Below are 144,179 nucleotides of genomic sequence, written 5' to 3'. Positions count from 1 at the left end.
CAACAATGACAGCAACACCGCCGCCCTGCTGGACAACCTCGCCAACCTCGGACTCAAGCAACTGGTGAACACCCCCACCCACTACGCCGGCCACATGCTAGACCCCATCTTCTCCTCCAGCAAGCACATCTCCTTCAGCCACTCCACCGGACTACACTGGACTGATCACAGCTGCGTCCACTTCAACTTCAGGAGAACCACGACCCACCACCACCTGCAACAGGTTCCCCGCAGGAGCTGGAGCAAGATCACCACCGACCAGCTCACCACCTCCCTCAGCCAGAACCCTCCCGCCAACACAACGGACCCCAACGTTGCAGCCCGCAACTTCACACAGTGGTTCACCAACTGCGCCGATGACCTCGCACGACTCAAGAACCCTCCCAGCAGACCCGGCAGCAAGAAAGCCTCGTGGTTCACCAACGAACTCAAAACATCCAAGAAAAACTGCCGCACCCTCGAGAAAGCCTGGCGCCACGACCAGACTACAGAAAACATGACAGCCCTCAAGAATGCCACCCGCATACACCACCAGCTGATCCGCACCACCAAAAGTGCAACATTCAAAGAACGACTGGACAACAACACCCACAACTGCAAGGAACTCTTCAGCATTGTCAAAGAGCTCTCCAACCCCAGCACCTGCAACAACGACATCACACCCTCGCAAGACCTCTGAGACTCACTCGCCTCGTTCTTCCACCGCAAGATCGCCGACATACACAACAGCTTCGGCGCACAGACCATGCACCCAACCACCAAACCAGCGCCCCCGACCACCACCGTCTGCAACTGGACACTGGTCAGCACCGAAGACACCACCCGCACGATGAACCCCATCCACTCCGGATCACCAACCGACCCCTGCCCTCACCACGTCTTCAACAAGGCCGACTCCATCATCGCACCCCAACTCCGGGACATCATCAACATCTCCTTCGCCACCGCCACCTTCCCGGAGAGCTGGAAACATGCCGAACTCAGCGCCCTCCTGAAGAAACCCACCGCAGACCCCACGGACCTCAAGAAATCCTCCCCAACTCGCTCCTCCCTTTTCCTGCCAAAGTCATCGAGAAGACCGTCAGCAAGCAACTCGCCGCCTTCCTCGAGACTAACGGATCTCTCGACCCCTCACAGTCCGGTTTCTGAGCTAACCACAGCACCGAGACCGCCCTCATCGCAGCTACCGACGACATCAGATCCCTGCTTGACAACGGGGAAACAGCTGCCCTCATCCTCCTGGATCTCTCAGCAGCGTTCGACACAGTATGCCACCGCACACTAATACAGAGCCTCAGCAACACCGGAATCCAAGGGAAGGCCCTGGAGTGGATCATCTCGTTCCTCGCCGCAAGAACCCAGAGAGTCCGCCTCCCCCGTTCCGATCCGCGGCCACCGAAGTCATCTGCGGCGTACCCCAAGGATCCTCGCTCAGCCCCACCCTCTTCAATGTCTACATGAGCCCCCTCGCAGCCATCGCACGCCAACACAACCTTAACATCATTTCCTACGCTGACGACACCCAGCTGATTATCTCCCTCACCAACGACTCCGCCACCGCCAGAGCCAGCCTCCAGGAAGGAATGAAAGACGTCGCAGAGTGGATGAAGACCAGCCGCCTGAAACTGACTCAGACAAGACGGAAGTCCTCATCCTGGGATCATCCCCCTCTGCCTGGGATGACTCCTGGTGGCCCCCTGCCCTGGGCGCCGCCCCCAAGCAAACGGACCACGCACGCAACCTGGGCTTCATCCTGGACTCCTCCCTCACGATGACCAAACAAGTCAACGCCGTCACGTCATCCTGCTTCAACACCCTGCGCATGATCCGAAAGATCATCCGATGGATCACCACCGAAACCAGGAAGATGGTCACCCAGGCCCTCGTCACCAGCCGACGGGACTACGGTAACACCCTCTACACGGGAACCACAGCCAAACTACAGAGAAGACTCCAGCGCATACAGAACGCCTCTGCACGACTCATCCTGGACATCCACCACCACAGCCACATCTCTGCCCACCTGAGAGACCTGCACTGACTCCCCGTCAGCAAGAGAATCACGTTCAGACTCCTCACCCACGCACACAAGGCTCTCTACGACTTGGGCCCCAAGTACCCCAACAACCGCCTCACATTCTACACACCCACCCGCCAGCTCCGCTCGACCAGCCTCGCCCTCGCCACCGTCCCACGCATCCGCAGAGCCACCGCCGGCGGAAGATCCTTCTCCTACCTGGCGGCCAAGACATGGAACTCCCTCCCCATCCACCTACGACTGACCCAGGACCATCTCTCCTTCAGGAAACAACTCAAGGCCTGGCTATTCGAGCAGTAGCGGATCCCTCCCCTCCCAGCGCCTTGAGACCGTAGCAGGTGAGTAGCACCCTTTACAAATTTGCCTGATTGACTAATAGTAGGCAGGTTTTTCCACTGAGAGGGAAAATTCATCTCCTAATATATCACAAGTATACAAAGATATTGGAAGAGGACAACACCCACTGTTATTTGTGGCGTGCTTCATCATCAGTGACCTCTTCCCATCCAGCTGGGTGAATACCACCTAGAAGGACTTGTCCAAATGTACAAGTTTAGAGATAGAGTAAACTGGATGAGTATAGGTATCCAGATGAAGGTGCCAGTCCAGTATACTTCAGCTCAATTTATATGTGGCTGTATCACTCCTATCCTTGTTGGTGTGCATGTCTCCAACTGCAGGCCGGCTTCATCCCCAACGCCTGCAGTATTACCTACAAAGAGTAACAATTAAACCACACCGCACTAATTGGCAGAAAAGATTTACAATCTATGAACTCAACGCATTCTACTGTGACAAAAAAACTTGAAATCAAGAGTTGCATGAAAGATGTACTTAGTAGACAGGCATTGTCCGGCAATGCGCCTAGGATCTGGATCAAAAAAACACTATAGGTCAAGAGTGGTCCTTCATTTTCGAAAACAGGTCATTTCTTCAAGGGACAGCAAATTCATCATTACTAAGGAAGCTCCCTACTCTCCACTGTATGTGTCCCCATACTTCATGCAGCACCCGTGTGCCCTCCCATCGCTCCTGTTAGATCTGTGTGTGCCAGGCCGAACAGAATCTTTTGTAGGTCTGGCACAAATGCCACATGGGGCCCCTCTCTGTGTTTCCGGTAGCATGAGCATTTCTTTCAATATAAGTACAATGCCACGAGTGACATTGTTAAGTCAATTCCGGCAGATGGCGCCACCTCTGGTATGCTGATGTCTTAGTTTATCAAGAACATGTCACACAGCCTGGCTAAATATATTTAACAACGCCAGTGTAGGACCCTGAAAAGAGTTCGGCCTTAGCCAAATGACCCCAGCGGTTTCTCATTATAACAGCCCTCGGATGTGCCCTTCTACCCCACTTCTGCACATACCATGCATCCCCTTTACGTGACCCCTACAGCACGCTTTTGTGTCCCCATCTCCCATGCACAATGGCTGCCCTGGCGACCTGTACCAACGCCTGTTCGCATTAGCCAACAGGGCAGAGGAGATGGCGTGAGATGACTCGCTCCTCCATCGCAAGTAGCATGGAGGTTAAGTTCCCATCCTCCAGACTTCAAAAGAGGGTGTCAGGGTAGGAGCTAGCTGGCTCCTCGCTCACACTTGGGCAACATGAGTGGCGTTTGATGGATTATCTTTCGCACATTGTCACAGGAGAAGTGAATTTCCCCCCTCGTCCTTGGGTAAAGTGAGGGGGTTAAAAAGAAAAGTCTCCCCTTCACTATGGCACTGTACGGAGAGCAAGGACAGCACAGTTTCTCTCCACCCACCATTTGCCAAGAAGAGTGGAGCTGGAGCACATTGAAGAAGCTCAAAGGCGCCCAAATATAAGTATACAATTCCCATCCACATTTGGAGAAGATAGGAGGACATTGTGGGCATCCTCCTCCCTTGCCTTTAGGCAAGGAGGTGGAGATCACAAATTATCTCTCCCCACCCTTGGGCAAGGCTGGAAAGACTGTGACTAGGCACCTCATGGTCCTGGCCAAGCCTGGGGGTTGGCGGGCAAAAGCCTTCTTGTTTTTAATTCCTACCCATCCTGGCAATCAAGCCAGGGAAGTGATATTCATAAGGGGTTGAACTAACCTGCCTATTTATGTATAATGAAGCAGTGGTCTCTCTGTTCTTCTTGACCTACCTGCACAAAACTTTCCAAGATCAATTTGAGGTCGACAAATTCTGTATTTGAAATATGTGCTGATTATTCATGAAATGGAACAAGTTAACCATTATAAAAAACAGTTTTTGTTTAAACCAGTGGCCTCTATCATGAGAAGTTGTCAGTGTTTCGCTAAAATAAGCTGCAAGGGACCTGTCACCAGGATGATACGATGATGTCCATATTAGACAATACTGAAGCCTTTGGCTTGCCCTTCTTGTCTGAAATAGGTCTGTGGACCTGGGAGTAGACTTCCTGTCACCCAGATCTGACCTCTATCACTGTCCAGGCTCTTTCTCATTATGGAGGCTGAAACTGACCAATTACTGAGATGGATAATTCATGGCAGCCAGGTAGGGCCACATGGAGGACCAAAGAGGTGGCAGAGATCCCATTGGAGCGATCCCGCAGCACCTATAAGTGCCTTGTATTAACTCCGCTGCACAGCTGTGCAATCATAGAGGTGAAGGCGACTCTGCAGTGTAGCAGAATTCGGTAATCCCTACAGTATTCTTTCCTGAGTGTGTAAGTACACCTACTCCTCTTCTCCCGCAGCAAATGTGAAATCCGGGGAATCCCCTCGCCAGTCCCTTGGACAGGACACTTGCCTTCTGGTTTGTGGCACATGTGCAACAGGCAAGGGAGAAGTGTTAGTACTACCAGAAGCCATGAAAGGGGGCCACCCACTAGGAACTGGCATGCCCCTCTGCCACCCCTCACCGTCCCCACTTGCTACTTGCCCGTGTTGAAGCCATTTGATTGACAAAAAAGTCCACCAAGCCCCATCTTGTTAAGGCCATTGTGGAGGGCGGGACTTTTGTTGGGGGAGTCTACAGCCTCTCCCCATCAAGGCCTGAGTATGTATGTAAGTACATACTGCAGCGGTGCATTTCCTAAAATGGAGCGGAGACAAGCCTCTGTTGGCTTCTGTTTGGCAAACTTACAGCTTTTCGCAGGCTATCGCATTATCAGTCATTCATTGACACAAGCCTTCTTTTTTGTTATCCATCAAAGTACGAACTTAATAAAAAATAAATATTTTTTGCTGTCCAATAGAACAATGACAGAACCGCAGAAAGTTTTCTAAAATGGCTGGCAATGTCGGTGGGTCCGCTGACCACGGAAAAACGTCCCAGTATAAAAACTAAACTGATCAAATATAACCCGAAGCCCAAGACACGCATTCTTGTACCTTTGTGTGTCTTGGTGGTTACAAGGGTGCTAGGTGTGTTCACATTCCATGGAGTTACCATTCCTCGCAAAGAAGTTTGAAACATGCCCTGTCGGAAATACGAGCCCTAAACAAGATTCCTCTGCAGTCGGTCTCCTAATGAGGCTGATAAATACTGTCTTCCGCTCTGTTAATTATTGTTCATTTTACAAGGCACAGCCAGAGGCACCGAGGGCGCTGTACTGCTCATGAAGTTTCGAGATAGTGCACACTGGAATGCGTGCAGTCAAAGTGAACATTCTTTCACAGATGGCACGGTTTCGGCCGGAGGTGCTCCTCACGAGTGGAACGCACACAGTACACACAGGTGTCTGTATCCGATAGAGGGAGGAGGGGTTTGAAAGTGGCTTACACGCTACTAGGGTGCCTATCTGGCATGGGTGCAAATTTAGGTCGATGAGTGTAAAAACTCAGAACAAAAGGTCAGGAAACCAGACAAAAGGGCAAAATTCAGAACAAAAATTAGGGACTAAAGACATGTTTTGCAGACACATCAGAGGAGGGTGTGCAATAGTATATAAGTATGTATATAGACACCCAACATAAGTACAAGTCAAAATCCCACAGCCGCTGAAGTGCTTTTACCTCAGGGCCTGGGGCACTGCACAGGTTGCAGGAATGAAAGCTACGCCCATGACAGGGATGGCTTTAGTGCTGGTGCCAGATGTTGTGAGAATATTGTGCCCACCCCGCCAAAGACCTCCTTCTCCAAGGATTCAATCAGTACCACCCTCCAATTGTGCCCCTCATCTCTACATAGACCCGCGTACGTAGTTAATTTATTTTTCACTGCTACTCATTCCAAGTATGTAGGCTAGAGTAGGGTGTTGGAGTGTGTTATATCACACACATATTATATAGACACAATGGCTTGTATACATTTGTAAGACAATGTATAGGAAATGTTACTTTAGACCAGGGCCACTGGAATTATTTATTGTCCAGCCTCTGCAATTTTCACCTAATTATAGATTTGCTACATTTGCCACATAATCCATCATCTTCCACCTATTCTGCTGATTTTAGCTCCAGTGATTTACACTGATAAAAAAGCAGCAACAGTTTCTGCATTGTGGAAGGCCCTTTGCAATTGCAAAGGGTGACTGGTCAGCTTTCTGTTGCTTATTGCTATATTTGGGTGTTAAACCGGAACTAATGAGGTGCAATGTAGGCCCATATTGCGTAAACAAGATTAAAAATGTCAAAATAATTGAGTAATACTATGACAAAATGTGCTCCACATAATTTACCTTTTCTTGCTGCATAATTGACACAATCCTGCCTCATTATTATCCAAAGGAACCCTGTTTACCAACCTTAGAATAATGAAAGATTAGAGAAAAACAACAAGGTTGTAAACCCATGCCTTGCAGTTTCCAGGCTGCTATTTTATTTTGGAGGTGTCCCTACCTGCACATAAACAATCTTTTAAAAAAAATTACATTTTGTAACTTCCATGTGTGCTGCATTAAGCATCACACATAGAAGTTACAAAACAGCATTTAAAGAATGTTTATGTGCAGTAAGGGATACCTTCCTACACATAAACAATCTTCCCCTGCACACAGACACCCTTGCACTAAGGTGCAAGAGTGCCTGCATTGGCGCTAGGCAGCTAAGTGTAGCGCCAGCGCAGGAGGAATCACAAGGCTGCACAAATTCTTGTAAATATGGTGCAACCTTGCCTTTCTGAAGTGGCGGTGTGAGGCGTAAAGCCATGATGGCTTGCGCCTCACTCCGCCACTTCTTTGTACCAATGCCCCTGTCTTTCGCTGGAGCCCTCTGCGCTACTTTATGTGTCAAAACCCAGGCAAGCGAAAACTCAGGACTCGCTAACAGATTTTTTTTCTCCAACAGATACATTGTGCACCAGAGTTAAAGTGATGTTTTTAGCCTATAAATTGCTTGCACACAAAGGATCTAAAGGCTGTGCATTCAACACTGTAAAAAGTGTCAAAATACATCCGCCATCTCCTCAGGACTTGGCCCCTGGTGAGGTGACAGGAGCCCCTGAACAAAAGCAGAATGCCACGCCCTATGCTGTGGCAGGAGGCGTTCCGGTAAATGCTGTAACTGTCCCATTATTATTCTGTATGTGATAAGTAGTCCGGCAAACAGAATAATAATGAGCCATAGCAGTCTCTGAGGTCGTGAAGGGTCTGCTGTATGCCATTGTGTTCAGAGCAGGAGTGCGAGCTGGCCCCTGCAGTGAGAGTTGGAGAACTCTCTGGCTGCTTGCAGGGGGACAACTCGCTCCAAGGTCCAGAATTATGGACAAAAGGTGTCAGTGAAAGAAATCATCACGGACAATAGGCCCAAATAAGGTGTGGTCTGTGAAATTTACGGACAGTTGGTCACCCTACATACAATTAATTGCGGGTTTATATAGCGCTAGGAATCAACTCCCGGAGGAGTATCTCCACGCTTCGACCGCTGGGGAACCCGTCCTGGCTCACCCTGAGAGATGGTCCCTGATGGGTATCTCTAAGGTGCGACCAAGCATCCCCGGCGGTCTGGGGGGGCCGTTGTGAATATGAGGCAAGCTGATGCCCAGAGTTGCCGAGTGTGGTTTCTGACTAGAGTAGGCACCGAGGTGAGAATTATCAAGTCCGCTGACCCTGGTCCACGACCCTGCCGCGTCGGGAATCGAACCCTGGTCCCAGGCCGTTCTCTGCTTACGGGTCTGCCGCCTCTAACCAGTGAGCCACACTTCTCCACAATGCCAACCCTTTCCTAATGTATTTCTACATTGTGCAGCAGTACTCTAGATATGTGATTGTTTGCATTACAGTTGAACCTTTCATCTATATTTACCTCATTTGTTATTCCACTCTCTACTACACACTCTCTTCCTCCGCCTTCTTCAACATCCAGGTGTTGTTCTGAATGTGCTCTTGACAGTCGTTGCTTTTAGGTCAATTTGATATTCATTATAGCCTACTTTTGTAGTGAGGAAATTTAGAAAAAGCAGAGAAGTACAGTCAGTGGTATGGAGACAGCGGTAAATAAAAAAGAAGCCAAAAGTGAAATGTAAGGGGTGGGAAGCAGCAGATGGAGGAAAAGTGAAAAGTGAGATGACAGAGCAGGAGAGGAGAGAGTGGCATGGGGAGAGAGGAGAGTGACTACAGGCATAGTGGGCAGAATAGAGGGAGTAGGATGAACAGTGCTAAGGCAGAGGTGACGGACTATAGATGATTTAATAATAGTTGAAATGCACTGCAACGTATGGAAAGAAAAAAGCAGGCTTAGGCAAAAGCAAAAGGCAACTAATAAATGTGTCTAGTTTAAAGTTTTAATTTCATGGCACCAAGCTTGAGCTTTAAAATCCAATCTTCATGCGGACATTAAAAAAGGCAAAGTACCTGGACAGGGTCCCAGGAGCCAGTGTGTGTTAACCCACAGGACGATGCTGGCTGGATTGAAATTGGCATAGAGTTGTTGAATGTGAAGCAGACACCAGTTTACTGTAAAAATGGATCAGCGTGAGAAACAGCAGCAGGGTTGAGAAGCCAATCTGCATTTCAAGTGAGCCTTTCAAATATATATGTGTGTTTCAGTCCTCTATCTCCCTTCATCTCACTGTTTTCCAAGCACTAGCTGTTACTTGCAGAGATGGGAAAGATGACCAAGAGGTAGACCCCGCAAATTGCTGAGCTGTCTGGGGCATACCATGCTGCTGAAGCACAACGTTTCAGTAGATGAAGTGCCAGGTTCTCTCCATGCACAGTGCCAAGTGGATCCGCCTCTATAGTCTATTATATCTCTTTCCCCTAAACACAGAAAGCGAAACGCATAATAGGCCCTTCTGTGAAGCAGACTATGAGAGATTAGCACCAATATTCCTTGACAAAGACATGGAGAAAATTACACCTCATTTGTGTCCAATCTGTAGCATGTATATCCTGCTGTAGCCAAATTTAGCCACAGATTATAGACTGATCTGGACCACTGCTTGACTATTGACTGTTAGAGTAACTGTGTGACATGAAGTTATTGTCAAGCCATCACCATGAACCAATACTACATGACAGACTCACAAGAAAAATCAGTGTTTGTGCCTTAGCTTGCCTTCCTTCTGCAATAGAACAGAATGATGGGAATATTTAACTCAGAGGATCAGGACTGCTGCCTGTGGAACCATTTTTAAAAAGACCCTGTCCTCCATAATAAGTAGGGCCACTGAAATTATGAAAATGTTGTGGCCCCAGTCATTTTTGCATCATTATTGATATGCATTTGCCACCCATGGCAGATTTTAGCAGAAAAATATGTTTCCAGCTTGAATGGAGCAAAAGATACTGAAAATGCAGCAGTGCAGTGGAAGTCCTGATGCAAAGGTTGACTGGCCACCATTAGTTGCTTTTTTCTGCATACGGGTTCTAACTGGCACTAGTGAAATCAAACCTTAACCCAGATGCATAAAAACCATGAAATAATTAAGTAATGCTATCACAAATTGTGCCACATTACACTGCAAAGTATACCTGTTCATTCCGAATAATTTAGTCAATCCTGCCGCATAATTTGGTCATCCCCTGTCTCATAATGTCAGTGTCCTTGTTTATAAGAGCTCCTGCCATCCACCAAGCCACCAGTAGCCACCGAAATAAAGTACTGCTCGTAACCCTATTTGCCAAAACCCCTTAGCTGGTTCTTGTTTTTTTAGTCACTACTTTTAGAAGAAATACCCGGAGCCACCTCCAACCCCACCAGAATAGAAGATGTGATCCTATTGATAGAAAAGTCTGGACTGTCTGGTGAACACTGAAACTGTAAACCAATTTATAAAGAAAAAAAGAAAATAAGTTCTCCCCTTTATTGCGTTTATATAGTGCTGGCTACCGCTCCTCATGGGTAATAAGTGCTATATATAAATGCTATTGCATACAGTACAATTTACAATTTTCAGCTCATTTCTGCAATTTTGCCATTTTTTGCAAACCCATTTAAAAAGAAAACAAATTCTCCCCTTTATTGCATTTATATAGTGCTTTGCATTTATATAGTGCCTGCTACTGCTCCTCAAGGGTAATACGCGCTATATATAGATGCAATTGCTTGCAATGCGATTTGTCATATTCTGCCTTGTTTTCTTAGAAATTCAAAGGGTATCTATCAGTCAAGATGGGGAGGGGTTAGAGATCACGTTTTAAGTGCAGATGGTCTCTCCTTCATCCCAGTGCTGATTGGCAATCCATAGCTCTCATTAAACAATAGCGAAGGCTCAAAACACTGCCCTGAACAGCGAGAGCCCCCACCATGAGGTCTGCGCTGTAGGATGTTGTGAATCTCCACACCTTCCTGAGAAAACATACAGAGACAGAAGGAGATGCTGAAACTGTCTTTTTAAAGAAAATGAAGTGCCTTCTCCGACGCGGCTTCCAGAGCAGTGCCAATGACGGGGTGGGCTGAAATCCCTTTAGCCCAATGGGCGTGGCACACGTGATATTACATGTAGAAAAACATTATGCACATTTTGACCACCGAGATCGCTTTGCATTTCTGTAATATTTTGGTATCTGTATGTTTCTGTTATGTCTGTATTTCTGGGCAGCCTGTTCTATCTACAGTTAGCCAGGTGGCCCTGTGCTTAATTTGAGCCGGTAGTTGCTAGTGTGGGCCAGCGGCACTCATTTTTGGAGACCGGCCCTTATTTTTTCACAGCAGTCAATCTTGGAGAGCGAGAGAGGAAAAATCAGAGACAACAAAAGACAGAGTAAAAGACAGTTGGGGAAACCGTCATAATAGGAGATATCAGGAACCTCCAAGAGTTAGATAAATGGACAGGGAGTGTCCAATAGTGGATAAAGGGGCATGAGGTGCATTTAGAACTTTGCAGCCTTGCTACTGGGATCGGCAAAAGTTGATTGCACAAACCCCAGGCTTCTGAGCAGAGCCCTGGGCACTGGCACTCATTCTTTTACAGTTAAGCACTGGTCAGGCCTCTGATTTTGCTCACCTTTCCTTTTTTAGCACGCAGGTGTACTTTCCTTCGGGCATGTCTGGGCCAAACATGCTTAGGCCTCTTGCTATTTTTCTGTTACTTTACCACCGGTACTAAATATCATTTCAGTGTCTAAAATTGCCTTTTGTTCTCGCTTTATGATGATATCCTTTGTACACTACCTGTAAAAATGGTTTCTTTGCTGGCAGTATACCATCACCATCATCAACTTTATTCGGTTTTTACAAGAAAACCATAAAAGCCAAATAACACCGTAAAAAAAGACTCCATCAACTAATTTTGGCAGTATACATTTTTTCCCTGCATACCTTATTTATTTTACTCCTCTATATTATGTGAGAACGTTAAATCACAGAAGTGAAATTTTGTTAACATCAAAAATTGTGCTTTGTGTAAACAGACTGCACAGGCCCAGGGGAGGAGCGCCCTTAGTTGCGCCATGTGACGAAGCCCCCTACGGGTCGGCTAAGAAGGGGTGGTGTATTGAGTAAGGAGGGAGGGTGATGTCATCAGGATGCGCAGGAATGCAAGGGGGGTGTATATAAAGCTGTGCCCTAGTTTTCTTACTCCCTTTGACATGTTGTTGCCACTAAAATGTACGGCCAAAACCGAAGTTCTAGTAATGTCGTAGCCTGATTTACTTAATGCCTTTGACAGCTTGATGCGGCTAAAGCATGATGCTGTGAATTATTGTATATATCCACACAGGATGGTCTTCTCCTGTTGGTCTGTGAAGAATTACCTGGTTTGATGTGAATTAAAGGCTACGCCCTAGATAACACACGTTGACTCTGCAAGTTTTTGGGCTTAGTGGGGGAGAAAATGTCAAAAATGGAGAAGGATGAATGTCACATTGTGAGTATACTATAACTTAGTGCCTTATTACGATGTTGGTGGGTCCATGAATGGCTGTAAATGCAGATATAGAAACATGCGAGGGACAAAGGACTTTCATCCCGACATTTGTATTTACTAAATGGCACAAAAAAAAAACCCAGGAGCCTCTGCCTTTTAGAAGGACAGAGGCAGCTTTCAACAAGCATTAGAAATGCAATAGGTCTCGCAGCATTAGAGTTAGTGCTTTTAGAATTGTTAATGGGTTTAGCATGAGGGTGAGGGTGAGTGAGGGTGAGGGTGAGTGAGTGTGAGTGTGGGTGAGTGGGGGTGAGTGTGAGTGGGGGTGAGTGTGGGTGAGTGTGGGTGAGGGTGAGGGATTGAGGGTGAGGGGTTGAGGGTGAGTGAGGGTGAGGGGTTGAGGGTGAGTGAGGGTGAGGGGTTGAGGGTGAATGAGGGTGAGGGAGGGTGAGGGGTTGAGGGGTTGAGGGTGAGTGGGGGTGAGTGAGGGTGAGGGGTTGAAGGTGAGTGAGGGTGAAGGTGAGTGAGGGTGAGTGTGGGTGAGTGTGGGTGAGTGTGGGTGAGTGTGGGTGAGTGTGGGTGAGGGATTGAGGGTGAGGGGTTGAGGGTGAGGGGTTGAGGGTGGGTGAGGGGTTGAGGGTGAGTGAGGGTGAGGGTGAGTGAGGGTGAGGGGTTGAGGGTGAGTGAGGGTGAGGGGTTGAGGGTGAGTGAGGGTGAGGGGTTGAGGGTGAGTGAGGGTGAAGGTGAGTGTGGGTGAGTGTGGGTGAGTGTGGGTGAGGGATTGAGGGTGAGGGGTTGAGGGTGAGGGGTTGAGGGTGGGTGAGGGGTTGAGGGTGAGTGAGGGTGAGTGAGGGTGAGGGGTTGAGGGTGAGTGGGGGTGAGTGAGGGTGAGGGGTTGAGGGTGAGTGAGGGTGAGGGGTTGAGGGTGAGTGAGGATGAGGGGTTGAGGGTGGGTGAGGGTGAGTGTGAGTGAGGGTGAGTGAGGGTGAGTGAGGGTGAGTGAGGGTGAGTGAGGGTGAGTGAAGGTGGGTGAGGGTGAGGGGTTGAGGGTCTTGAATATTAATATAGATATACCTGTTTGTGTGTATATTTTGCACTACTGCTGTACTTGAAATGAATCGTTTTATGTATTGATCAATTGACAAATGTATTACAAAATCTGCAGAATGTAAGGGGTTGAGGCAACACACTGGGTTATAAGGGGTGACTATTATTTACACTTCGCTGTGTTGAAAGTATATAAATAAGATACTAGGACAAACATTTTATTTTTATGTGTTTATATTTGGTATAATTCAGATTTTTTAAATTCATTCTGGGTAAACTCGAGGCATATTTGAGTATTTGCGTGTTATAAACTTGGATATATTACTTTACTTAGAGCACTGCCATGATGAGTGAGTTTAGAGGTATTCGCGGCGCTAGTCCTTTTTTAGTTTCTGCTCTAAATTGGGATTGTGTGCCCCGGTTTAAGTCTAGTTGGTCCGCCCTCTATTTCTAAGCCCTGATATGGCGCGAGAGACAAACGCAAAGTTTAATATTAATGCAATCACCAGTCACCCATCAATAAGACCTGTGGGCCTTTGCCGCAAATAATGAACGTTTACTCATGATGGTGCTCTCTCGCCCTAACAATGCTCAGGGACCAAGGGGCAGATTTACAAGCCCCTTGCGCCACTTTTCCCCATGTTAAAAATGACGCAAGGGGCTTGTAAATAAGCCCCAAGTCTTTGGCTACACTTTGTTAGTGACCAATCGCTGCAGTTCGTCATGCCGATGCTTCCAGGTCAGATGGGCAGCTGCTCGTGCCACCAACACATCTTGCTTGCTATGGGACTGGACAGTAGTGTCGTTCAGTCCTAGTTGCGTAAAGGCAATGGCGAAACAAACCCTATCGCCCTCAGCAACGTAAGACCCTGTGCCAGTAACAGTACTAGATCAGGCTCACGGCCAGCCAGGCTCTAAAAAGACCGTTTATCTTCTTGGGGCAGGAACAAACAAATAGAGGCAGGTTATTCACATATATTTCAGTGTGCGCTGCAAACGACTTTAACAGAACCAAGGAATCCTAACTGTCCGACGCAGGTAGTGAGCGACCATACCAGGGTTTTCGGACACTCCAAAAAGACAAACACTCACCTGGTCGCAGATGAAGTGTTTGTCAATTCACACAATCGCGCAGACGATGAGAAAGCGACCCTGGATACGACCAACTGCCCGCTGCGAACCTCTTCGTGAAAGGTGGCACCAATGCCCGGTCTGAGATTTCACGGGACGGGAGAGGGCAGGAGTTCCATACTCGCAGCACTTCGCTTAGTACGTGCTTGTTAACATACAACTGCGCATGCGTCCCGGCGAGCTTCGATTCCCGCAAGTGAACTGTTGAACGTTCCGGGATGTGACGTCACTGGGCAGGCTGCTGTTGAGTGTCTCCAATGGAAAATCCCGAGCCTCACTGATCAATTGTTCCAAGAGTGTCAATCAGAGGGGCCGGAAGTAAGCACCAGCGGCGATTCTGGGAATCTCCTGTGTTTCTCATCACCTAGAACAATAAGAGGGCGGAGTATTGTGAAAGTTGCTAAAATCGTAGCTCTGACCCAAACACGTGGTGGATCTTACAGAAGATCGAGGAGGCGGAGAGTTGAGGCAGGCAGGCAGGCATGGGAGGAGAGGAGGAGGGGGGAGGAGAGTAGGGGAGGCACGGCCTAGCGGCCGTGCAATCAAGTAGTGAGGGGGCGGAGTTGTGGGAAGGCTGAGAGAGAGAGTAGGCGGCTGGGGGCATGTGCACGCGCATTTAAGCTCAATGCGCATGCGCATTGAGCTTAAATTTATCGTGCACTGCAAGGAATCGCCACGATTCCTTGCAGTGTGGATAAAGAGCGGATAAGTGCCAATACTCTCGCCTTGCTCGATGCGCATGCGCATCGACAGGCGAGACCTAAAAATAAAAGTTGGGATTCATTAAATTGCATTGAGGTTAACATACGGCAGTATCTCGGGCCACTCTCGGCTCCCCCGGTGTCAGCAGCCACCAATCACAAGGTGGAAGCTGTCCTACGTCAGCAGCTTTCACTTTAGAAATCCTCTTTTTGGGAGCCGGTAACACATCAGTGGCTATGGATCTTAATTGTGGCCGCAAACCATTTAACTTTGCAGAACCAAATTGCATAAGAGCTGGATACACCCATTACACGCCCACTTTACTTTACTATGCAATTCAGTATGAGTCACAAAGTGTCCCTAAAGTCGAAAAGACATTTCCATCTCAGAATGTGCCCTTTGTACATTGTGACTCACTGTTTGCAGCAGCAAAACCTGTGATTTTATGACTTGCAGGCTTTGTGACCACAAAATACTTTAATACATCATGCCCTTTGTACTTTTACAATGAGTACGTATAATAACATTGTTTTCAGTTCAGGAACTGTTAATAAAAATTCGTAACATGCATTAAAAAAGCTGATGTTAGAAAAATGAATGACTCACCAATCTCTAGCCAGAAAGTACATGATGCTTTTCATAATAATACTTACAAAGCTGAATGCAGAAGTACACTCGAATCTTGAAAGTAATCCAAATAAAGCCGGGCACTAAATCAGGCTTGTTCAGCTACACCAGAGAATTGCAGAAACTGACAATGGGCTGTTTGTGAACCTAATTAAATGCTGAATACACATATAAGAGATCCCATTTCCTTCCTGGGCCACCCGATAAGTGATAGTTATAATTCTGCATTGCTACAGTTATTACAGACCTCCGTGCACTAGATGAGTGTACGTAGGCTCTGCTGGCAGGACTACAAAGCACAGAGGCTCTGCCAGAAATCTGGTGAGAGAATGAATGCATCAGGAGCCGGGACCAGGAGTCTCAGCTCCTTAGCTGGGACTTTTAGGCACCACGTGTAATTCATCCTGCAGCCAAGGAATTCATTTATGGGGCGCCGCCTGCAAACATCCAGAACAATTTAGCACGCTCCTGCCAACATTGATGAACTTACAAAGAAACAAGCACTGGGTAGATCATCAACTCTAATCTGCAACATTTGTCAGCTTTCTGTTTATTAACAGGAAGGAACTCACTCTCGTGGGAAGACAGATAATGCAGATAATGCAGCTTACCTACAATCAATGAAAAAAAGAAATTAGCAGGATCTTTGATAAGCATCATACGCATTAGAAATGCTTCAGTTACTGTTCCATAAGGACCCTGAACTCATCTTAGACGCAGTCTTGAGGGTTTATAGGCAATGCTTAATTTGTGCCTGACCTTCACTCAGTTTTGTGGGTTAAGATTATTTTTCATTAATAGATGTTGCCCCAGTGTAAGAGAGAGAAAGCAGAAAATGGATAAAGAAGTAGGCAGAGAAAAATAGTAAAGGAATGACAAGAAGATGAAACAGTACCTGCCATAGTGAGATGCAGATAAAAGGGATGAAAAACCATCTGCAAGAGTGTGATAAAAAGACAGGAATTGCAGGCTGGTGGAAGAAAGAACCATGAGCTGAAATCAAGACTAGACAGTCGTTATATTCGGCAACTTCGACATCACAGCACAAGGAGAGGTGATGTGTTTAGTGGGCTAACGGAGGTTTATAAGAAACAATTATGAACTGAGAATGGAATATAGAATAAATAATATATATAAATGTGTCGGTGAACAGACAAAACCAGGCCCTAATTACATTTTTATTGCACTGGTTGAATTTTGCGAAATTCTTGCATTTTACATTGTACAACTTTAGCAGTTTATTTCCTATTTTTCCATTCCACTACCACGCTGACACATTTTCCGCTTGAACCAGTCTCCTACTTGTAGTCAAATACACTTTATGTAATAAATATAATTTCACATACGGTACTTTTTGTGAAAATAAATTGTTTTACATTAGAGTAAATATGGAGTGGAAAAGTTAAATATTCCCACAAGAGGAATTTCCTCCACTATATTATTAATTACCTATAGATTCTCTTCTGGACTTCCATCTAAAAGTCAGACTTTTCCGCTGTCACCCAGTTCAAATTCATGCGTTATGCACCAAAGCAGGGATATTCACAGAGGTGTAAGCCATGCATAAAAGAAGATCAAGGTGTACACAACATCATGGCATAGTCACATACAGAATACAATCAAAAAGAAGGAACACAATCAGATTAGATGTATCAGTGCCTAATGAAAGTAGGACAAGCAAAATGCCAGCTTCAGACTTACAATCTCACAGACCGTAATCAGCGTCGGCTCCTCCGCAATGGCAGAAGAGCATCGCCCTACTGGCTCAGAGCCAGCGGTAGAAAAATAAAACAATATTTTATTATTGGTTTATTTTACAGCTGCTGGCTGAGCCAGCGTGTGCAGGGAAGAGCGGGTCAGGCAATGGGTGGGGAGGAGGAGTGGTGGGTGCACATTTAAATGCGGATGTCAGTTTGGCTGGGTGCCTATGGCCGGCCAAACTGACATGCGCACTAATGTTCAGCATTTAAAATAATGGATTCCCCACAGAGAAAAGTAAGATCCATTCTTGGAGCCAAGACCAAAGAGAATAGAAATGAGGCGATGCAGTCAAGAGGTTTACTCTTTGAGATTATGCGTAGCTGTGATATCTGGAGAATGATTTTTGTGTCGATCATGTTATGTTCATTCAGGGCCGGACTGGCTACCGGGCAGTTGTGTGTGTTGCCGAGCAGGGGGATGATTTCTCCGTGGTATGTGCGTATTTCGTTGATGGGGACCTGCGTGCGCTTTGAAAAAAAAAGCAAAACGAATTTCGTTTTGCACACACAGGTCCCCATCAACGAAAGCATCCCTCTGCTCGGCAGCACACACAACTGCCCGGTAGCCAGTCCGGCCCTGTGTTCATTCTCCAGGAGGTCTGCTTACATTGCAAGGGAGCAAAATGAGGCAATGTAGCACCCTGCTGATTACTGTACAGATTGAGGGGAGTGCTGAGTCACTTTATATGGTGATGAGGTGTGATAATAATAATCCACATTTGTAAAGAGCGAACAATCACCCATAAGAGTCTCCAAGCGCTGGGGGCCCAGAGTCACATGAGGCTGGGCTTATCTGCCACCGGGGATCTAACCGTGATCCCCAGATTCCAACGCCAGTCTCCCTGGCCACACCTCTCCCACAAGCAGATGAAGAAGGGGGTAAATTAGGTTATACAGGGCCACCATCTGTCCTAAATGTCTTTTGCATAGGTCATGAAGGGACATCATGAAAACTAGGCCGACCACAAGGTTGTATCAATGCAAAGACATTATGAGGTCAGTTCACATTAAAGGAAGAGCTAAAAAATGTCAGGGAGTGGATTCATGTGCTTTTATGGCCAGAATACCTCCTTTTTCTTATTATTATTGGGTTGCCCCATTGGTTCTGGTTTTTTCCCTTAATATAGGATGCCCTACAGTAACTCTTCGGCTTGCCTCTGCTGTATTACATTTCCTCACCTGCTAGTGCTGCAGTGTTTATTTACGTGTTACGGTGCTGGTGACTAAATCTCCATTGCAAAGGAGTATGAGATAGGAAAGCCTCTTTTTTTTCTCAAAACCTTTATTGACAATTTCAGCATGGTCACAGTAAATTTTTGCATCAAATCAGAGCGTCTTACACATCAGGCAATCCTCAAAATACAGTAGACATATGGAAATTTCAATCCTATAATAGCACTGGCCTGTACAGCACGGCAGACGCGCAAAGGGAAAGATTCTTAGTCTCTCAAACCAACCCCCTTTTAACATCAGTGATTACCTGTGCTTGTCCACACAATGACAGTAGTGGATTTTGGCATCTGATAATTGGTGGTAGGGTACATGCACCCTAGACGTGGTTGTCTGCCTACAACAGCAAATCCATGCTGGCTACCATTCCTGGGATCCCTCAAGCCATGTGAATTTGTTGCAAGATTGTGCTGAAAGTTAGAGGGTAGTGTGCCGCATTCCTGAAGCTCCACTTTATGTGTAGTCCAAAAATGTGTGGTAGCCATTGAGATGGTGAGATTGAGATGGTGGTAAGCTGTACCATCAGGTGTCTCTACTTGCCCCTTTGTTTTACTCTCACTTCCCCTTCTTGCAAAGGCCATTGCAGGCAGGTTGCGGTGTGTCTGGTCGGAATAAATATATGCTTCAGTGGAGAACCAGGAATCCCTTGTGTGAGAGACTGTCTATTGCCTTTAGGTTACCATACCGCTACAAACAAAGAGGCAAGGAACAAGAGCCATCACCGGTGGGCAGTGCCAATCCCCTCTGTACACCGTCCTGCTCATGGGAAATGAGCTTCAGACTCAGAGACAACCACAAAGTGGCTGAGGACAGACCAAACTAAATATCAGACCCTATCAATTACTTTGTGGTGTCCTCCATATACATGGTTTCCTAGACACTTTCCCCATTATAGGATGCCTATCTTGTCATCATAGGTGTGAACTATACAACAAAGATGAATTGGTTGATTACCTACTTATTGTGAAGTGCTGCTCATGGTATCCCCTATTATTTCCATGGCCGTTAGCCTGAGGGCTTTATTGTCCTTTGTCGCTTCAGCTGAGCTCTGAATGAAAAATCTTCCTACCCCCATTGTGCAGACACACCCATGATGTGACTGTTGTGATCCACTTCTCTTCTAGACAGAAACATGTGGGTTCTCAAAGATTGAACCCCTCCAACACAAGTTCCAAGAACATCACACAGCTCCAACTCCTCCACAGCGTCTGCGAGGCAGCAGCTATCCAACTTTACCACCACAGCCCGAGTGCTGTCAAGCACCCTACCAAATACATAAGGTTGAACACATTAGACTTTCAGAACTCGTATCTGAATTCAGCAAATAAACTGCATTTACCATTTGCGACGTGTTACATGTGTCCTCATATAGGAGCACTGATTACAATCTAATAAGGGAAGGTAGACATTCCCCACTTGGTACTGTTATTTCTTTTGAATATTAAAGTTACGGTGAGTAAAAACCCTGCTCTTTTGGAAAAACAAGCCCGTTCCTGGGTCATACAGACACTGTTTTCAATGTATATGTTTATGCCCTAACCCTACATCACCTTCCAAAAGTACGTTCTCGCTGTTCATGCATGAGAGCCCGTGAAAAGTCAGTGATATTGACAGAGCACTCATTAGCAGATGTGAAGAAAGTGATAATTTCCATAAGGATTGCACCATTACCTGTGTGTGAAGCTCCTTCAAGGTATTAGCGGGGCTAAAGCCACAGTGCTTAAGTTGAGCTGGTGTTTTCCGGTTCTTGCCACTGGTACTTAGTTGTCAACAGTGGTGCTTCTGACAGTCTGCAACAAGGTGGCTGTCTTGCTAATTTATAGATGACCACAACAACAGTTAGGGCTAGATGTAGGTAATTGTGAAATACCGATTCCTTAATACTGAATTTCCCCAATTCGGTATTAAGGAATCGGTATCTACGATGTATGTAAAGATTCGCAAAAAATTACCGAATTGGTATTAATCGGTAAAAAATAGCGATTCAGAATGGATTGGGAAAAAAAGAATACCGAAACCCCAATACTGGATCGTTAATACCGAATCCCAATACCGATTCGGTAATTTAAAAATTCGGAAAATGTGGAATCAGCCAATTCTGTGCATCCCAATTACCTCCCAAACAGGAAGTGGCCACACCCAGGCAGCTGCACTGAACCTGGAACCTGGAGCTGACTGTGAGGCAGGGAGCTGAGCAGAGAAGCCAGGAGCAACACAGCCTCTTCTTGCAAACAAACCCAAGCAAAATGGCAAACCAGGAGAGGGAGAAGGAGGGAGCAGAAAGGAAGAGAAAGCAGAAGTTTAGCGAGAGGGAGCTGGAGGTCCTAATCGAAGATGTCAGCAAGGAACATCACAAGTTGTTTGGCAACCAGTCCCTGCATGTGCCAGAATTGCAAAAAAGACACATCTGGCTTTTCATCCAGAACAAGATCAATGCCATTGGAGTCACCCAGCGCTCCATTGAGGATTTAAAAAAAAGATGCTATGACCTGAGGAAGACTGCAAAGGCGAGGATGGCAGAGAGGCAGAATCAGGCCATCAAAACTGGTGGAGGGAGGAGCAGAGCACCTGCACCAACAGCCCTGGAGCTCATGGTTGAGTCCACCCTCCAGCGGAGGAGTGTGAGTGGCACTGGCGACGCAGACAGCTCGGCCAGAGCTGGCAACAAATAAAGTAAGCTTCATGCACAGCATGTAGTGCACCCCCTCCCCACCCCCAATCCCCAGAGAGGCATAGGGACTCCCACTCCAGTCCGTGTTTTACTCATAAATTGCAATGCATTATGGGAGATGTAGTCAGTAGTGTGTGTAAGAAAGGAAAGGGGTACCCCCGACTAGAGTTCCTAATTTCGGGATGTGTGACCGTGTGTCAATACAATAATTAGGAACAGGATAAAAGGGCGGATAATTACTGACAAGAGAAAAGGAACACTAAATCAACAAAAACGTATACGGTGCAGTTAGGTTTCATATCTTTTTTATTTTTTATTATTAAACAATCATATATCAAAAGAGGGGAAGGAAAGGGAGGGACCAATATATTTTATACATTCATTATTGTGTGGTCTCCGTCCTATTCTACAACAGCATATAGTTATACATATTTGTTGCTATGGACAACTTGTTTGCAGTTTACATTCGTGGTGCTGTGTAGCATATTATATTAAAATACATGGCTAAAGATTAGGGTGTTACTACGCGCGTTTCGGCTATTTAGCCTTCATCAGGGAGCCATGATAAGTATTTCTGAAGTACCTGTGCATCCATAAAAGAGAAAAAATAGAAAAAAACATATGTATGAGATAACGGTTCCTGTCAATGTCAGTATACAATCCTAAGCTATTTACAATCTAATGTCTAAAAAACATCACATCTTTTCAGAAAGGTTGATGAGATGACGGTTTAAAAGAAAAACAGTGCTCATATACATGTCAGTACATCACTTCTATCTATTACACATATTTACAACTATTTACATGATATTCTATGCACAACGTTTGTATCTATGTGCATTTTCACATGTTCTACATCATTTTGCATCTGCTAGTAGTCATACTGTATCTATACATTTGTATACATTTACTAGAGTTTACTAGGCTGATGTGCTAGGTATGCCTTCAAGGCTGGTTGATGGAATCACATGCACTTGTACATAATAAGGGCCAGAGTCGTGAAACTAGATAGTGTATACTTTTGTGAACCTTTTATCGGTTATAGGAATAAGAAGGCTGAGATGGATTGAAACCCCAAGGAGCACCTAGATAGCAGGTGGGTAACCTACAATGATTGTAGAGGTGAGGGGTTGGGAAGGAGAAAAGAGGACAAAAGAGGAAAAAGATGCAGAATGAGAAATACAGAATAAAGAGTGAAAGCTCACCCGGAACTTATTGTTGTAACGTCCTGCAGTGTTGGCACAGATGAGTGATGTGGATATTGATCAGTTGCCAGTAGAGAGAGATAAAATTCTGGTAGGATAGGGCGAGAGTATGATGGTTAGAACATAAATTGGAAACACAGCGGAACTGTATCATATTTGAATTATGGTAACGGGAGGTACCTATATGATAACGGGCTTGGCGACAGTCTTTAATAGTGCGTGAAATTATTTGATAGCACTTCAAGATACCTCTCTGTGGGTATGGTGGGTCCTCCGTTCAGAGCAATCACTGGATGTTTATTGGCAGTGATGGCACTAATAGATCGTGCCTATAGAGATAGAAAGCGGTGTTCGCTTTATTAGTCCAAGAATTCACTGAGGGGACTAATACAGTTACTTATGGGAACTGAAATAGAACTAGCATACCTGGTGTGGATCTCTGGTATGTTAGATGGTGGCCGGTCCTTTCTGCTTACAAGGTTGGCAGGTGGAGCTATAAGGATAGAAAGCGGTGCTTACTTGGTAAGTCTAGGGATCAACTGAAAGGGCTAGTGCAGTTACTGGTGGGAGCTTAGGAAAAAACGAGCGTACCTGGTGTGGATCACTCGTATATAAGCTGTCAGCCAGTCTTTTCCGTTTATATGTGTTGGCAGGTGGAGCAAAATTCTCCTGTTGTAGCGCTAGGAACAGGGGTGGAAAAACACTTGAAGTTAACCGGATGTTACTTTGTTGGGCTTACGTGGTCTTAGATTAATAGGGACCGCGCAAAGTTACCTGTTTAGGCGGGCCGGTGCGTGTCCCGCTGGTAGGTATATATTGTTTTGCGAGTCAGCCGCTAGTTAAAGGGAAAAATGAGGATAAGAGTATTCCGTTACAGGCTGTTCCATAGGCCCACTTACTGAGAGCGCGCAGCTGGACGAAATGCGTACCTGATAGAAATGCTAGGCGGGCCTTCCGATCGTGGATTTCTGCAGAGGCCTCCGTCCCGGTGTGAAATAGGAAGGGAATGTATAGAGGGTTGATGGGTCCTTTTATCTGGAGATTGCGCGCGCAGATAGGTGAGAGGTCAATGTGGGCAGAATACACGCCCAGAGTTCCGAGGAGGGTTCTAAGTAACGCGGCGGCCATGTTGGAACGGGCTAAGCGTATTAATGATGTTATGAAGCCGGTACCGATACTATATTCGTATTCTCTGTATGGTAGTAGAGTCAAATTGAGAAATAAGAATTAAATTCTAATTATATGGCATATTAAGAGGCCTGCAAGTGCGGAACTGCAAGAAGTGTTTCTTAAGGGGTTCGTGGTGGCATAGCGGCCATGTTGGAACAGGATGTGCGTTTTGATAAAAATATCAAGCTAGGAGCAATTGGTATATTTATGTTCTATACAGAACATTGGGGTTGATAATAAGACATATTTTAAACTTATGTTATTGTTTTATCTATAAGGTGAATGATAAGCCCAATCAGACTTGACAGTAAAATTGAAACTGATGTGGAGGGCATAAAGACTGTCTCTAATAGGGCTATGGCCTGTGACTCTAGGGCAATGTATGAGCCCAAGATGTTAGCTTGTATCTGTGGGGCTCATGGCGACCAAAGGTGGAGATCGTTTAATTAGTTATGACAGACCATAATCATGGCTTGCCAATATCATCTATTGAAGATGGGAAGGATAGAATTCTGCCTTTAAGTTATTGCAGTTCTTTGTGTTATAATACAAAGTGGGCTACCTGTACTGACACGACTGTGTATCTAGTCCCCAACATATTTTCTGGGTGTTGACCGGATATCTAGCATGTCAGAATTTGATATGCCGGTGGTAGGCAAGGAGACACAGAGGATATGTCAGCCATAGTTGTATTTGAGTACCTGATCCCAGGGTAGTTCATTATTAAGCCCTTTTGCATATGTGTCCAGTGAAAAAATCCAGTACACTTCTCGGCACTTACGGATCTGGGTGCTCAAAGTGCCTGAGGACTTGCGTATTTTTTCCAGGATATACCACCGTATATCATTTGGGTGGTGTTTAGCCTCTTGGAAATGTTTCACTAGGGGTGCTTGAATTTTCCCTGTGCGTATAGCCGATCTATGTTCAGATAGGCGAGTGGACATCATGCGGGCGGTTTCCCCCACATAGCCCAAATTGCAGGGGCAGAGCAGTAGGTAGACCACATTAGTGGTTTTGCAATTCGTCAACGTTTGGGACGTGAGGGTCCGCATGTTGAAGGTCCATTGTTTTGTTTCAATGGCTGAATCGCATGCTGTACATGTGGAGCATTTAAAGTTGCCCACAACTGGTTTCATATCACTAATGGATCTTTGTACAGGTGTGGTGTTTTTTTGTTCCATTCTTGACCGGACGATCAAGTCTTTGAGGTTCTTATTCTTCCTGTACGCGAACACCGGTTTGGGTAGTTGGTGTTCCTTAGGTTTTGTGGCATTCAAAATATGCCAGTTAGAAAACACAATGTGCTGCAGTTTGGCATTCATAGTGGAATGTCTGGTGACAAACACCATTTTAGGGCTGGGTTCTTTGATTTGTGGAGTTAAGAGATGTTGTCTGTCAAAGAACCTGGCTCTTTTGTAGGATTCACGGATTAAGCGCTTCGGATAGCCTCGCGAAATGAATTTGCTTTTCATTTCTTCTGCTCTGGTGTCAAAGTCTGCAAGTGTGGTGCAATTCCTTCGAACTCGGAGGAATTGCCCGAATGGAATACTTGATTTTTGGGTCACCGGATGATAGCTGGTGAAGTGAAGTAGTGTGTTTCGAGCAGTAGGCTTCACGAACAGATCCACAATGAGTTGTCGATTCTTACTAGAGATATTAATGTCTAGAAACTCTACACATGTTTGGCTAGCTGTGGCTGTGAAAAAAATGTTCTCATCACAGAGATTTAGCCATGAGACAAAGGTGTGTACTGATTCTGTTTCAGAGGACCAAATAAAGAAGACATCATCAATGAAGCGAGACCATGATGAAACGGACTCGCTAAAGGGGGCAACATCATTATAGATGAATTTAGATTCATATGCGGCCATGTATATATTTGCCACAGTGGGCGCACAGGAAGCCCCCATGCTGACTCCCTTCATTTGTTGGTATAGGGAGCCATTGAATTCAAACGTGTTTTCGGTTAAGACTACTTTGAGGCAGTCTAAAATGAAAGTTTTAGAGCATTCTACCTCATATGTGTCTATGAACCAGGCTACAGCCGTAATTGCTCCTGATTGCGGTATATTTGAATATAGGGCTTCGATATCCATAGTGATCAGCCACTGTGTTTCTGAGTTGAAGGACAGTGTTTCCACTGTATTGATGATGTCCCTGGTGTCCTTTATGTGAGACGGAATTCTCGAGATGTGTGGTCTCAAGATGGTGTCCAGATATTTGGACAAGGGTTCTGTACTTGACCCAATGGTGGTCACTATGGGTCTATAGGGTGGATCTGTACTACTTTTATGAATCTTGGGGACTCCGTATATAGCAGCCATCTTGGGTTGGTTTACATTAAGGAATTGCCATTCCTTATCACAAATAATGTCGTCATTGAGTGCTTTCGTGGTCAAGTCAAGAATTAAGGACTGAACTCGTTTGGTCGGATCTTTTTTGATCGCGACGTAGTGTCTCTCATCGTGCAACAATTTCTCCATATTCTGGATGTATATATCAGTATCTAGGACCACAATGCCTCCTCCTTTGTCACAACATTTGATGGTAATATCTTTATTTGTTTTGAGTGCTGTGAGTGCTTGATGTTCATCATGTGTGATATTGTAATTGGGAGGTGGTATGTATTTGGTGGCGGCTGTCAGTTTATTAACCCCTTCAGTGCTAATGACAAGGGTAACTCGTCATGTAGGGCCCATTGATTTCAATGGAAAGTCAATGGACCTACATGCACACCCCTTAGCAGCCAAGTGGTTAAAAACTGTATGCTCAAATATAGCTATTTCGGGAGAGACTTGTTCTAGAGAGGGTAAGAAGGTGGACCGAGGTTTAAGTCCTGATAAATTAGTCATTCCTTCTAAGTCAGGATTGGTGTTTTCAAAAAAGTTTTGCAGTCTAATCTTCCTAAAAAAGCTCATTAAATCCTTAAAAAGTTCAAACTTGTTGATGGTACAATGTGGGACAAAGCTTAAACCTTTAGTCAATAGTTTTTCAGTTATGGAATTCAATGGATTTTTGCTAAGATTGAAAATAGGAATCTGTTCTAATCGCGCCAATACTGTGCATGGCGCGTCACTAGGTATTGATTGGGGTTGGGATACATGGCTGGAGCTTCCTGGAAGTTCTGAGGTGGAGCATATGTATGCATGGGTGGTCCAGGGTATTGTTGATTTGGAGGTGGATAGTATTGATTGGGCTGTTGGTAGTTGCCTCTGAATCTCGGTTGATATCGGGGTTTCCATCGTCCCCGAGAATTTCCTCGCCTGGATAAAAAAGGCTTATTGCCTCTATTGTATCCTCCTCTAGGGTCATTGTCACCGTTGTTGCTACCGTTATCAGATCCAGAAGTGTCTGAAAAGGTGGTAACTTTTTGGGGGATTTGGTGTTGATTAGGTGTGTTTGATGTATCACCAAGTGGTTCTGGCTGATAATAGTTATCTGCTAGATAAGGATAGACTTTTTCTTGGCTGAAGTACTGGACATCTTTTTTGAGTTTGTCCGTTTTTCTTTTGAGAAGGTAGTCGCTGTAGGATTGCATCTCTTGTTCCATACCCTCTAGTTTTTTTACTGCGTCTTCAACCGCAGAACAGTTTTTAAGTTTGAGTTCAAGCTCTTTGATTTCTGCCAATAGGGTTTCCACTAGATGTTTTGCTGTTTCCACAATCAACATCATGAGGTCCCTGGAGCATCTGTTTGCTATGAGGGACCATCTTTCCAGGAATCTACGTATCTGTACAAAGAGCCCGGGAATATTTTTCACTCTTAGGCCTTGGGGGATGACTCCTGCCTTGAGGTATTGAAGCATGAAGTGGCCATGTAGTTCTATTCTTTTTGTCTTTTTCTTCAATGCTAAGAGTTGTTGGTATTCAGTATTGGTTTGTAGATCAATGTTGATTGGATTGTCTGCAGTAGCAAGATCTCCAACCATGGAGACGAAATCGTCATCCGAAAACCCAAAGGTGAGAAGTTTGTCCATAATGTCTGGATCTGGAAAACAGGTGGGGGCAGCGATACAGGAAAGGATAAGGTGGGATGTTGAAAAATAGGTTTCACAATGTATAGGGGAAGAAAATGTGCATAGAATTTCCAAACAGGTGTTTGGTGTGAAGAGAAGAGTGTATATGGTACTGAATCCCTGGCAGAGTCAAAAAGTAAGCGCCAATATAGACAACAATGATAACAATACTAACTATACAATCTAAACAAGCCCCCGCACAGACAGGCTGTGGAGATGATGTGTGTAAGAAAGGAAAGGGGTACCCCCGACTAGAGTTCCTAATTTCGGGATGTGTGACCGTGTGTCAATACAATAATTAGGAACAGGATAAAAGGGCGGATAATTACTGACAAGAGAAAAGGAACACTAAATCAACAAAAACGTATACGGTGCAGTTAGGTTTCATATCTTTTTTATTTTTTATTATTAAACAATCATATATCAAAAGAGGGGAAGGAAAGGGAGGGACCAATATATTTTATACATTCATTATTGTGTGGTCTCCGTCCTATTCTACAACAGCATATAGTTATACATATTTGTTGCTATGGACAACTTGTTTGCAGTTTACATTCGTGGTGCTGTGTAGCATATTATATTAAAATACATGGCTAAAGATTAGGGTGTTACTACGCGCGTTTCGGCTATTTAGCCTTCATCAGGGAGCCATGATAAGTATTTCTGAAGTACCTGTGCATCCATAAAAGAGAAAAAATAGAAAAAAACATATGTATGAGATAACGGTTCCTGTCAATGTCAGTATACAATCCTAAGCTATTTACAATCTAATGTCTAAAAAACATCACATCTTTTCAGAAAGGTTGATGAGATGACGGTTTAAAAGAAAAACAGTGCTCATATACATGTCAGTACATCACTTCTATCTATTACACATATTTACAACTATTTACATGATATTCTATGCACAACGTTTGTATCTATGTGCATTTTCACATGTTCTACATCATTTTGCATCTGCTAGTAGTCATACTGTATCTATACATTTGTATACATTTACTAGAGTTTACTAGGCTGATGTGCTAGGTATGCCTTCAAGGCTGGTTGATGGAATCACATGCACTTGTACATAATAAGGGCCAGAGTCGTGAAACTAGATAGTGTATACTTTTGTGAACCTTTTATCGGTTATAGGAATAAGAAGGCTGAGATGGATTGAAACCCCAAGGAGCACCTAGATAGCAGGTGGGTAACCTACAATGATTGTAGAGGTGAGGGGTTGGGAAGGAGAAAAGAGGACAAAAGAGGAAAAAGATGCAGAATGAGAAATACAGAATAAAGAGTGAAAGCTCACCCGGAACTTATTGTTGTAACGTCCTGCAGTGTTGGCACAGATGAGTGATGTGGATATTGATCAGTTGCCAGTAGAGAGAGATAAAATTCTGGTAGGATAGGGCGAGAGTATGATGGTTAGAACATAAATTGGAAACACAGCGGAACTGTATCATATTTGAATTATGGTAACGGGAGGTACCTATATGATAACGGGCTTGGCGACAGTCTTTAATAGTGCGTGAAATTATTTGATAGCACTTCAAGATACCTCTCTGTGGGTATGGTGGGTCCTCCGTTCAGAGCAATCACTGGATGTTTATTGGCAGTGATGGCACTAATAGATCGTGCCTATAGAGATAGAAAGCGGTGTTCGCTTTATTAGTCCAAGAATTCACTGAGGGGACTAATACAGTTACTTATGGGAACTGAAATAGAACTAGCATACCTGGTGTGGATCTCTGGTATGTTAGATGGTGGCCGGTCCTTTCTGCTTACAAGGTTGGCAGGTGGAGCTATAAGGATAGAAAGCGGTGCTTACTTGGTAAGTCTAGGGATCAACTGAAAGGGCTAGTGCAGTTACTGGTGGGAGCTTAGGAAAAAACGAGCGTACCTGGTGTGGATCACTCGTATATAAGCTGTCAGCCAGTCTTTTCCGTTTATATGTGTTGGCAGGTGGAGCAAAATTCTCCTGTTGTAGCGCTAGGAACAGGGGTGGAAAAACACTTGAAGTTAACCGGATGTTACTTTGTTGGGCTTACGTGGTCTTAGATTAATAGGGACCGCGCAAAGTTACCTGTTTAGGCGGGCCGGTGCGTGTCCCGCTGGTAGGTATATATTGTTTTGCGAGTCAGCCGCTAGTTAAAGGGAAAAATGAGGATAAGAGTATTCCGTTACAGGCTGTTCCATAGGCCCACTTACTGAGAGCGCGCAGCTGGACGAAATGCGTACCTGATAGAAATGCTAGGCGGGCCTTCCGATCGTGGATTTCTGCAGAGGCCTCCGTCCCGGTGTGAAATAGGAAGGGAATGTATAGAGGGTTGATGGGTCCTTTTATCTGGAGATTGCACACAATAATGAATGTATAAAATATATTGGTCCCTCCCTTTCCTTCCCCTCTTTTGATATATGATTGTTTAATAATAAAAAATAAAAAAGATATGAAACCTAACTGCACCGTATACGTTTTTGTTGATTTAGTGTTCCTTTTCTCTTGTCAGTAATTATCCGCCCTTTTATCCTGTTCCTAATTATTGTATTGACACAAGATGTAGTCAGTAGTAACACATGTTCAGAACAGTCAATCTAGCAAACCCAAAGGCATGTGACAGCAATTAGCAAGCAAGACAGTCAGTGTGATTGGCCGGCATAATGTTTATTATAATGCAAATGCTGCCAGATAAGTGAACATATATACATTCTGTCTTCACAGGCGAGACATCTCGCAGTGCAGCAGAGGGGAGCAGAGGGAAGGCACCCAGGCTAGATGGGAGACAAGAGGAGGAGAACCAGTCGCCTGCAGGGCACACAACCCCACCACCACCACCATCAACGCCACCACCAGCACCACAGCTCCAAACACCACCACCATCACCACCACCACAATCTACGCCACCACCACCATCAGGCAGGAGGCATGCAGTGGCCACCCTCCAGCAGATGGAGTTGTCTGAGGAGGACAGCACAGGGGGCCAACAGTCGACAGTGGCTGAGGACGGCAACAGGGTAAGTTAACAGTCCCCAACAGAGCATGCCCACATATCTTCCCGATGCCGCAGGGCAAGGGCAGCCAGTCCTCACATCCAGGGCGAAGATGAAAGTGTGCTCGCTGTGCTTGAAGGCAACATGCTGATGGTCGAGTCCCTGCAAGGGAGAGCAATCAGGTCAGTGCAGCGGGAGATGGCACACATGAATGCTCACATGCATCATATCGAAAATGGCATCAGTGCCAATAACACCACCATGGCTGAGGGAATGAGTGATGTTGGGTCGGCTCTGAGGCAGCTCTGCAGCAACTTGGAGGAGGACCGCCTGTCTAGGCGCAGGGAGAAGCTGGACAATTACACGAAGGCGGTGAACAGCCTGTCCACTGCAACCTCTCTCATGTGCAGACGCTCAATAGCCATGCAGGAGGAGATGGCACACTGTAGTCGTGATGTGGCTAGGGGGATGGTCACAATGACCAATGCTCTTGAACTGTTGCAAACAGACAAGTTGGCCACTACAGTTGATGGGGGTGAAAGTGAGGAGGCTACTTGCTGTAGTAGCATTACACCCTCTCCCACCGAGACCAGGAGGTGCAGCGAACGCCACAGCGCTAGCCATGGACAAACTGGCAGTGCAGACAGTTGGGCAAAGTCACGTGGCAGTGCAGCACGTGGGCACAAGAAATAGAGCCAGCCATGCTATGGTTGTACTGAAATGGGTGATGTAACCCATGGGTGTATGAACACTGGTTCTGATCTTGGTTGTGTGCATTGTTCATTAAACACCATCACTCAAATACAGTAACAGGCTATGTCTCCTTACTCACTCAAAAATAGTTGCGTGCTATCTCAGCCCGTCTGTGTCTCCCATCCGGTGCTGCTGCCACACCAGCTGCACCGTTCTCCGGCTGTGTATAGTCTTCACCCTCGTCCTCAGAGTCAGTTAGTTCCACTGCTGTTCCTTTCTTTGTGGCAAGGTTATGCAGCATTACACATGTTGCTATTATTTTGCAGCAGATGATAGGGCAGTACTGACATGCACCTCCACTTTTGTGGAGACAAGGAAACCTGCTTTTTAGTAGTCCATAGGTGCGCTCCACAACGTTGCACGTGCTTTTATGTGCCATATCATATCTCCTCTCCCTTGGGGTGGATGGGTTGAGGTATGGAGTTAGTATAAATGACCTGACAGCATATGCACTGTCACCTGAATGGGAAAGAAAGTGCATTAATTTTGGTCACCAATACGTTCATCCAAGGTATACATCACGGTGTGTCACATTGATTTACCTACTAGGTATCCTTCTCCGAATTCACCAGCAGCCAGACGTGTATAGATCCCACTGTTCCTGAATATGTAGGAGCCATGGGTACTCCCTGGGAATTTGGCCACAATGTCAGTAATGATGAAGTCTGCATCACATATCACCTGCACGTTGATGGAGTGAGTGGATTTGCGGTTGCGGTATATGTATTCTGTAGCTGCAGGTGGGAAGATTGGTATGTGGGTCCCATCGATGCAGCCTATTACATGTGGGGACTGTGCCTTTTGGTAGAAATCCAGCTTTGTCTTCTGCAGCTCCGCCTGTGTGCTGGGGAAGCGTATGTAGTGATGCATTCTCTGCATCATGGCGTCCAGAAAGGAGTTGAAGAAACGGGACAGTCAGCTCTGTGACACACCACCTGCTGGGGTTATCACACCCTGGTAACTTCCTGATGCCAGGAGATGCTGGCATTAGGAAACCCTCTGTCCTGCTGCTCGCAAACGTAGCCGCCTTGCTATGACGTAGAGGGCCGCCATTGTGTTCACACTGTTGAATTTTAGGGCTGTATTTATGCACTACACCTGATTACTACCAGCTCTGGGTCAGTGTTAATTACCGATTCTTAAATACCAAATTTGTACAAATTCGGTATTACCGAATTTTGGTACATCGCATTACCCAATTTTTACCGATTCCTTATTTACCGATTCGGTATTTTGGGGTTTTGGTGTCGGCCGATCGGTAAATAAGGAATCGGTGACTGATTTCCCTTAAATTTAACGAATCGTTATTACCGATGGCATTCGGTAATACCTACATCGCACAGGGCTAAATACCGGCCGGTAACGCTGAGATTTACAGATTGTCGGCTTTACCGACCGGTATTTAGCCACCTACATCTAGCCCTTAATTATTAATGCAACATACATAAAAATTAATATTACCTGCCACCCAAGCCGTTCTTATATCCTTGGGGGCTTGGAATAGTTCGAATTGTCACATTTGTAGGAGTATAATGGTTAGAAGTTGTCAGGGCACAAGTCTTATAAAAAGAAGTGGGGGGACTGACAATATGCAAATTACCTCATGACTTCACATGCTGAACATGTCGTTCATCATATTTCTGTGGGGCCCAGCTTCTTGGCAGGGGGGACGGCGTCTACCCTGTGAAAAGAGTGGGGAGATGCTGTGTACCTGCATGTACCCCCGACTCGAGCCCTGGTAGTTGTGTTGTCCCTATCACTGGTAGCAAGGCAATGTGTGGTACAAGCTGCAGTAGGCTCCTGATGAGAGCCGTGGCACTTATGTTTTTATAAACAAATTAATCACTACTAAAGCAGCACAGAGGGCCCAAATCACAGAACTAACTTAAGACAAAATCCTAAACTTACTACTTTTGGTATTCACAGAAGGCATTTAGTAGTACTAAAGTTAGGATTTTGTCTTAAGTCTGTCTTAAGTCTGTCCTATGTTTGTCTTAAGTCTGTCTTAAGTCTGTCTTAAGTTTGTCTTAAGTTTGACTTAAGACTGTTTTAAGTCTCTCTTCAGTCTGTCTTAAGTCAAATTTAAGACAAAATCCTAACTTTACTACTACTAAATGCCTTCTGTGAATACCAAAAGTAGTAGGACATACTTAAGACAGACTTAAGACAAACTTAAGACAAAATCCTAACTTTACTACTACTAAATGCCCTCTGTGCATACCAAAAGTAGTAAGTTTAGGATTTTGTCTTAAGTTAGTTCTGTGAATTGGGCCCAATGTGAGTGAAGCAAAGGGGGTTGTCAGTATGCCAACCATGACCTTGTTGCTAGGCTAAGTGTGATGTAGTCATAAAGTGAAAGGACCTGTGGGTGTCTACCATTTTGGAGTGAACAATTCCATTCTATCGGGAAAAGTAGGACTAATAATACTGCTGCCAAAACATGATGGTGTGTGCAGTGGAGTTCTATTGTGACTCCACACTGTATTCCACTGCCAGTATGCAGCCAGGGGTATATTTTATCACAATAAAGGTAAAGCAGTCTGACCTTAAGAACCAGTTTAATCGTGGTGAGCTGTCATTACCTCTTGGGCTATATGAATCCTTAGGCTCTTTTCTACTTTTACATTTGTTATTCACCTGTGTGAATTCTGTTTCTCGCAGTCTGCACTTTCTCCCCCGCTATGCCCTCGGTCCGCCATTGCAATTAGTGCAGATTGGACGGAAGGACGTAGCTCCTCCCCCCCTTTCAAACAGCCTACTTTTCCAGCGGGGTGACGGGCTAGTCTTTTTGGCTCCAGGCACTATAAGAGGAGCCTGCTGGACCAGACGCGCGGACACATGCAGCGGGCGTGCTGCCAGCACGCCAAAGGTGCACCAAAGGCAAGCCCGTCTGCACCCATCCACGTCCGAACAGAGCCAGGGGCCACTCACCATGCCCAATTGAAACCCGAACAGCCACAGAGGTATTCAGGAAAAGCTTTGAAGGATAGTCTGTGCTATCACTCACTGCGGGTAAATGCAGGGACTCTACGCTGTACCAGATGCTCTTTTTCATTTGACCCTGATAAGTCAACACTCCGGCAAGATAACGTGAAGCTTTCTCTTCTAAATTGTATGTTTCTCACAGAACATAGTGATATAGTGCAAAATGTGCAAAAATGATAAAAAAGTGGAAAAAGAGACCCTTTTGAATTAAGTCATGTAAACAGGTATATTAAAAACAATATGATCTGCGGGAGAAATTAGGAAGCACCATCGCTATGCCCAATGTCAGGTGGTTATCAAACAGTGGGGGATTTCCAGTTTCATTCTGCTCCCAACGGTGCTTCTGTGCTCGGTGAGGCCCGGGCACCGACGGAATGGAAACAGGCTAAAATCCTTTCTCTCTTGAAGAAGCCCACCCTTGACCCTTTGATTCCAGGGAACTACCACCCTATTTCCCTCCTTCTCAGCCTAGCCAAAGTCTGTGAGTAGGTGGTCACCAGACAACTGACTGAGTTTGTTGAAAAGTCCGACGCCCTGCACCCAGCGCAGTCTGGGTTTCACTCTTCCTACAGTACAGAGGCAGCGCTGGTGGAGATCTCCGAAGCCATCCATGATTGTTTAGATGCCGGTGGGAGAGCAGCTTTGGTAATGCTCGATATGTCGGCAGCGTTCAACACGGTCCCGCATTCCAAGCTGCTCACCCGAGAACACTTTGTTTGCACTAAATAACCAGAGGGGCGCAGTCACCCAATTATCTTAGATTCAGGGCGTAAATTGGTAGAACAAATTACCCACTTGGGTTCTATTTTTGTATTTGCTCTATTTTGCACTTTTGCATAGCATTTGCACATGTAGGGGATGTCTTTTAAATGAATTTTATTCATCAGTATCTCCATTTGTTAAAATTCCGGATGTATTTGCCTATTTGCACTATTTCTATTTATTATATGGTTCTTGAGTTTAGTCTCAAAAAAGCTTATAGGCTTTTTTTAATAATGACTTTCTTTATTGTGCATTTTTTTGCTTACAATCATTGGGTTTTTAATTACATCTGTGAACCTGTAAGTAGTTTTTCTGTGCCCATGCTGCCAGTTTTAGTGACAACCATTCATGTGTCAGGTCTCATGCACTTTGCACTTTAAATGTTGTTTGTTTCTCACTGGGCGTTAAGTGACCAAGGCCTCTGGGTAGGCTGAAACGCGTAATGCGGGCAGGCTGCTGAAGAACTGAATAAAAACTCTCACCTGCACCTTTGGGTCGGCTCTCGTTTTTTCCTGTGGAGTCCCTGGTACGAGGGGGCCCCAGGAGTGGTGGAACGAGTCCTCAGGCATATATATATATATATATATATATATATATATATATATATATATATATATATATATATATATATATATATATATATATATATATATATATATAATAAAAATATCTTTACAGTACATTTTGTTATATTTTAAATGTAGTAATTCAAAAATATATAATAGCACTAATAATTTCAAAATATTATGAAAATGAATTAAATTTAAAATATTAATGATGGTATAATTAGTTAAATTAATATATGTACACAAAAATAAAGAATAAATACTATACTAATTAATGTAGGCAATACATAAAATATTATCAATTAAAAAATACAAAAAGCATGTTTACAGAAAATACTATAAACTTTAAAATAAATTGAAAAATAAAAACACACAATGTAAAATATGAGATAATAAACAGTTAATGCTATAAACTCTATTTAACCAACATTAACAAAACTACTGGAGTCGAAGAATATTAAATAGTCCCACTTTTTATACAATAGCAGGGAAAGTGTTGGACTTTGGAGGGGTAAAATCTACTATTCCCATTCTAGTCTGTGCAACATTAGAGAAAGGGTTGGATTTTGGAAGGATAACATTTACTATTCCCACTCTAGTCTCTGAAACAGAAGGGAAAGTGTTAGATTTCAGAGGGGTAAAATGCACTATTCCCACTCCAGTCTCCTAAACAATAGTGAAAGTGTTAGATTTCAGAGGGGTAACATTTACTACCGCCCACTCCAAACAGTGCAACAGTAGGGAAGGTGTTGAATCGCAAAGAGGTTATATTGACTATCCCTACTGCAATCTAAACAAGAGTAGAGACAGTACTTCACTTCAAACATATTACACATATAAGTAACATCATGAATGTAGAACAAATATTAAACTGGTAATATAAGAATTATGAATCAACCTAAAAATATACATATATATGTATATATATTGTAATACCAAATACAAATATTAATCAATTTACATAATTACTATTCAATACAATAATTTTCAGTTAATAAATAATGGACATTTACTATTAATCAATCGACTTCCCACCCTATACCCCTACAAATCTAGCAGCCTGTACCTAAAATATCACTTAAAGAACATAGGAGTGGCATAATTTACATGTCTATAATCAATGAAATAATCAATTCATAATTAATAGATACTACATTTCCCTTAATTAACTTCCCAGCCTTAACCTCTACAAACTTAGCAGCTCACAACTAGAATATAATTAAAATAAATAAGTATTTCATAGTCTAAATATTTAAAATTCAATTAAATAATTAAGTGACAGTTAATAATTATCAATTAATTAATTATGATTCAATTAATTCCCCACCATAAACCCCTACAAACCTAGCATCTCACAACTAAAATATCAGTAAAATACATGTTTTCCATATTTTACATGGTAGTAAGTTCATTAAATAATTAATTAGAAATTATTAATAAATTATGAATTAATTTTTACTTAATTAATTTTCCTCCCTACTCCCCTACACACCTAGCAGCCCGCAACCAAAATATAAGTAAAATAACTAAGTATTCCATAAATTACATAATTAACATCAATTAAATAATTAGCAATTAATAATTAATTATTACTTAATTAATTTTTCACCCTATACCCCTACCTAACAGTTTGCAAAAAACACATAACAAAAATAAATCATTATTTCATAAATTACATACTAAATATCAATCATATAATTAAATATCATTTATTAAATAATCCATAATTATTATTAACTAATTAACTTCCCACTCTAAACCCAACACCTAGTTATGTCTCTATAAAGTACTATAACAAATGTAATAGAAAAATCTAAATCACTTAAAATTACAAGCTATATTTAAATCAATAACCTTTATATAATAAATATTAACACTTAAAATTAATACATCTATGAAAACACATTCAAACCATTAAAAAATGATATCTTTAACCACAATAATATTAAACTATATTAAAAATATTGATATTATTTTTTATTATATTACCTTGAACAATGCTATTCTTGCCAACAATATCTGTGCATCACAAATTTTCTGCATTCTGACATTTCTAAATTGATATTTTGTCCACACACCCATAAATCCATTAAGCAAGAGACTTGAGCAGCATTGTAAGCATTTTTCCTAACTTCTTACACTTAATGGCATTGGAGTGGGGCAGATTGTCAAATGGATGCTAGGTAGTATGTCACAGGCCAGACAACCTAAGAGGTAGGAGCTCTTTCTGGGTGGAACAGGGGACCAGTTTCACTACGGGTGGGAATCTCTATTGCTGGCCCCAAAGGCTGCTACAAAAACAGAGAGGCTGCAATGCCTTTAACCCTGATGGGGCAATCACCATCTTGTGCAACATGTAATGTGTCCTTGAAGAGGATACCATTAATACCTCTTCCAGTTTTAACACCACAGCTAAACACAACCAAACAAATACTCCCAGTGGGAAGTGAAGAACCCCATTTCCGGGGAATTGTAGATCATTTTCATGTGAGTGTTGATAGATCCTCTCTGAAGGGTACAGATAAAACTGTTTGTGTCCCTGCAATAACAATCACAAACCACAAGCAAGCAGGAAGCAAACAAACATAGGATTCCAGATTTTGAGAATGCTGACAGACAATGTAAGATGACTCAGAGGAAGGATGCCACGGTAATCCTGAGATCTTCCTCTCAACAAAGGTGTATACATGGCTTATTCAGAAGGTTTTTCAAATCACTCTATGCTATTGGGTGAGGTGTTCACCTGAGCCGTAGATGGCCCACAACATTACCAGAATATATCTGATAATATATGGTGAACTAAAAACACATCAATGACTTGGAGATATTTAGGGGTTTAAAACTCTGCAGTTGGCTTCTGTTGATATTATCTTTGACAATCAGATAAGATAGAATATAAAGAGCCTTCACAGGATTCCCAAGAACCTATGGGGAAATGTGTCCCAGCACAGAATAGATTGTCAGTAAATTGAATAGTATAATCAGTAAAATAAGCTTTCTTGAGACGAGTATCAGTTAGAAACCTTAAAGGTTTAGTAAATGTTTTTTTTATTAGTCTCGATATCATTAAAAATGCACAATAATCATGTACAGGGAATTAGTATTAACATTGGTCAAATGCAGCATGAAGATTTGACAAATATTCTAGTCCTATGCATGAACGAGACTAATTTGGCGCAAGCACTCAGGCTTAACTTAGAGGCAATGTGTAAAGTATTTATGCAGCACTTCAAAAAGTAATAAAGTGAAAACCCAACACAAGAAACATCCTATACCAAATTAAAAAATAGAGTAAAGTTAAAAACTATTTAAAACCAAAACTACAAAATCCAATCAGTAGAACTAGAGATATGCAATTTTAAAGATGTGAGTGAAAACAGTACTCAGAAGCACAATGCACCAACTGTGGACATCTGGTAACGTCATATTAGGACAAAGTCATAATTTCAGGTCGACCGTAATGGAGCGCGTGCTGCACATAGGAGCCAAGTTAGACCAGCTGAACAGAGTACTTTAAATGCTGTTTGCAGAGCATTGTTAGATCCGCCTTTGAGAACGTGTCACGCATCAGTCGTTCAAAGAAGCTGCAGAGTTGCAATTTGGAGTCCTGCGTCGTCATCAAGGATGCTATAGACAAGAGGTTTGTAATGTGAAGTCCTCTGTCAATGATGTGTTGCTCAGCTGTGGCTCCAAAGAAGTTGCGGGGCTGCAATGCGAAGTCCTGCGTCATCATTGAGGATGCAGTTGATGGGGAGCTTAAGATGTGTAGTCCTGCGTCGAAGATGTGTCTCGCGCCGCGGTTCTCGCTGGGTGGCACCACTTAGAGGGCAAGATTAACAGCAAGTAAGGTCCAGATGCTGATTTAAAGATAGTTGGAACCTTTTCTTTCCCTGAGTCAATAGCAGCCAACTGGCCTTGGAGTCAGATGAACTTGAAATCAAAACTTTTTAATGGGGAAATTTTACCTCTTAACTTGAAACTTTTACATTAGGGAGAACACAAGACCATTTTATGATGGCGGTCAGACTTTCATCCGACTGCCATCCTATCGGAGATGGAACCACCCGACTAGCTGTTGGCAGTCCCGCCATAGGGATTACAATGCAACCACCTTGAAGGCAGTCTCAATGTGTATGTTTTGTATTGCGGCGTTTGCTGTGCGCTGCAAGCACATGTCACAGTACAGAAAATAAAAAAAATCATATCCCTGCACTATGCGGCAGGCACCATGCGGCGGCTGCCACATGGAGTAGGGATATGTAGGGGCACCATAGGTGCCCCAGTGCCCAAGGCCGAGAGCAAGGAGGCCCATCCACCGTTTCATGGTGGATTAACCACCATGAAATGGCCGGCTGAAAGGGACATTGTGATCCCTACTGCGGTGCCTGAGCAGGCACCACCACTGTTGTAGGAAAACAAGTCCCTCCGACAGACCAACGGAATCCTCGAGCCCGTCAGATCTGTGGCGGTCAGTCTCTCTGACCGCCTACCGTCCATCCACCATTGTAATGTGGCAGGTGGTCAAGCGGAGTCCTATGGCGGTGGGTCCGCCACCGACAGCCTGACAGTGGCGGTCCCACTCCCATCATAATGAGGCCCACTGAAACAATAGTGTGAAGAAACACCACATTTAGGAAACACCAGTGTGAGTACACAGGTCACCACTGTCCATTGTTGAACTTGTTGTACTTTGTGCATTGTGAAAGCTGATTGCTGCACATGGTCGACTTATATTACGTTGAGCATCATTAAGCCATCATTACAATGGTGGGCGGTCAAGCGGTGTCCGATGGCGGTGAGACCGCCACTGATGGTGGCAGTCCCACTGCCATCGTATTGGGGTCCACAGAAACAACTGTGTGAAGAAACACCACATTTAGGAAACACCAGTGCGAGTACACAGGACACTGCTGTGCATTGTTGAACATTTTGTACTTTGCGCATTGTGAAAATGCATCGCTGCACAAGGTTGACTTATATTACACTGAGCATCATTAAGCCATCCTTAATCTTGACTAAAGTGGTTTGTCTTATAATTTATGAAAAAGAGAAAGCCCGATTCTGATTTTGTTTCTTAGTGGCCTGAAGGGTTTCTAACATCATATTGAGTACTGCTGCAAACAGAGTTAAAGCAGTCATTTTATTTACCAAAGACACTGCAGCTCCTGTTGACTCACAGGTACAGAATGTGTTAATATTTGTCCACAAAAACGTAGCGGGCAATCGGGGATAACTAAGGACTTTAGGAAAGGAGCCGTTCACTAACATTATCTCTTCTCCACATATGGTTCGACAACTGAGTGCCCATAGATAACTCCACACTAACTGGACCTACAGCTGACCAGGCCCTCCTCCATGAGCTCAACCGATTTTCTGGTAGTGTACTGTTTCTAGTAGAGGAAAGGTAGGGCATAGAGGAACTGGGTCCATATTGACTCTCCAATGCCAATTACGAAGCCACAGGTAAAGCTTGTATGTCTTGTCTGAGAGGTAGGTCGTGCAGTAGAAAAAACACACATTTAAGAGTTTTCGCTACCAGGACATGTAAAAGTTAAAAGTCCATGTCCTTCTTTTTTTAGCAGTGGTAAAGTGTCTAGAGTCCTAAGGACAACAAAAGTGAGATCAGCAAAAATGGAGGAGTAAGGCAAAAGGTTTGGTGGAAGACCACCCTAAGGCTGAAAAGCCTAGTAGCAGTATTAACTAGCACAATTCTAAACACCATTCCTTAATAAATAATAATCTTCCTTTTGACCTAGTGTCATGGATGTGACAGTACAAATCTAGTAACACACACAGCAATGACAGGCTCATGGAACAAATAAACCCACTCAGGATGGCAGGAAAGACCTTTAACAGTTAATTTTTTTTTGATGGAATTCTTCCTCTAGAGTTTACCAAGAACAACAGATCAACACAGCTTTTCATTCGTGGATATAGTGAGAAATCAAACATGGTCCCATAGAAATACAAAATGTACTCGGCCTAGTTCAGTTTGGTCAATGTTCGAAAAGCATGATTCTGTAAATATAGTGTTATCGTTTTAAGTGCAAAACAATTACGTTACTAAGCAATCACTATTTTATAAATCTTTGAAATAAACCTTACAAATCCTCACCTATGATGGCTGCAGCCACAATGTACTAAGTAAACAGTTTAAATATAATCTCGCTCCGAACCAGAGACTGTATTCTTCGGTTGATGTAGCTTTTTTTTAAAGTGGTTTGACAGATGCAATACACTTATACTTAGGTTCATGTACTTATGTGTTTTGCTATAATTTCCCCCCTGCCTTCCTGTTTGTGGTTACGCTTTCATAAGCGTTAATTCAGTCCGGAAAACCCGTAGATGTAACCCGTACGCTATGAGAAACACACTACAAATAAGCTTTTGAAAGCCAGTTATAAGTCGGTACAATACATCAGTGATAGAAATCAATTCACTGCAGCGATCGTATTCTCCCATCAATTAAATTAAAGCGACTGCGCTGATTACAACAATGTCTCTTGTTTACATCAAAAGGCAGTTGTTATTAAAATAAATATACACATTGGTATGCTGTGCTTTTTCATGATGCAGCCTTAAAGAAAACAATCCTGTGAAACATTTGTGTTGTATTGAAGTCCCTAGAAACATATTTCTAACTACTATCTTTTTTTTCATTTTAAGAAATTTTTATTTCGTTTTAAGAACATACAAGATAATTATAACAAGTCACATATATCAGTCAAATAAAGTAATAAAGATGATATAAAATGACTATGAAGAATAAAACATTTAGGAATGAGAGGGGGGAAGGGAGAACGGAAAATAGAAAAGAAAGCTAGAAAAGAAAGAGAGAAGTAGGAAGAGAAGAGAAGGGAAAGGGAGAAAGAAAGAGAAGAGAAGAGGGTACAAGAATTAGACGGAGGAAAGAGAAGATAAATAGTTAGATAGGGGAAGCCAGAGAAGATCAGATTTAATTTTCTAACTACTATCTTTAACATCCATATTTGGGCTCCATATGTGAAACTTGAAATGCCCCAGGAGTTTAGTTGTATTTATTGCCGCATATTCTTCATCCTTGGGAGAAACTGAGCCTATTTACCCAGGTTATTGTTTAAAGATTTTCTAACGTTGGAACGATTTTGGACTAGCTTATCACAAATTGCATCAAGAGCCTGTATATCATTGTGAGGAAATGGGGTGTGTTATATGATGTGGTTGTGTGACCTCACCTTGTAATACACTAGCAACCCCCCTAGGACCGGTCAGTTTTTGTATGTGAAACTCTTAGCTCAACCCTGGGTAGCTCTGGCTCTGAGCAGTCAGGCTTACATAAAGGAACACATGTACTGAATTTAAACAAGCCAACATAATTTAAGAAGAAATACAGGAGACCCTAAAAAATTAGACACCAATTTATGAAATATAACTGTATTTTTCATGTATTTTTAGACAGCAAAATGAAAAAGATCTACCAGAGGGTTTCTGAGATACAGACTTTACAAGGTACAGTCAATATTCACTTTTGACTTTTTGACAAATAAGCCAATTCAATGAAATTTGACACTTAGAAACTTTTTTTTTTTTAAACTGGGGCAAGTCCATAAAGTTACTTGCAGTTACTTAAGTCGATCAAGTACGGCACGGAACCAGTCAAGGGGACTGTTAGACCTGACATTTCCAGCGGGTTAATCCCCAAACTTTATGCTTTTTAGCCTCTTGTATCTGACCTGTTTGAGTTGGTTTTATGACTCTGGGCACTTTTCCACTGCTGATCAGTGCTAAAGTGCATATGCTTTCCCTGTAAATTGTGTTTATAGATTGGCGTTTCCATGATTTGGCTTATGTGATTTCCTGCTAAGAACCTAGTACAGTGTATGCCCATGGCCTGAAAATCACATGCTGCTAGTGGTCCGGCAGCACTGATTGTGCCACCCACCCAAGCAGCCTTTTAATGCTGTCTCAGATGCCACTGCAGTGTCTGTGCGAAGTCTCTACTGCTATGTCGACCTGGCAAGTGCACCCATTTGCCAGGCCCTAACCTTCCTTTATATTACATATGAGTCACCCCTAAGGTAGGCCCACGGTACCCCTGTGGGCAGGGTACAGTGTATGTGAAAGGAAGGGCATGTACTGATGTGGGTGACATGTCCTAATAGTGAAATACAGTGTATTTTGGTTTTTCACTATTGAAAGGCTATCTGTTCCATAGGATAGAATGGGTGATACTTTGTAACATCTTACAAGAATAACATCCCATGGAGACAAGATGAAAGCTGGAGTTTAGTATGCCTGAACTCAGAATCTAAACATGCATGCTTTAATAAAGAAGATTTTTATATTGCGTTTTTGAAAATACCACTTTTAGAAAATGGGTATTTTCTTGCTTAGCCATCCTGTGTGCCTCTGCTGGTTTGTGGATTGACTGGCTTTGGAGTGACAGGGGCTGGGGATGTGCATTCTCTCAGACAGCCACTGGGGGTTGGGGGTCTTGATGTGTGTCCTGCCTTTCCTGAATGAGTCAGGCCTGGACTGAATAGACCTGGGCTGCATTTAGAGTAGGTGGAGGAGATTTCCCTACACCTGAAAAGGCCTGGTCTGCCTTACACAATGCTGTCTCCGCCTCCTGACAGGAAGCTGGGCTAGAGAGGAAAGAACTAGTTTAGACTGAGCACAGAAACTCTATGCCACAAGAGAACAAAGAGAAATTGAGTATAAATATTGGGCCTCAGACCCTAGAGCTTTAGAATACTTATGGACTCAAGAGGGACCTCTACCAAGGAGAATAGCTCGGGAACAGCTAAAGTAGAAGTACTTCCCCTTTGCTGAGTACTGTCTGTGGTTGGCCTGCAGTGGCTGCTTCTACCAAGGAGAGGACAACGACATTGCTGTGTGTTGTGTATCCTGCTTGAAGATCCCAAGGGCTTGAAGTAGACACAAAGACTTCACCACCAGCTCCCCAGAACTTTCTTGCTGGGAGTTCTGACCAGTCAAGTGGTGACTGTTCTTGTGTTGGGTCTCTGGAGGTTGTACCTGCTGCTGGGAGCTGGGAAAAGAGAAGCACCTACAGAAGCGTGATGCATCCGCACCTGTATCAGAATTTCCACGCATTGCCAGCATTTCTCTAAAGAAACCGACTCAGCACCTGCCTGTGACTTGAAAAATCACTGCACGCAGAGTCTCATGCACCGATCTCCAAAGTCAGAGATCACTGCATTGACTCCGATGGAGGCCCTGCGGTGCGCCTGCAGGAACAGATGCTTTAGGGCACCATGGCTGGAGAGATCAACGCATCGCCATTGCCGCCGCATCAAGAACCAATGTATCGCCGAATCACCACACATCCCACCGGGGCACCAAGTCTACAACAACGCCAGGGCCGCAGTTAGAAACTGACGCATCACCTCCTGCACAGTAAGAAACCGACGCATCACCTCGTCTTCAGTAAGGAACCGATACACCACCTCTCCTGCATGGCAGTAAGGAAACAACGCATTACCTCCCCTGGAGCAAGGAACCGACATATCACCATCCCTGTGCGTAAGGAACCAACGCATCACCCACCCTGCAGCTGTTTTTGCGTATGATTTTGACGCATCCAAGGTACTAAGGGCCTCATTTACAAAAAAGTGCCACAGCGCGGCACCACAAGCCCTTTGCGGCACTTTCAAAGCATAGGGGTGCGTCATATCCACAAGGATATGATGGAACTCTTTGCTCTCTCCTGCGCTGGTGCACAATTAGCTGACATGCACTGACACAGGCATCCTTGCACCATGGTGCACAGATTCCTGCGTCACAGGGGTGATTGCTTATATGCAGGAAGGTGTCCCTTCCTGAACATAAACAATCAGAAAGGATGTTTTTCATCTTCTATGTGTGCTAGCTGCATTAGCACACATAGAACTTATAAAACGTCATTTATTTTAATGATTGTTTATGTGCAGAAAGGTACACCTTCCTGCACGTAAACAATCATTCCTGTGACGCAGGCATCCTTGTACGCAGGGTGGCTTTTCCTGCCCTTGTAAATATGAAGAAGAAAAATGCGCTGCTGTTGCGCCCCAAAAAGTGATCCACCGGAGGCGCAAGGGGCTTATAAAATAAGCCACTTTGTGTCGAGAGTGTCGCATCTATAGTTTGATATGGACAGAACTGTGTTTACCTTTGAAAAGTCATATCTTGATAGCTTTCTGTTGGATTTGTTTTGTTTTGGTCTTGTTTGGTTTAGATACAGATGACTTATTTTTCTAAACGGGTGTGATGTCCACTTGTAGTGTGCTTTACACACTGACTCTGAAATAAGCCTGCCTTCTCTTGCCAAGCTACCAAGGGAGTGAGCAGGGGTTGTCTGAGGGCATAACTCCCTTACCATGACTAGAAGCAAAGGTCCCTACTTGGACAGAGGTGCAAACCATTGCCAACGAGAGACCCCCATTTTTAACAGGGACCTGCAAGGTCTTCAAAAAGAGTGCTCTCGGAGGAAGAAGCAGTCTATAGTGAGTTTCAGACACTTTTATTCTCTCACTGTAGGTACCTATGGAAGTGTTCCTGATGCAAGGGGATGCTGAAGGTGCTCAAGGATGCTGTGGATGTGATTGAGGGATATTGCTTTGGCTACTTCTTGGTCCATGAACTTGGTGAGGAAGTCCTGGCCACAGGGGTTGACATCACTCAATGTCCTCTCTGTCCTGGCAGAAAGCCAGTTGCCACTAGACTACCAGTTGCATGGTATTGCGGTCACAACAGAATCCTTTCTTGGGTTATAACATGCCTTCTTGGCAACCAAGCTGCACACAATGACTCTCTTTAGTCCAGCAGACTTGGGTGTAATTTGAGCATCGAGTCCTGATCTCTGGTGCTGTATGACAGTGAATGGTTGCAATGAGAAGATTTGGGCAGCCAGCTTGCTCCAGCAGGCTTCCTCAGCAGTTGTGGCCCTTTGCTATGAAATGGGGATCAGCCTTCTGACCCTTGGACACTCTTGCTTTGGCTGGGTTCGGGAAACGGCTTCTCCACGGGCAGGACACAGCATGAACAACCACAAGGTTCAGCAGGTATAATCTGGGTCAGTGCAGGCTCTCTTCACCAGGTCCTTGATGCTGCAGGGCTGTCCTTCTTGATCCTTTTCTCCAGACCATCGAGATCTGAAACCTGGCTGCCAGGGGTGCCCTTTTTTCCCAGCGAATTCCCTCAGGGTGGATGCCAATGGGTTACTGGGTTCCCCCCCTCCTGATGACCAATTCCTGGGAAGTGTGGCATCTGGTTATCCCAGAAGTCTCTATTCTGCCCACTCCCAAGAAGGCAGAACCCCACTCTGAATGTGTAGAGCTCCCTAGCCCAACTGGTTGGGTAACTAGTTTCCCCTCTCCTTTCTGAGTGCCAGCCTGTCTACCTAAACAATGGGGTAGCCCCTCTCCCAAGTTTTCGCCTTTACTGAAACTTGCCTTTTTAGCTAGCACTCATGTGGCTTCGATACAGGGAGAAATAACACCTCTCTCCAGTGCAGGGTTTTATTGTCTTCTTTTCTGGGAGTCATTTGCATGTCTCCCCAGGAGGGCAGAAAGTTGTCACCAGGAAAAACATGATATGCAACCATGGATGGGCACAGAGGATTTAGTGGCAGCTTTACAAAAGTTGCTGACTACAGCAAGTTACATCAATTCTGACTTAGGCATCCAGTTGGGCTTATGGCAACAAATTGTTTGCAACCTCAAAGTATCAACTTTAGCCTTCACATTCAGATGTTAGTAAGGCGGGGGTGTCAGTTTGTAACTCTGCACTTGCTGTTTGAGCTAATAGCCTTTTTCTTCATTAGAAACTACAATTGTGGGTCCTATTGTTGGACCATGTAAAAGTGCATGTTAGACTACATAATATATCACACTCTACCTTAGGGCTCGTTAGGCTTGCCTTAGGGACGACTTACATACCTTACATAAGGAAAGATTAGGCTTTTACAGTGCTTTAAATGGCAAAGTTGAGTTCGCTGTTTAGCACTGTTCTTCCAGTCTAAAGTGACAGACTGAGAGCCATGTTTTACTTCTGTAACAGCAGGGGTGGCAAAACAAGTGCTGCAATTCATGGGGTGAATCTCCACAGGCCCAGGGTACCTGGGTACAATATACTTGAGACCTACTAGTAAGCTAGCTTATGCTAATTTCTGTTAGACAATCAAATATACACAGTTGTAGGGCCAGGGCATAGGCACTAAGGTCTGGTTAGCAAGCCTCAGTTCACTTTCACAGTAGAAAAACCAGCAACATCAGTCCAAAACTTTGGGGGTGACCATAAAGAAAGAGACATTCCCTCCTTAAATGGCCCCCTTCCAGATGAGAGGTAATAAACAACTAAACCTTACCCAGGTAGTTCTCAACATCTAAGTGGAAAACCCTGGTAAAGCCATCTGCAATGCCATAGTAAGTCCCAGTTTTGTGTTCCATTGTAAAGTCCATACCCTGTAGGGAAATGGCCCACCTCACCAAATTGGGGTTCTCTCCTCTCATCTGCATGAGCCATCTGGGAGGTCTGTGGTCAGTTTGAACACTGAAGTGCGTCGCAAACAGGTAGGGTCTCAGCTTCTTCAAGGACCCAATCACAGCAAAGCCTTCCCTCTCAATATTACACCAATGCTGCTCTCTGTGGAGGAGTTGCTCACTAGTGAAGGCAACTGGCTGCTCGCGGCCAAATACAACAGTACTCCAATTCTATGTTCAAAGGCATCTGACTGAACACAATGAATTCCTTACTGAAGTCAGGCAACTTCAGGAGAGGTGCTGAGCACAGAACTTAATTGAGGGTGTCAAAAACCTTTTGATACTGCTCAGTTCGGATTACTTTTCAGAAATGCTTCTTGGAGATACATTCAGTTAGTGGTGCCACTATGGTATCACAACCCTTCACAATTTTCCTGTAGTATCCAGTCAGACAAAGAAAGGACTGGCTTGGGTTTGAATCCTAGGATCTATCAAGGCCACAATGGTCTGTATCTTGGGTTGAAGAAGTTGCGCTTGGCCTCCACCCATCTGGTGGCTCAAGTAAACAAAAGAGCCTTGCCCTATATGGGACTTACTTGGCTTGATAGACAGGCCCCCCTTCTGCATGCATAGAAGCACTTTCTTAATGTGGACCACGTGATCCCTGCAGGTGGAACTGAATACAGCTATGTCTTCAAGATGAGCTACACTGAAACTTTACAGATCTAAAAGTACTACGTTCACCAACCTCTGGAAGGTGGCAGGTACATTTCTCAGTCCAAAGGGCATCACTTTCAGTTGAAAGTAGTCTTTAGATGTAGAAACAGCAGAACTCTCCTTAACTCCTGGGGTAAAGTCAAAGATGCTCAGATATGTGACTACCCCTAAGCTATCAATCAGCTCATTGCATTGAGGCCCTTGTAGTCCACACAGAACCTCATCTCAGAATTCCTTCATTTGAATTTTGACTTGGGAAGCAGTACCACTGGGCTGGCCCATGGACTACTAGAGGGCTCAATCATACTCAACTCCAATATCTTGGCAACCTCAGCCTTAATGCCAGCCTTGAGACAACCTGCATATTTTACTCTTGATACCGGTGTCCACATCATGGGTATTCCATGTTGTCAGACCTGGGGTTAGAGAAAATATCCCAGCAAACTGCTTCAACAGCTGATCAGAGTCCCTTTGCTGCTCGTCGGCCAGGGTGTAGCAGAGACTACACCTTGCACAGTACCAACTTAGGCAAAGGAGGACAAGAGGTCTGGGAGAAACGCACTCTCCTCTTCCTCTCCCCAATTTGTCACCATGAACATGGTGATGTCTGCCCTGTAATGATGTAGCTTGTGCCTGTTCACATGGATGACCCAATGAGGGTTCTGGGGGTACCTAAGCCTACCAAGTAGGTCAGTTTCCCCTTCTTTGCTATGATTGGGTGTAGCCCAGTACAGTTGTCTTGCAGTGATCTGGGTGCCACAGGCCCTAAGACCTGCACCAACTGTCCTGGCTGGGCATCTCTCCATAGAGGACATTTGTCCATGTCTATGCTTCACAAACTTCTGGCTGGCTACCAAATTCTTGTTCACCTTCTTCATATACTCAGCCATCCTAGAGCAAAGGCCAAGCACATAGACCAGTTTGTCCTGCTTAGGCTCTTTGAGGGGTCTCACCCTCTCTCACTAAGCTGAGTAGCCGAGTGGACCCCTACAGGGTGTCCAAAGAGTAGCTCAAAGGGACCAAAGCCAGCTCCTTATTTAAGAGCTTCCTGTAGATGAACAACAGGCGTGGAAGAAGAGCTTCCTATCTTCTCCTGACTTGTAATAGGAAGATCTCAGCTACCCACTTGCCTCCCTGAGCAGGACACAGTATGCAAAGTCCATTCTCCATTGCTACCCACCAGGTTCAGCTGGTGCAGTCCACTTCAGTGCAGCTGGGTCCTTGTTGCAGAAGGGCGGTCCTTCCCTGATCCTCTTCTCCAGTCCATCAAGATCTAAGATCTGGGTGCCAAGAGTGCCTTTTTGTGCCCAGGAAATGCCCTAAGGGTGGACGCGGTCAGTAGCCAATGGACTACTAGGTTACATCTCTCCTGATGACCACTTCCTGCAAAGTGTGGCATCTGGCTATCCCAGAATTCTCCATTCTGCCCACTGTCCAGATGGTGAACCCCACTCTTGTTGTATAGATCTCTGTAGCCCAAGCCAGAGGTCTGGCTACCAAGGGGCATCACACCTCTGAAATAGCCTGTTTCGCTACTGGTTTCCCTCTCCTTCCCAAATGCCAGCCTATCTACCTAACAATAGGGCACCCCCTCTCCCAAGTGTACACTATTTTTCCTTCAAGGTGGCTTCTCCTTTGAAGCTTGGCTTTTGGGCCAACACCAATGTGGTTTCCTGCCAGGGAGAGATAACTCCTCTCTCCTGCACAGGGTTCTATTTTCTTTTTCCCTGCAAGTCGTTTGCATATTTTCCCAGGAGGGCAGAAAGTTGTCCCAAGGAAAAACCCCATGTGCAACTGTGGACAGGGATTAAGAAAACAAAGTGGCTACTTTAAAATGGTTGCCCACTGCAACAGGTTACATTAATTCTGATTTGGGCATCAAGTCAGGCTTAACGCAACAAGCTGTTCCATATCCTACAATATCAACTTTTGTAGTCCCAATCCGAAATTAGCAAGACTGCTGTGTCAACTAGCAACTCTGCACTCGCTACTGGGGCTACTAGCCTTTTGTCACAATAAAATCAATAGCAGGTTTTTACTGCTGGAACATGTAAAGATACATGTTCCACTACCTAATATATCACACCCTGCCTTAGGGTTTGTTAGACCTGCTTGAGGGGTGGCTTACATATATTAAATAAGGAAATATTAGACGTTGCCATCACTTTAAATAGAAAAGTCGAGTTAGCAGTTTAGCACTGACCTTCCAGTTTGCAGTGGCAGACTGGGCGCAATGTTTTACCTTTGTCACACCAAGGGTGGAACAACCAGTGCTGCAATCCCTGGGATAAACCTCTAAGTTACAGGCCTTGCGTACCTGGTTAGCATGTCCTTGGGGCTTACTAGTAAGCTAGAGCATGTCAATTGGGTATAAGCCAATTAAATATACACAGTTATAGGGTAATGCACACACGCACAGGCATTGAGGTCTTGTTGGCAGGTCTCAGTACACTTTCAGAGTTGAAAAACCATCAGCATCAGTCCAAAACTTTGGGAGTGACTATACAAAAAGAGGCTTTTTCTTACAATCATTACTTGTATTTCTGGCCATGTGGCCATATTTACTTTTCTTTCACTAATATTTCTACTCTTTACAGGGCATTCAACTTTTTGGGGTTTTTGCCATTAGGAGAATATAAATGAAAGAGTGACTGTGCACACACTGTTGTGTACTCAATAAACCACCTGAATATATACACCACCCATTACCAAAATACACACCTTTATTTGAAAAATACAAAGTCAGTCATTTTATAGTGTATAGACTTGAAAGAGCTGGGTGTCTGTGGTGCTTTTTAGATAGCATGAGTTAGCGGGCCTCGTGCTCATTTACCTCCCTTCCCTAGAGTGCATAGTGAAAGAAATGCAGAAGAAAGACTATTGTGCCAGGTCTGTGAGAGTGTTATCATCATAGGCCATTTGCCAGTCTTCCCTAGAATGCAAAGCAAAAGGCTTGTAGCAGAAAGACTCTAAAGCCAGGTCTGGAAGAGTGTTGTCCTTGCATTATATTGTACTGTAACATTTACATAGCAACTACTACCCCTATATAGGTTGCTGCAGTGATTACCTGCACAAATAGCACACTACAGCATGCAGGTGGTGTGGCTGGATGGATGGTATTTTTGTGTTGAGCCTATGTGGGAAGTGTTTTCATGTCATGTGCGATGATCATCAAAGGGAAGTTCTTGTGTTAAGGGATGCAGTACCTGGCGATGTGACAGGTGAGGCTATTTGAGGGAGAGGCATGCAAATTTGTAATAAGTGCTAAAACACATAGGACGTGCACAGCACCAGCCAGACCTCAAAGACAATGGGACTCTCAGTGTGTGTACACTAAAAAATACAGAGGGGCGCAATCAGGGCAGGCCTAGTAATCCCTATGGTAACGGACGACAGTCAGATACTGCTACATATTAATGAAGGCATAAGGTTGCTATAGTAATAATAGTCTCTCCAGTAATGCAGTATGCTCACGGCATGCTTTGTCGAGGCGCTCCGTGCCCTCTGCAGAAGATTGTGCCTGTTTCTCTTAACTGAGCCGCACCGTCTCCGCTTGGGAGAGTTCACCATTAAGCTGCAACCACATATTCAGGGTGCTGCCCAGAAAATGTCCTCTGGTCGCCAGTTAAAGGCATCCCACTCAAACAGTCTGAAGTTTTCGTCAAAGTGGGGAACCTCTGAGGTAATCAATGAAAAGAAGGTGAATGGGGCTAAATCTGGCTTGGTATCTCTAAGGCAGTCATTACATTTATGGGATTATAGTGTCCAAAAAATAACTATATTCTCTTCCCTAAAATATAAAACCATAACTGCATTTGCCCCCTGCATACAACCTGCTATATGATGCCATCCCATGGTGACTGATTCTGTCTAAAGTTTCAATTCAAACATATTCATAGTAGAGCCTGATGTCATATGAAGCACTTATAGTTTCTGGGGCTCTATGTTTATTTCTGTGTTGTTTGAAATTGGATTATCATTTTCGGAATTTTCATCATGATGAACAGAAAATGTATTGTAGCCATCAATCATGCACTCATCTAACTCACTGATCATTCATTTACTGTTTTGCTCAGTTAGTGCTCTCACTCACTCCTAAGGCACTCATTTATCATCTCATGTGTTTTCTCAGTCACTCATTCATTGCCCACTCATCATGGATGCCCTGTCTCACGCATCTTGCAACCTTAAAACATCTCGCTCACTTACTCCCACACTCACTCACTCACTCACTCACTCACTCACTCACTCACTCATCCTTCATTCAGTCCTCTCCTAACTCACCCACCAATGTCTTGATTCACTGCTTCATTCACTCATGTCATTGATCCATTAATCATCTCATAAACTCAGTTAGTCTTTTACCCCTCTGTTTACTTGCTTATCACTTAAGTTACTTAATCAGTCACTCACACACGCAGTACCTTTTATTCCATTCATCTCACTCACTCTCTGATGACTCACACATTACCTATTGCTCAATTCCTCATCTCACTTGCTAATGTGTCCTCATCCCCTCACTTATTCACTTATTCACAATCCATGTATTAATCCTCAAATCCTCCCATTCATATATTCAACATCCACTAATTCATTCGTTCTGGCATGGCACTATGTGAAGGGACATTTACGCCTCCACCTGTCCCATTCGTGGCAGTTAGAAATTCAACCACATAGTCCCACACTTCAAAATATATATCAAAATCATCTCCCAGCCTGGACTCATTTTTATGATCTGGTTTGCATCTCTCTTGCACCGCACACCTTGGTGGAAAAGATAAAAAAAAACATAAGCCACATTTTTAAGCTATGCAAGACCACTTTGTATGGCTCCAAAACATGGAGTAATGGAATGTAGTGCAAATCGCTGCTTTGCGTTACTCTGCCGTAGGTAGGCATTCCATGGGCGTTGCATGGTTGTTCCCAGCCAACTCTTCTGTTTTTTTGACTAATTCCCAGATTTACAAGACCTTGTAAACCTGGGAATGTGCCAAAAAGACACGCCCCCCCCCCCAGGGGAGGCATAACGAGGAGAAATATGTTTATTTCTCCTTGTTTTTTCCCCTTTCTATGTGTGCTGCATTCTAGCACACATGGAAAGAGGAAGAAGCCTCTCAGAACTGTTTTTGTGCAAGAAGTGCCTCTTCCTGCACAAAAACAATCCTGCCTACACCACAGGCACCCTTGCACCATGGTGGAAGGGTGCTTGCATTTGCGCTAGATTGCCAAAACGGCACCAGTGCAAAGGAATGAGCCATATTGGATAAATACATCACAAACAACTTCTCCACAGGTAATATTTTTAGGCAATTAAATAAAATGGGAAATAAATTGTGACAGAGCAGTTGCAAGGGGACAAAACAATTCTTTAGGAAAAAAGTGAACTGTATTCAAGAGCTACAAATACAAATTGTATAACTTATATCAGCACTATTAATTGTATGTAGGTGTAATCCAAAGAAAGTGTGCACAAGGTGCTCATGTAAAGGTAAACAACATAGGTGAACATGTAAAGAAACAATAAAAAGGCGCAATAGTATTTAAAGTTATAATCACTCTAAAACGTTACTGACTTCCTCATTCATCATTCATCAATTCATCATCTCACACATTGTCACTTACTCAATCTCAGCCATTCATTCATCATCACACTTCACAACTCATTCATCTGTTCACTAAATCATCAATACATTCATCTTACTAACTCAATCACTCACTTGTTTTCTCGCTCAGTCCAATTACTCATTCACTCAGTCCTAACTCTGTTTCATTCTCTTCCATCTTCCCGCTCTAATTTTGGCCATCAATCTCTACTTCAATCCCTCCATTACTCTTTCAAGAAAAATAGGGGTATATTTGTCAAAGGTTTTGCATTGCCCTTCAGCCATGCAAGGGGACGCAGGGCTACTGTTAGACCTGGCACCTTGGCGTATGTCTCCCGTCCATTTTTGCTGTTGCCTTATGTGTTTTTGCTGGTTTTAGATGATTTGGGCACCGTGCCACTGCTGTCCAGTGCCACAGTGCAAGTGCTCCCTTTTGTAAATTAATGTATGGATTAGTGACTCCATGATTGGCTGGTTTGGTTTACCTGTCAGACCCTAGTACAGTGCACCATGAGTGCCCAGGGCTGGTAATCCAAATGCTGCTAGTGAGCTTGCAGCACTGGTTGTGCCACCCACAGAAGCAGCCTGTAAAAGTGTGTCTAAGGCGTGCCATTGCAGAGCCTGTGTGCAGTCTGGTACTGCCATGCTGACTGGGCAAGTGCACCCACTTGCCAGTCCCTAAACCTTCTCTTTTCTTCATATCAGACTCCCCTATGGTAGGCCCACGGGCAGAACGCATTGTAAGTATAAGGTAGGACATGCCCTGGTGTGTGTGGCATTTCCTAATAGTGAATTACAGCCATTTTCATTTTTCACTATTGCAAGGCTACCTGTTCTCCATAGGCCAGAATGGGCAGTTAGATTATTACATTTTATATTCCTAACTGACTCAGGGAACATGGTAGAAATTTGAGTTTAGTATGCCTGAACCCAGAATGATAAAATACATCTTTTAGTGAAGTTGGTTTTAAAATTCTGTGTTTGAAAATACCACTTTTAGAAAGTAGGTATTTTCTTGTCTAACTATCCAAGCCTGCCTCTGGTAGGCTGTGTATTCCTTGTCTGGAGTTTGAGTGACAGGGGCTGGGGGATTCCAGGAGACAGGGTGAGTCAGCCCAGTGGTGAATAGAGAAATCTGCATCTAGATGAGAGGGAGGAGTTGCACCTGGGACCTGATTAGGGCTGTGCCTTCCCTCTACAAAGGAGAGAAGGAGTCATGTCAAAAGAGTGCTCCAGGGCTCTGCCTTCCCTCCACAATGCTAGCTCCACCTCCTGTGGGGCATCTGATGTTTCTGCCCTGCACTGTGAAAGGAAAGAAGGAGTCATGTCAACAGAGTGCTCCAGGACTGACCAGAACTGGTTTGGACTAGGCAAAGGCCTCTCTGCCTCCAGAGAACAAAGAGAAAAGTAGTATAAAAGAGGGGACCCAAGCCCCAGAGAGTTAGATCACTTTTGGACAACAAGAAGAAACCTTTGCTGAGGAGTGGAACCAGAAGAAACTGAGGAGAGACTATCCCTAAGCTGAAGTGCTCCTTGGGGGATTGGTCTGCAGTGGTTGCCTGACTGCCAAAGGAAGGAGAAAGGAACTTTGTGTACTTTATTCAACTTGTAAAGGAAGTCCAAGGGCTTGAGAGTAGAGCTTGCCTCCTGCTGAAGTCTCACTGACAACGGACTTCAATCACCAGGTCCCTAAGAGTTCTTTGGAAGTGCCTGTTGCTGTTTTAGGCCTTCTGAGGAACTTTGTGTCGCAAGGAGCCGGAAGCTTCTCGCAACGAAGTAGAAGCATGTCGCCGTCGCTTCCGTCACATCGTGGATGTCGCAGCTGTAGCTGTCGCATTGCACCGCATCAAGAGAAGCGTCTCGCATCCACCGAGAAGCGTGCCGCAGTTGAAGCCACTGTCGATGCATCACGGAACCAGGGTGTCACCGCTGCAGCTGTCACATCAAGCAGAAGCGTCTCCCATCGTCAGAGAAGAGTGTCGCCGCCAAAGCCGCTGTCGTCGCATCACTGAACAAGGTGTCACCACTGCAACTGACGCATCGAGTCAAGACTTCTCTCAACATCATTGATGCCGCATCAAGAAGAAAACATTGTCTTTATTTCTTTGCACCAAAATTTCATTGCATTGTGGCGTTGCTCGCCGCATCGCCCCGGAAAAGCAGTAAGGAATCAACGCATCACCATCCTTGCAACACTTTCGTTGCCCTGTGTGTTGCATCTTAAGGTACATTGACTCAAAGTGCCGCATTTTAAGATCTAAAGAGAACTAAGCTAATTCTACCATTTTAAGTACAGTATTGTGGATTTGTGTTGTTTGTGGTCTTGTCTTAAATTTACATAAAGAATACTTATTTTTGATAAACAATTGTGTGGTGTCCTTCTGTAGTGTTGTCACTGGATTACTGTATGTGTTCACAAATGCTTTACACACTGCCTCTGAGATAAGCCTGTCTGCTCATGCAAAGCTACCAAGGGGGTGAGCAGGGGTTATTTTAGGAGTGTACCCCCTTACCCTGACTAGAGGCAAGGGTTCCTATTTGTCACAAGTACCTACTTGTGCCAACTAGAGACCCTCAAATCTAACATTGGTGGTCAGCCGTGAGGATTCTGGACTTACATTTGTGACTCATGTACAGTGCTTGGTGAACACTACTAGTGAGTGCAGACCAAAACGCGACCCCATCATTTTTGGTAGATTGTTTTCCTGGGATTTTCTATTTTTGAGAACTGCCAAGTTTAACCATCATGAAGAGAGCAGAATCCATAGCCTCTGTTGATTTTGAGTGGGAAGAGTAGAAACTGGAATGCTACAAATTAAAGCAGCTGAAGCACTTCTGCAAGAAATGTAATGTCTCCATTATTGGGGTCACCATAAAGGAGGAGTTCCATAAGGCGCTGAGGGCCTCAATAGAAGCAAGGAATACCCCTGAGAATGAGGAAGGGGGAGAATATGCAGATGTGCAGCAGGAAGGGCCATTGGGTCCAGGAGGAAGAAGAGTACCTTCCCCCGCAGGTAGCAGTGTTTCTGTCAATAGTCTGTCTCCAGAGGAGCTGGAGGACAGAGAGAGATGCAGGAGGCATGAGATGGAGCTGAAAAAACTCAAGTTAAATGGGCAGTTAGAATTGGAAATGCACACTAGGAAGTTAGCCCTGGAAGAAAATAAATTGCAATTTGTACATGAAAAGGTTTTGAGGGAATTGAAATTCAAGGCCAAGAGCTTAGATATTACTCCCTCTGGTGGCAGCACAACATCAGTGCCTGTGGAAGCTAGAGTGTATATTCCTAAGGATGTGGTGAAGGAATTTTATAAGAATGATGATATTGGGAAGTGGTTCAGACCCTATGAGGTAGCCACGTCTTCTCACTGGGTCCCTGAGAGAGATTGGGGAGCGGGGTTGTGGGGCGGTTCCTTAGTGAGCGGCGGGACACACTGCTAGACTTGCCTTCAGAAGTCCATAATTCTTATAGCCACATGAAGGATGCCTTAATATCCAGGTATGATTTGACCCTTGAACTGTATAGGCAGAGGTTCAGGAATTGCAAGAAAATAGAGAGCAGTACCTGGGTGGAATATGTCACTTTCTTTTGCAGAGCATTGGATGGTTGGGTGAAGGGCAGCAAAGTTAATGATTTTCAAGGTCTCTTTCATTTAATTGCATGGGAGCACTTGCCCAGTAATTGTTTTCCAGAGCTGCGCCAGCACCTGATTGATAGCAGGCTGACTAACCCTACGAAGCTTGCTGAGGAAGCGGACAGCTGGGTGAGCACCCGGGTTCACAAGGCTGACATGGGAGACTCAGCCAAAGGTGGGTAGGGTCCCCAGCAGAAGAGATGGGGGGACAAGTGTAAACAGAAGGAGTTCCATAAAGGGCCCCAAAGTAATTCCCAAGGGAACCTAGGGAAAAGTTCCCAGCCTCCCCCTGAGAGAAAGCAAGGGGCCCGACAGGTAATCCTGTTCAAGGGGGACCCCTGAAATGTTACAAATGTGGGGACCTGGGTCATAAGGCGAATGACACCAGGTGCCGCCTATTTGGAAAAGCAGCACCCCCTGGGTGCTCCACCCCGGCAGATGGCAAGTGTAGCCTTGGGAGAGGAGATTGGTGTCCAAGGTGGGTGGGGTCCCGCAGAGATGGCTCTTGTCTCTTCAGGAGACTGTGAGATGGTCCCAGGGACCCAATTGCCCAACAGCACTAAGAAATATGGGCAGTGGGTGACCATCAATGGCCGTAAGGTGGAGGCTCTTAGAGACACAGGAGCCAGTGTGACAGCTGTCAAGTGTCACCTGGTGTCTCAAGAGCAGAGAAGGGGGCGCAGGAAACTGGCCCCGAAGTTCCCACGGTCCAGGAGGAGGTAGACCCTGAGGGGGATGCCCTGGAGCATACAGGGGAACAGGTAGCTGAACTGGGGGACCTGCCTGAGCTGACCCATTGGCAGCAGGAAGGAGGCCCCTCCAGGGAAGAATTCTGCAAGGAGCAAAGAGAATGCCCCTCTCCTGTGGGTTTATGGCAACAGGCTGCAAGCCAGGCAGCAAGTGACCAGTCTGAGTCACATTGGATCTACTGGGAGAATGGTCTCCTGTATAGTGAGCCTAAGGTTGCTGAGCCTGGGCCAGCCCGTGTGCTGGTGGTACCCCAGCGCTTCAGAGCCTTCCTACTGGGGCTGGCTCATGATGTGCCATTTGGCAGGACATTTGGGGCAGGACAAGACCTTTGAGAGGCGTGTCACCCACTTTCATTGGCCCCAAATGCGCTAGAGTTCAGACACTCTTTGCAAGACATGTCAGACTTGATGGGCAAGTGAAAAGAGTGGGAGGAAGCAGAAGGCTCCTCTCCAGCCATTCCCTGTGGTCAGCACCCCTGTTGAGCGCGTGGGTATTGACACTGGACCTCAAGACAGTCAAGGGCAACAGGTTCATCCCGGTCTTGGTGGACCATGCCACCCGGTACCCAGACAACATCTTCTGTGAGGGACATTACGAGCTGAGTGGTGTTGGCGTAAGAGATAATATTGAGTTCATGGTTGTGGGTGATGTCTGCCAATGGCGTCATGTAGGAGTTGAAGATGGTAGGGCTGCGGGAGGAGCCTTGGGGGACACCACTGATGATGTCTTTGGGAGAGGAGGAGAAGGGTGGTAGATGGATCCATGTGGTGGGAGACGATGTCAAACGCTGTTGAGAGGTCTAAAAGGATAAGGGCAGCTGTTCCACCTAGGTCGAATAGGTGTCTGATGTTGTCTGTCTCTGGGATCAGGGTGGTCTCAGTGCTGGGGTTGGGCCGGAAGCCTGATTGGGAGGGGTCGAGCAGGTTGTTTTCCTTGAGGTAGTTGGTAAAATGGCAGTTGATGGCTTTTTCTAAGACTTTGGCGGAGAAGGGGAGTAGCGAGATGGGCAGTAGTTCTTGAGGTCGCTGGGGTTGGCGGAGGATCTGTGATTGCATGCTGGCCTACCAATAGAAGGGAGGTTTGTTGGATTTGTGTATTTATGTTTCTATTTTTTTGTTTGTTTTTTATTTTCTTATTATTAGTATTATATTTCTTCTATTTTTCTATGCCCTTTCTGGAATTGACCTATCTGAAATAGTGTATATGGCTACACATAGAAGAAGGGGCACTTGCCCATTAAAAAAGACTTCCTATAATATAGTCTGCATTTTATAAAACATATTTGATGCATATAAATTACATGGAGGTCTTTGCCAGTGCATCTGACTTCTGAATTGTGCCATTGATTTTAAACATGGTGCACAGTGTGTTTGCTTATGTTCCTGTGGGGAACAAGTGCAGTATTGCAGCTCAAGTTGAAATCCCATATGAAAGAAGGGACAAAGTAAATCATTTTGCGGTGCATGTGGTCCAAGCTAATGATCACACATGACATTTCGAAGGGCAGAAAGCTCTTCTTGATGAATGAAAGCATTTTTCTCTCTTTACTTGCAACTCTAACCATACTGGACCCTTTACGGTCAGTCAATTCTCATCACTGCACTTTACCACAGAGGCGATGGCCCCCTGACGGATCTTTCTCCACTGATAGGAGAGGTGGGAATTAGGTATCCAAATTCACAATAGACAAAATTAGCCCAGCACACTTTAAAAGTCAAGTAATGAAAATTAAGCAGTTTTCAAGATGCGAATATCTTCCAAATGAAGAGTCGATGTTATGTGATTATGTTAAATTCCATCCTTTATTTTTCTTTTTTTTAAACGTTTTGTAACCGCCAACGCGTTTCGTCCTCACACAGACTCCTTCAGGGCTACAAAAGTACATAAAAACACTATTTACAATATTATCAACAAACATTTAAAACCAATTCAAAACCATTTTCTTGAACACACATCAACATCGTTAGCGTTATTACATTATTTTCATCATAATCAGCCAATTATTCCACAGATTTGCGAGTATACAATGTATCTCGCTGCCTTCGTGGAAGACTCGGGCTGTCTGGATTTTTCCCAGCACGGATTCAAGAGGGAATACAGCACTGAGTCGGCCCTCACTATTGTGCTTGATAAGATCCGCACGAAAGTGGATGGGGGCCAGACCGCCCTCCTGGTCCTGTTAGATCTAACTGCGGCCTTTGATACCCTCTTCCCCTCAGTACTTACATCTCGTCTGAGGGAAGTGGGGGTGAAGGACGCAGCTCTAGATCTACTGACCTCCTTCCTTGACGGAAGGGAACAAAGAGTCAAGCTGGGGGAGTTCCTATCTCCATCCTGACCGGTGCTGTGTGGGGTCCCGCAAGGGTCGGCTCTTAGTCCTACCCTACATCTACGTGACCCCACTAGCCAGACTAATTAGAACTTTCGGGATGGAGGTAGTTTCTTATGCAGATGACACCCAAATCCTCGTCTCTCTTTCCCATTCAGATGTACCAACTGCCTCCAACTTTAGATCTTGCATGGAGGCGGTTGGTCAGTGGATGATCCAGAATTCACTTAAACTGAATGGGGAGAAGACTGAGGTGATGGTGTTTGGAGGGAAAGAGAACATCTGGTCAGCCAGCTGGTGGCCTAACTCGCTAGGAGAGTGCCCTTCCCCCACGACATCTGCTAAGAATCTTGGGGTGATGATAGACCCTGCCCTGGATATGGGCAGACAGGTTAGTAGAACCATCTCCACCTGTTGGCGCTTAATCCACACCCTGCGAAGAATTAGGAAATATCTATCTCAGCAATCCAGAAAGCAAATAGCTGTCGCACTTATCGGCTCACGACTGGACTACTGTAATGCGCTGTATGCGGGACTAAACAGGAGCCTGCTGCAGCGCTTGCAGGTAGTCCAGAATGCCGCGGCCAGATTTGTTCTGGATGTTCCCAGACGCTCCTCGGCCACGTTGGCCAGGAAAGCGCTGCATTGGCTACCGGTAGAGCACCGAGTACGGTTTAAAGTCCTATGCATGACCTATAGAGCCATTGCAAAGAACAGCGACACGGGAATTGGTTCCATCATCTCCCACTACACTCCTGGAAGGGACTTGCGCTCCTCCAGGAAACTGCTCCTGACAGTTCCCCGCATACGAAGAGCCAAGTGGGGTGGCAGGGCCTTCTCCACCCTGGCCCCTAAATGGTGGAATGATCTCCCTCTGGATCTCAGGTCCCTACCCTCCCTACAGAAATTCCGAAGTGCCCTTAAAACTCGCCTCTTCCTGCAAGCCTATGTGTAAGGATGCATGTTTCCTTTTTTAGATGTTATTGTTAGGCGCCTTGATACCTGCGGGTTATTGTTTTGCGCATTATAAATTTGTATCAATCAATCAATCAATCTATCCTATTTGGCTACCTATACATGGAAAAGTTTTGACCCAAAAACCAGAACCATGCAACAAAGTACAAAAAGTGAGAAGAATGGAGAAGGGAGGAACAACTCCATATACCTATAGAAAGCGAGGTATGTATGCTTTATAAAAGTAGAGACATGTAATTGGCTTTCATATAAGAATTAGTTCACGATATTAGATTTAATTACACATGTTCTCAATTTAATTTTGATCTGTGCTTTCTATAGGTATATGGAGTTGATCCTCCCTTCTCCATTTTCCTCACTTTTTGTAGTTTGTTGCATGGTTCTGGTTTTTGGGTCAAAAATTTTCCATGTATAGGTAGCCAAATGGGAAATATTGTATAGTCACAAATCTGTGGAATAATTGGCTGTTTATGATAAAAATGATGTAATAACTAGCCCTGGGCGTCCGATTCGGCTACGCCCACGGAGTAGGCGTAGTGTTGCCTTCTACGCATTTTGCGTAGACAGCGTAGCCGGCAACACTACGCCCACTCCGTGAGCGTAGCCGAGTCGGCCGCCACCCGCCTCCCTCCCGCCCTCCACTAGATACTTTATTTAAGCAATTACAGTGATTAAAACAATTTTAAAGCACTTACCTTGTCCGGGGCTCGTCCGGGGCTCCCTCTTTGAATAGCGTCCTTTTCCTGGATACCAATGCGCATGCGCGGCCGCCCGCGCATGCGCATTGGTATCCAGGAAAAGGACGCTATTCAAAGAGGGAGCCCCGGACGAGCCCCGGACAAGGTAAGTGCTTTAAAATTGTTTTAATCACTGTAATTGCTTAAATAAAGTATGTAGGGGAGAGCGGGAGGGAGGTGCGTAGTGGGGCTACGCGGAGTGCGGGAGTGGGCGTAGCTTCTCGCCCTCTCCGCGTAGCTCTGCGGAGCCCCACTACGCCCACTACGCCCAGGGTTAGTAATAACGCTAACGATGTCGATGTGTGTTTGTTGGAAATTTACCTTTTTGCAGGGTTATCCCCAAACTTTTTTCTTCTTCCTCCCTTATTTTTCCTGACCCGTGGTTGTTGGCAATAGGACTCTGGGCACTTTACCACTGCTGACCAGTGCTAAAGTTCATATGCTCTCTGTATAAATTGTTGCTGTGATTGGGTATCCACGATTGGCATATTTGTATTACAAAGAAGTCCCTAGTAAAGTGCACTGAGTGTGCCAGGGCTGGGGATTCAAATGCTACTAGTGGGCCTGCAGCACTGATTGTGCCACCCACATGAGTAGCCCTAAAATGGTGTCTCAGGCCTGCCACCACAGTGCCTGTGTGCAGTCTGTGAACTGCCATGTCCTCCTGGTCAGTGTCCCCACTGACCAGGCCTAACACTTCCTGTTCTGTGCACATTGGCCACCCCTAGGGAAGGCCAAAGGTACCCCCCTGGGCAGGGTGCAGTGTATGTGAAAGATAGAGCATGTACTAGTGCAGGTGACATGCTCTGGTAGTGAATTACAGCCATTTTCGTTTATCACTATTTTAAGGCTATCTTGCCCATAGGCTATCATGGAGAATGCTGTGTTCAGTGGTTACCTGCATATCTTCCCATATCCACAAGATAGGACATAAAAGTCTGGTATCCCTGAACTCAGAATTTAATAACACATCTTTTAGGCAAGGTGGTTTTTAAATCCTGTGTTTGAGAACAGCACTTTTAGAAAAAAATGTCTGTTCTCTTGTCTGACCTTTCTATGTGCCTTGGCCTGTTTGTGAGTTGACTGTTTGGTTTGTGAGTGACAGGGCTGGGGGATTCCAGGAGACAGAATGGGTCCTCCCAGTGGTGAAAAGAGAGATCTGCATCTAGATGGGAGGGAGGAGTTGCACTTGGGACCTGAATAGGCTGTGCCCACCCCCACAGTGCTGGCTCCGCCCCCTGTGGTGCATCTGATGTTTCTGCTCTGCACTGTGAAAGGAGAGAAGGAATCATGTCAACAAAGTGCTCCAGGGCTGTGCTTTCCCTCCACAATGCTGCCTCCACCTCATGTGGGGTGTCTGATGTCTCTGCTCTGCACTCTGAAAGGAAAGGAGAAGCCAGGTAAACAAAGTACTCAAGGAACACCCAGAACTGGTTCAGACCGGGCTCAAAGCCCTCCTGGACAAAGGGAATAAAGACTTTTTGGGGTATAAGTACAGGACCCCAGACTACAGAAAATTAGATCATCCTGGAATCAAGAAGGAACCTCTGCCAAGAAGTAAGCTGAAACTGAAGAAGGAAGACTGTCCTGCTGTTGCTCTGCTGGACTGACCTGCTGTTGCTTTGCTGCCAAAGAGAGGGGAAGGCTTTGTGCTGTGTCCCCTTGCTTGAAGGGATCTCCAAGGGCCTGAGAAGAGCTGGCTCCCTGTTAAGAAGTCCCAGGAAAAAAAGGACTTCACCCCCAGCTTCCCTGAACTCTGCTGAGAGAGTTCTGTCCTTCCTAGAGTGCTTGGGCCAGTTGTGGTGCCTCTGAAAGTTGTACCTGTGTTGGGAAGCTGGAAACCAAGATTTTAAAGACTTTCTGCAAGTTTTATCACATCGCTCGCTTGCGGGGCGCATCCCCATCAGTGCGAGGACATTCCCGCCGCTACGAAGGCCGAGATCATCGCAGTGCCTGTATCCGCTGCCAGAGTTGTTGCATCCTTCATTTGCGGGACGCACCCGTCCGGTGCGGGAAGATTACCTATGCTGCGAGCATCGTCGCAGAGCCTGTCGTCACTGGGTGAGCTCGTCGCACCGCTTGCTTGCGGACCACCATTAAGTGTAATGGGGTAACCCTGTGAACCTCAGAACCTGGGCGGGTAATTAAACAAACAACAATGGTTCTGTCGGAAAGCACGATTCAAATCAATGTAGTACTTAATACATACATATAGTTACAGTATCCCATGAAGGATACAAGCAATCATTACACACTGACCACAGAATTAGAAAAATACGTCTTTAGTATTCAAAATTCTTTTTTCAAATGCTTTGTTTCTGCAATGAATCAAAATATGCTGTCCAATGTACAAGAAATACATAGGCTGTGAATACATAAAGTGTATAGGTCGTGACTGGTGAGTGAGTGATCATAAGTGAAAAAACATAAATACATATATACATAAAACAACATTTTTTCCAGAATATCCAATATAGAGCACAATAGTCAACTGGGCTTTGAATTATTCCTTTTGTTCAGTGAGACTTTGTGCTGACTGGTATATAACATAGAACGTCCACGTTTTGACCCTGGGGACGATGTGCTGATTTATGCGCATGTAGAGCGGGTCTTCATCAGGACTGGAGGCGGTTGGACAGCCTTATTTTGAGGTATATTATTCCTCTGGTCTTCTAATGTTGATGGTGCATGTCAGCCGACAAGCACCTGGGGTACTCCCTGGTTCCTATTAATCCATGGAGGTTATTCTACACCAGCGGTGCAGCATGTTTAACGGTCTCCGACAGAACCATTGTTGTTTGCTTGCGGATCACATCACGTCGCTGGAAAGATCGTCGCAGAGCCATCGCATCGAGGAGCTGCGAGAGGAAGATCACCGCTGGATCACGCATCGTCGCCCTGGAGATCGTCACAGCCCCCAAAGATCATCGCATCATGCCTTTGCGAGCTTTTTCACTACGGAACCTCCGCACCGGAATCCATACAAGGTATCGCCTCCCTCCCCATACAGACGGATTCATCGCAACACGCCCGCTACATCCAGCGGGGTTGTCTCATCGCCTCCCCAAGGTCTCAGGAGTGACGCATTGCTTGTTTTCCACCGCACCAGGTTCTGTTTTGGAACTTTGTCACATTTAAAGGTACTATTGGCTAAACGTGGCGCAACTGTGAACTTTTCACGCAACTGTGGATTATTTTAACGCAACCTTAAGAACTCTTTTGCAACCATAATCTTGAACTGTGTATGTTGGATTTTTGTCGTTGTGGTCTTGTTTAGTTTAGATTAAATAACTTTATTTATCTAAACTGTTGTGGAGTCAGTTTGTGGTGTTTTCACTGTGTTACTGTGAGTGTTGGTAAAAATACTTTACACATTGCCTTTGATAAGCCTTGACTGTTCGTGCCAAGCTACCAAGGGGTGAGCAGGGGTTATCTCAGAGGGTCTCCTCCTTACCCTGACTAGAAGCAAGGGTCCCTATTTAGACAGTGGTACCTACCTCTGCCAACTAGAGACCCCCAGTTCTAAGAGTGTTCAAGAAAATGGTTTTGAATTGGTTTTAAATGTTTGTTGATAATATTTTAAATAGTGTTTTTATGTACTTTTGTAGCCCTAAAGAAGTCTGTGTGAGGACGAAACGCGTTTGCGGTTGCAAAACGTTTAAAAATAGAAAAATGAAGGATGGAATTTAACACGATCACATAACATTGACTCTTCATTAGGAATATATTCGCATCTTTGAAACTGCTTAATTTTCATTACTTGACTTTTAAAGTGTGCTGGGCTAATTTTGTCTATTGTGGATTTGGGAAAGCCGATTGGATCACGACTGGCTTCCCAACTTTTGGAGGTATAGGGGAATGTGCCTCAAGCCCCTTCTGCACCTTTTTGTATTTGATAAATAGGGATGCTAGGACTTGTGCAGGAATTTGTGGTTTGATCCCCAACAATTTGTGTAATAGGTATCAAAATCCACGATGGCTACCCAATGAGCACCATTAATTGGCAACCAACTCGCAAGTTCGAAATCTGTTTACATATCCCACACTTAGGACCATACTATAGAAATAGAGTACTGCGATGGGTAGATCCAACCCACTCTTAGGACCACACTATAGAAATAGAGTATTGCGATGGGTAGCCCCAACCTCTGAAAACATTCCATGACTCTCTTTGTTATGCATCTAGAATCAATATTGATCAGCGCAGTTTTAAAGAAAGAACATCAGGACATAATAACAGAGTCAGTCAATTTTAGATGGCTTGATTATTGTATTAATATTCCAAAATCAATGCATATAAGTAACATTTTAAGCATTTCAGTCAAGAATCTTACAGCATGCACTATGAAACCACATATTTAATCAAAGTTCCTAAGTCCAGAAGAGGGTGAGTATCACAGAATCAAAATACAGGCTCCTACCACCATTGAATGGCAAGAGGATGGTTCCTTCTAGAATAAACTCACATTATACGGAGATTGCAGATTCCTTCCACCATCGAAGGCAAAGGGATGGTTTTGGTCTATTAACAGCGTTCAAAAGATAAAGCTTAAAGTGGTCTAGTGGCAAGTCCATAACTAAAAGGAAAAAGGCAACATCTGGTTGCTCACCAGACAGTCCAAGAAAGGTCTACAGTCAAAATCATTAGCAAGGACCAAAAATATGGGGCATAGAAAAAAAAGGTGGTCGGCAAAGAAGGATTTGAATCAGTCTGCTAAGTGTAGAAGCATCAAAGGTAGTCAAAAAATAAGAGCCAGGAGGATGGTACTTAAAATCATAGAAAAAGCATAGGTCTGAGAGTTCTAAAAAGCATTCTCCATGCAAAAAGGAAAATAGAGTGCATCCTCGAAATGTGATGCAGTGTCCTGCCCTTTCTTTTGGGGTCTCTCTTTATATAAGCTTCATGACGCTCCTGATGACCAGTCATCACACTATAATGGTCGGATCCTCATGTAGTTGATAATTCGATCAGAAAGTACAAGATGTTCGATACTTCAGGATGATTTCTACTGTCTCTTTCATCTCTACAGGTTAGTCGACAAAGGAATTTAACAATGATGCAAACCACAAGGTCTGCGCACGGTTTAGGCTCTCAATAATTCATCCCACAATGAACACTAAAAGAATGTCCTTAGTTAATCAAAATGTTCCACATGCAGAAAAGATAAAGCTGCATTTGAAGACAATGTGCGAAGTCCATTGAATTCAGCTGTGACATGATGCAGTTCAAGAAAGAACATGAATTAATGTATTCAAAACTAATGTTTCGTTTTCAGTGAAATAAACTCCTAATTAGAATCAAACATAATGAAATAAATCAAGCAATTAATGTTAAGAAATAATGGCAATATTCATTAGTGTGTAATTACATAGAAGGTATTAAGCCTAAATGAGGCCTACTTCTACAAAATTTCAAAAATTCATAAATTATTCTTAAAATGTATTTTACTGAAATTGTTTTACCGTTTTCATAATGCTAATAGTGTTTATTATCACTACTGAAAATATCAGCAATATAAGTAATTGAAACTCATTTTTTCACCACTTTTTACTCATGATGCATTATAATGAAAGGCAATAGAAATTCTAAGTGATAACAATATTATTGCATTATTCTGTCCGTAAAAGTATTCAAAACCATTATCTTTCATATAGGCATTATAATATTTTTGCATTTCTTTTTCTCTTCTTGTAGTTGTTTCTAGCATGCTTTTACAGTGGTGTTTCTCATCTCTGTGTCATTTTCCCAACACGTGCGAAGTGAACACTCAGGTTTATGTGTCTAAATCAGTAAATATATCATGTAAAGAGTAATAAGATTTTGAGCTCCTTCAATGTGTTGGAGATTGATCAAAGTACTAGCTACATGTCATCATTCATTCATTAATCTTTATTCGGATATGCATTATCCATAAAAGTACAAACATTACTCATAATCACATAAATAGTCCATCATCATTAAAATATTAAAATAAGACTCATCATTAAAACTAATCAGTTAAAATATTACTAAATCATCCATAACTTTGATATCATCAATGATATTAAAGTGACAGTGTGCAAAGTGCAAAATGTTTCACAGAAGAGCAGCTAGGAACGGGCAAGTCATTAAATCTCGAATCTCAAAAAGGTTGCAATTAGCAGCATTGAATAAAAGCGCAAATGTGCATAGTGCAAAATATAAATACAAGCAATACAAAATCCAAAAAATACATATGGTACAGCCTAATCCAGCAATCATCAATTCATAGAAGAACGTGAGCGGATGGCCATTTTCAGGAAAGTGCACACTCGATATATTATGTCATCATCTTTAAGCTGGAGAATAATTTTGTATGCAACCTTAAAATCCGTTGTGCCCTTTGCCGTGAAAAACGGTATCAATAACTGCATACTGTAATTTTGATAAAAAGAGCAAAAGAACAAAAAATGTAACATAGACTATTTTCCTAAGTTACCACATGGACAAACCAAATTCTCAATATTAGGTTGATAACCTACAGGGAAGCACAACAGATACTTTATTGAGCCCGATCTAAGACGAAAAAGAAGACTTCGCTCCCAGCGTGTAATATCTCTTAAGAGATAACTAATGGGAGAGCACAAAGGAAATCCGCCCTCGCCTGTCATTAAAATATAATGTTTCACGGATACTTTGGCGGATTCCTGAGCATGTCTTACATCCCCGTAATATTTATATAAAACTTTGCGGATAGTCTTTCCATCAATTCCATCTAGTTGCTCAGGATTATTAAAAATGTGGTCAAGATTGACCGCAGTCAAATTTGCCCGTACTTGGGCCAGCCAAGGGATATCACTGCCCTTATCACATTTTAGGCAATCAGCCAAAATCTCCCTTGTTAAAGCGGCTGCTGGATTTTTCCAAACCTTTAGCCAAAACAGAACAGGGCGGGACCTAATGTAATCCTCCAAGTATGGCATTCTTAACTCATTATGGCATACAAAGGTGGGTGATGAAATTGGTAGGCGCAAAAGTCTCCTGCAAAATCTGTTTTCTTCGGCCTGGACACTTTTCAAATTTATATGGCCCCAAATTTCAGCCCCATAGGTCATGGTTGGTACACATTGTGTCCTATAGATTTTGAGTAGGGACAGTACCACCTAAAATCTTTTCGGTTGGGGGAGATTTATCACTGAGTTTATGGCTCTTGAGAATTTAGTCCGTCCGTAAGCCAAATGTGGTGTCCAGGACCCATTATCGGAGAATTGTAAGCCCAATAAGGGAAAGTGCGAGTGCATATCAAAGAATCAGTGCCCAAGATAATAGTATTAATGGAACGTTTCTTAGGGCCACAACACATTAAAAAACGATTTTTTTAAATTTGTGGAGATGTCCAAATTATTCATAAAAACTACAAATCCCCTAACTAAAATTCTCAAGGCAATAGGTGTTCGACCCATTAAAACAGCATCATCTGCATATAGTAAGGTGGGCAGTTTGTTCCCATTTATTATAGGGACATCGGTGGTTTGGTTAGACAGGACATTATAAAGTTCATTAATATATAAAATGAATAAAAGTGGGGCGAGAACGCACCCTTGTCTAACGCCTCTCCCAACCACTATGTCTCCTGACACTGCCCCATCCATACTTATCCTTACGCGAGCCCTTAAGTCCCTATGCAGATAAGCTAAACAATACACCAAATCTTTATCTAATCCATAGTCTAAAAGGCATTGCCAAAGCCTGGATCTATTAACAAAATCAAAAGCGGACGAAAGGTCCATAAATGCCAGGTAGAGAGCACTGTGTCGGGTGATGGTGTATTTCCCTATGATTAAATTAAGATACAAACACTGTTCCACAGTACCAAGGTGACTACGAAAACCCAACTGACATTTATGTATTATATTTTCATCCTCTGCCCAAGTTCTGATTTTGGTAACTAGAACTCTCCCCAATATTTTAAAGGTGTTATCGATTAGGGAAATGGGTCTGTAACAGCTTGGATTAGATCTATCTCCTTTTTTAAAAATGGGGATAATTACAGATGTGGACCATGTATTTAAAATTTTTGTCGTGATTAAGTTATTAAAAACATTAAGTAGCAAAGGAGCCCAGAACTCTGGCCTAGATTTTATAAGATCAATAGACAGCCCGTCCGGGCCTGGGGCTTTATTTCCCGCACTCTGCAGTATTGCCTCCTCGACCTCGGTCGAAATTTGGATTTGAGTAGGCACAGAATTTTCCAGAGTGTCTTCGCATTGGGGCGAGGAAGCACATATTTTCGAGAAATTAGCAACCCACACTTCACTAGTAATATTACAGCTTATGGTGGTGGATGTATTCCCAAAAGTTCTCAAGAACTTAGTGGCAGACCAAAAGTTATTTGTATTATTAAGTTTAGCAGCACAGGCCAGGTTATTCCAATACTCTTTTAAGACCACGTCTCGACTTAATTTTATTACACTTTTATAATTATACCTTAAAGTTTTAATAAGGGTAGGATCTCTAGGGGAAACTGATAAAGCTGCTCTGAGATCCCTATTAGGCCTAGAGCAGATGTTATCAAACCACCTAGGATCAGATTTGTGTAGGGCTGCCGGTCTGGAGATCAGTTCTTTAATGCCTGCGCATAGTAGAGTAAAAGCAGAAACTGCCTCTGGGTTGGGCTCAGCCAAAGTGAGACAAGTCTCACAGAGAGATGGATAATTTTTTACCATCTTCTGGAAGACCTCCCTACAATCCATGCCCTTCCATTTAACTCTTAAACTATCAGTTGAGAGTTCTAAGTTTCCTGCTCCCAGTTCCCTTCTAATATTTGGTCGCAGGGCTACCCTTAACGAGACCATAATGGGATTATAAAAATAAAAGTGAATGCCCTGGCCTCTACCTCAACTATATAGTCTTCTATTGATGGAGGTATGAAGACATAATCTATAGTTGAGGCTCGTCCTAAGTCTCTATAGGTGGGTAGTGGATTATCATTAGTGTTTACGGCGGCAATGTCCATCACATTTAGAAGACTGCTGTTTGATAGGTGGTCTAATAGCTCATATCCTCTCTTGCACGGGTTGTGTAAGATAAACTGGGGAGAACTCCCAGTAATTCCTTCTCCTATCTTTGCGTTGAAATCTCCCCCCAGGCATATCCCTGCCAGTTCGTACTTTCCCAATTAATTATCCAGGTCCTGAACAAAGTTAAAAAGGTGAACGAAGTTTTTGGTGTAGCTACATGTCTGTCACCAAGCTTTGTGTATCCTCACGTGCAAATGTCAGCACTAGACAGGACTCAATAGACTATAAAAGTAAACTGAAACTTCTATCTGCTCTGAACCTTATCTGAACCTTTAGCTTAGCAAACCAGGCTGATGTTTATTCAAAACGTTATAAGATATGACAATTGAGTAGTACACTCTTGTCTTACTTATAACTGAAAATGTAAGCCAGAATAAAATAAAATATGTTGGCAATACTAATGCTTGTTCCAATTTGCCATCAGATACATATTTTTACTTGTGCCTACTTCCGACCCCTTGCATGGGTTTTTTACTGCATCATTCTACTTATTTGCACCAGGGAATCATAGTGTGAAACCCCTGTATTTATGCCTGGTAGGTATTCTTTTGCGGAAAGCTGTTGGGTGCAAAACAAGACATTTGGGGGCATGAACATATGTTTATGTCAGAAAACGGCTTTCTGAATCAAGCCCTCTGATATTTCATATAAGAGTAAAATACTCCCTTCTGTCTTTTAGATAAGATTTAACCCCTTAAGTGCTGCCGTCGGCCAACGGTCGTCACGGGCACTACCTCCCCAGTGCTGCGTGCGACCGCTGGACGTCCAGTTCAGCACCGGATAATGGACAGCGCAGCACTGGGGAGGTTTGTTTACTAGCTCCCAAGTGGTTAAACACTCTCCTTTCCACCATTTCTCACTGATGGTGTTACTTTAGAATTCTTTATTACCATGTTTTTGTACACAAAAACGTGCCCATCATGTAAAAATGGTTTTGTATTATGTACCCCATCATAAGACCCCCACAGCTGGGGGAGGAAGGAAAAAGAGGGGACAGGGCCACCATGTACTGTGCTCTACTAATCACTAATGTGACACACAAAAAGCAATCCTCGTGTAGAGTAATGGATACACCGAGGAAAATATCCAATCAAGGGTTCGCCATTAATGTCTAGATGCAACTTCTGACAAGCAATACAAATATTTTGCATTATGTATCATCGGCTTCCTAAAGGGACCAGCAGAAGGGTCCACAAGCAACCCCAGACCGTTTCCTCCTTACTACCTTCATCCGCACCTTCACTTCACTTTTGCATGCCCCTACATAGTGCATACTGATGGAGTGGAGCATTGAGCGCATGACAAAGCCATCTACGCAATACACTGTCACAACATCGATAAAGAAAAACCCAAACAGCTCTCAACAACATTCGTATTTGAATGTGCAGAATAATGTCTCAACCAATCAGTGGCTAGACATCCGCAGCTGTTCTTAATCATTTGATTGTCTTCTTGTCAAGTAAATGTCTCATTAGCCCTTCACAATGGCATCTAACACCAACCCTCCTTTTAACATAGCTGTGTCTCTATGACTGTACTCTCTGCCAATCTAGATTTTCAGCTTCCTGTGCATTCTTCCTACTTATTTGCTGATATGGTCAGCCAGAAGGTGTGGCTGAAAGGTGGAGAACTATGAACAGTCCAAGCAAAGTAGTTAACTGTTATACATTTTGCACAAAAGACTTTGGTTAATTTTTACAGAATAAGATCAAATTTGTTTGCATGAATGTAGTTACCCAAGATGTATTCGCATTTCATTCTGTATTGGCCGACCAAAGGAAATGGCCATATATTTCAGAATATGTAGAATTATGATGCTAAAGCTGCATTTAGAGCAAATAACTTAGTATAGTACGATAAATGTCTGTTACATTCATTGCAACCCCACTTACATTTCGGTCACTAACCAACTACAAAATAGCATATATTTGTCTATGGCATGTATTTGTCCTCTCCACAACATGTCAAGAGATTGATTGACGTGTTTACCTGAAGAAGATTTACACAATGAAAAGCCTGAGTGAAAAACATTTAACACGATGAAGCCAAAAGCAATATGTTGATTTTCTCTATCCCGTAGAAATTAATTGTGTCATATAAAATATAATAGTCTAGAAAACCTTCTCGTGCTAATATTGAGAAACCTACATAAGAATATCTGTTTGTCTGATTGAGTAAGTGCTCAGATACCCTCAGCTTGTTGGCACTGAACAAACTATTAGAAGTGAACTTAATATAGTTCTCCTAATGGCAGAGTCCATTCATGGAGGTACTCTGGCAAGCACAACAAAGTGTTCCATCGAGTGCTAGTGGAAGGCCACCAGGATGCATCTGACTCCATGAAAGCAAGGCTATTTCCCACATGGTTTACAAACAGATCAATGAAGTTCTGGGTACCTCTTCTCTTCTCTAGGCTTTCTAGCTCCTTACATAGGTATTGTTCCAGAGACCACACATGGACAAGAGAACATCAGATATGGTGGATCTACGATGCTTAAATTGGATGGACACTGATTTATAGGCCCCCGTTTGCCTGTGATAAGGGTTATTGTTAGAAATGGCATCCTTTGGCGTGATTTCCCCCATCTTTTTGCTTCTGATCTCTTGTTTTTTACTGTGTGCTGAACTTTGTTTTTGCTGGTTCTAGGACTCTGGCCACTTTACCACTACTGACCATTGCTAAAGTGCATAGGTTCTGTACCTAAAATGTAATGGTATTTGTTTTGTTCATAACTGGCATATTTGATTTAGTAGTAAGACCCTAGTACAGTGCAGTGTGGGTGCCCATTGCTCGTAAAGCAGATAATACTAGTGGGGCTGCAGCACTGATTGTGCCACCGCCATCAGTAACTCATTCAAACCGGTCTCAGGCCTGCCACTGCAGAGCCTGTATGTGCAGTTTTAAACTGGCAGTTTGACCAGGCAAGTTCACTTACTTTCCAGGCCCACAACTTCCCTTGTGTTACATGTAAGACACCCCTAAGGTAGGTCCTAGGTAGCCCCAGGGGCAGGGTGCACTGTATTTAAAAGGCAGTACATGTACTGGTGAAATTACATGTCCTGGTAGAGAAAACTACAGCAAGGCCTATCTCTCCTATAAGTTAGCAGTGGACCTGCCTTGTAACATCTTACAAGTGTATCTGCCAATTGGAAGAAGATAGAAAATTGGAATTTGATTTCTCTAGAATCACAATTTAAAAACACATCTTTTAGTGAAGTTAATTTTTAAATTGCAGGTCTGAAAATGCCACTTTTAGAAAGTTGTGCACAAAAAAGGTGTGGGGTCCTACTACTGGTCAGCCTGGACCTCAATAGTTGCAAAACAGAACAAAGTGGCTGATCAGGATTATTAATGATAAAATTTGAAACCACACAGCCAAAGCATGCCGTGTAGCCAAGGGATTAAATATTACCCAACAAATTTAGTACATTTTCAGAATGATTTTGTATTATTACATGGAAAACACATGACATCAGATAGACACTCCATCATAACAGTTAGTGCAAAAACGTGGAAGGATATATACAAGTATATACAACTATATGACAATAAAGTAAACATACACTTAAGGAAAACATATAATCAAAATCTTGTAGTGACACCAACTGTAGTCTGTTCACTAAGTTCAATAACACATTAATTGCAATTTGAACACATTCTTAGCAATTCATGAAAGAAATAAACCAGTCCTTTAGTAACAAAACCTGTGAGCAAGGCGGAACTAAGATGGAATAGCCTGCCTGTCACACAACACCTGTGAGTAATGATTTTTAAGAAATTGCAGATAGGGCCCACGTAAGTGGTATGAGTATATCCCTAGCTGCACCCTTTGTTCTTGACACAGGCTGGGGGTCAACGCGTTTCGAACCTTATTAAGTCTAGGTTCTCCTCAGGACGAGGACTGGGTAAAGATGTACCTGAAAGGGAATTTAGGGAAGGTGTCAACATCTGTATAGATAGTATATATTTTTGACAAAATAACACTCTGACTGACTACCCATATGCAGATAGGATTACCTTCTCAGCCTACACAGTGGCTGCGTGGAGAGAAGTAGAAAGGGCCACTCAGTTGTTCTGCAAAAACAAAGGTGGGAGCTATCAGTATAAGCGTGAAGGAATTGTAAATCACGCAGGGGCGGGACAAGTATTACTGGTGCAAAGTACCTGAATGCAGTGTCAGGGATGCCGGGATCCGGGGCGCCCTAGGCGATCTGTGTTATTCGATTCAGACTCACATTGTCTTCATCGTGCTATTTTTGTATATTTATGTTGAAGGCTTTTAGAAAGTTGGCATTTTTTTAATTAACCATTCAGTGCTACTGCCTGTCCCAAGAATACACATCTGGGTTGGATGACAGTCAGTTGGGCTTTGTGAATTCACTCAAGACAGTCACACACAAAGGGAGCTGAGTTGTGCCTTGCATATCCAGAAGGCCCATCACTAGGCTGATGAGCCTTCCTGAGCTAGAGTGGTGGAAGGAGTTGACACCACCAGAATAGGGCCATGCCTGTCCCCACACAAAGAAGTCTCCACCCCCTATCGTGAGTCTGTAGCCAGGGCAAGGAAGGGCAGGGTCTTGTGCACCACAAAGACATTTGTTTGAAGTCTCTCTACTTCAAAGGCCCAAATGGGTAAAAGTATTGGACCTCTGACACCATATATTCAGAACACTTCTGGACTGAGGACATTCAGGATAAAGAGCTGTTGTGCTGCCAATAGGGACTGCCACTTTACTGTTTGCTTTGCTGTGATGGCCTGCTGCCTGCTGCTTCTGTCCTGGGAGTGAGAGGACTGGACTTTGCTCCCTGTATTCTGCTTTCTATAGTTTCTCCAAGGGCTTGAGTTGAGCTTGCCTCCTGTTGGAAGACTCAGTGTCATTAAAGACTTCACCTGTGGTACTGGGTTCCTCTGCTGAGAGCCCTTCTTACCAAGTGGTGCCAAATCCAGTTTCTAGGCCCTTGGAAGTGATATTTAGTGCTACAAGAAGAAACTGATGGCAATCAACTTTGGAAATAGCGTCTGTCTGCAACTTTGATGCTGTGCCGCTGCCTGCACAGAAGCCATGGTAAACACTTGATGCAACAACCCTGAAGTACAACTCAGGCTTTGACAATGATGCAGGGCCTCCGAAGAACTGCCACTGCGGGAGTTCCTGAGCACCACACCACCGACGTCCGTCATGCACTGCTCCGAAACTGCAGCTGTGGCCCAGTGGTTCAATCTTGATGCCATGAAATCGAAAGCTTGTGACTTGCCCTGTAACACATCATCAACACTGTCGAGCAGTAAGTAACCTTGTGTCATCTTGACAACCACTGCATCACCTCTCCTGCACCCCGCAATGTCCCTGGGCGTCGGCGAATCCACGACTCTACACTACCGCATTGAACCGACACCTCACTTGCTTCAGTGATGCTTCACCTCCTTCGAACAACGCACTGTCCTTGAATGCTGGTGTGCCAGCAACCTGCATAGCAGTAAGGAACTGATGTCGCACTTACCTCTCAGATGCCTCACCTCCGCTGCTTCTTGCATCGTCTTTTATGGCTACAAGGTACTTTACCCGGGTCCGCGTGACTCCTACCCCTGGCTCTCACTCCAGCAAGGCCGGCCTGGCTTTGTGCATTCATTTACATCAAGCGCAACCAAATAGCTTCATTGGAGCTATTGTTTTCTAAAAGCTATACTTGGTTTAATATTAAAAATTCATATCTTAATTTGTGTATGTTGGATTTTGTCATTGTGGTTTAATTTACTCAGATAAATATTGGCTATTTTTCTAAACTGATGTGTAGTACTGTGTGGTGTTTACATTGTGTTACTTTGTGTATGTGCGTGTGTGTGCGTGCACAAATACTTTACACATTGCCTCTTCAGTTTAGCGTGACTGCTCTGTGCCAAGCTACCAAAGGGTGAGCACAGGTAAACTTATAGTGTGTACTACACTTACCCTGACTAGGATTGTGATTCCTGCTTGGACAGGTTGCATACTCTGTCAACCAGAAACACAATTTCTAACAGTTATCATAACTTATCTTTGAAATTACACTTTTTAAGTGAGTCAGAAGACATGAGCCCCGATTTAGTAAGGCTTTCCTCTGGCACAAAGTAATGCAAAGCCTGATTTACTGAGATAACCAGACTGGACTTTTAATTAAAAAATAACGCTTGTTTGTAACAGGCGTAAACAAGGGGGATTGTGTTGATGTCTCTATAAAAAAAGATGCATTTTATTTGAATTGCAGTGCACAGCCCATACCCAATGCATAGGGTCCTTTTCAGTTTCTGACAACTTTTTAGTAGAAATATGGCTCTATAGTTTGTCTTCCCCCTTGAGTAACGCAGCATGGCAAATTTGGTTGCTGCGTTGAATGAAAAATTGTGCCACGGTGTCACTTGTACCCTATTTCATCCTTTGCTTGTTACTACCAGTATTCGATTTATTTAGATAATAAGGAGTAGATATTTGCATTTTAATGATCCTACAAATGCCTAATGTCAAAAGGCATTAAAGAATTTGAATGACATAAGTGACCCTATTAGTATTCTCGAACTATGAAAACATTCTCCGGATATATCTATGTACATAGGTTAATTCTTATTTATGTGAGGGTTTGGCAGTGAGAAGACAAAATCCCCGGAACAGGTATTGTTAGGAATTAAAGTTTCTAAAGTTGTAAAACTCGAAGTGTTAGCATATTTAGAGGCTTAACCCGAACAATTGCTAATGATCCTGTTTATTCAAGACATCAGTGCTGTGGTGAATGAACACAGGTCTGTGGAATGTCTTAAGTGGACTCCTCTGCATTCTTGCAGCATGAAACTGCATTGTAGTGTAGTTAGATAGGAACCAGTTCCTGAACAAAGATGCTAGAATTACTACATCAATCAAAGGCAGCCAAACAAAAGCAGATGTTTAATCATAAAAATGGCAAAGTGCCTCGTAGTCTTTGGCATTTGCAAAACAGGTCGTTAGTAGTGAGAGTCAAGCACGACTTCAGTTTCAATTCAGATAAACGCAGCATGGATCCTCTGTTGTGTTTGTCTCGTGCAGCAATCGCAGAGATTTACACTAATAGCTGTATAATACTTAAGGCCAACTTAATGTACTGATTTACACAGATAAAGATCTTTCAGGAGAACATATTTTAATACTACTATAATTATGACATTTAACACAAATATTGTTGCTGTCATTCTTAAGTGCTATGTTGACACTATCCATTTACGTTATGCGCCCAGACTTTAGAAGAGCCAAAACTGAACATTTATCAACTGCAAAATATCTCTAAAAGTTATCAGATTGTACAATCACAGTATGTATGCATGCAATACTATTTTATCACATGTATATGTATCAATACGGCTGCCTCAGAGTATTAGGTGGTGAAGGACTGACTACTCTATTCATAATCATATGAAGGAGTTGTGTAATTCAAATAACCGTGTATACTCTATAGGGTGAACTGGAAAGGAAGCATTTTCACGCACTTGCACCATCCGAGTATAGGTGCGTAAGGGTCTTGTTTACAGTTTTGCGGCGTAACTCGGTAGTTCTTCCCACCCAGCTTCGCTTGTGTTTCCCTACTGTATTTAGTTGGGATTTTGGATGACGGATCCTCAGCTGGCTCTGCCATAGGAAATCTTTGACCTGACGGGCCATGTGCGTCAGCGCTGTCAGGTCACAATGGCAGTCACTCCACCCTAAGTAGGGCAGGCTAACTGTCACTCGTTTTCCCTACCCAGGTCCTCGATTAATGAGATTTCGGTCCCAGATCTAAAAAAAACCACAAAAAAAAAACCTCACAATGCCACCCCATTGACATGGAGTTTTCTCCCTCTTTTTTATTATTTGTAGTTGCTGTTCACCAAAGTTTTTGTGCCTTTAGCAGAGCTGGCCCAGTGAAAGGTTCACTGAAGACACAGAGATGTGCGCCTGCTTGCCTAAAATCTATAATAAATGGCAGGCAGTCCTCTACCGGGGAGCGGGTGTAATAGCCTGTGCTCCCCTGGCGGACTACCAGCTGCAGTCTAAATGAGGCACTGATTAACACAGGCACGTTGGTTTACGCACAGGAGATACACATTTATTAGGAACTGTTTGCACTGACCAGCAACATGCTGGCACATATATTATTTACATGGCGGGAGCAGGCCAAATGGCGTCCTTTCTGTTTGTAAACCTTCCTGTATCTGCATGGGAATATAGAGCTCCCTGACCCCTCTTGTGACCACTCCATCCTTGGCTGATGGTCAGGGATGCATAACAGTGATAGAGCTTCGGGTGCTGATTCTATATTCATTGAAGTACAAGATTCCAATTCGCAAAGCCACCTGGGGCCATATTACTTTGGTATTACAGAAAGGGCTGCAGATGCTTGTGCGGCCCTTCTTGTAATACCAATTTTGCTGGTGCACATAAAGCGCTAGCGCTTTCTTCCAGGAGGCGTTCCCTCATTTGCATGGGGGCGCACCCTATCCAAATGAGGGCATCCCTTTGCCCCTGCACCAGCTCCGAATTACCGATGTGGGCGCAGAGGCAACGAAGCCCTCAGAAGCGAGCACTGACAGTGAGCCTCCTAAAAGGTGGCACACTGTCAATGCGCCCTCTGAGCAGGGCTGGACGGGGAACCAAAACTGGCCCTGGCAGACTGCTCGGCCAGCCCCCCTGTGGGGTGAGAAGGGGGTGCAGCCAAGCTGTTTGCTAGGGCTGATTTAAGCCGATTTTCTTTTAGAGGGGACCGATATTGCTGCCCCATGTAACAAGAACGGACCCCCAGCGGCCCAAAACCGCCCCCAATCTGGGAGCCCATCGGGAAACGCCTGGTGCCCGCTACGACCAGTCCGGCACTGCTCCTGAGAGCAGCCCTCTAGAGGGGTAAATGGGGGTCCTATGGGCCCCCCATGCATCCCTTTTAAAAGTGCAAGTAGGTTGCGTCGGTACAATGAAACATGGAGTGGTTTCAAAGCAGCCATTCCATATTTCACTTGAATGCGCTGCCCTAAGGGCAGCACAAGTTTGCGCCTGCCCTTAGGGCACTGCATTCTCCATAATGCGGTGCACTTTCCTTCATTGCACTTGGCACACCTTTCTAAAGGTGCACCCTTTGCAATGAAGGGAAATGCGCCACATGTATATTGCGGCCCCTGAATGGGTAATTCTGACTTATAAGTCCAAATGGCTAGACTTACTAAGGCAAGGTTTTCGCGCATATCAATAATTTCACTTTTGCAAAATATTACCACAATACACTGAAATAAATAATACTCAAGGGTTGGGAAGCTGCCTTCCAGGGAATGATTTCCCTGGCAATTGTGGGAATACCTAAAAACACTAATGTTTGTGGATATTCTCTTACTTTTACTGTGGAGTTCAGGAGCAAATCTCTTTTTAGGACAAGCAGTAAAAGCAACAACCTCAGCCAGGCGGCCAAGACATGGAACTCCCTCCCCATCCACCTTCGGCTGACCCAGGACCATCTTGCCTTCAGGAGACAACTCAAGACCTGGCTGTTCGAGCAATAGCAGACCCCTTCCCAAGTGCCTTGAGACCCTTCCGGGTGAGTAGTGCGCTATACAAATGGTATGATTGATTGATTGATAGAATGTGTGAGATGCTTTCCTATGTGGGTATATATTTTTCCCATGGAGAAAAACTCGTCACTGCACAAAATTACTGGTATTTCATAATTCTTCCACCAAAGGCATAAAAAATGTATTCACACAACCTTTCAAGGATTATACCTGATAAGCTGTATTTGGCACAACTTTCCAGGTCTAAGATAGAAATGTTTTAAGAAATCTGCATCCAGGTGAGGTCATTCTCCTATCGGTATATGAAATTGACACTCTGCACTCCTTTCGGGAATCTATTTCACTTGACCATCAATTGTAAGTGCTGTGTTTGTGTAGGTGCTATCGCCCAACCTGACTGGCTCTCGTCAGTAACAAAATGTAAACACAAACAGATGCTGTTTGAAAGCGACGCACTATTCACATGCCCCCGTGGGGTGCTTTATATGCCAAGGTAATACAATTTACTCAAAAGTTTAAAGATATTTCTCAAAAACATCCCTTGTTGGAGTTCATTCAACAAAAATGATATGCATTTTTCTGCAGCAAAAAGGTACAGACAAATCAAATGAAGAACATTGTATGTTTAATTGAAATTTTTCTTCTTTCTTTTCCTTTATCCTCGTGTCAGATGATACATTACTTCATGTACATCCCATCCTCTTTTGCAGTTAATCCCAATGCATTTCGGTATGATTATTAAAAATTTTAAAAATTACTTGTATTCCTATTTTAAAAATTACTTGTATTCTTGTGTATTTTAAACCTCACCTGCACTAAAAGCGCCTCTCTCACGCGCTAAGCAGACCCCTTGAGGCACTCCTGAGACAGCGGCAACCAGCGCTGAGACAGGAGCAACAACACACCGCCATCGCGGTTCGAAGGCGAGCCACGCCCCCTGCGAGGCCACGCCCACCCGGGAACCTTATATAAACGCTGACCGAGAGCACCAAGCATTGCACTGTAAATCCTCTGAGGCGGAAAGCCGGAGGACGGCACTTTTCGTTCTATTTTAAAAATTACTTGTATTCTTGTGTATTTTAAACCTCACCTGCACTAAAAGCGCCTCTCTCACGCGCTAAGCAGACCCCTTGAGGCACTCCTGAGACAGCGGCAACCAGCGCTGAGACAGGAGCAACAACACACCGCCATCGCGGTTCGAAGGCGAGCCACGCCCCCTGCGAGGCCACGCCCACCCGGGAACCTTATATAAACGCTGACCGAGAGCACCAAGCATTGCACTGTAAATCCTCTGAGGCGGAAAGCCGGAGGACGGCACTTTTCGTTCTATTTTTAAAATTACTTGTATTCTTGTGTATTTTAAACCTCACCTGCACTAAAAGCGCCTCTCTCACGCGCTAAGCAGACCCCTTGAGGCACTCCTGAGACAGCGGCAACCAGCGCTGAGACAGGAGCAACAACACACCGCCATCGCGGTTCGAAGGCGAGCCACGCCCCCTGCGAGGCCACGCCCACCCGGGAACCTTATATAAACGCTGACCGAGAGTACCAAGCATTGCACTGTAAATCCTCTGAGGCGGAAAGCCGGAGGACGGCATTTTTCGTTCTATTTTAAAAATTACTTGTATTCTTGTGTATTTTAAACCTCACCTGCACTAAAAGCGCCTCTCTCACGTGCTAAGCAGACCCCTTGAGGCACTCCTGAGACAGCGGCAACCAGCGCTGAGACAGGAGCAACAACACACCGCCATCGCGGTTCGAAGGCGAGCCACGCCCCCTGCGAGGCCACGGCCCCAACACTACCATAAATGTGCCGCCCCCACCAGCGCAGCGGGAGCGCCGTTTGCGGGCCGAAAGCGCGCCCCAGGCAAGCCCGTCTGCGCCCGTCCGCGCACAACCGGGCCTAGGGCCAGACTCTATGCCAGTCCCGTCATCCATAAAGTTGAGCTACTCCCGCAAGGAGCTGCTCAGCCTCCGACCCAAGAAAACCAGCGCATGCCACGTCCAGCATGACCCTAACACCCCCTACGTCAGCTGCACCATTTGCAATCCGATGAAGCTACAACTTCCCAAATCCCCGATCCTACCGCCGGGTATCAAATTGGCGACAATCAATTGCAGATCGCTCCCGAAGCATGCCCTGCATATTAATCACCTGATTGAAGACCTAAACCTGGACATACTCTTCCTGACAGAAACCTGGATCACGGGCCATTCCAATGCAGATATGGTAGCAGCTCTCCCCCCCGGCTTTATCATCCTGTCCCAACCTCGCCCTTTAGATAGAGGAGGTGGAATTGCCATCATTTTCAGGGATCACCTATCCGGCCGTATTAACACAATGACAACCCCGGACGCAGAGAGCTGTCTCTTCACCTTCCAGCTTACTCCGACCAGTTCCCTCTCAGGCCTTCTGGTGTACCGGCCTCCTGGCCACCTCGCCCCCTTCGCAGCCTCCCTTCTGGAAATTGTTTCCTCCTCAGCTCACCTCTCTTCAAACTTTCTCCTAACTGGGGACCTTAACATTCACTTTGATGACCCACTGGACACAGGCGCCGTCGACCTCATCAACGACTTAGCGTCCCACGACATTCGTCTTGCCAACTCAGGTCCCACACATGTCAAAGGACATCTTCTCGACCCTGTGTTCTCAAACATCCCTTCCCTCCAATTCACCAACTCCCAACCTCTCCCATGGACGGACCATTTTGTTGTCACTTTCAACATTCCTGGGGCCATCAGGAAACCCCATAAAGCCCCCACCTTCTCCATGAACAGATCGTGGGCCAAACTCTCAACAGGGGACTGGGCCACAGCGCTGGAATCTTCTACCCCGAGCCTTTCGACTGACCCGTCCGAGGCCGACACCCAAGTAAGAGGCTGGCTCCACGCCTCCCTTGATAGCCTCATTCCCCTAAAAAATCGCGAGATCAAAGACAGGCCAATAGGTCATGCCCCGTGGTACACCCCGGAACTCCGTGACCTCCGCAAGGAATGTAAAAAAGTGGAAAGATCGTGGAGGAAAGACTGGCTGCACAGTAAAAAAGATACCTACAACACAGCAGTTAGACGCTATAAATCGGCCATCAAACTAGCCAAGTCCTCTTTTTATGACAATAGAATTAAAAACGCGTCCAACTCTACTAAGGAATCCTTCCTGATAGTTAAGGAACTTCTTAACATCCCCTCTGCTCCCGCAGCCTCTCCCCCCCTACCGGACAGATGTAAGGACTTAGCCTCATTTTTTGACTCCAAAATCACGCGGATCTTGGAATCCCTCCCCCCAATCAGCCCCCCCATCCCGGTGGAGTTAGACGCCCACTCTACCAACCCGCGGCTGTCCTCCTTTAGAGAAGTCTCCCTCGATGAGGTTACCAACACGCTGGCTAGAATGAGAAGTGGTTCCCCCCTGGACCCAGCACCCGTCAGATTCTTAAAAACTGTGTCTCTCAGCACCACACCTATCATTAGGGATCTCATAAACACCTCTCTGGCCCAAGGCGTTGTGCCTTCCTCTTGGAAGGGCGCAGTCGTCAAAGCCCTGCTGAAAAAACCCAACCTCAACCCGGACGATTTGGCCAATTATAGACCCATTTCGCTTCTCCCCTGTTTCAGCAAGCTGGCGGAGAAAATGGTCAACATGCGACTCTCCCAATTCCTCGAGTCGAATAAAATACTACGGCAGTCACAAACCGGATTCCGGCCAGGCCACGGCACAGACACCGCTCTCCTCTCCGTCATCGAGGAGGCTAGGTGTATCCTGGATTCAGGAGGATCAGTGGCAGTGATCCTCCTGGACCTCAGTGCCGCATTCGACACGGTGGACCACCGTGTACTGCTACACCGCCTGGCTAAGGCAGGAGTTATGGATACCGCACATGCTTGGATTAAATCCTTCCTCACGGGACGCTCATTTCAGGTGTGGGACGGTAACTCCCGATCAGACCCCCTCCCGCTCACGCGTGGTGTGCCCCAGGGGTCATCGCTCAGTCCCACCCTGTTTAATGTCTACATGGCCCCACTGGAGGACGTGGTTACCCGCTATGGGATAAAAATAGTCAACTATGCCGACGACACACAACTCGTCGTCTCCCTGTCCCAGTTGGATAAGAGCCCCGAAATCCTACTTAACTGTCTACAAGACATACATACCTGGATGTGTGAATCTGCGCTGAAACTGAACGGGACAAAAACAGAAATCATGCTGCTGGGCAACAAATGGTCCTCTGTCCCTTCTTCAGCCTGGCCAGACTCCTTCGGTGACATCCCCACGCCCAAGACTGAAATTAAAACACTGGGCTTCTGGCTGGAGCAGGACCTTTCCTTGAAGACCCAGGCAGTTAAGACCGCGGGCACATGCTTTGGGCTCCTCCGCTCTATTCGGAAGATCCTCCCCCTTTTGCCCCCCATGTCCAGGAAACTCCTGGTGCAAGGGCTCATTCTATCACGCCTGGACTACGGCAACGCCGCATATCTCGGGGCTCCTGAAACCACCCTGACCAAACTTCAGCGCGTACAAAATGCCGCAGCGAGACTTATTCTCAAACTTCCCCCTAGAGCCCATACCACACCGGCCCTCAAATCGCTGCACTGGCTACCGGTCCGCCAGCGAGTGGAGTTTAAGGCCTTGTGCATCACGCACAAACTCATTAATGGGGTTGGACCTGCCACCCTCAAAGATATGATTACACCTTACAAAGCCCACAGAAACCTCCGCTCGGACAACGAACATCTGGCCACTGTCCCAAGATTCAAGAAGGCGCGCACCGGTGGACGACGCTTCTCGGTCAAGGCCTCCTCCACATGGAACGCACTCCCTCGTCTGCTGCGTGTGGAACCAAGCCACACGCTATTCCGCAAAAGACTCAAAACCCTCCTCTTCCCAAAATAGTTCCTGATTCTCGCCCGTCTCGGATTTTACAGTATTATAGCGCGGGGATGCCTTCGGGTCACCAGGCGCTTTACAAATCTCAAAATAATCAAAATAATAATAATTATACCTTCATCAGGGGAATACTATAATTAAAATGAATACAATGACAATAATCAGACTTGGAAATTGGGGAGCCCCAAACTCCACCTCGTGTACATTTCGACTATAGTGCAAGTTTGTCATAACTAGTACCAGCTTAGCTCAACCCTCACCTACATGTGAAAGAAAAAAGTGCCAACACCACAATCATCATGTGTCCATGCACAGTGTAATCTCATGTACACATGTACCTGAATCTGCGCACTGATCGACTTGTCCTCTCAAATAGGTGATATTCCTAAATAAATGAAGTACAAAAAGTGACTCCCTGTTCAAACCGCTGTAAAAGAATTCTACCACACCACATGGCGACACAGAAACCCACCGCCGCCTACCTGTATCACTTCGTGTCCTCTCGTGTAATGTAGTTTGAACCTGGTACAATTTCTCGCTATCTGCGGGGAACACAAGTATCACCATAAGTTCTCCGCTGCTGAGACCTAACGCCTCCCTGCCTTGCGCCTAACCCCTTCCCTTCCATGTACCTGCTCGTGAAAACACCTCTCTTCTGCCCGTCGTCTTGCGTCCTCCAGCCGTTACCCCTCCGCCTTCCTTAAAGGAAAGCCAGCGTTTTCGTGTAGACACTGAAAAAGGACTAATGAACTACGTCCTCCTGCGGGCGCCATTACTAACTGGTCATTAGGTCAATGAATCGAATATGACAGCACCTCATAGTACGATGTAAAAAATACTAAATGAAACGTGAGAGACTAAAAAGAAAAAAGTGGTGATTTTTTAATCCTAAACTAAGTGAGTGCTGGTTGTGACAAAGTTGCTAACAGTGTTACCATGATAAGAACAACCACAGCAATAACATATGTTACTCTCAATACAAGTGCTTATTTACAAGAAACAAATTAATTCAATTTTGTCATTGAGCCCATCCGGTTCTAGCGTATTCAAATGGCGAATCAAGTATGTCTCCCTTTGTGATAATTGGCGATTGGTGTCAGCATGTACCTCCTCATTTATGCTTTCTAGCACAGTGAACCGTAATTGTGGGATTGTGTGGTGTCTCTCTTTCCAATGCATGGCTAAGTTAGATTTAGGGTTACAGGTTCTTATAAGGCTCTTATGCTCGGTTACGCGAACCTTGACCTTTCTTGTGGTCTTCCCAACATATACCAACCCGCAAGGGCATTTAATGGCATAGACTACCATACTCGTGTTACAATCCGACGTGTGCCTCAATTGTATGTGCTTGCCTGTCTGGGGATGTGTAAAGGTATCCCCTACCATTACATTTCCACAATGTCCACAATTGTGGCACTTTACCATGCCTCTGTGTCGGACATCAGTCCTTTTTGTCTGAGATTGTTTTAATATCTCCTTTATGTTCTTGGACCTTGTGTGTGCAAACATAGGTTTATCAAAGAACACGTCTTTGAAATCATTCTCTTGTTCAATGACTTCCCATCTTGTCAAGATACTATTCTTGATGTGCCTACTGGATGTGGAGTGTTTGATTACGAATACCTCCCTCTTCAGTGGTTGTCTGACTGTTTTTTCAAGCAGTTGTTGTCTGTCTTTTTGAATGGCTTAATCTTTGGCCTGCTGCAGTAATGTTTCTGGATATCCTCTCTCTTTATATGCCTTAACCATGACATCCATCTCATGTATACCTTGCTCCTCCTGTGAACAGATTCTCCTATCGGTGCCATTTAATGTCTTTCCCTATGAATGAAACCCTAAGTTTTAATCTGCTGAAGTATTGAATACTGTGTCTGAGCCTGGCCTGCTTCTAGACACTTAGTTTGATGCAGTTAAAAACATATATATGTACATAATAATACAAAGATAAAAATTCAACATAAGAATATCTCATTACAGTAAAGTAATTTCTTCAATATTACATTCAGTACTGCCCCCCTTTCTAGACTAATACATCACAGATAGAGAAATATTGCATTACAGTTCATATAATTCAATACAAAAACAAAACAAAAGAAACTTGATCCTTGTGTCGACGCGTTTCGGTGTGTCGTTTTCCTTTAAAAACCCTTCCTCAGGACTGAACATTTAAAAACATTGCATCTTCATAAAACAAATCCTCTTCAATTGCTAGGGGTTCAGGTGGTTAATCATGTAATAGTCTCTCAAACTTCCATCTCAATATGGACAGGTCTGTTCAATTATAGAGGGTCTTTATCTTAATGCCAGTTTAAGATTGCTGCTGCCTTCATGTTTAGCCTTTATCCCTTCAATTTGACAGCTGGTGTTGTTTATTCCCTTTAATGGGGGTACTGTCCTTCACATAAATTTCCTTTTATTGGATAGTCTCAGCTGTAAATGTGGGGTTTGTTAATTTACCCTCGGTGATTCTACAGCCGCCACTCAGTACACTTTAGGGCGAGACTCAGACCTCTATCGACGTGCGGCGTCTGTCGACTCAGGGGTTCTACGCAGTCAGGGATTTCCTTTGGTTCATTGCCTATTGTTGTGATTATCACATTATTATTGAATAACACAGAAAGGAAAAAAATATGTTATCACTTTGTACTTCCCTGTCCTTTCTGGTCTACCTGGGTAACTCTCTCTTTTGTGGAGGAAGAGCATGGTCTGCAACGTAGATAACTTCAATATTCTCACCAGTCAGTTCTTGTTGGAAATGGCCTACAGATATGGTGGAAAGATCACCCAAAAACCTTCTGCATGGAGCATTGTATCTACGAATAACTATCCCATATTAAAAGGCAGGTAAGAACATATAAAGTTTCATGTGGAAGTAAGGCTGCAGATGAGTCTGGCTGATTTGCATTTGACAATTCACAGTTTTTGCAGAGTCAATTCTGGTGGGCTTTCTTTCATTTGACCATGTATGAGCCCAAAAGATCTAAATTCAAACTCTGAGGGCCTAGGGATTTAACACTGCCTGAAGGCCTCAACCAGAGGAGTCATGTCGCGATCCAAACGGAGGTAAGCAATCCCGCTATATCTGCCCTAACATGGGATGTAAGTGAGTTAGAAAGGCATTCACACAATGGTTATCACCATGATTTGCCAGAGAATGTGGATGTAACAATCAGTTCATTTTAACTGGGTGTAAATGTCAGTTTAACAAGGTTGAATAAAAACTATGGGATTACGTATTTGTTTTGGACATTAACACAGAGCCTGTGAAGTTTCTATTGTCACCCTTCACAAAGTGACAGTTTATCATTTGCCATAACCTTGAGGCCCTACCTGATATTTCTAAGGTCAATCTGGTACCCTTGAATTGGTGATGCTTGAGGTAGCTGTCTAGTATGGTGTTGCTCGACAGCACTGGCACTGCAGCAGTATTTAAGGTTTCTGACAGACAAAGCAGTATCAAGGTAGTCATTCTGCCCTTGCTTTTTTCTAGAATTAAGCTTTCTCTGAAAACAATGAGTGTAGATACAACCGGCCTGTTGATAAAGACACTTCAATGCAAAAATGCGAACTTGGCTGCCTTACAGAAATAATCAGCTCCTTAAGGCAAAGAGTAGCGACAACATCTGTTGCATTTTGGCCTCCCATTAACAATGCATTCATGCCTGGTGTCTACCGGCCTTGACAGGGACCATTATTTTGATGAATTTTCTATCAAGATTTGCGGCAGACATTGCTGCTCCACCACATCGGTGTCGTAAAATCTGCAGAATTTCAGGTTGGTGGATTCTCCATCAGAGTGTCTGCCTCCACTTCTGTGCAATAAATTCCATCAAAGCCTATAATTGATGGTGAAATTTAAACCACAAAATGTTGGCCCTGGAAATGTAGCTCTCAAGTGGAGGTACAATGTCAATGTTCACGTATCTCCTTGGAAATGCTTTCTCAGTATGCTAAGGTCGCTTCACTTACATTTTTCGACAGTCCACCACCGTTTCCATCCTTCATCATTGTAACTCCACCATACATGGTGACATATTTCTTACTTTAAGTCAAGTAACTGTTCCACTGCCAGTTATGATGGAAGTACCTCTCAATCATGGTGAACTCGAAGGCTCTACTGGAAAAATGTTCACTATCGAGGAAACTCCAAGTATGACAACTTAGAGCTTGATGGAAACAATCTATTTCTTTTTGGAAGATTCTCTGTTACTGCCCTCCTCAAATCCAGTCCTTTAGTCCACGTGTTCCTTCACAAAAAGAACTTGTTCAGCAATGCTCTGTAGAAAAAGGCATAATAAAACATATCAGCCTGCTCCTTCACTCGGATAATTCATTTACATATTGTTGCAATTAAAAATGCGGATCAAGCAATGGCTCAACAATTTTGCAGAACCAAAGAGGTAATTGTAGGGCATTTTCCAATATTGTCGCAATCCACATTTGTGGAGCATGCCATAGCACATAATTTAGGAGATAGTCCAATGCACTTTAGGATCTCTGCTATGTGGGGCATGGCTCAAATCATCTTTATCCATAGAAGATGTTGATAGGCCACTTTCAGCATTTAGGCTAATAAATTGGGAGGGGGTTTCCCTACCAGCTTAATAAACAGAATATTGTTCCCTTTACAACATGGTTCTAGGAGAATCTCTACTTAGCTCCTAGTATCTGTGTTTAAGCAAGCAGACTGTTCCCCAGCAGTGTCCGTAGTACTTTCAAGCAGTACCAAGAACTTTTAAAGACAAAAAAGCTACAGTAAACAGCGTTTGATCTAAGAGAAGTATTATGGCACTGGGGGACCATTAAATTTCTTAGAGTGATCTATAGGAAACACATATAAATTACCATAATGGGATTGGCAAGCATGACGAAGCGCAGATAAATAAACAGTCTCTCATAGCCGAGTAACTGGAGTAACAAGAAAGTAAGCAAGAAAAAAAACCTTCACCACAACTAGTTGTTTAACGTTTTGCTATAGGCTTTAGTGGTGTTCATGTGGAAAGGAAATTAACATTCTAGAAGATAGATTTACCAAGTAAGCCTGAAAATCTCCTCTACAATAAAGGAGTGGTGGTGAGAGGAGTGAGGAAGACATGTGGCAAGTTGGTGTACTTTATACGCGGGTTGAGTTTTAATAGAAGGTGAACAAGCACGTACTTGGAAGAAAGCTGGCACATTAGGAGACTTATTGTAATTGGAACTTTGGGAAACATATAGCACATGGGGCATTTAATAGTAAAACGCTTCATAGACTAAAGAACTGACTTGGTCAGGAAGGCAAGTTACAGTACAATATGGAATAAGGTACAATGCAAAGTGAGACTCTTCTAATCCCACATTGAGGGACAATATCCATATAATGAGCAGAAATTGAAAGCGCAATACAAAAGTAGTAACATGAGCTGTACATGGGCCAATTCGAGATGACATAAAAAACTTTTAGTTGGTTTTGATTATTTCTAAGGAAGGAATTGTAACAAGGTGGCAAGCATTCCATGGCAGAATACCTTTGAGAGTAGTAGAAGATAGGACCTCTAACATATTTAAAAAGAACCTGGCCAAGTGTGGAAGTGGAAGAAAGTGGTGAGATCTTTAGAAAAGTGGTGGAATATTTAATTTTACTCTTGGCGTAGACTATTGCTGAATTTAGGTTTGATGCAGCCAAAATTAGATAAAAAGGTCTGCCAAATTGTATCCGGCTAGGGACTACATACCAAAACGTTACACCAATGAAAGTAAAATTCAAGGTTCGTAAAGTGCCTATCCGCGTGAAGAGATAAGCATAGCTATTGACAGAAAACTCAAAATATTAGACGAAGATGTAATGGACAAAGAATATAACAAAGATCAATTAAGGAAGAGCAAGAAGGAAGATAAAAAGACTCTGGAAATCTAAAAAAAGGTGCATGGAGAAAATGTAAGAAAGGGTTTGTAAGACCAAAGAAAGGCACAAATAAAGACACAAAGAGAAAGAATTCATACAGACACCACCTTAGGTGAAGGACAAGAAATGTATTAAAAAAAAAAAGTCTGAATAATAAACGAAGGAGAAAGACAAGGGCAATTTGGATTAGATAATGTACAAGTGGGCACCAGTAAAGCTGATGTGGGAAAGGGAAGAGTGGACGGATTTAATGGTGTCTGGCAATTTTAGCAGGGAAGGGGCGGATGGGACACACACACATACACACTCACTCTCACCCTTGCATTCACATGTGTGCCCACACAAACACACGCACATCCATTCCCAACACACACTCCCAAATATTCATAAATACACGCACACATGCACCAAACAACTTAAACACAAATCACACTTACCTGCCACCCTGTCTTGGAGGTCCCAGGAGGGTTGTGACTGTTGTCTTCTCATTGGCTAACCCCAGATAATCCAATGAGGGAAGGCAGCAGTCCCTCACTCATCACAGAGTGAGATGGGGTCAGGGAGACTTTCTGACCCCACCCCACTCTATAACAAGGTATCACTGATTGACACTCAGCCCACTTCAGTGCTTAAACCTAAAGCACCCAGGTCTGAATCAATCAGTGACGCTCCCCCTCATCATGAGGGAGAGGGCCTCAATGTGCTTTGCTAGGCTGAAGAGGACACACCCACAGGAGCTGTGCCATCTTCAGCTGGGCAAATGTCAGCTTAGACAGCCATGATCATGCGCATTTAGCTCCTGTCTGCCTGACCTGAAAAAAAGAGTGTCTGTCAGGCTGACGTTTGCCCAGCCTCACAAACATTCTTCTTGATGGGCCAAAGATGAGGGGTCATGGCCCCTACACCCATTAGGAGGGGCTGTGGCTGGACGGTGTAATGGATTATGAGCACAGAGCAAGGTATGTTTTTTTCATTCAACGTCATTGAATTTAGTGCTTTCATCGAAGTTCTAACCAACATTTTAAATACACTTAGCTCAGGCTTCCACCTTGTACCTTATAAGCTTCCCATACAAATTCTGCCCCTAGCTGGCTTCCAGTCCTACCCCATTCAATGTGTTCCTCTTGTGGCAGCATGTAATGAGGGAGCCGTCAGTTCCAAACTATTAGTGCAGAAGAGGAGGCTTGTTAAGTTTTACCCTTTTTTTGCAGTGGTGGTGGCTATTTTGGATCTCACAATGGGCAGTTTCTGTGAGATCTCACTCCCAACCTGGGTGGAGTCATTGTATAAAAGTAAACCCTGTCCAGAATCAACTACTAGTCAACTCAAAAAAAGATCGGAAGCAGCAGTTGCTGACTTGGCTTTTGGGCGGAGTTGAGAAGACACAAGAGCTCCTTCAAATAAGCAACACCTTAGATTTTGGGGTTCATCATTACTTTAAAAAAACAAGATTTAAAAACGTATGAGTATAGCCAGAACAATCTATCAGAGTTCTATATCTGGTTAAATTCTGTGATAGTTCAAGTAGACTTTTCTTCTAAAGAACAAATAATTGGAGCGAGTATGACATGCATCTTAGAATTTGGAGCAATGTTGGTGCATAATGTGTGTCTTAATCCATGTTCAGAGCCTGACAAGAAGGCAACTATTCAAAGCCTGGTTGTGAGTTTTTAAAGAAGAAGTGTCAAAGGATACCAGAGACATAGTGCTTGGTTTTCCATTGAGCTGATGAGCACCTCCAAAACAACTTGTTACTCTCTACAGATGAAGGACAACTATCCTGAAACGTGTGTAGAGATAAAGCTAGCCATTCCCCAAGCACTCCACAGAAAAGAATTTCTATGTTTTGAAAAAAGTCTACTTAGTGCTGTAATCGCAAATAGTTGGAAATCTTATAATTGGTTTTGTTGCCATTTAATCTTCACAGAAATCAAAATTACAGTCATTGATGTATAAGTTCTTTTACACCATTTGGCAGCATGTGTTTTGTTGTGTTTTCCAACTGACTTCCTCAAGACTAGAAAAGGTAATATTGTATACTAGGGAATACATTTCAATCCATGGTCCATCACCCTAGGTACCACAAGCTCAAAGAGGCAAGTGTATTCTAGCAAAGAACTATACATTTTATACATTGGTGAGGTGAAATATTCATGCATTTAGATAGCAAATATAATCACCAGGTATAACACAGTGCAAGTTCACTATTCACCAATGCGACACTCCTGAGATAATGACACCGGTTAATCATAACGTGGGCAAATTATGAATAACAATTATTATTATAGGTAGTTTTGTAGCGCGCTCTGCTACTGGGGAGTATCCTGGCGCGTTGCGGAGGTGACCAAACATAACACAGAGAGACAGCCTAGGCCTGACAAACAAACAGATGGGTCTTGAGATCCTTTTTAAACTTGGATAGACACTGGGCGGTACGCAAATGAAGAGGGAGAGCATTCCAAGCCTTCGCAGTTACCACAGAAATAGATTGGCCGCCCAGCCTAGCCCGCTTATAGCGGGGAAGAGTCAGTTTGGCCATCGAGGCTGACCTGAGACAGCGAGAAGGAGTGTAGAAGGAAAAGCGCTTCCTCAGGTAGCCGGGGCCTAGGTCATGGACAGCTCTAAATGACAGCACGAGAGATTTGAACATAATTCTCTGAGCTACAGGGAGCCAGTGGAGCGCGCGCATATGTGACCGAGCGCTCTGCCATTTCGGAATGCTAAACAAGAGGCGGACCGCGGCGTTCTGGACAACCTGCAGTCGTTTGACCAGATACGCCGGGATACCACAAAACAGTGCATTAGCATAGTCCAATCTGGACAAGATGAGGGCACGCGCAACCGTTTCCCTAGCTTCTCTGGGCAGCAGAGGGAAGAATTTTCTTAAAGCCCTTAGCGTAGCAAAACAGGTCCCTGACAGCTTCTTGATATGGTCCTCAAATCTGAGGTCTTCTCCGAACCAAATTCCGAGGATCTTAGCCGAGCCTCCCATCACCTTGGGACTAGGAAAATCCGGGGGCCTCAAATCATTCTTAAAGTTGGAGGGGAAGGACCCATAGAAGAGAACCTCTGACTTGTCCTCGTTGCATTTAAGCTGGGCCATCGGCAGCCAATGAAACACCGAGGAAAGACAGAGGTGAACAGCCTTTGTATCCAGCTGGTCATCCGGCCAGGTAAAGAGCAGCTGGGTGTCATCGGCGTATCCGATGACCTTAGCCCCAAGCTGTTCGGCCAGGTATATCACAGGGGTGATGTAGGCGTTAAACATCAACGGGCTCAAAGTGGAGCCTTGAGGGACCCCCGTGCAGAGTGGTTTGGCCTTTGAGGCATACGGCGGCATCCATAATTGCTGCGTCCTATCAGAAAGGAAGGATGACAACCAAGCCAGTACCCTGCCGCCAATGCCAATCTCAGACAGTCTAGCAAGGAGGAGATTATGGGGGACGGTATCGAACGCGGCAGAGAGGTCTAAAAGAATCAGGACCACTCTGCCGCCACCATCCAGGCACTCTCGAATGGCCTCCGTCACCTCCACCAAAGCTGTCTCTGTGCTAAAGGCCGCCCTGAACCCTGACTGCGCCGGGTGCAGGGCATTGGATCTCTCGATAAAGCTGTCCAGTTGGCGAAAAGCCACCTTCTCACAGATCTTCGCCAGGGCAGGTAGCAAACATATAGGGCGATAATTTCCCGGTACCGTAGCCTCAAGCCCTGACTTCTTCAGTAAAGGGAGCAGCATAGATTGCTTCCAGCATCCCGGGACCATGGCAGAAGACAGTGAAAGGTTCACAATCTGGGTGACCTCAGTACATACAGTAGACTCCACTTCAGAGAGAACCTGGGCAGGGCAGGGGTCAGAAGGTGAGCCCGATTTCAGGGACTGAAGAAGAGCCTGTACATCAGGCTCCTCAGCCACTGAAAAATCCAGAAACTGCTGTGAGGGGCAGTGGACTGTTTGAGAGACTGTAGTCATCAAATATTGCCTGTGGGCAAGGCAGCGAGCAAATCCCTTTGGATTTTTTCACTGAAAAAACAGGATAGCTCCTCGCACCATTGAGAAGAAGAAGGAAGCAATGGTGAGTCTGCCACAGGGGATAAAAAGCTTTTAACAATAGAAAAGATCTCACGGCTATTGTTACTAGCTATAGCAATCCTCCCAGCATAGTAACCACCCTTAGCTAATCTGATGGCGGCATAATATTCCCTCTGGGCAGTCCTCAGGATTGCTTTAGCCTCTGGCTGATAGTCTCGTCTCCAAACCCGCTCTAATTTCTTACAGCCACGTTTCAAATCCCTTAGATCGGGCGAAAACCATGGCTGAGAAGGGATGCAGTGAGGTCGGGACGGGGCATTAGGCTTTGTGGATTCTTTGACTGCACATTCCATCCACCCATTAAAGCTACTAACCGCCTCTACCAGCTCCCCGCTGATTATTGGTCGGGACTTAATTAAGGCTCACTCAAAGGAGGCAATGTTGATCTTTGAAGGGAGGTCCAGGACCGGACCCGTGCTCACTCTATCGAGTCCATCCACCTGCCAGGCAAAACTGACCAACTTGTGGTCGGACCACGTCACTCTATCCGACCTAAGTGCCACAATGGGAAAGTTGGAACCGACCAAGTCGAGTAAGTGACCCCCCACATGAGTCGGACCTTCCACCCATTGTTTGAGTTGGGCCAGTTCCAAGATCTCTGCTAGGCGGCTGGCCATAGATGAATCATTGGCCTCCATGTGGATGTTAAGGTCCCCCAGTAAAAGGTACTTTGAAAAACTCAAGACTCTGGGCACTATACACTCCTCCAATGACTCAATAAAGGGACCAGCATATCCTGGTGGTCTATAGACTAGATACCCCCCCAGGGTAAAGTGAGGATTAATCACCAGGGAGAAGTGGAGCACCTCTCCATCTGCCAAACCACCAGCCTGTTCAGTGGAAAGGCTCCATCCCTCTCTGTAAATAATGGCTAAGCCACCTCCCCGTGGGCGGTCCACCCTAACAATTTTAAACCCTCTAGGAACAGCAAGTTCAATACTAGGGGCGCACAAGCCATTAAGCCATGTCTCCGTGATAAAAAGGAGCTCCAGCTCGCCATCGCCCATAATATCAAAGATGTCATCGGTATGTTTAGACATGGATCTGGCGTTAATCAGGCCAGCCCTAACCAAAGTGGGACCAAGCCTGATATCTGCTCGAATGGCTGTTAGCACAGGGGCGAAACCACAGTTCGTGCACTTCTGCACCTCACAGTCCGGCCCAGCTAGGCCGCATCGAGCATCACAGGGGGTGGAATTCAGCCTCAGAAGCGCATTTCTTGAATATCTAATGGCGGCGTCCGAGGGGGACAGAGGGACATATAGGAGGGCTAGCCCTGGGCCCGTCCGAGGCACGGACGGGCACAGACGGGCTAACCTTTGGCTTACCTTCGGCGCGACTAAGGCGCGCCCGCCATGCGCGACCGCTGCGCGCTACCAGAGGCATGCTAAATTTATAGCTAGTCCTCTCTCCACCAGCTAGAACGCTGCCACCAGTTCTGCTGGGGAGAAGGACTACCCCTAAGATGGCCGCCCGCCCTCCGCTCGACTGTAAACAGCCTGCACGATGTAAGGGGCCAGAAAAGACACTAGGAGCAAAGTGGGTGAGTCAAAGCACCCCCGCAATGTACCTGCACAACAAAAAAGGTAATCCAAGTAAAAATACAATTATAAAAATTTTCAGAAAATCAGCGTTTTTCTTTCTAAAATGAGCAGCTAATAAAGTAGAGCTCGAGTTATGGGCCACACGCTCAGCAGAGGTTATAGGGAGCTGCCACCACCCTACTCACACCGCAAAGCCTCCTACCTGCAGCAGAATTTATAGCTAGTCCTCTCTCCACCAGCTAGAACGCTGCCACCAGTTCTGCTGTGGAGAAGGACTACCCCTAAGATGGCCGCCCGCCCTCCACTCGACTTTAAACAGCCTGCACGATGTAAGGGGCCAGAAAAGACACTAGGAGCAAAGTGGGTGAGTCAAAGCACCCCCGCAATGTACCTGAACAACAAAAAAGGTTAATCCAAGTGAAAATAAAATTTTTGAAATTTTCCGAAAATCTGCGTTTTTCTTTCTAAAATGAGCAGCTAATAAAGTAGAGCTCGAGTTATGGGCCACACGCTCAGCAGAGGTTATAGGGAGCTGCCACCACCCTACTCACACCGCAAAGCCTCCTACCTGCAGCAGAATTTATTGCTAGTCCTCTCTCCACCAGCTAGAACGCTGCCACCAGTTCTGCTGGGGAGAAGGACTACCCCTAAGATGGCCGCCCGCCCTCCACTCGACTGTAAACAGTCGATGTAAGGGGCCAGAAAAGACACTAGGAGCAAAGTGGGTGAGTCAAAGCACCCCCGCAATTTACATGCACAACAAAAAAGGTTAATCCAAGTGAAAATACAATTTTTACAATTTTCCGAAAATCAGCGTTTTTCTTTCTAAAATGAGCAGCTAATAAAGTAGAGCTCGAGTTATGGGACACACGCTCAGCAGAGGTTATAGGGAGCTGCCACCACCTTACTCACACAAGAAATAAGTAGGAAACTATTCTTACAATCCAGGCCAGGTTCAGAACATAGTAATTTCAAACCAAGTTTGAACCCTAATGTCATCCTGTGATGAAGAGTTAGAAAGAGACTAACCAAATCAACACATATCAAGGACAATCTCCTTGTGTTGTACATTTCGCATAATTCTAAAATTAACAATACTGGATTACTTGGCAACATAAAAATAGGTAAATTAATATATGTATTAACAGATTGCATATTTTATGACTGTGCCACATCCAATGTGACCAATAACATTCCTTCCTCTCAAGCAATGTCACCTAGCAGTTTGAGGATGTGTTTAGCGTCCCAAATAAAGGTGGGGAGATTAAAAGCATATGGTCATCATATTTTTCTGTTAGCCCATTGATACCGGAAATGATAGGCCTGCTCAGGGGCAAGGGGCCACTCTTATGTATTTTAGGGAGAATATATAAAAAAAGATACCATGGTTTTACTATTTTTGGAAACAAATACTCTTCATCTCAAAATAGCTAATTCTCGGGTCATTGTTTCAACTCAGAATTGAATAAAGAACTAACAACCGGAAAAGGTTTGTTTTGTAGTAGAGAATACCACTGGGGACTGTTTACCTGCCTCTATACTTCATTATCATAATCTCTTTTATTCATTGCCAACATTTAACCGCTTCTCTAATTATCAACTATTTGTCATCCCTTAATTGTTTAACTGCTGCACGTCCAGATTTTGACAAGTTGTTTTTATAGTAGCTATAAAGGTCATCTTTGTTAAATGCAGACCATCAGTCAATATCTGTACATATTGTTTTGAAGAATAAATCAAAGTTGTGCCACTTGCCGGTTGAGTCCATTTGGACCTAGGTCGTAGACCACTATCAGAACTCTGATATATGTTAATTTCCAAATCTGAAAAAAAATGACATAACTGTAGCACGTGTTTGAAACAAGAGGAACCAGGATCTATATTTAAACAGGTCATGCACAAGTGCCCCAAGGCAGTAGTAAGGAATACAAGGGGTGTGCAATTCCTAAGGGAAGGCAAGAAAGGTCTTTTCTAAAAGTGTCCTCACACACCCTGAAGGATGTAGCAGGATCATTATCTTATTCTGTAATTGATAGCAATAATAGGGTATCCGTTGCACCCTGGATACTTAATTCAGGGTTGACAAAATCTTTACATATGTGAAGAGTTTACACTGAAATATATTTTTTTGTTTACATTTCTTTTATTAGTTCAACAACGTAAAAAGACGAATGAGCCAGTGTGCTCTACAGTCATCAGGGTGCAACCCGGCGATTAGAGTGCTGTGTTCAGCAACCAAAACCGAAATTAAAAAGGGGAGAAACATCCCCCCACCCCCCTTTCTCCTCCTCCTTGAAAAAGGACCCACCCCTATTAGATGGAAAAACAAGGAATAAGCTAGGGAAATATCACCTGGAGCAGACTAAATGGTGGAAGTGTTGGGGGCAGTCTGTTTGAGAGGGTCCGCAAGCCTCAGTATTTGTAGGTATATGTGGCAGGTAAGCTCCGTGAACTCAGATGTCAATAGCATAAGGAAAGGAGCCCACAAGTGGTGAAACAAGGTCCCCGGGTGTCAAAGAGAGAGAAATCTTTTCCATCCCCAAAATGGCCCACAATCGATAAAGCCATTCTTGTTGTGTAGGGACTGTCTTGGTGCCCCAATGAGCCAGAACATTTTGAACTGCTGCTCCCAGCGCTAAAGTCATCTGCTTACCCCTCCAGGATTTAAGGGAAAAGGTGATGGCGTTGGGAAGGCCCGGAAGCACATAAGCAGGGAATCTAGGAATATGGGTGTCGAAATGGAAGTCTATGTCGTCAAGGATTTGTTGCCAATATGTCTCTAAAGAAGGACACTCCTACAGCAGGTGGGAAAGAGAGCCCAAAGCACCACAGGTGCTCCAGCACTGCGGGCTCCGGGTAGGGTTTCCCCTATGTAGACTCACAGGAGTGAGGTACCAGTAGGTAGCCACTTTAGTGGCCATCTCAATAGAGGCAACATTGCGTGCTGTGCATCTGGCCCTATTATAGATATTAGACCACTCCTTCTGCTTGAGAGCCCTACCCAACTCCCCCTTCCCGGCGCAATTGGGCGTCACACCGAAGCGCGCGTTGGTGTTTTTCCTCTCGTATTTTTCGACTCAGTTCCCTCATATCATCTGGAGGATACACGAGATTGTTCCATTCTGGCTTTAAATGGCAGCTTTGCTACCAAGAGTGCTTTTTAGTTTGTAGGAATGTGTATGTGTTGAGGAATGAATGTGTATATCACTGAGAGTGAATGCAAGTATGATTGAGGTTTATGACTGTTTTACGTGTGGGACAAATACATCTATACATCCATAGATGATTTTTTATTTTGTATATTGTATGCTTTTTTATATTAAGATATGAAAATTACCTTCTAAAATATAAGCACAGTTTTGTTATGATGAAAATAAAAAGAACTATATATTTTGTATAAAAAATTATTTTGCCGTGTTTGTATGTGAGTCAGCCCTGGGTGTTTATATATTAGGACCCTGGTTCTTGGGCCTTCTATAAATCTGTTGGGATGGTGATTTTCTGCCTTGGTGTGGTTTTAGAATTTTCCCAGCTCCACCCTCCCTTTATTCATTTGCTGGGGTCCCCTTGGTTATTGGTTACAAGTCCATTAGACCATCTTCAGGACAATGAATATAGAGAAGACAATGACCCCTGCATGAACATAGTATGCAATTAAATAACTGACATTCAATGTAAAAGTCAGAGAAGAAGAAATACACCCGTGCACAAAAGTGATCAATGATTGGTCAGTGCAGAAAAAGAAAGGAATAATAGTGACCAAAATATGAATCCAGGGAATAAAACAGAAGGTACACCTCCAATAGTGATCTAAGCAAACATTTGTGATATTCACTTATTTGCTGGTCAAGCACTAGCATTTAACCAGAAGATTGATTGAATTTATGGAAAGTTCCAGGCACACGACTCCGGACTTACAGGTTATCTGAAAACCTGATGAATATCCAAACTGGAACCAAACAAAATAATCTATTGAACATAGTTATCCTAATGGAAATAGCTATCTTGACACAACTAATTGTCCAGTACTAAATGGGTAACAAATTCCTCTCAGATACTGTGGTTCTAACAATTTAAAAAAAATACTTTTTAATCAAAGGAGAAATGAATATCCCGTTCCAATAGGACATTTTTAAAATAGAAAAATTAACGAAAAATAAGTATTTTTTTTTTTTTATTGATTTCTTTGCAAACAAATCAGATTATCTCGTTATACATCATAGAATTCAAAAAACATGAGAACGTAAAAATCAGATTCTCCAATAGAAAAATCAAGAATGTAGAAAAAAAGAAAAAGAAAAAAAACAAAAAAACCTTTATCACTTCGATTCCCCTTGAGTCCATTTTTGTATCGGAGCCCAGATTTTCATCCCTAATTGTTTCTTTTTTCGCCCTTTTGTTGAGTAGATTGCGAGTTCAAAATTAAATTTGGCTAATAGGCGAGTCCTCCACATCGAGAAAGAAGGTGGTTCGGGACTAATCCATTTCTGGGTGATAAATGCATGAAATTCAGACATGATAATAAAGATCAAGGACATATGTTCTTTTTCTATGGAGTCTGTTGATAGTCCAAATAAGATCAGTTCAGGAGTGAGAATTATTGTTCTCTCTAATATAATCTGGATAAATTTCTGAATTTCTAATATTATAGTTGATAACTTGGTACATGAAAAAAACATATGTATTGCGTCTGCTCCTATCAAAGTACAGCGATTACAGCAAATACCAACAGTAGCCCCCCATTTCTTTACTTCAGCAGGTGTGTAATGAAGATCAAACATAACCATATAATGTTGGGTTCGATATCGCCCAGAAAATAAAATAGCATTGGCTAGTTCAATCGATTCTTTCATCAAAACGTCATTCAATCGTAATTTTGCAACCCATTTCTGTTGAAACACAGATAAATCATCTGGAAGATAAGTCATAAGTACATTATACAAATTTTTTTTTTTCTTTTAGAGTAAAGACTATCTATCAGTAAAATCTTTTGAAAACCCTGACGATCGTTAGAAGATAGCGAGTTTAAGAAACTATAAATCTGTAAATATTTGAAATAATCATGTGTTGTAAGTTTATATTTAAATTGAAGTTCAGAAAAAGTAATTATGCGATTCTCTAACCATAGATCACTTAAATAATGAATACCATTATTTCTCCATCTATTCATCACGGAATCTCTGAATATAGGGGGGAAACAGTGTGGTGAGTTTAGAGGAGTATATCGCAATAATTTTGGAATCCCAACCAGTCTCTTTATAATTTTCCATGTTTTATATGCTGCTGTTATGACCTTGAATTTCGTTTTTTTGAAATAGCTTGGTTCTATTATTTTTTAAAAATAACCTCGAGCTTCAGTGCCTAATGCAAATTCAAATATCGATGGAGTATGTGCTAATGATAACGGGGATTTATGCCCTACAATTAAGGGGGAAATAAATTGTAGTACAGCTGCTAGAAAATAGAATAGAAAATGTGGGATAGCCCATCCTCCTCTAGACTTTGGTAGAATCATTTTTTTATAAGCTCTGCGAATACCTTTGAATCCCCATAAGAATCTCACTGACATTTTTTCTAATTGTTTAAAAAAGTCTAATGGAAATTCAAGTGGCACTGTTCTAAAAAGTATAGAAATTTTGGCAGATTACCATTTTTAAAACATGATTTCTGCCGTGTAATGATAAGTGTAAGTGATCAATTCGTTCCAGAGTGGTGTTAGCTTTTTCCAAGATTGAAGTATAGTTAAGTTTGGGAATATTAGAAATTGGAGTGGTTAGTTTAATTCCCAAATAGGTTGCTTCAGAAACTATATTAATTCTGGGCGGGGGATTTTGACCAACAAAAAGTATTTGTGTTTTAGATAAGTTTAGTTTGTATCCTGAAAAGGAACCAAAAGTTACTGCCAATTCTTCAATCTTAGAGAAAGCTTTTTCGATGTTTTTAGTTACTACTACAACGCCATCTGCATATGCAAGAGCCCTGTAGCTAACTCCTGCCACTTCCACCGGGATTATATCCTCTTCCTGGTTTAATTGATTAAGAAAAATATCAATATAAATAGCAAAAAGAAGTGGAGAGGATGGGCATCCTTGACGCGTTCCTCGTTGAATAGGAAATAGAGCAGATTTATTAGCACCTAATTTAACGCATGATATAGGATTTTGATATAGACCTTTCAGAGCTGTTATTATACCTGGACCAAATCCTTTTATATAAAGTAGATCCCAAAAATAAGGCCAGGCCACCCTATCGAATGCCTTTTCGGCATCCAATAGGGTGATCCCGATTGATGTATTCATGCCTTCGGCCCAATCCATCAGAGCAATGATCCTACGAATATGATCTGCTGTATCTCTATTTGGAATGAATCCATGCTGCCATCGGGAAACAATTGTGGATATTATTTTTGATAGTCGAGAGGCAAGTATTTTAGAATATACCTTACTATCAGTATTTATTAATGATATTGGTCTGTATGATGCAGGATTTAAAGGATCCTTATCCTTTTTAAGAAATCTCATAATTACAGAATATGCCCAGGAGACTGGTGGTAGACCCTTTCGTGCCTCGCGAAAGGTAGTGAGCATGTCTTGTTTTATAATATTTCTAAATGTCCTGTAGAATTCTAACGGAATGCCATCGGGTCCCATAGCCTTCTCCGTTGCTAATGACAGTATTGCTTTTTCAATTTCATGTAATTTCTGCTTCTAAAGCTAACTTTTGATCACTAGAGAGCAATGGTAAAAAATGTGATCTTCCGTAATTCATAAGGAGGTCTGAGGAGTAGGATACATTGTTATATTGATAAAGTTTGAGATAGAACTGACGAAAAACTTCTAAAATTAATTCAGGTTTATTATGTATTTGCCCAGTGCCATCCTGTATTGAATTTATGGTGTTAAAAACTTCTTTCTGTCTAATTCTCTTAGCAAGACTTTTTCCTGAGTTTTCACCTATCTCGTACATCTGAGATCGAAAAGTTGCCATCTGTTACGCCAATTTAGCTGCAAAGGTTTCATATAGCTTCGCTTTATAGATGGCTAAATTAGTTTTTATCATTTATTGGCTGTGTTAAGGCAATTGCTGTTGCCAATTTCTTCTCCCAATCCAGAACATGTTTGTAACTAAGATCTACTTTTTGTCGAATACTTTTTTGTTTCTTAATAACATATGATAGTGATTCTCCACGTATCCCTGCTTTAAATGCGTCCCAGACGTTCTGGACAGAAGCCGTTCCCCTGTTAATATCAAAAAATTCTTTTATCCATTCTGCTATTATTTTTATATACTCAGGATCAGCTAATAGTTTACGATCAAATGTCCAGCTTCTGACTTGTGATGTGGAGAGCATATTAGTTTTAATTTCGATAAGTATTGGATTATGATCCGAAATTATACGTGGATATATCTCAAATTTAGTATCATCAAGTAAGCTCATTTTAATAAAAAAGTAATCTAAGCGCACAAACTTCCTGTGTGGTGAGAAGAAGAATGTAAACCCGGGTGCCAGAGGTTTTTTTTCATAAGCTACGTCGGATAGGCCATAATCCATTATGATGGAGCGGAGAGTTTTAAACAATTTTTTTTCGCGCCTTGATAGATAATATTATCACGTATATTCATATTGGGTTCTATAATTCAGATTTAGATCTCCGCATAGTATTAGAAAAGGAGACCAATCAGCTAATTCTAAATTCAGAAAAATCAGGATACCAGAATCGTCTACATTTGGGGCATATACTGAGCAGATAGTCCATAATTTATTTTTAATTCTAATTTCAGTAATTGCCCATCTACCATATTGATCCGCCTTACTCCGAATAGAGTTTCCTAAGCCTCTCCTAATTAAGATTGCCACTCCTTTTGTAGTTGTACCTTGGCGTGTACATACCACTAGATTCAATCCCAAATCCTTATACATCTGCCTATCATTCCACGTAATGTGTGATTCTTGGATACATAAAATATCAATTTTCATAGTCTGGATAATTTGTGCAGCAATCCCCCTTTTCCTTTTATTATTTAACCCACAAATATTCCAGGAACATATTCGTAATTTCTCCATCTAGACAATTATTATCATTGTAGCGTGCATATCTGTCAAAAAAGTTTATCCCTGTATAAGAAATCCAGTTGAGAATCAAATAAGTCTTTATCCTCAAGCCTTGATTGATGTATATCAAATTAAGCTGTTTGATGAGAGAACATAAGAAAAAACTAAAAATAATCAAAATCAAAGTAGTACTTTTTCTGATTTTGTTTGCACCCCCCCTTCCAAACCCAGCCCACCCCAGGCTCAACCCGAGCCGACCCACCCCTCCCAACACCCCCACCCAAACGAGGCAAGGGGACTTACCAGTCCCTAACATTGATGGCATGATGAGCACTGGGTGACTCACGTCATATGGCTCTATTCTGCAATTCTTCAATTATTTGTTCTATACCTAGAACCAGTATAAAATTAGAAAAAAAATCACCTCATCGGTCACATAAAGATACTGGTTGAGAAATCACCTCATCATATACGTAAAGATACTGGTTGAACTAGTGAGAATAGAGCACAATAGAAAAAACAGAGAAGCTTTAACAAATACTACTAAGAGCTCCATTCTCTAAGGATAAATTCTGGAACATTTTTTTCTTTTTAAAGAACAAGAACGGTTACAATAACCATCTGGCAAGTAGGCATATCAGAACGATGCTACTCTTTAACTGCCCCCTCTGAAGTTAGAAAATAAGAGCGTTCTTTGTGTATTATTTTGAGTTTGGCAGGATTCAAAAGAAAAACTTGGGCACCCTTAGCTTGAAATAAAGGTATAAACTGACGTAACTGCCAACGTAGCTGAACAGTGGCGTGGCAGTTGTGTGGGCGCACAAAAAATTCTGAGCCTTTTCCCTTGCGTTTCCTATTAGGCCTAGCTAGATCATAAAGGGCCTCCCTAGCCCAAAAATTATTTAAAGAAATCAGAATCGCTCGAGGTTTTATATTTGAATCTTGTCGAACGTTTTTTTGAAATGGGAATCTATGGACTCTCTGTACTTCAATCTCCCATTTCCAATGAGCTAGATCTGGGAAGGCCTCTGTGAATAATTCAATTATAAACTGTCGAGGATTTGTCCCCTCATTTCCCTCTGGTATTCCCAAAATTCGGAGATTGTTCCGGAGTGATCTGTTTTCCAGATCCACTAGCTTCCAATTAATCTCTTCCTTTAAGTAATTTCTATGTTTGCCATATGTTAACTTTTTATATGAATGGTCATCCAAGAGGATAAACTATGAATACAGCAGTTGCAAGCAATGTAATTTTCAGAGTGAAGCCTTGCAAATGGCTATACATTACAGGCCAACAGATAAAAGCACATTTCTTAAGTCACTGTCTAAAACGAAGATAGACTCTATGAAAAATATCTGACATATTTTGTTAAAGGGACTCTAGTATGGTACTAAATTATGAACAGTGGGTGCCTCAAGAGAATAAATCTGCATAGCGTCTAGGGTTGACCCAATATTACAACAACATTTGCCAGATTTTAAATCGGCTTACCCAATTAGATAAACTTCAACATGAGACCCGAAGGGTTTGCCCAGGGCAACACTCTCTTCAGTCTGAAAAAAGCGAAAACAAGTGTAAAACAAGCATGGTTGCAAAAGTATATCAGACGCTACCCTATTCAATGAAGAGCCATTCACTTACCGAGTGATTCGTATGGGGCTTGACTCCTCAAGAAACGCTGCTGTCTCAACAGTTTTTCATGTGTAAGAAGACACCTGCGCCTATTCTATTTAACACGTCTGCTCACTAAACAGCGGATAAAAACAGACTTACGTAGAAGTGACGTAAAATCTTAAAATCCCAACAGAGATGGAAAAACTTTGCCGCCAACTTGGAATAGTAACTGGTATAGCGAGCGTGTAGAGGAGTGAAAGTCAAATATAGAGATAGATTATAACGCTTATAGAGAAGCTTGACATTGAAAAAGTTCAAAGCATAGATACGTTGAATATTATTAAAAAAAGCTGTTCAAATTGTAATGAAGCATATAAATTACAATGATAATTACCATTCTGTGACAATTGTATTCACAATGCTATGGAGCATTATTCACGGATTAATAAACTATCATATACATCTTAGAAACTGTCTGCATGTCAAAGAGTGTTTATTCTTGTTGTTTTCTTCCCACTAAACTTGCGATAGCAAAATTTTCGAGCTCCGTGGTTCACAAAGTTTATACAGTAAAAATCAAATCCGTTCTTCTTCATACAATATATCTATACACAGTCATAGTAACAGAACCTGTATATGTTGAAACATTAAAGTATAAATTCAGTAAGGATAACCCAGTTAGTATGGTATCCATGGCAGAGATTCTAAAACAAACATTTTGTGTCAAAACATCATTAATCATATAAAACAACAAAAGAGTGTCGAGGGAGAAGTGTGTAAGCACTAAACACAGAGAATAAATCTCCCTGAAGAAGTCACAGTGGAAATCGGCGGGTTTTTTTTTAGGAAGCCCTCACTCACCACCCTGGGTGGTGACATGCTTCATCATCGGGCCCACCAGGAGAAGCCGAATGCCTCCCTGGTGTGCTACAACGCCAGATTACTGCGGAGCAGGTTCTTTGTGGCAAAAGTGTCAAAAAGAAATGTGAATTAAAAATGTCAGAAACTGTACCATACGGAATTTTTTTTATTCAATGGTCAGTTTGACATAAGTAAAATATGTGTGGGAAACTTACCAGTTAATGACTTGGTTGTTTCCACTTAAAGTGGGGTCAACATGTTTCTGCCCGTCTATGTGTCATTTACTGGGCTTTCATCAGGACTGTCAGGTGGTGTACCTCGGCGGGATGGGCGCGCTAAGGCCCACCCTTACCAGAGGACGTGAAAGTTAAAAACAAGTATGTAAAATAAAGTGCAAAAACCAAACAAAAATGATGGGAAACCTTCAATTTGAGGTCCCTGTACTGTCTGAAAGAAAAGGACATACATACACAAAAGACAAACAACACACAGTTAGTGCAATCCATCTCAAGGGTTTTTTGCAGCGTAAAAACTCTATGTGGACGTGCTTGAGACTACTGAGAAGGTGATCATGGTGCCATAAACGCTATTTTAGTGCAAGAAAACGCCGTCCTATAGGTGGGAACAGCGTAGAAACATGCACTATGTCACGTAGAATTGGCCATTAGACAGATCGGCCGGTAACACAATACTCGTGGTTAGGCGATCAAACTACCCCGAAAATGGGGCAAAAGGTGATGTAAAGTATGGCGTCAAAAAATAAATAATTGACAAATACTGGACAGGGTTCTCACTTGTAATGCACAAGATCCACACCCCATGGGTCTCGGGAGGGGGGGAAAGCGACAATGGCACACCCTGTGGAGGGATAACAAGAAAGGCGAAAAACTGAGTCAAAACAAAGGAAAGAGTGTGCACAGATTACTTATCTGTTTGGAAGTAAGGGTGGTCTGGAGATCTTACGCCCGCAACACCTGCCACCCGCTTGGCACCTAGCGTCTCCTGCTACCGGACCCCGTGGATATGGGGCAATGGTGGAAAAAAGCTAAAGTGTGGTGCTGACAGGGGCGGCGACTGCTGGCCCAGGCGGAATAGCCAATTCCTGGAAGGACTGCAAGTGAGGCTTGGGAGAGGCAGCCAATCAGGTTACAGCATCACTGTGAGGCTTGGATAGTGAGCATGTGAGTCATAGGGACCTATCAGAGAGTCGAGCCAAGAAGAGGCTTGGAACTCAGGATGGAAATGAACTTCATTACCTAATAGCCAATCCCTGGAAGGACTGAAAGTGAGGCTTGGGAGAGGCAGCCAATCAGGTTACAGCATCTCTGTGAGGTTTGGATAGTGAGCATGTGAGTCATAGGGACCTATCAGAGAGTCCGGCCAAGAAGAGGCTTGGAACTCAGGATGGAAATGAACTTCATTAACTTTATTTAATCGAAAAAAAACTACATTTGTTTTTTGTGATCAGTTTTTTGGTTCGGGAGAGCGATCTAATTAGATGCTTTATAGACTGGTAAAGGTGGAATTACACAGCGCCATACTACAGGAGCAAAAAGTGGAACTGGCAAAAAAGTAATTCAAATATTAAAAACGAAATGTTCAGTCTTGAGTAAGGATGCCCCAATAATAGGCAAAGGTAAGCAAGGTTACTGATTAGCGAATTGCAGGGCAAAGCGTTCAGTGTTTTGTAAAATTCCCTCTGTAACAAAGAAGGGCAAGCGAGGTGGTTGTGTAGCCCATCACAATTGTTACCGCTTCAGTACTGAGCTCCAGGGAATTTGCTCGTTAAGGCCATCGCGATGGGTACCCAATCTATAGACCCAGCGTTGTTCCTTTTCAAAAAGGAGGCTGGCAGTGTTTTTTTCGGTTGTGATTTGTTCTATGATGGTCCAATGTAAATCATTTGGAGTGTGATTATTTTGGAGAAAATGCTCACTCATCCTTGTTGTGATCTTGCGACATCTGATGTTGCTGCGATGCTCGCAGATTCATTGTTTTACCTTGCGAGTGGTCATGCCAACATATCTTTTTAGACAGGGGCGCGTGATCAAGTAAACAACGCTGGTGGAATTACAGTTAGTGTGTGTCCTTTGTGTCCAAGTCTTGTCTGGTTCTAAGGAGAGTTCTTTAGTGTGTGTGGTCAGGTGACACACACTGCAGTTGGAACAGGGATAGTGCCCGACAATAGGTGGTAGACCCCACACGTTTGTGACGGATCTCTCAACGTGAGAGTTTGACACTGGTCCTTTCGGACGCGTGTGCACCAAGGAGTCTTTTAGACTTCTGCCTTTTTTGAACGAAAAGAGAGGTTTTTCCCAGGTCCTCTTGTTGCTTGTCACTATCTTCCAGTGTTTGTTGATGGACTTTTTCATGGCGTCAGATAAACAACTATAAGTTGTCACACAGGTAAGGGGAATCTCTGCTGGTTCCCTGATGTTATCTTCCAGAAGTGCTTCACGTGGTTGGTTCCTGGCACGTTTATTTCCTTTCTCCAGGATTTTATTGGGATAGCCTCTTGCTCTGAGTTTGTTTATAAGATCCCCAGCTTGTATTTTGTAGTCTTTGATGTCGCTACAGTTCCTGCGTATCCGAAGGTACTGCCCGTAGGGCAGGTTTTCTCTGAGGGGTCTGGGGTGATGACTGGAGAACTCAAGGAGGTTATTCTTTGCAGATGGTTTATAATGAGTTCTAGTTGTTAGAAGCGTTCCTTGTACTGTGATCACCACATCCAAAAATACCACTGACTGTTTACTTGAGCAGTGTGTAAATTTCAGGTAAGGATCAAGGGTATTGAGCCACCTGAAGAACTCTTCGAGTTCTCTCTCGTCCCCTTTCCAGATAAGGATGATGTCATCGATATACCTCCTCCATAATCCTATGGAGGAGATAAAGGGATTATTGGTGGGCAGCATATGTTTAGTCTCAAAATTGTAGACATACAGCCCCGCTACACTAGGAGCAAAGGTACTGCCCATGGAAGTTCCAGTAGACTGAAGAAAAAGCTTTCCTTGGTACTCGAAGTAATTTTCTTTCAGAGCCATGGTCGCACATTGCAGTATGAATTCTTTGGGCGTTTGGTATTCCCAGGGGATAGAGTCTAAAGCTGTTCCTATGACTCTAAGGGTGTCGTCCTGTGGGATACTCGTGTAAAGGCTCTCGATGTCAAGAGTAGCCAGGGTGATGGAACCTTCAGGGAAGGTGATTTGTTCTAGTAATTGTAGGAGGTTTTTTGTGTCTCTCAGGTACGTGGATGTATTTTGTATGAGTGGTTTAAGGTAGTGATCACAAAAAGTGGAAAGAGGTTCGAGCACAGAGCCGATACCCGACACAATAGGTCTGCCCGGTGGAGGAGTTTTGTTTTTGTGCGTTTTGGGCAGAGTTTAGAAATATGGGATTTTACTGCCTCCTGCCGTGAGATATGCCGCCTCGTGTCTGGAAATCTGGTCATTCTCTTCTGCATCCTTGACCATGTTATGGATGCGTTCTTTCAGTTCTGGGGTAGGGTCTATAGAGAGCGGGGTGTAGTTGGTTCTATTATCCAGGAGATCCCGACACATTTTGTCATAATCCTGGGTGTTCTGGATCACCAAGCCACCGCCCTTATCCACTGGTTTAATTGTTATTGATTTGTCATTATTAAGGTCTTCGAGTGCCTGGTACTCTGAAGTTGAGAAATTCCTAAAGGGAGTAGGTGTGGGTAAAGTTTCCATGTCATTGAATACTGCCTGTTCAAATGCTGTTATTTCGGCAGGGACTGTGTGTGGAGGTGGAACAAACGTTGATTTCAATCTTAAGTTGGTATCTGCGCTAGGTGTAATGTCATTTGTTGAGTCCACAGTAGACTCAAAGAAAGCCTTGAGTTTTAATTTCCTGAAGAACTCTGATAGTTCACAATGGAGTTTGAACTTATCAGGTCTCGCAGTTGGTACAAATCCTAGGCCTTTCTCTAGTACCTTGGTTTGCGACGGGCTCAGGGTTTTGTCAGAGAGATTGGTTATTAGACTCCCTGCGCACTCGTGCCCGGTGCTGATGACTTGCTCCTGGTATGGTTCCCCACAGGATCCTCCACTTCTCAGGTTACTTGGCTGTTGCCTCTTCTCCTTCCTCTTCCCCTCTCGCCTCTCTCTAAAAAAGGCATTTGATGTTGATTTTGGGGATATTGGGGCTGCATAAATGGGTTCCAGCCCATCATTGGAAATGGTGGCTGTGGTTGGAAGAAAAGGGGGGGAGGAGGGCCATTGTTGGGTGCCCCATAATGTGGCCATCTCTGTTGTTGGTTTTGATAGTTTGATCTACCTCTGCCTCCTCGTCGCCCTCTCTGTTTTCGGCCATAGTTGCTAGATGTACTGCTGTTTGAGGAGTTACTATCTGAATCGTCTGATCTATTAGCGTCTCTGCGTGGAGCAGTGTAGTCCGGATCTGAGTAGGGATACACTTGTTTGTATTCAAATTTCTTAAGGTCTTTTTGAAATTTTGTGATCTTTGCTCGCATCAGTGAATCCTTGTATTCAATAAGCTCCTTATTAATTTCCTCAAGTTTCTTTTTATAGCCGGTAATGGTTGTCTTAAAGTGTGACTCTGTCTGTTGGATTTCCACCATAAGCGCTTCGGATAGGCGTAAGGCCGTCTTTATGATTAAAACCAAGCAATCACGCGTACAATGCCATGCGATCATGGCCCATTCTTTACGGAATGTGGCGTCATTCAGAAAGATTCGCGGGGCATTTGTAACCAGCAGGCCTTTCGGTGCAGTGTTGGTTGATAGGTATTGTTTTAAAATGGTTCCATGTAGGATTGTTCTAATCCGTTCACGTTTTTGCTCCGTCAGTTTTTCCCATTCCGAAGTGTGGGAAATGGCTTGTGATATTGCTGGATCAGCAAAAAGATTTGGATCTGCAAGTAGTGCATCTACCTCTTCCTCTGAGTATGTAAGTCCAAAGTTCGCCATGTTTGACAGTTGGAAGGGAGTGAAAGAATAAGAATAAAGGTAACTCTCACAGCTATCCGCTGCTTAATCAGTAATAACAAATTGAGAGCGAGGGAAAAGGACACTCTTGGGCCCCCTGTTAAATCTTGTAAAACAACAAAAGAGTGTCATGGGAGAAGTGTGTAAGCACTAGACACAGAGAAGAAATCTCCCTGAAGAAGTCACAGTGGAAATCAGCGTTTTTTTTTTAGGAAGCCCTCACTCACCACCCTGGGTGGTGACATGCTTCATCATCGGGCCCACCAGGAGAAGTCGAATGCCTCCCTGGTGTGCTACAACGCCAGATTACTGCGGAGCAGGTTCTTTGTGGCAAAAGTGTCAAAAAGAAATGTGAATTAAAAATGTCAGAAACTGTACCATACGGAATTTTTTTTATTCAATGGTCAGTTTGACATAAGTAAAATATGTGTGGGAAACTTACCAGTTAATGACTTGGTTGTTTCCACTTAAAGTGGGGTCAACATGTTTCTGCCCGTCTATGTGTCATTTACTGGGCTTTCATCAGGACCGTCAGGTGGTGTACCTCGGCGGTATGGGCGCGCTAAGGCCCACCCTTGCCAGTTTTTAACTTTCACGTCCTCTGGTAAGGGTGGGCCTTAGCGCGCCCATACCGCCGAGGTACACCACCTGACGGTCCTGATGAAAGAACCGAAAGGCCTGCTGGTTACAAATGCCCCGCGAATCTTTCTGAATGACGCCACATTCCGTAAAGAATGGGCCATGATCGCATGGCATTGTACGCGTGATTGGTTGGTTTTAATCATAAAGACGGCATTACGCCTATCCGAAGCGCTTATGGTGGAAATCCAACAGACAGAGTCACACTTTAAGACAACCATTACCGGCTATAAAAAGAAACTTGAGGAAATTAATAAGGTGCTTACTGAATACAAGGATTCACTGATGCAAGCAAAGATCACAAAATTTCAAAAAGACCTTAAGAAATTTGAATACAAACAAGTGTATCCCTACTCAGATCCGGACTACACTGCTCCACGCAGAGACGCTAATAGATCAGACGATTCAGATAGTAACTCCTCAAACAGCAGTACATCTAGCAACTATGGCCGAAAACAGAGAGGGCGACGAGGAGGCAGAGGTAGATCAAACTACCAAAACCAACAACAGTGATGGCCACAATATGGGGCACCCAACAATGGCCCTCCTCCCCCCCTTTTCTTCCAACCACAGCCACCATTTCCAATGATGGGCTGGAACCCATTTATGCAGCCCCAATATCCCCAAAATCCACATCAAATGCATTTTTTAGAGAGAGGCGGGAGGGGAAGAGGAAGGAGAAGAGGCAACAGCCAAGTAACCTGGGAAGTGGAGGATCCTGTGGGGAACCATACCAGGATCAAGTCATCAGCACCGGGCACGAGTGCGCAGGGAGTCTAATAACCAATCTCTCTGACAAAACCCTGAGCCTGTCGCAAACCAAGGTACTAGAGAAAGGCCTAGGATTTGTACCAACTGCGAGACCTGATAAGTTCAAACTCCATTGTGAACTATCAGAGTTCTTCAGGAAATTAAAACTCAAGGCTTTCTTTGAGTCTACTGTGGACTCAACAAATGACATAACACCTAGCGCAGATACCCACTTAAGATTGAAATCAACGTTTGTTCCACCCCCACACACAGTCCCTGCCGAAATAACAGCATTTGAACAGGCAGTATTCAATGACATGGAAACTTTACCCACACCTACTCCCTTTAGGAATTTCTCAACTTCAGAGTACCAGGCACTCGAAGACCTTAAAAATGACAAATCAATAACAATTAAACCAGCGGATAAGGGCGGTGGCTTGGTGATCCAGAACACCCAGGATTATGACAAAATGTGTCGGGATCTCCTGGATAATAGAACCAACTACACCCCGCTCTCTATAGACCCTACCGCAGAACTGAAAGAACGCATCCATAACATGGTCAAGGATGCAGAAGAGAATGACCAGATTTCCAGACACGAGGCGGCATATCTCACGGCAGGAGGCAGTACAATCCCATATTTCTATACTCTGCCCAAAGCGCATAAAAACAAAACTCCTCCACCGGGCAGACCTATTGTGTCGGGTATCGGCTCTGTGCTCGAACCTCTTTCCACTTTTTGTGATCACTACCTTAAACCACTCATACAAAATACATCCACGTACCTGAGAGACACAAAAAACCTCCTACAATTACTAGAACAAATCACCTTCCCTGAAGGTTCCATCACTCTGGCTACTCTTGACATCGAGAGCCTTTACACGAGTATCCCACAGGACGACACCCTTAGAGTCATAGGAACAGCTTTAGACTCTATCCCCTGGGAATACCAAACGCCCAAAGAATTCATACTGCAATGTGCGACCATGGCTCTGAAAAAAAATTACTTCGAGTACCAAGGAAAGCTTTTTCTTCAGTCTACTGGAACTTCCATGGGCAGTACCTTTGCTCCTAGTGTAGCGGGGCTGTATGTCTTCAATTTTGAGACTAAACATATACTGCCCACCAATAATCCCTTTATCTCCTCCATAGGATTATGGAGGAGGTATATCGATGACATCATCCTTATCTGGAAAGGGGACGAGAGAGAACTCGAAGAGTTCTTCAGGTGGATCAATACCCTTGATCCTTACGTGAAATTTACACACTGCTCAAGTAAACAGTCAGTGGTATTTTTGGATGTGGTGATTACAGTACAAGGAACGCTTCTAACAACTAGAACTCATTATAAACAATCTGCAAAGAACAACCTCCTTGAGTTCTCCAGTCATCACCCCAGACCCCTCAGAGAAAACCTGCCCCACGGGCAGTACCTTCGGATACGCAGGAACTGTAGCGACATCAAAGACTACAAAATACAAGCTGGGGATCTTACAAACAAACTCAGAGCAAGAGGCTATCCCAATAAAATCCTGGAGAAAGGAAATAAACGTGCCAGGAACCAACCACGTGAAGCACTTCTGGAGGATAACATCAGGGAACCAGCAGAGGTTCCCCTTACCTGTGTGACAACTTATAGTTGTTTATCTGACGCCATGAAAAAGTCCATCAACAAACACTGGAAGATAGTGACAAGCAACAAGAGGACCTGGGAAAAAACTCTCTTTTCGTTCAAAAAAGGCAGAAGTCTAAAAGACTCCTTGGTGCACACGCGTCCGAAAGGACCAGTGTCAAACTCTCACGTTGAGAGATCCGTCACAAACGTGTGGGGTCTACCACCTATTGTCGGGCACTATCCCTGTTCCAACTGCAGTGTGTGTCACCTGACCACACACACTAAAGAACTCTCCTTAGAACCAGGCAAGACTTGGACACAAAGGACACACACTAACTGTAATTCCACCAACGTTGTTTACTTGATCACGTGCCCCTGTCTAAAAAGATATGTGGGCATGACCACTCGCAAGGTAAAACAACGATTCTGCGAGCATCGCAGCAACATCAGATGTCGCAAGATCACAACAAGGATGAGTGAGCATTTTCTTCAAAATAATCACACTCCAAATGATTTACATTGGACCATCATAGAACAAATCACAACCGAAAAAAACACTGCCAGCCTCCTTTTTGAAAAGGAACAACGCTGGGTCTATAGATTGGGTACCCATCGCGATGGCCTTAACAAGCAAATTCCCTGGAGCTCAGTACTGGAGCGGTAACAATTGTGATGGGCTACACAACCACCTTGCTTGCCCTTCTTTGTTACAGAGGGAATTTTACAAAACACTGAACGCTTTGCCCTGCAATTCGCTAATCAGTAACCTTGCTTACCTTTGCCTATTATTGGGGCATCCTTACTCAAGACTGAACATTTCGTTTTTAATATTTGAATTACTTTTTTGCCAGTACCACTTTTTGCTCCTGTAGTATGGCGCTGTGTAATTCCACCTTTACCAGTCCATAAAGCATCTGAATATATCGCTCTCCCGATCCAAAAAACTGATCACAAAAAACAAATGTAGTTTTTTTTCGATTAAATAAAGTTAATGAAGTTCATTTCCATCCTGAGTTCCAAGCCTCTTCTTGGCCGGACTCTCTGATAGGTCCCTATGACTCACATGCTCACTATCCAAACCTCACAGTGATGCTGTAACTTGATTGGCTGCCTCTCCCAAGCCTCACTTTCAGTCCTTCCAGGGATTGGCTATTAGGTAATGAAGTTCATTTCCATCCTGAGTTCCAAGCCTCTTCTTGGCTGGACTCTCTGATAGGTCCCTATGACTCACATGCTCACTATCCAAGCCTCACAGTGATGCTGTAACCTGATTGGCTGCCTCTCCCAAGCCTCACTTGCAGTCCTTCCAGGGATTGGCTATTCCGCCTGGGCCAGCAGTCGCCGCCCCTGTCAGCACCACACTTTAGCTTTTTTCCACCATTGCCCCATATCCACGGGGTCCGGTAGCAGGAGACGCTAGGTGCAAAACGGGTGGCAGGCGTTGCGAGCGTAAGATCTCCAGACCACCCTTACTTCCCATCAGATAAGTAATCTGTGCACACTCTTTCCTTTGTTTTAACTCCGTTTTTCGCCTTTCTTGTTATCCCTCCACAGGGTGTGCCATTGTCGCTTTCCCCCCCCTCCCGAGACCCATGGGGTGTGGATCTTGTGCATTACAAGTGAGAACCCTGTCCAGTATTTGTCGATTATTTCTTTTTTGACGCCATACTTTATATCACCTTTTGCCCCATTTCCGGGGTAGTTTGATCGCCTAACCACGAGTATTGTGTTACCGGCCGATCTGTCTAACGGCCATTTCTACGTGACATAGTGCATGTTTCTACGCTGTTCCCACCTTTAGGACGGCGTTTTCTTGCACTAAAATAGCGTTTATGGCACCATGTTCACCTTCTCAGTAGTCTCAAGCACGTCCACACAGAGTTTTTACGCTGCAAAAAACCCTTGAGATGGATTGCACTAACTGTGTGTTGTTTGTCTTTTGTGTATGTATGTTCTTTTCTTTCAGACAGTACAGGGACCTTAAATTGAAGGTTTCCCATCACTTTTGTTTGGTTTTTGCACTTTATTTTACACACTTGTTTTTAACTTTCACGTCCTCTGGTAAGGGTGAGCCTTAGCGTGCCCATACCGCTGAGGTACACCACCTGACGGTCCTGATGAAAGCCCAGCAAATGACACATAGACGGGCAGAAACATGTTGACCCCACTTTAAGTGGAAACAACCGAGTCATTAACTGGTAAGTTTCCCACACATATTTTACTTATGTCAAACTGACCATTGAATAAAAAAAATTCCGTATGGTACAGTTTCTGACATTTGTAATTCACATTTCTTTTTGACACTTTTGCCACTAAGAACCTGCTCCGCAGTAATCTGGCGTTGTAGCACAGCAGGGAGGCATTCGGCTTCTCCTGGTGGGCCCGATGATGAAGCATGTCACCACACAGGGTGGTGAATGAGGGCTTCCTAAAAAAAAACCGCTGATTTCCACTGTGACTTCTTCAGGGAAATTTCTTCTCTGTGTCTAGTGCTTACACACTTCTCCCACGACACTCTTTTGTTGTTTTACAAGATTTAACAGGGGGACCAAGAGTGTCCTTTTCCCTCTCTCTCAATTTGTTATTAATCATTAATCATAGTCATAAGATGGAATCTATCAAGATTCAAAGAATCTACATTTACACCATGCAGGCAAAAGAGTGCCATTCATTTGCAGAATTTTAGCCTTCAATGATGTTACCCCAGATAGTATGGTGGCCATTGCAGATATTCTAAAACAATCATTTTGTATAAAAAAACATCATTAATCATAGTCATGAGATGAAATCTATAGAGAGTCAATAAATCTAAGTTTACACCATGTAGGCAAGAGAGTGCCATTCAGTTGCAGAATTGAAGCCTTCAATGATGTTGTTAGTGCGACATATCATTTGATTTTCTCTCAGAGTAAGAATTCTGTCTACATTAGAGTCTCTGATCGTTGGTTTGACCACCTCAATGACCCACCACAGCATGTCTTTATCAGAATGTTTCATCTGGGTATAGTGCTCCTCTAAGGGGGCGTTCTCTTCATTACATCATTCTTGACTGATGTTGCAGGATGCGTTTTTTAACCATCCGTGTAGTTTTACTGATATAGTGAAGGTCACAGGGGCATTTTATGCAATAAACAGCATTGCTGGTGTTACAATTTGAAAAATATTTGTTTGTCATTTTGACTCCATTAATTTCACATGATTTTGTGTTTTTTGTAGTCCCACATGTGGAACACATATTACATTTATAATGTCTATCAACAGGGATGAGTTGTCTCATATTGTCCACAATATGGCTGTTAGTGGTGGTATATGCATGCACAAGTCTGTGTTTCAAATTGGAACCTCTCTTAAAAGCAAACAAGGGTTTGCTATCCAATTCAGGCAATCCTTTAAGTAATGTCCAATGCATGTTGGCAATTTTTTTGGTACTGTTGGACAATGTTTCAAATATAGGTACACAGACCAATTGTTGTTGAGTTTGCTTATCTTTCACTGTCAAAAGCACTTCACGGTTGTTATACCAGGTGCGTTTCATAGAATTTTTTAAAGTTTCACTGGGTAACCTCATGTTCGTAGTTTATCTTTGAGTTTTTTTGCCTCAAGATAATATTCATCGCTCTTTGAACAATTCCTGCGTAACCGCAGGAACTGTCCAAAGGGGAGACCATCCTTGAGTGCCTGAGGATAATGGCTTCGTACTGCAACAGAGTATTTCTTGCAGTGGGCTTGGTATAAAGAGTGGTATATAGACAGTTGTTCATATCCACTCTGATCGTGATATCTAATAAATGTATGCGGTTGTGGATGTTATTGGATTCAAGTGTGAATTTAAGATATGGGTTCATAGTGTTAAACCACTGATGGTATTTAAAAAGCAAACTTTCACTTTCTCTCCAAATTAGAAAAACATCATCCATGTATCTCAGCCACCGTCTGTTGTTAGACTGAAAGGGGTTAGAGATATCATAGATGAACTTATTTTCAAAGGGGGACACATAGATATTGGCTATATCTGGGGCATAAACAGCACCCATAACCACTCCCTTCTGTTGTTTATAAAATGTGTTCTCAAACAAGAATAAATTCTCGCACATTGAGATTCTGATACAGTCAATTATAAACGTGGTGGGGACATTGAGTGGTCTTGGTCTACTGTCCAAAAGTTGTTCAATTATATTCAAGACTTCAGTTTGTGGAATGTTAGTATATAAACTTTCAATGTCCATTGACATCAGTAGTTGTTAAGAGGGGTCAAATGGATGGTTTATGACTGCTGTGGTGTCCCTAATGTATGTCTCTGATTCGACTGCAAATGGGCGAAAAAAGAAATCGGCATATTGGGCCAAGGGTTTTAAAATCGAGTTACAGCCCGAGAACATAGGTCTTCCCGGAGATGTTAATGCTTTTTTATGTACTTTCGGTAATATATATATTACCGGTATCGCTCATGACTTAATAATGAGAAAGGAAGCTTCCTTTTTGCTAAGCCAGCCACCGTCATGACCCTGACGACTGAGTAAAGAAATTATATTGGTCAGTTCCTGGGTAGGGTTATCACTAAGTCTTATATAGAGCACCTCAACATTAAGTTGTTTAAGTAACTCAGTTTTGTATGCATCTTTGTCCCATAGGACTATGCCTCCACCTTTATCGGCGTGCTTTATTATCGGGTCAGAAAGGGTCTGCAAATGTTTGAGAGAATTCTGTTCATTTCTGGATAAATTGTATTTGACATAGGATTTTGTTTCTAAAAGATTGTTAATTTTTATTATGGTTGCATTTTTGAAGGTAACGATTTCTTTAGCAACCATCGCATTTCTAGGAAAAAAGGTCGAAGGATTGTAAAGACCTATTGTGTCTGTGACACGAACTGACATGTTGTTTGCAAAGAAATGTTTGAGTCTTACAAAACGAAAGAACCTATAGAGTTCTAGTTTGGTTTGGAATAAATCATTCCTATTGGTGGGTACAAATGAAAGACCTGCTGAAAGGACTGTAATCTCTGATTCATAAAGTCTATGCTGGGATAAATTGAAGATGGGAATGGTTTGCTGTTCATTCACCATTCGTAAAACTGGTTCCTCGTTTGTCTGAACCCCAGTGTGTATTGGTTCAGGAACCATCCTGGCTTTGTTACCCGTTGTCTTCCTGGGGGCCCTGATCCTCTCCGGTCCTTCCCTAAAAAAGCCTGCCTAGATGTAGATGGCTGCTGATCATATTGTTGTCTGTAAGATTTCTCAGAGGTCTGATCACTCCCTGTTTCAGAATTGGTGTCAGAAAAGGTTGTTATTTGATGTTGGGGTTGATTAGGCCCTTGGGGGAGGTAAAAGTCTTTATTTAGATATGGATAGATTTTGTCTTTACTATATCTTTTAATGTCCTTTTGTAGTTTGTCAGTTTTTTTGTGAGAGTTGAAATCTTCAAACTCTTTTACTGTTAATGCAATTTTCTCCAATAGAATTTCAGAGTTTATAATGCTAGAGTCAGAGGTGATTTTTCTCTCTAGATTTTCAATCTCTTTGAGAAGTAATTTGAGATGTTTAAGAGCGGTTTCAATACTTAAAACCATCCATGTGTGTGAGCACTTATTCGCTGAGTAGCTGAATCCTATTTTAAAATCTTCAGTGAAGATGATAGGAATGTTCCTAATCTGTAATCCTATCGGGATAATGTTCGCATTAAGGCTATCAGTTAAGAACTTTGCATGTAATTCAATTCTCACAAGTTTCTTTTTAAGCCTTTCAAGTTGGTTAAGATCTGATTTATACGGAAGTTGTTTGATTGGGCCCCTATTCCCTAACAGGAATGGACCAGCAGCTATTTGTAAAATATATTCATCTGCATAGGAGAGAGTTTCAGCCTCAGACATAAATGTACTGGGTTTGTTTCGTAACAGAAAACTAAACAATAAAGACTCACAAAACCACTTCAAAGAAGTGACCCACAACAGACTATTGTCTGTGCAATATACAGTAAACAAAATGGGAAAATTGGGAAGTTAAATATTAAAAGTTAAAGAGGCCTACAAGGGATTTGCTTTAGAAAATTAAGGAGAGATGATTTGCAGAATTTACTTGAGATAATTAGCCCGAAATCGTGACTAACATGTGAAAAATCTATAAAGTAATTTAACTTATTCACAAATATAATTAATATATTAATCAATCGTAACCAATTGGCAGAAAACGGGTGTAGATTTCTCAATTCAAACTCATTTAAGGTGATTATATAAAATTTAGGGTACAAAAACTGATATCTAAACACAATGAAAGCGGCAGATAGATGATTCACATAGATGATGGTCTTCAAAACATTCGTGTTAACATCTATTCCCAAACAAATAATTTAACACAAAAAAGCAGAAAACAATTACTGACAAAACAGATGACAAAGGGAATTAGATAAACTTGTCGACGTTTCGGTCTGTTGTGGCTTACAAGTCCATCAGACCATCTTCAGGATGATGAATAGAGAGTAGACAATGACCCCTGCATGAACATAATGTGCGATTAATTAACTGACATTCAATGTAAAAGTCAGAGAAGAAGAAATACACCTGTGCAGAAAAGTGACCAATGATTGGTCAGTGCAGAAAAAAGAAAGGAATATTAGTGACCAAAATATGAATCCAGAGAATAAAACAGAAGGTACACCTCCAATAGTGATCTAAGCAGAAATTAGTGAGGCTCACTTATTTGCTGGTCAAGCACTAGCATTCAACCAGAAGACTGATTGAAGTTATGGAAAGATCCAGGCACACAACTCCGGACATACAGGTTATCGGAAAACCTGATGAATATCCAAACTGTAACCAAACAAAATGATGTATTGAACATAGTTATCTTAACGGAAATAACTATCTTGACACAACTAGTTATCCAGAAACTAAATGGGCCACAAATTCCTCTCAGACACTGTGGTTCTCACAATTTAAAGCAAACGTTTTGAATCAAAGGAGAAATTAATATCCCGTTCCAAGAGGACATGTATTAACATAGAAAATTACGGAAAAATAAGTAATTTCTATGTTTGCCATATGTTAACTTTTTATATGAATGGTCATCCAACAGGATAAACTATTAATAAGGCAGTTGCAAGCAATGTAAGTTTCAGAGTGAAGCCTTGCAAACGGCGATACGTTACAGGCCAACAGATAAAAGCAAATTTCTTAAATCACTGTCTAATACGAAGATAGACTCTGTGAAAAATATCTGTCATAGTTTGTTAAAGGGACTCTAGTATGGTACTAAATTATGAACAGTGGGTGCCTCAAGAGAATAATTCTGCATAGCGTCTAGGGTTGACCCAATATTATAACAACAGTTGCCAGATTTTAAATCGGCTTACCCAATTAGATAAACTTCAACATGCAACCCAAAGGGTTTGCTCAGGGCAACACTCGCTTCAATCTGAAAAAAGCAAAAACGAGTGTAAAACAAGCATGGTTGCAAAAGTATATCAGACGCTAGCCTATTCAATGAAGAGCCATTCACTTACCGAGTGATTCGTACAGGGCTTGGCTCCTCAAGGAACGCTGCTGTCTCAACAGTCGGGGTGTGTAAGAAGATGCCTGCTGCCATTCTATTTAACGCGTCTGCTCACTGAACAGTGAAAACAGTTATGTAGAAGTGACATTAGATCTTAAAATCCCAACAGAGATGGAAAAAACGTTGCCGCCATCTTGGAGAAGTAACTGGTATAGCGAGCGTGTAGAGCAGTGAAAGTCAAATATAGAGATAGATTATAACGCTTATAGTGAAGCTTGAAATTCAAAAAGTTCAAAGCATAGATATATTGAATGTCATTAAAAAAATCTGTTCAAATTGTAATAAAGCATATAAATTACAATCATAATGACCGTTCTGTGACAATTGTATTCACAATGTTATACAGCATTATTCACAGATTAATAAACGATCATATACATCTTAGAAACTGTCTCCATGTCACAGAGTGTTAATTCTTGTTGTTTTCATCCCTCTAAACTTGTGATAGCGACATTGTCGAGTTCCGTGGTTCACAAAGTTTATACAGTAAAAATCAAAACCGTTCTTCTTCATACAATATCTATACACAGAGTCATAGTAACTGAATGTGTATATGTTGAAACATTAAAATATAAATTCAGATAAGGATACCCCAGTTAGTATGGTATCCGTGGCAGAGATTCTAAAACAAACATTTTGTATGCAAAACATCATTAATCATAGTCCTAAAATGGAATCTATCAAGAGTCAAAGAATCTAAGTTTACACTATGCATGCAAGAGAGTGCCATTCAGTTGCAGAATTTAAGCTTTCAATGATGTTGTTAGTGCGACATATCATTTGATTTTCTCTCAGAGTAAGAATTCTGTCTACATTAGAGGCTCTGATCGTTGGTTTGACCACCTCAATGAGACAAATGGCCTTCAATATGGGGGCTGAACCATGTTGATGAGTATAGGGTATTAGGACGATTAGATTCTAATCCCCTTTTTATAATCATTTTTACCCATACCCAAACAACCACGAATAAAGGGACACCTTGGCTGTTTGAGATATATGCATTAATTAGGACCCAGGGAGTAACAATATCCAAAGTGCTCCCTGGAATATGGTCAAGAGCATCCTGGTCTTCAGTGACCAGGATGAGACCCAATGATGAAATTAAATGAAATTAAATGAAAATTAAATGTGTAGAGTGTTCTAATGCCATGGGGTGTCTAGGCACTATAGATCTGGGAAACAGATCACAGCCTAAACAGACAACTTAAAGATGAGAAAGGAACAGCGGTCTAACTGTTGAAAAGCCATGTTTTAAGAAATAAAACAGTTCAGTTTCTTTTCTGAAGATCTGATGAAGCATGCCACTACTAGAGTGGGTGAGGGTTTAACAAAAAAAGAAAAAAGAAATTCTTTCTTGTGCCAGCAGGGTGCTTAACCAGAGGTTGAATCTTTACCCCTAAAGAAATAGACTAGGTATGACTAGGTATGAGATATTTTTTGTGATGTGAGGTGACCGCATACTTTTACCGTCCGGATAAGTTTTTGTTTTTTGGAACACCCACATTCAATGTTTGGTTTTAGAGAACTAATACTGTTGTCCAGGCCAAATCCAGCCATAGTAATTTTAAAACAAGTCTGAACCATAATGTCACTTTGTGACAAAGAGTTAGTAACTGCTGTTTCCCTCTGAGGCGGAAGCCGGAGGCTCTTGTGCTCTCTTGCACCTTTTTTGGCAAAAAAACGATTGATTTAGCAAATTGTTTTTAGAGTTGTATTATATTTTAACCGGAGCGCTTTTAACTTCCCTGACATCCCTATAGCGAGATCAATTCGCTGGGCACACCCTTTCCCAAAGCGTCGATCCACTGAGGCGCTGGGAACATTGTTAAACAACTTTGGCAACTTTGGCAGCCATCTTTGATTGGGCAGGCTCGCCAGAGAGCTCGACGCCCCTCCCACCCTCCTCTCGCCCCGCCCGAAGTATGTATAAAAATAACAGTGTCACCCGTCCGCGCAGCGGGCGGGCGCAGCGGGCGCGCCGGCGGCGCGCCGGAGGCGCGCCAGAGGCAAGCCCGTCTGCGCCCGTCCGCGCCGGGACCGGGCCTAGGGCCACAATCCCTGGCCCACCTCTCTCATATAACCGGAGCACATTGCTGGAGATTGGTCCTTCTCATGCCCCTCTGTGTACTAAATATGATGTCTCCACAATGTTTCCAGAGACACAAACACAATGCCAACATTGCAATACTACACTCGCGTTTACGAACTCTACCAACCTAGATCAAAACCGGGGAGCTGAGAAAGACACTCACGTGACCATGGCGCTAATTAACGCACGCTCCCTCAGCAAGCACTGTCAGGAAATAGCCGATCTCATCAGCGATCTCAATCTGGATGTTTTATACATCACAGAGACCTGGTCTGATGAGGCATCCGGCCCAGATTATGCAACGGCAGTCCCCTTAGGCTTCAGTGCCTATCGGCAGGACAGGCCCAAAGGGAAAGGTGGTGGGCTAGCCATTATAGCGCGAGATCATTTGGAAGTACGCTTCTCGCCTATACCCACCTCTTCATGTGAAGCTATGCACTTTAACATAAAGCTGTCCCCTACCTACAACTTCAAGGGAGTGCTCCTCTATAGACCCCCTGGGAACAGATCAGCATTTCTTGATAATCTTGGTAACGTCACGGAGTTTATAGCGACAGAAGAATCGACCACTATCATGGGCGACTTCAATTTCTATCTGGAGCAAAGCAGCGATAAGGATACTATTTCCCTTACGTCTGACCTAGAAATAATGGGTCTTAGTCAACTGGTCACGACCTCTACCCACCAAGCAGGTCATACGCTAGATGGAATTTTTTCAAATGTGGAAGGTCTGTGCATAGCCTCAGTTCTTCCCATGACATGGACTGACCACTCTGTCATCCTTAGCAACCTTACCATCAAAGGTTTGCCTAGGAGAAAAGCTGCGTACACGAATAATGGCACTTTTAAAGCATGGAAGGACATCAATCCCAATGACCTTACAATGCTGTTAAACAATACTATCCCGGATTTTTCTACTGATCCTAATATCGCCACCAACCAATTTCAGAAATGGTTGGCTGAAGCTACTTCTCAGCTGGCACCTATTAAATCTATAACAAAGAATAGAAACCGGCCTAAAGCTCAGTGGTATACAAAAGATCTGAAAATTCAAAAACAACTAACTAGGAACAGAGAACGGCACTGGCGAAGAACTTACGATAGCGAAAACAAGGAAAAATATAAACAAGCTCTTGCTTCTTATAAAGCTATGATAGTAGCTGCAAAAAAACATTATTTCTCCTCTAATATAGAGACCGCGAAAAACTCTAGCAGAGAGTTATATAACATTGCTAAAACCCTTTCTGGAAATACTTCGGATCTCAACCCCCCCCCATCACAAGCACTATGTGATGCTTTATCCGAGTTCTTTTTCAAAAAGATCAATGACATATACCAAGTGTTTAACTCTGACTCTGTTAGTAGTCCTGCTTTGTCCTCAATGATTATACCGAAAAACACTATGACCAATTTTAAACCCCTCACCACAGATCAAGTTAAGAGCATATTAAAATCGATCAAAGCGGGGTCAGCTCTGGATCCCTGCCCAACTTCGGTGATCGCAACCGTACCAGACACAGTCATCCCTATTATCACACATGTCTGTAATTCTATACTGATATCTGGAATTTATCCTGATGTATTAAAAAACACGCTGATTAAACCCCTGCTAAAAAAGCCTGGTCTAGACAAAGGTGAATTAAAAAACTATCGCCCTATTGCGAGTCTCCCTTTGCTAGCAAAAGTCACCGAAAAGGCCATGAACCATCAACTCTCAGAATTCATTGAGAGTCATAACCTGCTGGATGACACACAGTTCGGCTTCCGTAAACACCACGGAACGGAAACCGCTCTTATTAAGGCAGCGGATGACATAAGAATCATCCGTGATCAGGGAGGAACAGCACTGCTTGTCCTTCTTGATCTCTCAGCGGCCTTCGACACGGTCGACCACAAGATCTTAGTCGACCGTGTCGAAAGGATGGGTATTCAGCTAACAGCCAGGGATCTCCTGGCCTCTTTCCTAGCCAACAGAACCCAGGCTGTCACCTTGGGCCCTTTTCAATCAGCTGACTTGTCGTTGCCGTGTGGGGTTCCCCAAGGCTCATCCCTCAGTCCGACACTTTTCAATATCTATGTGTCGGACCTTGCTAGTGTCATCAAAGCACACGGGATGGGCCTCACCTCATACGCTGACGACACCCAGCTGGTCTTGGCCATAAAGGGGGACGGACAGGAGGTGGCAGAAAGATTCCAAAGGGGGATGGTTGCTATCGGTGAGTGGATGGCAAGAAATTGCCTGAAGCTCAATTCCGATAAAACTGAGGTGGTGATCTTTGGCAACCTTTTGCCAGCTTGGTCGGCAGCCTGGTGGCCGTCGGCTCTTGGGGTTCCTCCCACCCCCACCGCTAAGGTCAGAAACCTGGGAGTCACTTTTGATGACAAGCTCAGTTTCATGGCCCATGCAAATAAGGTGGCAGCTAACGCCCATTTCAAGCTCAAAATAATAAAAAAGATCATCCCTTATTTACCAGACTCTGCAGCCAAGACGTTAGTTACCTCCCTGGTCCTGACATCGTTGGATTACTGCAACGGTCTACTGCTCAATGCACAAAACAGAGTCACAAAAAAACTTCAGACTGTGCAGAATGCAGCGGCACGCGTGCTATCCAAGAAACCCAAATTCGCCCCCATTTCGGATACCTTGAAAGAGTACCACTGGCTTTCCATCCAAAACAGGGCCAAATTTAAAGCATTATGCATAGTTTATAAGACCCTGCAGGATCAAGGACCGTGCTTCCTTAAAAAGTTACTAATTCCCTATAACCCGTCCAGAACACTTCGCTCCTCTTCACTTAACCAACTGCTGGTTCAACGAAGTAGAACAGTCTCTTGGGGTGATCGCCGCTTTGCTATTGCTGCCCCCAAGATCTGGAACACCTTACCGAACCACATCAAAATAAGCCCCACCCTCCTTCAGTTTAGAAGGAAATTAAAGACGTGGTTATTCAATCAGTAAACCTAGCCCCATCTTCTTGATCAGGGATAGACAGCATTGTTTACTAGCGCCGAGACGCCTACGGGTATTTGCACGCGCTCTACAAATGCTATTAAATAAATAAATAAATAAATAAGAGTCTCATCAAATCAAAATGTATTGACAACAATCTCCTTGTTTTATATGTATCACGTACTTCGAAAATGAACATCCCTTCCGGAGACCCCGAGGATCCTTGCCCTCACCACATGTTCAACCTTGGACAAAGCACCATCAGCAAGGGGCTAACCACAATCATATATGCTTCCATCACATCTGCCTCTATTCCTGAAGAATGGAAACATGCAGAAATGATAACGACTCCTGACAAAACACAGCCTCAAAGACCTAAAAAAACTACAGCCCCATCTCCTTACTGCCTTTTCTAGCCAAAGTACTAGAATAAGCAATAAACCTCCAACTCACTGCCCACCTGGAGAAGAACAACCTTCTAGACCCCTCTTAATCCGGATTTCGCTCAAATCACAGCACTAAGACCACCCTGATTATGGCCACAGATTATATCAGGACCCTCCTAGACAGGGGAGAGACCACCGCTCTTATCCTCCTTGATCTCGCCACAGCGTTCCACACTGTGTCCCACCATACCTTCCTGCTCGGTCTCCACCAAATCGGAATCCAAGGGAAAGCCCTCAAATGGGCCTCTTCATTTATCTCCCGACAAACCCAAAGCGTCCGCCTCCCACCTTTGACCTTAGGATCAAAATCATAATCTGCAGTGTCCCACAAGAATTCTCTCTAAGCCTGACCCTTTTCAACACTTACATGGCACCCATGTGCACCCTGGTCAGATCCCATGACATGAACATAATCTCCCATGCTGATGACACTCAGCTCATCCTCTCACTCTCCTCAGACACGACTAACACCAAATCTAACTTCCGCAGGTGTATGGCCAGTGTCACAGGCTGGATCCATAGTAGATGACTTAAACTCAACACAGAAAAAACAGAAATACTTATCTTCAGGAGCAGCAACTCCCTGTAGGATGACTGCTGGTGGCCAACGGAGCTCGGTCCAACACCCACACCCACAGTGCACGCTAGAAATATCAGAATAATACTCAACAGCAAGTTCTCTATGATGAGCAGATAAATGCTTTCATCCTCTTGCTTCCTCATCCAGTGCTTACTCAGACAACCCCCTTCGAAATCAGGTGCACCATCATCCAAGCCCCATCACCAACTGCTTGTACTAAGTCAACTTCCTCTACGTCGGAATCACGGCTCAACTACTTAACTGACCCCAGACCATCCAAAACGCAGCAGTCAGGCTCCCGAAGCAGAACCACATCTCCCCCACCTCAAAGCCCTACACTGGCTCCCCATCAGCAGATGGTACTAGTTCAAACTGCTCACCCACGCCTAAAAAGCCCTTCACAATCAGGGTCCAGCCTACCTCAACCACAGGGTGACCTTCAACTTAGGTACCCACATGCTGTGTTCCTCATCCCTCTTTGGGCCCCCACCCCCCGCATCCACAGAAGCAGGAGCGGTGGCCTTCTCACACCTGGCAGCCAAGTCCTGGTACAGCCTCCCCCTCCACCTCCACCTCTGTACTTGCCCCACCCTGCAGGAGTTCAGGAAGGACCTAAAGACCTGGCTCTTCAACCAACTCATCTCAGCAGCTACAGCCCCGCCCCCTCCCGGTGCCTGGATACCCTCAGAGGTGATAAGGGGCGCTCTACAAATCCTATTTGATTGATTGATCGATTGAACCTGAGTAATAGTTTGCAAAACATTGTTACAAAAAGTATTTCTCCATTGCAACAGGAGTTTGTCAAAGAAAGGATCTGTTATATTGATATTCATTCTTTACTGTATTTCTAAGATCTAAATATTAATTTGGATATCTCAATGATAGTCGTATGCTTGGATGGGAAGTGTGTGCTTTACAGGGTTCCAAAATACGTTCCAGGACAGTTTTCTAGACAACTCATGTTGGTTTGATTGGAGTGCTTTCCATCAACACTAAGGTGAGGGTATTGTCAACATCAATTATTACTGGTTACTCTTATTGTGGGGTGAGATTCTTGGCAGTGGCGTTAAGCCCTGATTATACACTGGTGAGGTGGCAGCAAATTCCAATACTTGGTTAAAAGAGCAGTTCGCACAAGAATCAGAATTCAGAGGTTTGCGAAAATTGTTGCTTCCTCCAATCCCCACCCCCCAATCCCCAGTTTTCCCATGTCAGATTTTTGATGGCCCAATTTGCTGTTATTTATTAGGGGAAAAGTCCCTAAATAAAAGACAGAACATGCAGAATTCGTTCCTTTTAGTTCCTGCTGTGCATGTTGTGACTCATATCCACGTAAAAAACGTATAACATGGAGTATTTACTGCACATGGAAAATACTTTATCCCCCAGTGATGGATATTTGCCAGGTGCAGTAAATATCTCACCCCCATTCTGTCCACTTGTAATCATGATCATTATAGATAATGGGGTAACCCAACCAGTCAAGACGTACCTGGGTACAGTACAGGAACATAAACGTAGTCCGTGACTAATTTTCAGAGATAAATTCAATTATAAACAGTCTGTGTTGTGTGAAACACTACAACACTGGTAATGCATACCTCACGAATAATTCTCATATATGTAATCAATATTCTATTTATGAATACATGCAATGAGAAACCACACAGAAAAGAGAGCCACTGAAGCCAATATTACTTGTAACACATTTATTATTTGTTGAACTCAGAACAAGATGGTTGTATTAGCAATAGGTTGCGCGCAGGAAAAAAGGAAAGTTTAAAGGAAGTGGTAGTGGTGGGTAGTGAGAGGGTAAATCATAGAGGTAAAGGTAAACATAATTTAACTCTTTCAAACGTTACTGGTAATCAAAACCAATATCAGAAGATCTGTCCGCAGTAGAACACTTATTTACATGTAATCTGTAAATTAATCATGCAACAAATGCGATTTCAAGTGTATATGAGGTGGCAAACAAGTACAGGTCTTTGTACAGTGGAGCGCGTCCACTTTTCGACTCGGCTGATGCATGGAGGGAAATTTGGGCCTCAGCTGCGAGTCTTCATCAGGACGGGATGGGCCAACCTAGGGGTAAAAATGCTAATTAGAGGAGGCGCTGTGTGAGGGGTCAGAATTAAGTGATCAATCTAAAAGACACTGACCTACTCCTGGTGCCAAGCCTGGCTACTCAGGTGTGATGTCGAATTTCATAACCCATGGCCCAAGTTCGCCAAGGTACAGGAAAACAGGGTGTGCAGTAATTACACCACCATTCAGAACGTATCGCCGTAGCAATGTGAGATTAATCACACTTCTGTGAGAGCAGCGCCAGGATTGGCCTGAGCGGGCTGTTAGACGCGCCATTCAGGCACAGGGAGTCTGTGCCTTTTCTCCACCCAGCTGTAAAATACAGCCGGGTTAGGGAAACCTAAGTGCGCACTTCTGTTTGGCAGGCCTAAAAAGGCAAACCAGACATGTGCATTTAGAAGTGCATATAGCACTCCATTCCTCCTCCCTCCCATGGCCTGGCCCTGCCCCCCCTACACTCGCTGGCTCAGCCAGCAGCTGAAAAATAAAACAATAATAAAATATCGTTTTATTTTTAAGCTTCTGGCTCTGTGCCAGTGGGGCGACGCTCCTCTGCCATTGCGGCTCAAAATATGATTAAAAATGGCAGGCCAAGAATTACCAGGTTGATTGCAGCATGCGATTCTTGGGTTTCGGACCTTTTTTAACAAACCTTTTACACCTGCTGGTAGCAGGTGATAAATGTGTGTAGAAAAGCATCTGGTTTTACTGGGTGCACTCCCTCACCCGGTAAAACTCATATCGTCTTGGGTGCCGTATAGACAACATCTCCAGAAATCTTATCACAGAGTGATTGGCGCATTAAAAGAAGGCGGACCCTGCATTTCCAGTCAAACACTTTTGCTACAGATATGCTTCCAGTTTGATATCCACAGGAAAGCACTCAAAATAGCAGCAAGAGATAGACCTAAACCATTAGCATTGAAAAGTGGTTGATCCACAAGCCAGAACATGACTCCAGCAGAAATCTCCAGAGTGCTGCTGGATTAAAAGCTTAGAATGGCTGTGATAACATTGTGTGAAGTAAATCTTGTATAACCGAACATTTGATGTTGTGTGTTGAAAAGAAAAATTGGAACTAATAAGGGATAAAAGCCTTGCATGTTAATGCATGCTTAAAATAAACTTTTTAGAGAACGTCAAAAAGCTTTGTGCCTCCTATAGTTTTCTGTCGTTGAAACCTTGGTCCTAGAGAAAGCACAACACCGCATAACTTCGAATATCGATCAGTGAAACAAAACAAAAACGAAAGTGATTCACAAGATGCCCAATTCATAAAATGTTTTCAACTGCTATGTAAGTGTTTTCAAATTTTATATTTGAAATGTAGTGCGCAATGCATCCAGACTTAATTATCCCACACACACACACACACCCACACTCACACACACTCACATGCAAGTGCACACTCATTGCATTGACACACATGTAGGCAGGGATCACCAAATACTAATTTGAGCCATCAGATATAAGTTTACGCCTCAATCACGTAGCTTGTCAACGATGAATTAGAACAATTCTTTTGTTTCTGTTGCTTATCAGGACGAAAGGAATAAAGGGGCATATTACCAATCTATAGCGATAATTATCGCTAAGCTTGGTTAGCGGGCATTTAAATATCGCCGCGCTCCGACGATTTTTATCGCTTAGGAGCCTTGATATTATCAAGGTTTATCTCCTAAGCGATACAAATCGGCTGAAATGCATGAATATTGCGGAAAAGTCAGCGATATTCATGCATTAGCGAGCAAATGCTCTTAGCCATGTTATCCACCTACCATTGGATAGCATGGCTAAGAACTGCTCTGGGCACGCGTTAGCTTTTGGAGATAATCGCGCTTAGCGCGATTATTTCCAAAAGTTGGTAATAGGGGATAGCGATGTTAGCGACTATTTCCAGTCGCTAACATCTTGGCACGCCCACTCTGCATGTCATTAGCGACAGCTAGGAAATAGGGCAATAAAATTATCGCCGCTTTAGCGGGAATTTTTCCCGCTAAAGCGGCGATATTGCCCTTGGTAATATGCCCCGAAGTAATTAAAGGATTTTTAACGAAAATCACATTATTTTATCTGAGTCACACTTGAAAGGATATGTGCAAGAAATCTCGAATATTAAAGGCATGAACACGTCATGCTCCTTCCTGTAATGAAGTTTTAACATGTGCCAAACCTAACCTTGCTCTTTCTTTATTATTATTATTATTATTATTATTATTATTATTATTATTATTATTATTATCATTATTAATCCACATTTCTAAAGCGCATAGCTATCTGTAGGCATCCCAGCGCTATGGCAGTATAGAGAATCCTACAATACAACAAAGCTCCCTTCAAAATATAGGGGAGGGGGCAGAGATTAGTGCCCCAATACGTAGTTTTTAAACCTTAATCATGCACGCCGTCACCGCCCCAAAAAGATGAGTTTTATGGCAGTGTTGCCAACATATAATTTGAAGTTTTTTTAATGTCAGTGTTGCATTTTCGTCAGAAAAACAGGTGCAATGCGTTGATTTGTAAGTCTTTTACAGCAGGAACCACCTCCAAGGGCCCAGATTTTGAAGTCTTTTACAGCAGGAACCACCTCCAAGGGCACGGAATTGGAATTGGCAACACTTTGCAGACCAGAACTCCCAGCACTGGGGTTCAGATATGCTGCAGGTGAAGTCTTTGATGGCCCTGAGACTTCAAACAGGAGGCAAGGGATGCGCCGATTTTCGGAGGTGACTCCTTTCTGGGGCGATGCATTGGAAACCTTTGGCGCACAGGTGTGGTGAGGTCGATAAGGCAGCGGCAAACAGGCACTTTGTCAATTCTTTGAGCCGTGGACCGGTGATGCGACGATTCTCTAAGCCTCACAGCAGGGCCTGCGTCATAGTCAGCGCAGTGGTCCCGGACGTCAGAGACAGGGTGCGCTGGACTCGGGCTGTGGCACTTCTTCGGGCTGATAACAGGCGCTGCATCGATTTCTTCGGCCGCATGGCGACGGTGCGTGGAAACTTCTCCAGCACAGCAGAGCTGCATCAGAAAAACAGGTGCTGGAAGGCGCCAATTTTGACGTCTTTTACCGCAGGAACCACCGAGAACTGGAATTTGCACCACTTGGCAGGTCAGAAGTCCCAGCAGTGTAGTTCAGGGGTGGTGCAGATGAAGTTGTTGAGGCCCTGAGACTTCCAACAGGAGACAAGTACACACAAGCCCTTGGAGAACCTTGGAAAAGCAGGATTCAAAAGCAAAGCCCAGTTTTTTCAGACAGGAGCAGCAACTGCTGGCCAATCCAGGAAAACAACACATAGTAAAAGGGCAGTATTCTTCCTGACAGCTCTTCAGCTCTTCCTCTTGGCAGAGTCTTCAATCCAGAAGTGTTCTGAAGTCTGAGGTTTTAGGTCCAATACTTATAACACTTGTGGCCTTCAAAGCATAGTGTTTGTAGTGCACACGTTATACCTTACCCTGTCTTGGCTCCAGACTCATTACATGGTGGTGGAGACAGCATTGTGAGAGGCCAGACACAGCCCTATTGAGGTGTCAGTGACAACTCCTCCTACCATTCTAGCTCAGTAAGGCTCATCAGGCTGGTGATGGGCAATCAGGATATGCGTGGTACACCTCAGCTCCCTTTGTGCACAAACAACCCATCTGTCAGTCTAAACCAGATGTTGATTCCATAGGCACGCAGAGGCACATGATGGTTAAGCAAGAAAATGCCCACTTTCTGAAAGTGGGATTTTCAAACACATTAAAAATCACCTTTCCTTAAAAGATGTATTTTTAAATTCTGAGCTCAGAGAGCCTAAACTTCAAATCTCTAGCTTTTCCCAATTCAAAGGTGCACTTGCAAAATGTTACAAGGTAGCTACAATGATAACCTATGGGAGAGCTAGTCCTTGCAATAGTGAACAATGAAATTGGCTGTAGTTCCGTATTGGACATGCAAAACACACCAAAACATGTACTACCTTTCACCTACACTACTCCCTGCCTATGGGGATACCTTGGGCCTGGCAAGTGGGTGCACCTGCCAGGTTGACATGGCAGTCTACAACTGCACTTGTAGACACTGGTGTGGCAGTCTTGGGACATGTTTGCAGGGCTACTCATGTGGGTGGCACAATCAGTGCTGCAGGCACACTAGCAGTATTTGATTTTCAGGCTCTGGGCGCACACAGCGCATTTAATTAGGGACTTACCAGTAAATAAAATATGCCAGAGTCGTAAAGCCAACAAAAATAGGATCAGAAAAATGGGAGGCAAAAGGCAAAACGTCAGGGGATAAACCTTCACAAAGGGCCAGATCCAACAGCTAGGAATGCAGAACAAAATATCCTACTGCTTGCATTGCCCATTTAGAGACAGCTGCTAACATCTAGACATATCATTGCATCAGAGGTGTACGTCTAACATGGTGGCTTTTATTATATAAATGATACCCTCGTCTTCAGAGGCCTGTTAGGAGCACTCCAGTCATGACTGTCCTGGACGAATCCTGTGTTAGACAAGCAGCTCTGTTGACGCTGATCTTCCATCCTGCAGAGAAGAATTGCCAGTCTTATTTCAAGTCCAATCCCTGGTCCAGCTATCCTGGTATTGGGTCTCAGGCTAATCTAAATGATTGGGCAGAGGGTACACCCACTATGCTCTCAGAACAGGTGTAGTGATAGGTAGAAATATATAGAAATCAGACTGCCATGGTAGGACTGTCTATTCTTTTCACCATGCTGGTTACTTTGCTTTGTATTAGATGCTTAATAATTGCTGCTCATTCTTTCTTCGCAAGACTACTTTATTTGTATCTTTCTTGTGTTTACAATGGGCATGCATAAGTAAACAACAAAAGGGGTAAGATCTGTTTCCATGATTAACTTGAGGATCAGAGAGTTTTGTTTGAGGTTGTCAATTCAATTTCAAAAGCTTTTATTCGATTTGTACATACAAATCATACAAGCAGAAATACATGATTAAAATATTAAAATCACCATATAATTATACCAAGAAGGAAAAAAAGGCTAAATACATCAAATTGGAAATGATCACGTCTCTATAGGCCAATATTGTTGTAAAATACAGACATTCTTATATTGATTAGCTGGGGATCAGTAGGAGTTACTCACTAGACTTTTCATGGGGAACTGAACGTTTAAAATTATTAATAATCATTCGATACTGTGGACCACTTCATGTTTGGTAATACCTTACTACAGAAATTGATATAAAAAATTTTAAAAATGGAGGCATAACTATACAGACAGGAACGTAAAACAGTAATATCATCATAAACAGGTCCTGGCAGCTGTAAAGCATGAGTACAGACAGGTAAGTAGATAACATTATAATACAATACTTTTCCTGGCAGCTGTACATTTTAAAATAAAAGTAGCCAAAAAGAAACAAGTCTCCTCGTTCTCTAATGAAGATAAAAATATCAATGCTGTTTGTGTGGTACAAATGTTATATTTAATAAAGAGAGGTTTAAGGTATTTTATCCTAAAGTACTGATAAAATTTGCAAAAAAGCAAAAAATGGCAACTACTCTGCCTAGAGGTGCTATCGCATGGACAGGGTATATTTGAACTGGTTTTTATAATAGGAAAAGCGACCAGATGGTGTACAATGCCTAATCTGACCCGTGTTAACACATACTGGTGAGAAGGGCGAGTCACAAATACAAGATAAGATTGTAGTCCGGGAGCTAGATTTAGGTCTTTATAAAATTTTATAGTAACATGATTGCCAACGGCTTTGTCTCGTTCGGCCTTACGAAAATTAAGAAACGTTAGCTTGATTTCTTTTTTTGAAATGGAGACAACTTTTTCAGGCTCACGGAACACGTCAATGTTAAAAAGACGTAGATACCAACGATAAATGTATCTTAACCATGATACACGTGAGGAGTGATCCAAACCTATACAGTCAAGGATAATATCCTTGGTGAATCGAGTCTCCGGCTTAGCCCAAATAGAACGCCACAATAAAAGTGGCCGAACTGCTGCCAAGTCGGAAATATACTCGATCCCAACTTCTTCGTGGATCAGCTGAATTGAGGCAGAAGGGGGAACACATAACATTCTCCTTAAAAACTTGTTTTCCTCCTTCTGCAAAGAAATACCCTCACAGTGACCCCACACCCCTGCCCCATACAGAGCAGAGGAGACACAGCATACATTGTAAATGTTCATCATGTCTAGGATACTTCGTGAGCCGAGTTTAGAGGCAAAACGAAATATGCTACTAGTTGATCGTAACATTCTTGTTTTTACGGCCTCAAATTCCACATTCCAAGACCCTCTATTATTGTATGTTATTCCCAGATAACAAAATGACTTGACAGAAGTTAACTTTTCCTTGTCAAGGAAGAAAGTGTGCTTTACCTGCTTGGCTGCCTGACCACATGACATTACATATGTCTTAGTTTTGTTCACACGAAGCCGCCTAGCTTGAATGAACTGCATAAAATTATCAATCAGGCGCTGTAGGCCCAACTGCGTTCGAGATAAAAGAACAGCGTCATCCGCATAAAGTAACAGCGGAACAGGTTTACCATCAATCAAAGGGGCGTCTGCTGGGATGTCGGTCAAAAATCGGTCGACACCATTAATAAAAAGGGAAAATAAAAGCGGAGCTAAAACACAACCCTGACGTATGCCCCGGGACACTCTAAAGAACGGGGTACATTCGCCAAGGGTGCCATAGCGGACTTTACATGAAAGTCTTTCGTACAATCTAGCTAAAAAGTACACTATTTCCCTAGGTGCCCCGGCATCAAGCAGAACCTCCCAGAGTATGTTATGGTTAACCAAATCAAAAGCGCTGCTCAGATCAGCAAAACATAAAAAGAGGTTGCCACTTTTAGCCACAGTATATTTACTGATTAAAAGGTCCAGATTTACGCATTGGTCCAGTGTACCCAGGCCTTTGCGAAAGCCGTATTGGACTCTAGTTAAAATGTTAAAATCCGTTGCCCAATCTTCTAGCCTCTTCAGCAAAATCCTACTCATCACCTTTACAGAGGCGTCCAGTAATGAAATAGGACGATAATTAGAGGCCTCTGCCTTGTCACCTTTCTTATGTAAGGGAATGATAATCGATTGACCCCAAGTAGAAGGAAATTCACTTTCGGCCGCACAATTAAAAACCCTCACCAAAATAGGAGCCCATAACGCTGTTTCGTCTTTGTATAAATCCAGCGGAACCCCATCGGGGCCGGGGGCCTTTCCTCCTTTACTTAAAGAGATAGCTTCCTGACATTCTTCTAGTGTTATAGCCATCGAAAGGGGCAACCATGGGTTTATAACTGGTGGGGATAACTCAGAGGCTGACCTTTCCGGATTAAAAATTTTAGAAAAATGATTAACCCAGTCACTACATGCCACGTATGAGGTCAGTTCTGGGACATTTTCTTTATTGAGAAACGAGCTGTTAATTGTTTCCCAATAGAGTTTACTATTTTTGGTCTCTGCCGCCTCCCTCAACTTGTCCCACGCCTCAGACTGCAGAACCCTTTTCCTTTTACTAATAGCTGTTTTATAACAGGCCCTGAGATATTGTATGTCCGTCTTAACACGTGGTTTAGTGCCTAGCGCATTCTTTAGGTCACGGAGGGCGACTATACATGTCTTATCGAACCACCCCTGTTTTGGGCCGCCATTAGCTAACGGGGTCTTAGTAAAAATACCATCAATACAGCTATTCATGGATACAAAATAATCTATTAAGCCGCCAGAATCACTGTCATCATCTAAGAAATAATTAATTTGGTTCTTACAAAGCATAACGACCTCCTTCTGCTTAGCTTTGGAGTTTAAACCAGTCCATTTAATCCTCAGGCCCTTTGGTCTAACAGGCACTATATCAGTTGTACATTTACCCTCTGAAACTAATGAGGTACCGTGCCCCAAGAGGGTAACACGTAGACTGTTGTGGTCACTGAGACTTTCTTCATTCACGTACAAATCCGTGTAGGCTCCACTGCTGGACAGCAAAATATGGTCTATAAAAGAACATGCACCCCTGCCTGTAAATGTAGGGCATATAATTGCCTGGTTATTAACATTGCAATTTAACAGGGTCATATCTAGCATGACTAGCATATTATTTAAAGTGGAACCATAGCTACAGTGTTGAAAATGGGGAGAGCCCTCCCTCCCCCCCTGGTCTCCCCAATGGCTAATTGGTACTGCATCGAAACCACAGTTATTCACATTGGACAGACGACAAGGCTGCAAGTTAAAATCACCAGCCCAAACCACCTCAGCCTTTCTTTTCGAGATATCAAGAGCCTTATTGATTTCCCTTTCTAGAGGCAGTAAAATATCCCCCCTAGTTGCGTCAAAAATATTATTATAAAAATTAACAATAACTAAATCAATGTTCTTCCTGCACTCCACCCTAATAACTTGGCTGTATGTCCCCACGGTTGTGCTGTATTTAACTGTACATTCACACAGCTTGGTTGACATTAACAATAAAAGGCCCCCCTTAGCCCTGCCCGAGCTAGATTTAGTTGCTCTAAGGCAGAAGGATACATACCCTTCAATGTTAATTAGATCTGGACACCAAGTTTCCTGAAGTAGGATTAGATCGAAACCCTCCCCCAAAAAACTGGTCCAGAAGGGTGTACCTAATTTGCCGGTAAGACCAGCGATGTTCCAAGAAATAAGAGAAATTCCTGCTGGTTTACCAGGGTTACCACCAACGGATATCTCCAACTGATTTTCTGGTGGTGAAAAGGCAGGACCCTCTTCCCGAATGATGGTAGCTGAACTTAAGCTCGGACTAGCAGTAGTTATACATATATCAAAGCTACCTTGGTTACCTATGTACTGGGGAGGTATTGCTAGCGCCGACGTAGTGAATTCGTGAGGTACAGCAAGGGGTGTGGCAGAGGAAGAAGAAGAACGCTCCATATCAAGAAAGGACTTAGGGATGTTTAAGTCCAGTACGTCTAAAGGGCTAAGTCAATCTACCTCATCTAACGCGGCATATCTATTTGGGTGGGCGAATTGTGAAGACATTAGGTCTTGGGAGTGGGGCGGGTCCTGCCACATTTGTTGCCACGGGTGTTTATCTAATTGCGGTGGCTGGAAAGATTGCTGCCATTGATAAGCTGGCTGGTGTAGAGGTGGCGGAAAATGCAAAGGGTGTTGCCACTGTACTCTAGCTTGCTGCATAGGAAAAGGTAAGGCATTTGATACCTGCTGCTGTAAATTAACATAATGTGGGAAAGGAGGGGGCGGATAAGGTGGTTGCAGCCAAGGTTTAACGGCTTGCTGTTGAAAAAACCCCGGTCCACTATTACTTTGAAAAGTGGGGGGATTAGGTCGTGCGGGATTTGGTAAAAAATGTGACAGAGGTAGTGGTTTAATTTGGGTCGCAGGACCACTATTAGGTGCATTACATACATAACTAGCTGCCCCTACATCCCTGAAATTGACAGTTATTACGTCCCCTACTATTGATTTCTTACTTCTACCCACCCAATCCCCTCTCCGAACGGTAAGAATTTCGCCGTTCATACTATTAGGTAGAGGTTTATGTAGATGGAGCCATTGAGCACATTTGTTTCTAAGCTCCGTAAACGTTTCTTTTACTCCCTCTTTCAATGGGGGAACAGCTGTCAACACAACAACAAAAGGAGAAACCTCTGGTGGTAGATTGATGGACCTAAAACGTGCCTGCTTCGGTTTAGGCCCTTCAGGTTTATTTGTAGAAAGGGGTACAGTGATTGAATTGGGTTTCCCTGCTACTTCCTTGGATTGAATAGATGTAGTGGCAATATTAGCATCAACAGAGTGTTGAATCGCCTGAACAGGAACACTCTCCTTTGTAGTCGGTACAGTTATTGGTTGAACGAGGTTGTTCACTATTTGCGACTCAAGAAATACTGAGTTCCCTGGGGCTACGCTACCTTGGGCTTTATTTAAAGCATCCTTAGGGGACCGGATACTCGTTAGGCATTCAGAGACTAAGTCTGTAGTCCCTTGCAATTGAACATGCCCTTGTCCTTGCTTATTTTGTGGCCATTTGGAGTGTATTAATGAAGTAAGCCTATCCACTTTAGAAATTAAAGGTTTGATTTGTGCTGCTAAAGTGGCTTCAAGATCTAGTTTTAAATCAGTAACCATATTTTGCACCCAGCACGGGATGCCTGATATCTTTTGTGGGGTGGGGGAAATCAAATTGTGATTCCTAACTGGTGCTTTTGTTTTACTTTTGCCCTTTGATGTAACCTTAGGAGGGTTAGGTGCCCTTCTCCGGTGAACACTGGGTACAGGGGCTGTTTCCACATCGTTAAACCCACTCGGACTCGGCTCCTCTTTATCGGGCGACTGACATGATTCTAGATCTGGTGTAACCTCCAGGTCTTCTAAAGATGGATCCGAGTCAGATTGGGCAACCGATAAATCAACAGTATTCGGTACTGTCGGAACGCTATTAATAGGCAAGGTTATAGGTAAAGAGCAATTATTCAGAGCCTGCATAGCAGGGGATTTAACCTTTGCCAAAGGGCCCAGGGATGAGCGCCTGGCATTAGCAAGATCCATAGATACTCTTTTTTCCAATAATACAATACTTTGATCAATAGTCTCGTGCACGCGTGAAATGAAGAGATCAATAGGTCCTGTCACCTGGGCTACCGCCGTAGCTTTTTTTGCACAACTTCGAGTTCTGCTACGTAAGGTCGACATTTTAGACAATTATGATTATCAAGGGTGAAGACACAAGAGTTCTGGGCCAGGGCCGTCCTCTGCCGTCCTTGAACGGCCTTAAACGGCCCGCTCTTTGCCCGGTCTTCGCCCCGGTAGTCGCCCCGCGCGCGTCCCGCGTCGCGGTAGAACTGAGGCCAGTAATGAAGGCGAAGGTTGGGGGCGTGGCCGCCGGGGGAAGAGGCAGCAGCTGTGAGCCGCTGAGGCTGCTGGACCTCGCAGTCCCCCGGTAGGCTCCACGCACAGACTGTAGTTTGAATCCTCAACCTGGGAGCGCGTGACTCACCACGGACTGTGGATCCGCTCACACCAGGGAGGACGAGGCAAATGGAGCGTTGAGCGGCACCCGCGGAGCGGGTGTCGCGAACAGTAGCAGGGGATGGCAGAAAACAAACACACAGCACGAGTCTGGCTCCTCTCAAGATGCAGGTAAGCCCAGAAAGCACCAAATGACCAGGGAACCCAGGCGATGTTAAAGCGAAGGCTGGGGGCGTGGCCGCCGGGGGAAGAGGCAGCAGCTGTGAGCCGCTGAGGCTGCTGGACCTCGCAGTCCCCCGGTAGGCTCCACGCACAGACTGTAGTTTGAATCCTCAACCTGGGAGCGCGTGACTCACCACGGACTGTGGATCCGCTCACACCAGGGAGGACGAGGCAAATGGAGCGTTGAGCGGCACCCGCGGAGCGGGTGTCGCGAACAGTAGCAGGGGATGGCAGAAAACAAACACACAGCACGAGTCTGGCTCCTCTCAAGATGCAGGTAAGCCCAGAAAGCACCAAATGACCAGGGAACCCAGGCGATGTTAAAGCGAAGGCTGGGGGCGTGGCCGCCGGGGGAAGAGGCAGCAGCTGTGAGCCGCTGAGGCTGCTGGACCTCGCAGTCCCCCGGTAGGCTCCACGCACAGACTGTAGTTTGAATCCTCAACCTGGGAGCGCGTGACTCACCACGGACTGTGGATCCGCTCACACCAGGGAGGACGAGGCAAATGGAGCGTTGAGCGGCACCCGCGGAGCGGGTGTCGCGAACAGTAGCAGGGGATGGCAGAAAACAAACACACAGCACGAGTCTGGCTCCTCTCAAGATGCAGGTAAGCCCAGAAAGCGCCAAATGACCAGGGAACCCAGGCGATGTTAAAGCGAAGGCTGGGGGCGTGGCCGCCGGGGGAAGAGGCAGCAGCTGTGAGCCGCTGAGGCTGCTGGACCTCGCAGTCCCCCGGTAGGCTCCACGCACAGACTGTAGTTTGAATCCTCAAC

The sequence above is a fragment of the Lissotriton helveticus genome, chromosome 2_1 (genome assembly GCF_964261635.1).
Source record: "Lissotriton helveticus chromosome 2_1, aLisHel1.1, whole genome shotgun sequence".
NCBI lineage: Eukaryota > Metazoa > Chordata > Amphibia > Caudata > Salamandridae > Lissotriton > Lissotriton helveticus.
This window is presented reverse-complemented; position numbering follows the sequence as displayed.